We start from the raw sequence: 107,913 nt of genomic DNA on the forward strand, positions 1-107,913 counted from the left end.
ATACTGTATGAAATGCATAACCTCGCTGAGTTGGTGCACTTTTATAATACTGAGTTGGTTTTTCAAATAAAAGAAGGTTATCAGATTAATATTCCTTTTGCCAGCTCTTCCTTTGTTGGTTAGACTCATTGATCGAAGAGGAAGAAACTGGTACTGAAACTGTAATGTGTAACACTCTCAGAATGCAGGCACATATTACTGAGCAGTTTTGCACCACGAAGTAACAGATTAAAGAACCAAATGTGACCTAAGGTGTCCAAGTTCTGCAGTATTGAAATGAATGGCGACAGACTCACTGGCATTACTAACAACCCCCATTGTGTGAGAGAGATCACAGAAGGCATGGCACAGCTGTATGTCAAGAAGGTTATATCAATACATTTGAGATCTCTCATTCTCTTCTTAGATACCATAACATATACAGAACTACATCATATCAGATTTCAATTTTAATTGCATATGCTGTTCCACCAAAAACAATATTCATGGCCTTTTCCAAGGGGTATATGAGAGAGAAATGTTCTTACTGTGCAGAAACATCTGAACTCAGAAAATGGAGAATTCTTAGACCAATATTTTGCCCATACTGTATGTCAAACTGCAAGTGTCCAAAGGAGAATTAAACTGTGATATTAGACACGAATTGAAGAACATATATGTTCACACGGGAAAAATTGAAGTACCATATAAGGAGTGTTGTAGCTCTGGTAAAATACCAAGTGCTACATCAAAATAAAGTTAAAGCAAAGCCTTTTAAAAAAGTGTAATTATAATCAAATTGATGAAAACAAAAGGTGGAATGATTAGAGTTTAAGTCCGTCATGGAAAAAGGAGATGAATAAACTCTTAATATCCCATATCTCAACTACTACTGCGGGAACTATAGTTCTATGAAGTTTAGTTGTGACATGCATCAAAGAAGAACTATTTTCAACTTGTCTCCTTCTTTTCCTCTTGATTTGTTTTTTCAGCTGTCTTGGGACTCTTAACGACAAAATATCACGACACTGTGTAGGATTCTCCCCAGGGTTCGTGAAACAACATTAAAAAGTTCCTGCCCTACACACACTGTACAGAGTGGTGGCTCTGTGGCTAAGGATCTGTGCCTGTGACTGGAAGGTTGCCAGTTCAAATCCTGTAGCTCGCAGAGAAATCCTACTCTGTTGGGCCCCTGAGCAAGGCCCTTAACCCCAACTGCTCCAGGGGTGCTATACAATGGCTGACCCTGTGCTCTGACCCCCAGCTTCTCTCCTTGTCTGTGTCTCATGGAGAAAAGCTGGGGTATGTGAAAAGATTAATTCCTAATGCAAGAAATTGTATAGGGCTAATAAAGAAATATTATTATTATTATTACTACATTTGAGGAAAAGTGAGAAAAAAAGTGGTAAAACACACGAAAGTTTTTCTATGATGAGTGAAAACAATAAGGGACCGTGTGGTGATGCAGTTGTTAGCATTGCTGCCCCACAGCCCTGGGGCCCCAGGTTCAGTTCTGAGCGGCTGTCTGTGTGGAGTCTGCATGTTCTCCCTGTGCTTGCATGGGGTTCCTCCCTAGGTCCAGAGACATGCTGGCAAGTTAATTGGCTTGTAGGAAAACTGGCTTGGGGTGAGCGTGTGCTTGTGTCAGTTTGCCCTGTACTGGACTGGAGTGCTGTCCAGGGTGTACTGTACCTTTCCTCGCACCTGTTATTTCTCAGGCTAGACTCCGGTTCCCCTGTGACCCCGAATTGGAAGAAGCAGTTAGACGATGGATGGATGGAACTCCCTACTGTAGTTTACTGCAAACACCCAAATGTATAAGTGACAGTATATTGTTGGCCTACAACATCATTATTGTAATCTTATTTCCTAAGGCTTTATATGTCATAGGGCATGATTTAATAAAATACTAATACTTTATCAAATGTAATCAAAAGCAGAATCTTCCCATTTTCATTTCTATGTTAAAGGCACGCACACTGTTACTGACTGAATATTGCCCATTTCATACAAAATACCTAATTTCTTTTAATTAGGTATTAATGCTAAAGACCCATAGTAAAACCTTCCATAAAACATTCTGGATGCCATTTTTATTGGTCATCCGAGAGTAATATCTTCCGCATGGTTTTCTTAACGAGTCTGGGCTACAGTGCAAACAAGATACTCTTTGTGCAAAGGAAAAAAAAAACACTTTCGATCCGCTGACAAGCCCTGAATTAGAACTCGAAAGAGATTGCAAGCGCATGTCTCTCTTTAGTCAGAAGTTTCACAGCATTGCAAAAATCATAAACAAAACAGCGGGGATAAGTAAGCACAGCGCTGTCTTCTTGCTTAACATCTGGACCTAAATCCGAACAAAATCTCTTTTGTGCTGGAATCCCAGCTTCGAGAGGGATGCAGGCCTCTAGCATGGTTTTAATAAATTTGGCACCTTCGTTGAGAGTATGACCTAAGAAAACAAGCAAAGGGGAGCTGCCGGGGGGGGTGGGTGTGAGGAGGGAGTGGGAGACAGGCTCTGTCTTTCAGGCTGTCAAGCCAGGATGGTAACTGGAAGGTTTGGTACAGGGTGGAAGCCAGATTCCCAATACACACCCCGCCTGCATCCTGATGAGGAGGAGCTAATGCGGCCTGGATGCAGGGGCTCCCTGCTACACCAGCCCTCTCTGACACGGGTGTAATCTCTCTCCCCCTCTTCCTCCTGCCGACTGCCCATCTGCGTGCAATTTCAGGGAAGACTCCGGGGAGAGGGAGGACGGGCTGCGAGGGAAGGAAGCCGCCTGCAGTTTGTTTCGCAGGACTTCAGCTGGGCTGGCGTGAGCGGCAGCCACATCTGGGGGGCTGCAGGCAGCTGAAGAGTTGAAACAACGGAGCCAGCAAGCCGAAGGGAGCTGACACCCGCATCGGCGTGACGATAACCAGAAGCCAGGCGAGCAGCTTTGGATGAAGAAGGGGAAATGGCTTTAACTGTTTTCCCCTCCCTTTGCTGGTTTTCCATCTTCCTGGGACTTATCTGTCCAGCATTTGGCTCCAGCTATGGGGGACAGCAAGCTCCTGTGTTAAAAGTAAGCTCTTTTCTCATCTACATGGTTTTTTGTGCAGTTTAACACTAAGCAAGGAAATGACCGAAACAGACGGTGTGTGAAACGTGTGTTTTGATGTGCAGGGGCGCTTGAAGTTGTCCTTCCAGTGCAACGCTAGTTTATGCAATCAAAAGTGCAACAGGAATTTCGGAAGCTAGTTAATCCATTTTTATAAACTAAGAAATATTTCCAGAGCTCTTGGGGAAAAAATGGCTATACAAGAGGTATGTGGATACTAGAACAATGTCTTGTGTACATCTCCCTTTCCATGTTTAATTGGACTGTTGATTATTTCAATGTGTTGCAGCTGGATGAGTTGATCAGCAGATGTTGTGAGAGTTTCATTCTGTCACAGTCTCATTAAAGTCAAAATGAAAACCGTCTGTAGTGAGTCAAAGGGCCTTGAGCAGCATCGAGTGACACTATAAAAGAAAGAAGTAATAAGCTGGACATAAAGAAAGAATAGTGACACTTTTAAGGGATACAGGTGTATTCTCTTGTGTGAGATTACAGCATTTCTCCATGAGTATGGATTTTGATGAGTTTTTATTTAATCCAATCCAAATTCTTGATAACTACAGTAACATGCTATTCCGCACTGGGCAAAACTGCTCCAGATAAGGATAAAAGAGCTTCATATCAGTGTTGAGCAAAGTAACCAATGTGTGGTTCAAAGCAGGTCCAGCACTCACTTCAGAAATACTGCATGTTCTGCAAGTATTCTTATTTACTGTATTAGGAAAACGGCAGTTTACTGTTTATTTCACTTGGGAAGTGACTTTTGCTCACAGAAGACATCCTTTAAAGTAATAGTTGAATACCCTGAGAAACATTGATGTAGTTGATTGATTCTAAAGATTTCTGAATGATCTTATCTTGCCATGTGTTGAAAAAGACAAAAAGTGAATCCAGATCCTTTCGGATGCTAGTCCTTTAATGTCGGAAGTGGAGTACGCTGAGGAATTTACAGCTGAAAGTCACAGCACCCCCAGGGTCCTGAAGTCATCTGTAAGCAAAGGTGACTTACAATGAAGCAGCTGCCTCAGTCTCTCCAAAAAAGGAAAATGTAACCGAACACTTGCATGCCTCATGAATTGCAGGATACGTTTGTTTGTCCCCTTAAAACCATTGCCTTGTTCGTGTTGGATCCTCTGGCTTTTAAATAACAGCATGAACAGTTTGTAGATTTGACTGATCTACAAGAAATCTGTAAGAGATGGTGTAAAAGTAATCGTAAGCATACTGTATGGTCAATCATAAATACAGTGGGAGACACGTGTTTATGATACAGAAATAAGATCACTTTATTAGCCATCTACAATTTCTTGCATTAGGAATTCGTCATGGGTGTAAAGTGGGTAAATATTCAGTGCCTGATCTTCCTATCATTGCGAAGCACAATTCATCACGTTTTGGATTGTTCACCACGAATAAGGGATGTGAGTTTAGATCATCCTGAGACAGGTTAGGTTTTTTCTATTGTATCAGTAAATGCCTATACGTCTGAATCTTCCATAAAGGATTATGCGCGATCCTCCATTTGCAATATTTCTCTGGTAATTCGTACACTACATGTATTGTATCATAATGCTGGAGGAAGGCACAGTCCAGGCCAATGTATGAACATTGAGGCCATATCTGCAAGAATAAGAATAAGAATAAGAATAAGAATAAGAATAAGAATAATATGGGTGAATGGTGGTGCAGTTGTCAACACTTCTGCCTTGCAGATCTGGGACCCCTAGACATGGGGTGCTATTAGTGTGGAGTTTGTATGTTTTTCCCGGTTTGCAGGGGTTTTCTCTGGGTGCTCTGCTTTCCTCCCACGGTCCAAAGAGATAGTGACGGAGTGTGTCTGTGTCTGTGCGTGCCTCGGGATGGACTGGTGTGCCATCCAGGGTGCCCCCTGCCCTGCGCCTGAAGCTCTGGCTGCCCAATATAATAATAGCGTAACAATATAATTTAAGTGTTTTAATTTAAAAAAAAAAACAAAAATAATTAAGTATTTGACTGCATTATGCTTCTCTAGAATTATGTTACCGGGCAAGCTTGTTGAATATCAATCTTATATAAAGGGACATTTGTTCATATTTACAGTATTTGTCACAAGCAGCTGCAATAAGAAATTGAAAAGTTACACCAAACACATGAACAGTACTTTTATTTCACCAAGACTTTTCCATACTCTTTTTCTGAGTTTACAGCAAGAAGGCTGAAAAGGCTCACAGGAAAATCGGCGCTGCCTCTGAGCCAGGCTATAAAAGCTGTACTGTTCACGGGATGTTTCACATTAGTTCACAGAAGAGGCATATCCTTGTGTTTCAGTTTGTGAGAAAATAAATCAAGGGAAAATATGCATCAGGACTGGGCACATATGTTAGGAATGTGCCTGCGACTGCTTCTCAGGACTGAATAAATGTACAATTAAGGTTTGAAACGGAAGGGCAAGACTGAATTAAAGTGGCTGACTAAGAACAATGCCGTATTGAAGGATGAAAGTTTTTTTTAATTTCTGGAGTATGTGTAGTGTACTGTTGTTACATTTAGGCATCAAACATATGCCTCATTATTATGTTATGAACCCAGCAATAGAACAGCAGAACTAAATCAATTGAACGGAGACACTATAGGCAAGCCTAGTAGGATAATACTAGGCTTTTCACTCTTGAAATCATTTTTTTCCTTCACATTTTATGTCAGAAAGTATGACATTAAGGTTCACACTCCCATTCATCATGAAGTGAAGAAGAAAATACCAATATTTTAGTAAACAAATGCATTATTAAGAGTTGTATATGGTTAAGTGGAAGAGAACGATTTCTTTACAGACTAGCTGACATGGAATAGTGACATGCACATAATGTGCAAAACCTTTACATTACTTTACATTACTTTCCCAAAGATGACTTGTGTCATGTCCCATTACAGGGCTGACTGCTGTATACGCCAGTTGTTTTGGCAATGGAAATTGCAGTGAGGCAGTAAATGCCTGTACATTGTCAAACAGGCACTTGAAATGAATGTTGTAACTTTATGAAGAAATTCATTGGCTCCGTTTTAAAAAACGAATGATCTTGACGCAAGACCTTTGTGCACAAGTATGAGGTTTGAACCAATGTGCTTCAAAAGGTTTAGATCACAATTTTAAGGATTACCTACCAGTTGTGTCTGGTAATGTACCTTTGTTTGTATGTGCTATCTATCTGGAGTTTTTGCCATTCAAGCTCTTTCAGGGTTATCAATTCAGGTACAGGACCATGAATGAAATATGATCATATATTAAAGCAGTAGCGTGGTGGTGGTTAATGATAATGTTTCTTTATTAGCCCTATACGATTTCTTGCATTAGGAATTCATCTTTTTGCATACCCCAGCTTTTCTCCATGAGACACAGACACACAGACAGGGAGAGAAGCTTGGGGTCAGAGCGCAGGGTCAGCCATTGTTCGGCACCCCTGGAGCAGTTGGGGTTAAGGGCCTTGCTCAGGGGCCCAACGGAGTAGGATTCCTCTGCCAGCTGCGGGATTTGAACCAGCAACCTTCCAGCCACAGGCACAGATCCTTAGCCACAGAGCCACACACAGCTTTTGGGTTCTGGGCTTGATTCCCAGCTGTGGCACCTTCTGTGTGGAGTGTGCACGTTCTCTTTGGTTCACTGAAGTTTTCTGTGGGTGTCCAGGTTACTTCCCACCTTCAAAAGCTATATTGGTTATGTTATGAGAAGCCTCCACGTGGTCTCAGTGTGCCAGTGTTTGTGTACATATCCCGTGACAGACAGGGGTCTCTTTCAGGGGATGGCTCTGCACAGTGCTCTGTGCTTGAAGAATAGGCTGACCCTTCCCAGGAGTGAGCAGATCTAATGATGGCCACATATTAAGCATTTATTAGAACCAAAAGTATCACAGCCACACCCACTATACAGCACCAGATGTGTACTGATCATGTGATATCAGGCCTCTCTGACGGCCTTCACAGGAAAGTGAGTACAGCATGAAGCAAACCAAAAACACCTGATGTGAGTAAGCCCACGGTATCACATTATTCATGTAAGTGTTTTCACATAGAACCTTCAAATCATGCACAAGTCATGTATTGATTTTTTCATCACTTTGTAATACTGATGCGCTGAGGCACAAAAGAAGCACAGCACTCAGATCTAATGGATTTAAACAAAGATACGGCATACACCATCTGCCCTGGTTTAATTGAGTCTTGATTTGTCTTGAATTTTACTTTTACATAAGAAACTCCCATGGGCTCCATGATAAAATGTTCAAGGGAAGGAGAGATCACCTCACATACAGTACAGTATGTATAGAATAAGGAGTGTGGCAGGTTCCCTTCATGGATGAATAGTGTGGAGTACAGTAAGTGTAATGCGGTCTCCACAAGGGCCCCGTTTTACAATTCAGTCTCACTATGCTTTTCCTCACATGTGGCAACTTCGGCTGTTTATCTGTCTCTTTGTCACTGATATTTGTGAGTGACCTGTACTGAAATCAGGAAAGGAAAACACCCAAGAGATTTTGTTATTATTTTTATTATTTAGTGTGTATTTTATTTTGTGTTTAAGTGCAGTATAGTATATGACGAAATGCACAGTATGTATGCATCCATGTGCTAAGCCAGAAAGCAAGGCAGGATAAATGCCTGTGCATGAATCGGGATGCTTGTCCGTTGTGGGGCACACACAGACACAAATGGTCGGATGACGATTTATAAAGCAGGAAGCAAAGGCTTCCAGTGTCAGTCGCCATCTGTTGTTAGAAGACGAAGGACCGGTCCTCTGTTATGCGAGTTACACCAGAGGGAGTGAATGATTGATCAACATCTTGTGAGTTTTGAATTCTGAAGTTTTTGAAGGAATCCAGTAGGTAGCTTAGCTGTCCTGTTACTGTTAGCTAGGGATTAAGAAACACATAATGTTGTGTCTCCTTTCTTTTCAGCATGGAATTAACCTTTACCTGTTCCTTTGCAGCCTATGTATGCTGACGCAGCTATCCACAGGGACTAAAGAAGACTAATTAGTAGCTCTAAGAGCCTACAGTACATTTTTGTTTACGTTTTTGAACATTTTCCTGCTCAATGCAAATTAAAGAGCACTGTTCTCCATGGCTGCTTGGTGTCTGTTGTACACCGCCTGGTCTGTCAGTGTTTTTACTTACATGACCCCACACCAGGACTATTGCAATGTCAATGTGAAAATGAAAACATTGAATGGTTATTACTGACTATGAGCTGCTGAAGCATTAACTTAATACTGGCAGCGCTGATGCACAGACCTGATCTGCCTACTGTGGGATATTCCACTGTTCTACCTGTGCAGCTGAAGAGTCAGCTATCGGTTTGTCTGGTCATGGCTGTTTGCAGTTGCTGGCATTCTTGAGCTGCTCCCATAGATCTGTCTGACTCAAATCAAGAGAAAAGGCTGGCCAAGGCAATATTTCAAAGTTCTGTAATGCTAGCCATGTGTGGTCTTGCATTATCCTACTGAAAAAGATGAAAGTTCTAGATTGGTTTACAAGAATAAGAAATGTGTTGGTTGTTGGTTCAGAGGCTCCTGAGCTTCAGTGTATTGCTGAGCAGTAGGGGTGCACAGAATAGTTTTTGTTAAAGGAGATTCCTGAATACAGTACATTATCACTCTCCATTACCCCACTGCTGGATCAGATGTTCTCCAATAATAAAATACAGGCATTTCATTTCTTAGGTGTCAGTGTTACCACTGTATGGCATCTGAACAAGAAAATCCTTCTAAAGCAAATAGCAAACAGCACACAAGTTATTTCTTCAAGTTATTGAATTTGCCATACTGTAGTGATTAGAGTCTGAGAATAGTTCTGCAGATTGTTCTGGGTGACGGGCTGCCCTGGCCATGCACATTGACCATCTGCTTTCCAGGGTGTGTCTCCTGGTTTTTTGTGCACTAGTCTGCTTTTAATGAAGCACAATACTTCATTCTGTGGGCACTTTCTCTCTCACAGACAGGATGCCTTCAATAATGCCAATAGCAGTCAGGTTGTTTCCATTACTCAAGAGTGGAGTGGTCAGGTCCTCTGCTGTTCATGCAGTAATTAAATACTGTCACGCCCTCATCCCACCACATTCTCACACGGAAGCGCACTCGCGTTAATCACACTCCAGCCCTGAGCACTTCTGCTGAACGACACCGCTCCTGCCAATCAGCCAACCACGACACTCCTTCAATCAGCGCACCTTCCTCCTCACGCAATACTTAAACCCTCCAGAGGCCTCTGCTCTTTGCCTGGTATTGGTTGTTCTTTGGAGTGCCTACCTTGCCTTTGTTTTTGAACCGTTCTCACTTTTCTTATTACAAACTTGGAACTTGCCTTTGACCATGTCTCTTGCCTAACCCTCATTTACTCTGGAAGCTACCTTCTTGTCTACTGACCACCTAAGGTACCACACAGGGTCCATCCTCTGTTTGCTCAGCAGGTCATTCAGGACAAATGCATGTTCACGGATAGACTATATGGATGGTTAGTCGACTTATTTGAACAATTTTAACTCAATTTACATACTGAATGTTGAACACCAGAGTTTTTCATTCACATGTCCTGAGCTCTGTATTGTTCCTTGTGACCTCAAGGAACAATATTACTTGTGCAATCAGCCAACCTATCTGTGAAAAGGAAAGCAAAATGGTCTGTTAGAAGGGGGGACTGTTCCTGGGAAGGAACAAGTAAAGATTAATTCCCCAATGAAAATGAAAAAGAAATGGTAAAATACAGCAGAGGAGTGCCCCCCGAGTGGGTAAAGGAGAGGAGAAAGGGAGTGAATTTTGCTGACCTTTTCCATATAGAATGAACCTCTGTTTGTCCCTTTGCAGATGAGGAAACCTCCCATTCTGCAAATGCAATCTGCTAACAATTTAGAACGCGAATATTGTCACGCATGTGCTGAAAGATCTTTGGTGTGACCCAGACTGCTGCATTCTCATTTTTCCACCGCATAACAGATGACCTGAAACCTGACAACCTGGTGCCTATTTAAAACTAGGAGGGCAATATTAACGAAGGAAAGTCTAGATTTGTTTGCTTAAAGTATGTAAACAAGACCTTAATCATATCTGCAACGGTACTGTGGGAGACAGAAAGGGTTCCAAAGAATACACTGTACAGTATATAACAATAGCTTGTGAAAATGGGCAGAGACATGAATACGTAGCACTGAATTGAATGGGTGAGCAGGAGTTATGTGGGGTAGTTTTTATTTTTATATCCTATCTTATTGTATTGAGTAAATACAAAATGTGATTAGAAACAAAACAAGAGTGACGGCAATATGACTCATGCATCAGACTCAATGACTCAAAGGTTGAGAGCATAAAAATCAATATTTTTGATGGATCATCACAATCCCTAGTAGAACATTTATGGTACAAGCCGGTAGCTCCCAACTCTGGCCCTGGAGTAACAATCTGATAGTTTCCATTCAAGGTGAGCTCTTAATTTACAGTGCTAATTAAGGACATAATCTGATTGTTTGTATAGACTTCAATGTAACTAGTTTATTAATTGCTGGTGGAGAGACACAGTTGGGGATGCTGTTCACACAATGAGCATATGTTCCTTCTGAAGAGGTCCAGTTTTAGGCAACACACCTGATTGAGAGTAGTCCAGATAATTTATAATACCAATTATAAATGATCCCCTTTGACCTTTTAAGAGCTGAAAGCAAATTTACAAACATGCTCCAAATAGAAAACTGAAATACATTAGCTTGTGATTAAAAACTCAATTGCAGCAAAAGCCAAAGAACACAGTGTTCTTCCAGAAACCGGGCTTTTTTTAGGTTTATAATATCATAAGGTAACTAAAGCACAATAAACAGGTCATACTGATCAGCAGTTCAGTACTACTCCCACTCAAAAGAAAAAAAATTAATGAACGGATGATAAGTATTGCTGTACAGTATTGTTGTACAGTATGATTACTTAGCAGAAAGGGAACAGCAATTTCAAAACACAAGTAACTGCATTTTCATTAAAATGAAAACTAAAGATGCATTTTATTAGCTTCTTGATATTTCAGATAACAAATAACAACTAATTCATTGTCATGCTTTGCAGTGCACTTTGAATATTTTGAAGATTGTCAATGTTTTCCCGTCGGAAGCTGAGCTATGAATACTTTCATTAAGCACTCCCAGGTGCACGGGCTATTTTGTTATATACTGTAATTAGCTCCTTTATTACTGCCTCTCATTAAAAGCTTTGGTATGGAATGTTTCAAGCCTGGCAATTTCTCAGCACCTGGGCAACATCAGATCCTAGTGAGCATAATTTAGACATTCTTTTCTGATGAACGCAGGAGGTCAGCAAGGAAGAAGGGAACAAAAAAATACCCTTTTCCTTCTTTTGAGCCTTGAGGGTGTGAGATGATATATTTCACAAGTCACAGAAGCATACTGTGTTAGGAAAATGACAATAGAAATGCTGTTCTAATATGAATAAGCAATGTGAAAATATGAAATGATTAGATTATTTCAAACTTCATTGACAACACATGCAGTCACCAAGTCCAATGCTTTGGGGTTTTCTTGTGTTTGTGTATTTTAAAAATCTGTCATTCCTTTCTTTATTTCTAGGTTTGTGGGAAAGGATATTTCCTCAGCAAATTAAGCAAGTGCTTGCCTTGTAACTGCAAAGGACACTCCATCAACTGTGAAGACATAACAGGGATTTGTATTGTAAGTTCTATGCTGCTTCTTTGATATTAGTAGTAGGTGCTCTGCTGTCAGTTAACCATATACAGTAAATTACACTTCAATATACTGTATAAAGCACATCCTAGCAGAAAAAGGTGAATGTTTATGCCTCCTGTTACAGGACTGCCAGAACAACACTAGAGGGGATTTTTGTGAAGAGTGCAATGATGGATTCACTGTCGAAATCACAGAAGGGGGAGACCATATTTGTAGGCCTTGTGCCTGTCCCCTTCCACTCATTTCAAACAAGTAAGTCGAATATACTGTACAGTACTATCATTCACCTACAGGTTTTAATGGCAGCAATTTCAAATTAAGAGGAAAAATGGCAGATTCTGGATCGAAATTTGTTTTCTTTCGCTACCTTGATCCCAATCATTGGCCAAAATGTTAGAAGCCTTCAAAAACACCATGAAGGGACCTTGCAGAAGAAAATCAAGAAAGAAACAAAACTATCCCACGTTTCAAGAGAACATAGGCAAAATTGTTGCAGTCAAATATGATCCGCCATTTACAGTATTTACAGTTCTGACAATTTGTCAAGACGGATGGAGAGGTCTTGATGGAGGATGGAGGGTGTGTTCATCTTGCCAGTGTCTAGTCACTGCAAAACTCCATTTCCAGTAAGCAACGACACCCTGACTGCAAAGCAGTACACCAATCGAGTCCTGTGGGCCCATCCTGACATGACCACGTCCGTTTTCCTGTGAGATGATCATATTTACGTCATGGATTTTCCCGATCTGAGCTTCCTTCCATCTAGGGTTCAGAGGCCAGTGAGCAGACACACGCTTTTCCAGCCACTACTAGAGCGATAGGACACACTCCCACACAAAAAGCATCCGCAATTGGGTACATGGCACGAGTGGCAGATGTACTGCTTCCAGAGGTGATCACATATGTTACCAGCCTTTTACATCCACAGAGGAGCCCCTGTTGATCAACACTATCGATTTCAAATGTTGATCAGCGTAACAAATCTGCATAGTTCACGTCTCTTCGCCTGCTACAAAGAACATTTCCTCAGGGGAACTCTGCAAATCGGCAGCAGTTCTAAGTGACGATTCTTTGTACCTTGACTGGAAAGTGTCTAACGCTTTTTTCCACATCTCGCCCTCTGCCAGTTTTGCAGTGTCCTGTGAAAAGCGGGGGAAAACAGAGCGCTGTATGTGCCAGGAGGGCTACGCAGGCCCCATCTGCGAACGGTCAGTGTCTTGGAGTGAAGTACGTGCCCCAGGGCAATATGGTATTGCGTTAATCAAAAGGCAGCGGAATATCTCACTATTATACCAGTAATGCAGAATGTTCAATAGCTCATTCCTTATAACCTTTTCAATTATTATTATTATTATTATTATTATTATTATTATTATTATTAATTGCTCTTACATTTTTCTTTGGTTAACGGTGAACTTACGGTTTTTCAAATACGGTACAATCAGTACTGCTTGTCTTTACAAGGAGTACAAAACTTCAATATATTGCAGTAAAAGTCATATGTTTAGTAAAGGGTACAGTAGTAAAAGTAAAATATGATCACGACTTGCGCTCTAATCGACAGATGTGCTCCGGGTTACTATGGAAACCCCTTACGAGTTGGCGACACCTGTAAGAAATGTGACTGCAACGGCAACACGGATCCGAACCTCATATTCAGCGACTGCCACAATGTGACCGGCCACTGCCAGAACTGCTGGCGCAATACAGCCGGCGTCAACTGCGAGCGATGCGCTCCAGGGTTCTTCGGAGATGCCATCAGTGCTAAAAATTGCAGAGGTGGATATCGACATTGAACACACCTATATTTAAGATTCTGAAACGTTCCCTAAACTTTTTTTTTAAATGCTATCTAATTCTGCCTCTAGTCATCTGAGAGTGAGGTCGGTCATGTAAAAAAATGGAGAAAAGGAGAAAAACAGCTGTGCTCAATCATCTCTCCAATCTTCTCTGATCGTCAGACCTAAGATTTTCCTCATTTTCCCTAGAAATTGACATGTTGATCAATGTAGATTTAACAAGGAGGGGGTGGGGATGAAGTGTCTTATTCATATTGCAAATGTAAAGGCTAGTGGTGTCTGAAAGATGACAAAAATCTAATTTATTTTTAACTTCAACCTTCATGCATTTGTCAGTATTATCCAAGCCTCATCATGACCTTAGAGATCTTCCAAGATTTACTGAAGCTTAACAGAAAATGGCAGATGTACTACATATTCTTTATTAACTATAATGCAACCATGAAGCTACCTACAGTACCAGTAATCTGAGTTCAATCCATTGCCCTGTCTTGGATTGCAACCTGCCTCTGCATTACAAACATGGTGGTTTGTATTGTCATTATCCTGATTAATATGTGCAGAATTAATCAGAATTTCCTTAACTAACACAACGCAGAGGTAAATGTGTCACAGGCTGATTAGCCTTGTATGTATTTCTCTTATCTGCAGAATGTCCCTGTAATAAGTGTGGCACACAGTCTTGTGATGACAGGACAGGAAGGTGTCATTGTAAGCCAGGAGTTACAGGACCATTATGTGACAGATGTGAGGTAAAAAAAAAACACACTTGACCTTTATAATAATTAACCCGAGACATTTATCAGTAATAAACCTTGCTAAAAACAGAAATAGGGAAGGATGACATTCAGCCTGATTTTCAAGAATTTATAATACTGGTGTGAATTATACCACTGCTAGAGCTAATAATACAACATTTAATATTTAAGAAATATTAAATATTGTATTTAGTACAATATTTAATAAGAAAATACTACACAAGGGATTATTTATCAGTTTTTTAAAGATGTTTTTCATTTTAGAGAATATAATACCCCACCTGAACAAAGATGTAAATTTGTGTTATTCTTGAATATTTCACTAGTTACTTAGGGAAAACAAAATTGGAAAGTTATAAAAATATGCATTTTGCTTTTGGAAACCTTATATGTATAGATAACCTACATCTGGAAGTTTAGTACAGTTATACAGTATAGGACACCGTACATCTAGAATGCATACTAAAACACAGTGCAGATCCCCTATATCCAGTGTAGACTTTCCTATATACTGTAATTACTAACAGAACCTTCCATACATTACTGCTGTGTTACACTTTTTTTCTTGTAGAGGACCCTTACTTTGTGTACATCGTGGGATTAATTAAATGAGCAACAATGTTTTATATTAATAAAAAGTCATTGAAAACAACAGTGCAGCGCTTACATAGGCGCGCGCACACACACCCGTAAAAAAATCCTATTTCTCCACTTTATTTCTTATTTAATTTTTTTTCCTGCGTAGGCTGGCTACTCTGGATTCACGAGCTGCCTGGGATGCAGGAAGTGTGAGTGTGCTTCGGCCTCTGTCCGGCGCGCCTGTAATCCGCTGACTAAGGCTTGTGAATGCCAGCCTGGTGCCACTGGACAGTACTGTGAACACTGCAGCAGTGGCTACTGGAAGTACGGGCCTTCAGGCTGCCAGAGTAAGTGAAATGTGCTAATCGACAGCTTTTCTTCTGAACATAATTAGCACGAAAGACTCCCGACACTGACTTTCGTTAAACGTCCTTGGCAAAATGGAACAAATACAGAACAAATGACCCATCTTCAATTCCAAGTCATTTGAGCGATACAGATGCAGCCATTCAAAACGAGAGAGGTACACTGCAGTACAACGCGGTGGGCGTGTCACATCATAATGCGTCATATCACATCCTACCGCATTTTACTGCAAATTAGATTATGTAATAGTATCCAGAATCACCCTGTAAAACCGCCAGGTGGAGCTAATAAATCTCTCATGTACAGCTTTTGAGCTGTCACCAGAAAACACCCGGTTTTGAATCCCGATCACTGCTGAGGGACAATCTTTATCCAATTAAGAATTTAAGTTCTATACTCTTTAGGCTTTTAATTTTAAACTGTGTATTACAGCATGTTAATCATTAAACATTAAAAAATTGGTATATTTTATAAAAGCAAGATTGCTCAGTTGGACAAAAGTACTGTATACGTTGTTCAATACGTTGGAGCATTCTGTAACCGCTTTTCACTGCTGTCCACTGTTTTAAATAAGTATTTAACTGTGTTAAATAAGAACTGAAGTGAAAAATGCATGATTGAATACCCCATTCCTGATCCAACATCCAGTGATAATTACACATAGGGAGGGCATCCTCCTCGGAGATCACTGTCAGACTACTTGGAAACACTTACAGTATAATTCTGTTGTGAATATTACACATTATATTTCTCATAGAAACATATATGTTCATACAACTTATCTCACAGGGAATACTCAGTATGGGTATATGATATTATACTGTTCATAATAAAGGTAAGAACTCTGATAATATTACATTGATCCCAACTCAACTATGAAATGGCAGACTTCAACACCTTTTTGCATGTGGTGCTATTTTAAGAAGCTTTGCTCTATTAATTCCAGTGCTGATTTTTTTTCAAAATGAGCATTATCCCTAACTATGTGTCGCTGTGCTGTGTCCAGAGTGTGACTGTGATGGAGGACCGTGTGACAGCCGGACTGGGGAGTGCCTCCCGGAGCCCTCTGTACCCCCAAAGGTCTGCAACATCAGTAAGTTGCCTGAATATAGAAGAAAGCCTTTTAGTTGAGTATTCCAGGGCAACACGGCATTGAAGATCTTCCAAAAGAAAGATAATAACCATCACATCAAAACTCATCACATCTAAAATTCTCTACCTCTTATATGTATGAAAAGGCTCCTGTAATTAAGGCGTTTAAAGCACTTCTTTCAAAAGGCAGTGGGACCTGGATAGCTTCCATAAACAACCAGAGGCCCTGTTTTTGACATTTAAATTGCACTGAAGTATGAGAAAAGCAGGAATAAGATGAACAATACACTGAGGTCCTGCACGTTTTCTTTGGCATGTATCCAAATTAATTAAAGGCCTGTCAAACAGAAATGACTTGAGGTGCTGTGTTGATAAATCTTTTATATATTTATATCTCAAGAGAGGAAGCAGACTATTACAACACAAATTAATACAATGTTTAAAAAACAGCACATTCACAACTCATCACTGATTTCACCCTAAACTAACAGCGATAAGAAAGCCTGTCTCTGTGGGGTCCGACCATTATATACAACATTGTTCAAACATGCTATTAATTTCCACACTTGTTATCAGTGATCACACAAAACCACACAGTTCTATGAGTTGGTTTGGTTTGGCGTCAAATATTTTGCCTGGAAAACAAGGACTTATTTCCAAGAGCTGTTTTGATGTTGGAATGATAATGGACATGATCTCTTATTTTCGACAGGCTGCGATGAATGCATCTGGTATTTAATCGATGACATCCTGTCATCAAACAAGACGTTGCAGGAAGTCAAAGCAAACATCATAAACATCTCTACTGGAGCAGTGGCCAACAGTCATCTGAGTCAAATCAATGCCACAATCCTGCTCCTGCAGGTACTCCACAGCAACCATCTTTTTACAAGATATCTGCCCATTCGGTAACAATTAAATTTGAAATTATCAGTACTAATGAATCCACAGAATATTCTATCTATTTGATAGCTACAAAGAATTTTAAGTTGTTTAAGTGGAGTTCATTTTAATGAACGAGTGGATAGCAAGCAAGATAGCTAGGAAGCCAGAGTCAGATCAATGCAGATATCTAATCCTAATATTATACATAGAAGCAATAATTGTTCAAATATTATCTTAAAGGATGAGTGACTAACAAATCTTTTGCTTTTTTTGCTGAAAACAGAGTCAGTTTCGGAAGTGGAGAAATCAATCGGACATTATCAAAACTCAAACAGCAGTTGTGAAGGATGCTGCGCTCGTTGTCCAGACAGACCTGGAGAAGCTAGGAGAAAAGGTATGCCTCCACCATCATGACTTGGCAATTATTAGATATCACAGTATTGTCAAAATTCTTATCCTGCATATTATAATTTTAGTTCTAAAGTTAATTATAAAGTTTATACCTGCTCATTCCAGACTAAATGAATCACTGTATCTACAGGTGGGTCTGACAGGATGCATTTTAAATCGCTGGGCATCACAAATCATCAGATTTACTAATTTAATTCAACTGCATCAAATTCATTTGGAGTTAAATGAATAGCAGTGATACTGTGCATATCAGTCATGCCTTTGTCAAAACATTGTTTTAAAGTTTGATAGAACTCATCAGATGCAAGATGAGATCCCAGGAGCTTACTGGTGAGGTTAGTAAGAAATGGACAAAGAGCTGAGAAACTAGCTTTGAGTAAAGGTATAGGTATAGGAAACCAGTCCAGGACACAGGTAGCAGGTCTCATTTTAGTTACCAAATCTGTTAGATCAACAGCATTAAAATGAAACAAATGGGAAACTACAGAAACAAGAGAGGGAGGAAGCAATTGTTTTGATCGCAGAAGGGGGTGGGGGGGATCATTAACAGCCTATTAATATTTTGTTGCAAAAGAGTGGCAGAATCTGTGATCTTCGAAGTGTCACAAAATAAGTGATTATCTAGACCAGCATAGAAGTAACAACTAAACCACCGCCCCAGCCACTTGACACACTGAATACAATACATAGAACACAAAAGCAAGACAGGGAGTTCAATACAATTTACTTTCTTGAAACAATTATGTATAATGATCTCTTAGATAATTCCAACCATACAATATGCAGCTCTATTACAGTGGTAATAATTGTTTTTGCTTAATGTTTAACATGTTTAAACTACAAAACCTTTTACAGTGAAAATAAGCGTCTGATGTTATTTAAAAGAAGATAGATGTCTTTTAATTAAAAGAATGTTAAAAACTGAATTCAGAACTAAACATGAAAATCAGCAGTTAATTGTTTACATAGTAGATGGTGACATTTTTTCATCTTTGTGGCCAAAACATAAAAATCTAATTCTGTCATACCTAACTACAGTATATCAGAAATAAATATGAAAAACAGTCCTTCGGCTCCATTATGATGGAGGTTTACTGGGCCTTTATATTGAAGAAATGGCACTGAAACAAAAGGTTGCTGTTCACTAGGAGAGTTCAGCAGTGTTCCAGGGCGAGAAAGTGGACCAGGAAACCAGAGACATTTATCTACATGCTGATCAGCTGAAAAGGGAACTGTTCTCACTTGGAAGCCAAATTCAAGGTAACATCTGCTTTTGCTTCAGCATAAAAACCTTTCTTCTAAACCATAAATAAAACAACATTACCATGCATCATTTTTTCATTTATTTTACATAATCTGCATATTCTTTGTCAATGTGCATGTCACGGTATTAGAAGTATATTACCAACATTGTGTCCGGATTGACCCAGATTTCTGTGTTTTACTAGCGTGCCGTTAAATACTCCAAGGTAATGTTAACTGAAAGTGCTTCAGATGCAGCATACAGTATGAGAAGTTTGGAAAATGGAGGTGGACTCAGACTCTTCTCTCCTTTTCCTTACCTTTTTATCTTCTTTTTTTCAGTCCTCCTTCTCATCTACAACTTCCTCTTGTTGAGAGATTTTCTGTACTCATTTTCTTGTTTCACATTTGCTTTGCCTTTCACAGATATTATAAGCGACTGGGCTTTCTACAGTGTGGTGCACGACCTGACTCTGGAGGAAATCTCCCAGAGGATCTCAGAGTCTGAGTATATGGTGGACAAAATGAAAAAAATAGATTTCTCCTCACAAGAACCTACCGCAGAAGAGGAAGCTATCAAAGCCCAGGAACGTGAGTGAGATTAGCCTTCTGTGGTTTGGTATACAGTACAATCATTGCATTTTAATAAAAATATTTGTGTTAGGTGTGAAGGGATACACCTAAGTCATGATATTAATCAAGCAATATTAATCACGATACACACATAAGGCAAGATACTATTGAGAGCATACTGGAAGATTTGTTTGTGTCTGTAAATTCATTTAACATTGAAAAAAGCTGTGCGAAGGTAAATTAGTGTGCATTGCAGGTTTACTCTCTAGGTTAAGCAGTACTATGTTAACCAACTGCTAGGCTCCCATTTATCACTAGGGGAGCCCCAGACTGTTCATTTCGAATAGGTAACCTTCCTAATTACATAGCTTCTTAATTCAAGATGCCTGCTGAGGAAGTCAATTACAGTACACCGGGCAATAATATCTACAGACATACCTGTATAAATATCTAATTTTTCAATCATTTTCCGATAATATTATGCTAAGTGACTTGCGGGCTTCACAATTACATCTTTTATACAGTCCAAGACTGAGCCACATTAATACAGGGGGGTTGCTGGAGCAATTTGAGTAAAATATCCTTAATATTATGGCTATAGTTCTCCCTACTTGGGATTTGACTCCAGTATCCTGCTGTAAGGAGATAAGAGCTGTAATCACTACTTCATCCCTGCTCACAGTTGTGAATGCTATAGGGAGATAATTATTCTAAATGTTTTAATACAGTATATTATTTCATATTCAGTATATCACTGTATATGCAGTATTAAACTGTACACCATGTAAAACCTAACATATATGTATTTTTCAATATACTGTATAAAAGAAACAAGGCACACATCAGAGCGGTGTAGTTTGGTCATCGTGTGATTATTAATGTGAGCTTTTGTTCAATGTAATGTACCTGTAATAGTACCCTACAACTCATTTCACAATCCAAATGCAATTTTATTTTCTCAATCTGGATGGTTTACCATCTTACCCTTACCAGAGTAAAGGGAATACTAAAGAAGCATTCTGGCTTTATTTCAATTGCTTTTGCTCTCCTGATGCAATTGATCACTGTGTCTCAAGACTTTATAGATTTTGCAATGCATAATGATAAAGTGCAGTTGTATTTTCTCTCCTGATTCATCTGTTATTTGTCTATTTCAGGAGAACCTGGGCTGCTCTTCTATAAAATATGTTTTTCTTTATCTGAAAACAATCCTGCATTATTAAGTCCTGATCTAAACATATTCTAAAATTATTATTTATTTGTTGGCCTTCTGTATTGACCTACTGTATGTGTTGTCCTATGATCATGAGTCACAGGGGTTTTATACTATGTCTCAAACATTACACAAACTGATGCAGAGTGAATACTGGTCTTTTTAGTTCGCAGGAAGGTCCTCCAACTAGGGAAGAGGCTAAACAGCACTGTGGGACAGATTTCACCCATACGAAACCAGATCTCAGACTTCAGCCGCAAGCTGTCTGACTCGAGGGAATTTCTCGGGGAGGCCGTGAGAACCACCCACAACACTGTGGAGAAGAACAAAGACAATCTTGTCAAATTCCAGAGGAATGAGGTAACATTAATGCACAGCGGCCCAAGCCCAAAGACAAGCGCACTGCAAGGCTAGTTCCCGAGTGAGAACAATGAGCATATCAGTTTCTCATCACAGTCTAATCAATGCAGCATTCTAAGAAAGAGTTTTCGTAAAGAGCTCATTTGCAATATTTAAGGCTGGAAACTCAACGGTCATGTGAAGGTCAAAGTACACAGAGATGTACTGATGTGGAACTTTTTAAAATTAGGTTTCATTGTGCTGAGTGATCCCCTGACAGTGAAGATGTCTCATACAGGGCTTTCCGTTTCTGCCGCAGTGTGAAGTAACGAAGGCCAGAGACAGTCAGTGCTCGCTTTATGTACATATACAGTAAAGCAATAAGAACATCAGATTCCTTTCAGGAAATGCTGAGCATATGTACCACATTTGTTTAAGCAACGAAATGGGCTGTGTTTCTTCCATCCAGCTCAACCAATATATTAAATAATATCCTTCCACAGGGAAAGCGTTTTCCCACATGAACATGTTTCTCTTTTCTAGATCAGTGGAAGTAAAATAGTTTTTTAACAGGTTTTTCAAAAAAGCTACTATCCAACACATCTCCTCAGTCTCCTCCCATAACTCCGTTAACTCCATAACAGTACGTCTGAGACTTTAGGATGTCCCAGCACTTCTGGCAGCCAATGCCAGCTGCCGGTTTGTAGAGGTGTAAGAATATTGATGGATACACACTTTGCATATGGATTTTGTTAACGATTCACCTCATCTGATCATCTTAGAGTTGCCTCCTAAGCAATCAACACATTTACATTCTGCACACTGCAGCCTAAATCTGATTTAATGCACTTAAATATGACACACTCTGCAACTAACAGACATCTATTCAGCATACAGTACTTCTCATGTCTGACCTACACCCGTGCCTACTCTCCTCCAAGCCTGTGTCAATGAAGGCAAGTGTCTATTCAATCACAAGAGTCTCTCAGTTCAGAAACCACACCCCATTCTTGTGCGGATTATGTCATGTCTCCAGCAGCAGTAAGAAACAATAATGCTCCGCACACGATTCCCCGTTAGGAGGCCTCAGCCTATTCCAGAAGCACGAGGCACAGTGCTGGGCTAGGCAGGCCTACAAGGGAAAAGGAGAATTTAAGGTGGCTTGTCAAATACAGGCAGCGTGGGTTTGGGAGTTGGGCAAAATTGCCCACAGACGGACAACGGGGGCTGTGATGCAGGAGCGCTTAGTGTCATTCCTCTCATCTCTAGCTCAGCCCAACCAGGCAAAATAGCAAGAATCTCCCTTCAGCTCCACCATGGGAAAAATCATGCAGCATGTTTTCCAGCATTATTCAGTCTTTAGCATTTCATTAAAAAAAAATTCTTCCCTCTTTCTGTGTATATTTACCTCCATACTTTGTGACTCAGAATACATTATCACAGACTTCTCCAAAAGGATTGTGAAGTGCAAATCATACTCGTCAGCACTTTCCACAAAACCGCGAAGCTTTTATTTACAAGCAGGTTAAAAGCTGACAGTCACCAGCAGGCAGTGAAAGGTGTGGACTGAGTGAAGCTCAGGAGCTGCTGCTGCTCCCGAAAGTGTTAGTTTCTAAACTAAGCATTTATTTAATTTACATACAGTAAGACACTGGCATTTAGTTAGAAAATAAGTCTTCAAATATTCCTTTCTGACAATTAAACAATTACAAGCTAAACCTTATTTTCAGTATATATTTTACTTCATTGCTCAGAACAATAAAATGCTCCCCTCCTTCCCATCCTTTATCCTGCATTTGAAGGCACTTTTGGGATTTCTGTGTTGGCTGTTACATCTTTATTAACTGACAGTTGGACTGCTGGGTCTTTTATCTATAGGCTATGCCAAATTTCAGTAGTTTTTAAATCTCCATAATTAGGAACTTAACTTTTTATAAATTAATTGATTGACATGCCTTTTAAACAAAACAGGTTTCTCATTGAAAGTCCTTCCATACTTGGCAGTGTTACCACTCTGCTGAAAAAGAGTTATCAGCGCCTCATCTTTGTCATTTGGACATTTTTTAATTATTTTTATTTTTATTAACCTGAATATTACTCACCAATGGAACTGACTCTCTATAAATGCAACTGGCAATTGTTCTATTCTTACTGTATATAAAACACTCCTTTTTGTCCTCCATTTGCCCCAAACCAATATGGTGTGACAAAACAATAACTTAAACTGTACGAATGCTAAAATAGTTATGGGAGGTATAAATTAACAGGTGTTGGGCAATGTTCATAAAACATTCACTTTCCTGCAAAGAGGACTGCACTGCTTTTAATAATAAAAACACCTGGATCTAAAAAAATAAGAATATGAGTATGCTTACAAACACAAAGAGGGCACTTTTAATTACTGTAAATGTGCATGCGTTTCAACAACATGGCTGGATAGCTTGTACAGTATCATGTTTCCTCAATCAGAATTTTTTTATTCATTTCTCTTTCTGATTCAGGAAATGCAAATGGCTATAAACGTTGCTTTGGTGTATGTCTTAATTGTTGACTTACAGCTAGTAATGCACTGGATAACTAATCTAAGAATGACATTTTCTGTCTGTCCATCTACCTGTCCAGCTTTCTGACCTCTTTTTAGTAGAGCTGAAGTTAGGAAATCTCTATACTGATGTCTGTTGCTCAGCAGCTGATGCTGAAATATTACAATATTAAACACAATACACGTTTTACCTACTGTACTGCCTGTATAGCATTTGTTTTCAGGATGTTTTTAACCTGAGCTGAAGTGAGGTTCCTGCACAAGCAGGAGTCATCAGTGAGGCTGTTGGCCGTTTTCAATAGGTGTGGCTCCTACAACTGTTTAATCTGATGGGCCTGCAAGACTTCATAGCATAGAGAGCTGCTTTCTGCCTCTGAAAAGCCGTGCATAGTATTAACAGTAAAATGTATCTTCATTATTGCAACAGATACACAGTATAGAAAGACACTTTTTATTATTGCATCGCCAGCCTATGGACTTATATTACATTGATTTGCCGGAGCACTTAAGTTAAAGTTTAAGACAATAGCGGCCTCTAGCGGTAAGAAAAAGGAGACGCTGCATCCAAGAATCTGGAAAGGAATAAGCAAAGGTTTCTTCCCTGCTGAAAAGAGAAGAAAAGAAACACAACGTTTTGGCTGTGGAGCCTTCTTCAGGTGTAAATTATTTTCTTCTGTTTTCAGCATGGAATAAACCTTTACTTGTTCCTTTGCAGCCTACGCATGCTGATGCAGCTCCCTGCTGTAACCTATCCAAGAATTTGTAAAGTTCTGTTTTTACTGTATGCCGTTCAGCCCTCTTATTAAAAAGATAATGGCACAATATCCAAAACAAAAACTGACCATGGTGTTTTTCAGAATTTGCGGGACGCTCTGATGGAAAATTATGGCATCGTGAATGAGGCCCTACAGCTGGCGGGAGATGTGATCACTGATACAGGTCTCATTGCTGCCGAGTTGGACACTCTCATAAAGGTAAATGGAATCAACCAAAATTACACATTTCTGAAAATGAATGCATTTATTTTTTTTAATCAAATGCCACAATTATTAGCACCCGTTTTCAGTATTTTATGCATCTTTCCCTTGCAAGGATAGCAGCACTGTAATGTTGTAGGAGGGCCGGGGAACACATTGGAGAGTAACATGTCCACATTTATTCCACATTCTCAGTGGTAAGATTAAACCTGCTGCGATTAAAGATTTTTGTATTTTTTATATTGACTTTGCTGCCTTTTTGTTTTAAACCAACAATGTGACGAGGGACACCTGACAGCGAGTTGGTATCAACACAATTAGTCAATGGTATTACAACACTTCACCTTGTGTAACTCACCTTGAGCTGCTGTGGTTTGTTTCTGAAAATTCTGATCAATCTGATCTCAGGTGTGCCCAGATGGCTATTTTTTTTCTGACCCAATCTGATTAACGGTATCAGTAATGGTAGAAAATTGAGAAAATGTTTGATGCTCAAAACATACAAATCTTAACGTACAGTATAGCCTGTAAGACTGTAGCACAGCAGTGTGGGGTATATAATGAGATAATAGTGTGAAAAAGCAAAAATGTGTTCTGCACCCAGTTCTGAAATACAGAAGCGCATTGCTGCCACCAAGGAAAAAAAATCCTCGCCCTTATCTCTTGATTACGACAAAGTTAACTCATAATTCTCACATACTTTATGTGATCACACAATAGCGCAACTGTCATATAATACCTATATCGCTACATGCGGACTCAGTTTTAAGCAGTGGAACTGATTGCATATACAACTGTTCTTAACGGAACCATCATTGCCTTGATCTCTAAATCCCACAAAACTGGTCCTCATGCTTATTGTAGCACTTTCAGGTTCACGTGGGTGTGCACCCTCACCACTCCCACTTCAGGTCAGTCCCCCACCGCTGGGTACTCAAACCCAGGCCTCCGGCATCACTCAACATGGACCCAGCCAGCTGAGCTAAAGGGAGATCTCTCCTCAGCCCGGTGGCTGAGGTCCCTGCTATTCACAGGGAAGGGGGCTGACGTCATCGCGCTGGCAAGCTGGCTTGCATGTCGGCCGAACGCGTTACATTTTAATGATTCTGTTCATACTCGCTAATAATTGCACGATTTCATTAGGATTAAACCCCAGTCTAAAGTAAATCCGTACAAATCCTGCAGTGTTGGACACTGACACGATCATTAAACCGAAAGTGCCAGCCAAGCTCACGGTAGCGTCTACAGTACAAGCGTTCAGCGCACAACGTAACAGGTTGCACATACACTGAAGTAATCACTGCTATCTTATAATTACGAGATAAGGGGCCGATCTTATTTTCCTTTAGTGGCAGCAATGCTTCCTTACTGAAGCAGTTGTTGGGTTTTTTTTGGAATTCTCAGCTGAAATGCTCATGCTAACCGTACATGGCATGTGGAACAGCAGCAGTGATGTGACGTGATGTGTGTCTGATTTTGCTCCGCCCAGAACGTGTCCGAGTTCCACGCCGCAGTGGACGGGGCGGGCGGACTCCTGAAGCAGAAGGCGGACAATCTCTCCAGGGTGGAGGGAGACCTGGTGCACCGGGCCGCGGAGCACGCCAGTGAGCTGCAGAGGCTGGCTCTGGAGCTGGAATAGTGAGCTCTGTTCCCTTTCTCTCCGTTTTGAAAAATCGCAAATCGCGACTAAGTGGAAAAATGCATTGGGCTCGGGACTGTGGTCCAATTCACACACCTGAGTAGTGATTGGTGCTCTACCCAATCAAAATCCCAGCCCGTGTAAATGTCACTGCCCCAGAGGGAAATTTCTGGGAAATATCGTGGAGTAAAAATACCGTCTTTTCTAAACTAACGTGCCTGAGTAAAAGTCAGAGTATCCTGAAAATGTGAAACTTAAACAAGGTACAGATCTCGGGAAAAGAATGTAACTGAGTAGTGTAGCGAAGTATTTCTACTTCTACATCCCGAAGGCTTGAGGAAGAGGGGTGGCGGGAAGGGTGAGAGAGGGTGGGGAGGTATGGGATGGGCATCTCAGTGGGCACGAACAACCACAACAACTAATGTAAAGTGAGGAAGGACCACAGACTCAGCATACACAAGTCCTGTGATTACATACTGTCATCTGAAAAGTTGTGTAATACTGAATTACTACAATGAGTAGTGCTAAAAAGGAGGAATGAGGCAGCGACACTTCTGTCTGAGCTCCAGAGAAACGAAGTGAGAGAAGATCTAGTCAGGAACAACAGAGGAACACAGCAGCCTCTGGAAGCACAGACTGGCAGCAGCGATGGAAACAGAGGATCCTTTCCTAGTGTACAACCTCTTGGAGCATCAGTGAATGGCGGCCAGGGGGGGTCAGCGGTTTCTCCAGTGGACGCCTTGGACCGGCAGTAAGCAATTTCCTATCCGTGCTTGCAAGCCAGGACCAGGGAGCACCTGAACACCAGCCACCACTCCGCAGAGGGAGTCCGCCCACAGCACAGCCGTGAAGATCTCCACCATCACTCCCCTGCAGCACTCTGGGATCAGTCTGAACCAGCGGGACTCGGTAACATACGCTGTCCACGTGAGGGTTGAGTTACGAAGGTCTGCAGGGCAGATGCTCCTAGATTTAGACAGAGAGCAACCCTGGTCCTGCGGCCTTTGCGAAGCCCTTGAACCTGTCTTGTGCAGCACAGAGCGGCCTGTATTTTGCTGACAACATTTACCTGAGTGGAGGGGGCTGGAAAGGGAGCTCCTTGGATATTTTGTGGCAGAAGTGTGATGTACCTCACCAAATAGAAGGGGTGCAGAAGCTAACGGGGAGCTGAATTTGAAGCATTGCCTCTGGACTCTGCCACCTTCCAGCTGCTGTCATTAGGGTGCCCTCTCAGAGCCCAGAAATCGGGACCGTGCACTGGAGAAGGCCATCCTGGAGGAAGATATTGTCACGGATGGTGACTCCTAAATCCTGCAACTTTGATCTTTTAAACTTTGTAGTCAACTACTTGGCCTAGCAATTTTAAGGGTTCAAGAACCCTTTTTCCCATGCAACTAGTGCATCCACAGATCAGAAAAGACAATTATCCTAAATTCTACAGTTTCTCTTTTTATTACAGTCTAACACTCTGACTATCACAGAGAACCCATGACACAGGAGACACACACTCACAGACGATACAGTATGAACTCCTGGGACCCCACTTACCCGAAAGACACTGTCCCAAAGGAGCAGTCCAGCATTCCTGTTCTCCAAACCCCACACCAGTCAGTGACCTGGCAGCCCTCCTTCCACCACAGCGAAGAAACTCTGCGTAGTTCTTCAGGTGGCCTTGGGCATCCTCTTCCACTGTGGCTGACCCAAACAATATGGTCCTCTCTGCTCCCCCCCTACTGTGTTTCTCTGAGTCCTATCCTCACAGGTCTCTTCTCTGGTGCCCAAGTTCTCTCTTGTGTGCAGCGAGGCAGTCTGTGTCCCACCAAATTCTTCTCTGTCCGATACCTCCAGTCATGACTAGCGTTTTTGTCATGAGTGTGGGCAGAGCTAAGGGCTCGGGCCTACAGTAATTAACAAAACAACTAAATGCAAAAAAGCCGGGAGTAAAAATGCACTGTCTGTTCTTCCCCTTGTTCCGGAGCCTCCCTCTCGGTCACAGGCACAGTTGGAAGCCAGTCATGCAACCCCATGCAACTTCTGAACTGTGTCCCAGGCAGCTGCACTAGGAGGACCTTTGACAAGAGGAGGAGCTCAAGGAACAAGAAGAGAAACACATCAACCCCTTAGGGACACACTGGCCATTCTAGTCAAATATGGTTAATAAGTCAATAAAAGTCAATATATACATCAAAATCAATATGGTTCCCAACACCTGTGGCCCGACATCCAAATTTTGTCACTGCGTGACACATATTACACTGGAGACCGCAAAATGGGAACGAGCCTGCCAGTCAAAACCCAGGCCACAGTGCCCGCCGCGCTCACGGAAAACTGAGATGCGCCTGCAGGTCGAACCACGGACAGGGGTTCGGAGAGCAGCGTAAAGCCTGGGTGGCGGCCGAAGCTGAGGTGAGCTGTCCTGACGTCCAGCTGCCAGTCGTCGGCAGTGGCCCAGCCTCGCTCCCAGCCCACAGATGCTCCGTGTGCTGAAGTTATATTCCTTCCATCGGCTCGTTCACGTGAGCTGGTGCACCTCTGCTTTGCTCTTGGCAAAGGGGAACCCGCGAGAGTCTCCTCATATAGATGCATATAAATATATCTCCCTATATTAATAATATTGTGGAAACACTAAACACAAAAACACAAGAACATTTAAATCTAGTCAAAAACGGCAGAGGATGTGGAGTGCAGTACATGAAATTATTATTTGATTTCTTAAAAGACTTGGAACTGTTGCAACAGCTTGGCTCAAAGGCTAACATTTTCCAAAAGGTATTTGTCTCATGAACTGGCAGGTAAAAAAAGGAACCAGTAATATTTTACTCCAGTTTATTTTCTAATGGCTGTATTTCACTCACAAACACTTAGCCATCCTCAAATGTAGATGGGTGCATTGGAAAATGTATGTTTCTTTTTCTTTTTCCCTTAGTAATCTGAAAAACATCGATGCCAATGGGTTTGTTCAGAAAGCAGTAAACGCTTCCAATGTGTATGAAAACATTGTCAAGTATATAGAGGAAGCAAACGCTACCGCAGAAACTACACTTAACTTTGCGCAGAGGGCTGATGATGTAAGTGTCTGATGGTTGCCAACACTGTCTCTATTAACCTACAGTACGTATTTCAGGATGTGAAATGACTTCAGAGTAGATGCTGTAAAACTGTTTCACTAGGAATAACAACACTGAAGAATCAATCATACTGAAAGGATCATGAAGTGTTTCAGTCAATAAGATTTGTCTTAACCCACTTGGCCGAGGGCTGACCTCCTGGCCAGAGGACGAGGAGGCTGGGACCCCCCTGCAGAGTGAGGGCTGACCCAGGGGCAGCTGCAGAGGGGGAGGTGGGGTGGGGTCTGAGGCAGAAAGACATGTAAGGAAGAGAAGGGGGCTATAGTATTTCTAATGTTTTAGGTGAGGAGAGCATGTCAGGAGCGACTACGTATTACTGACAACAGAGTCTAATTGAACTTGGCTGTTGTCATCCCTCCCGAACTTTCGTTATAAACTCCATTTAAACTACTTCATGTCCCTGTCCTAGCAGGGTTCATGCTTCATTTCTCAGCTCCTCACAAACAAAAACAGATCTGTACACCTTGACACCTTTACATTCAGCAGAGCGTTTCTGTGGTTTCTATACTGCAAGAAGGAATCAGGACCGGAGCTGTCGCAGGCTGCTGCCATGAACGTTGTTGTACTTTTTCTTCACATGATCTTCCCTGTTTTAAAGGCAATATCGGGAATCACAGCTGAGGTCGGCTTCAATAAACAAAAAAGCCATGAGGTCTTTGTAGGAGCCACTGACGTACAGACAAGACAAGATGGTAATTTCCGTTTTAGACTTTTATGTTATACACATGGTGATTACGTTATTGTTTTAAAGCATGTTTATTTAAAATCATTATTCCTGAATAGACAGTGAATGTTTCATTTGTGCCTATTCGCTGAAGTGACAGCATAAGATTGGTTTTTGTTAGCTCTTTTTATCTCACCCCGTTGTCTGTATTAAATACCTCTTACATGTATCGCTTTCTCAGAGTCAGAAGCCTCGCTGAGTGACAACAGGAAATATGTAGATGAAACAAAGGAGACAATGAGTGAAGTTAGACAAAAACTGTCAGAAGCTGTAAGTCGACTCAATACCATTGATAAAGGTAAGGGGTGTTGGATTATAGTTTCTTCCAAATGCTGTCCAGCAACTACAGGAATACTATGCTATTATGTTTTGTGACAAAAAGTGAAGTGAAAAATTGGAAAAAGTGTTATAAATATAATAAGTTCCTTGCATTTATAGAATGTTTTTCATCCCAGAGGATTCCGAACTTGTATGAGCTATTAAATTATCCATCTATCATTAGAAAGCTTGTTATTCCTGGCTAGGGCACCAGCAGCCCAGAGCCTGTCCTGGAAGCATAGGGCACATGGTAGAGCCCTGGGTGGGACACCAGTCTATCTTAGAGTCATGGTTTTTACAAGATTTGTCATGGATATGTTAGCACATTGCGAAATGTACAGTATGTGCTCTTTGAAAATGAATAACTACAAAAAGCAACAGCACTGCCACTGTCTTCAATTTCTCAGTAGGCTGAAGTATTATTATTGTGTTACTATTCAGGGCTCATAAGAATGGGTTGGGGGTACTGCGGAAAATTAAGAGGTGCCACAGGGGTGTAGCAATTAGCACTCATACGCCATGGGCCTTGGGTTCTAAATACTACATTAGAACCTAAGTTCTAATAGTTTAACCAAGGTTGGAGTGCTTACAGTGTGGAGCTTGTATATTTTCTCCCCATAGTGCAATGAAGGGAAATGTTTGGACATTATTGGTCATATGCAGTATATGTGGACATTAAAGGAACATCTACACCAGAATGGAAATCTTCAAAGTATACATTTATTCAAAGAGGACACTATTAACACAATGGGATTAACATAATCACTTCTTTAAGGTTCTGAATCAGTATAATAATAATTACACTTACATAGCACTTTTTCTGGACACTCCACTCAAAGCTCTTTACAGGTAATGGGGACTCCCCTCCACCCCCACCAGTGTGCAGCCCCACCTGGATGATGCGACGGCAGCCATAGTGCGCCAGAACGCTCCCCACACACCAGCTCTCAGTGGGGAGGAGAGCAGAGTAATGAAGCCAATTCATAGATGGGGATTATTAGGAGGCCATGATTGGTAAAGGCCAATGGGAAATTTTGGCCAGGACGCCAGGGTTATACCCCTACTCTTTTTGAGAAACACCCTGGGATTTTTAATGACCACTGTGAGTCAGGACCTCAGTTTTATGTCTCATCCGAAGGACGGCGCCTGTTTACAGTATAGTGTCCCCGTCACTATACTGTGGCATTAGGACCCACATAGACTGTATAGTGAGCACTCCCTACTGGCCCCACTAACACCTCTTCCAGCAGCAACCTTAGTTTCTCCCACCCAGGTCTCCCATCCAGGTACTAACCTGCTGAGCTTCAGTGGGCTGCCAGCTGTGAGTTGCAGGGTGATACGGCTGCTGGCAATATATATAATATAAACATTACCATCACATGTGAAAGCTTCCTCGAAGAGCACGAGACGTCCTTCATTCATTTTCATTACCATTAATCTTTAAGGTTTTTAGCTTTAACTGGCGTGTTGTTCAACACTGAACTTTCAGCAGTTTCTCAGTTTTAATTTTTAATTCAGATGCTCGGGCATACTGTAATGAGCTTCATCTCACTCGTTTCAGGAAAGGAGTAAGACAAGCGTACAGTACACGTTGGAAACCAGGGTGTTATGTCTGTGGCATTACTTTATAGCTGAAGCAAAACTTTTTTTTTAATGACAGTTAATACGGCACAGCGCCTGACGTTTGCAAGAGGGGTTGCGGAGAGTACCCTGAACAACACAGCTCAGGTCCTACAGAGTATCAGTCCCGTCAATGCTGAAGTCCAGGAGTGGGCGAGAAACCTGAACAATTCGGAATATGACACCTCTGCATACAAGCTGGCAGTGAACACAGCAGGGGAAGCAGGTAAAGTACCTCTATATTCTCCATATTTGTAACTGTGGCAAAGACTTAGTTGTAAAAAGTAACAGATAAGTTAATTGTACTACTGCGTCTCTACAAAATATGTACTGTATGAGTAGAAACAGTTTTCTTTATGGTTTAAGTCATTAGTGATAAAATGGGGATAGATGATATGTTATTGACAAGAATAATCAGTTCACCTTTTCTGTATTTGTTCATTGAAAACTACAGTATAGGTAGAAAATATCAAAAGAAATTAAAGACTTTTGTGTGCTTTTACTTTCACAGATTTCCGTGAAGTGTTTTGACGGATATTACAGAAAACTTTTGACCTAATATACCTGAATTGTCTTCTGCTATTATAATAGAATCATATTGTCACATGACAGAGGAACACTGTTTGTGATTCATTACATCACAGATATATTCTAAAAGTTACAATTCTGACTATTTGATCTGTCACTGTTCCTGCTGTTCCTGAAAAGGAGTACTTGTGTAGAAGTGTGCACTAAAAATCAGATTAGTGTCTCTGAATATCAAGAGCTGTTCACTCTCTCTTAGCAATCTGGGAGTTTAAAATGAGTAAATCATGTTTGAGGCTTTTCTTCTTCTTTATTGGAACCCATGCTCACCTGCCGTCTTGATTGTAGTGGAAAGCCTAACAGAGATAGTCCCCGAACTGCTGGATAAACTGCGAGTAGTGGAAGAGAAAAAGCCCGTGAAAAATATTTCCACCAACATCATGAGAATCAGAGAGCTCATTGCCCAAGCTAGGAGTGTAGCCAGAAAGGTAAGCTACAAAACATCCCATCACTTTTCCGTGGCCCAGAGCACATCCCAAGAAGCAGGATACACCCTGGACAGGACGACAATTAATCGCAAGGCACGCACACACACACACCAGGGCCAATTTTACAGAAGCCAGTTAACCTAATGGCTTGTCGTTTGACTGTGGGAGAAATCCAGAGGTCCTGGAGGAAACCCAGCTGATCATGAACATGGAAACTCCACACGGATAGTAGCCCAGGTCTGGACTTGAGCCTATGGCTCTAGTGCAGCAACACATCAATGCTAACCATCGTGCCAGCATCATATCCCAGCTGCAAAACAGCAAAAGCAAAACATTCTCACTGATCAATTCTAGATGTTGGAGTGAGGAGCTGTGTCAGCGTGTGTTGGCTGCAAAGGAGCAAGTAAAGGTTAATTCCACGCCGAAAAGTCGAAGGAAGCAAGGCAAAGTTTTGCCTGCTGACGCACCTGAAGAAGGCTCAACAGCCAAAATCAGTGTGAAATGAATTTTTATTTGTTTTTATTACAACCCCCTGAAAAGCTATATCGTCTACACGGAGTGCATGGAAACTTTAAAATTTACTTCTGAAAACGGTTACACGGTTTCACTCCGTCTTCACCATTAGTTCAGTGTAGTGGGCTTTGTAAATGTCACCATGCTAATAAAGAGACAACTGTTGGTGGACGTGAAATTAAATTTAATATATATATTGAATCAGATATATTGTAAGGTAATTGGCAGTTAGGGATAAACAGCCATTGCCTTTTGTAGAACATTGCCAACATTACAATGTTTTCTCCTTCTTTGTAAATCAGGTCCAGGTCTCCATGAAGTTTGATGGTCAGACAGCTGTTGAAGTCCACCCTCAGACAAACCTTGAAGAGCTGAAGACTGTCACTTCCATAAGTTTATACATGAAGATAGAAACTGAAAGGGAGCCTGTGCAAAACAGATTCATCTTCTATCTGGGTAATAAAAATGTAAGTCTCAACTTAAAAGGTCTTTTACAGACTTGTAAAGTTTCACTTGATTATGGACCTTCACAACGTGTAGTCACAGTAAAGCAACAAATACATGTTCTTTGTACGGTATCTAGAAACCCATTTAAAAGTATCCCAATGCAAAGACTTTGAGACAGTACCTCTCAACAAATGCAATAATCTTAATTTTTGCCTCTTTAATCTACATTTTTATCTTTTTCAATCCAATTTATTTTACATGTATTATATATAAACATTTAACCCCTTTAACCAATACAGGCTTGCGGGGGAGCTGGAGCCTATCCCAGCAAGCAACAGTTGCAAGGCAGGGTACACCCTGGATGGGACACCAGTCCATCATAGAGTGGGCTGACACAAATACAGACACAAACACTCACACCAGGAGCCAATTCATCTACCAGCATGTCTTTGGACAGGGAGGAAACTGGAGCACGCAAACACAGGGAGAACATGCAAACTCCCCACGGGCAGAACCCCAGTTCTGGAATTGAACCCAGGGCCCCAGCGCTGTGAGGCAGCAATGCCAGCCATTGTGCCACCATGCCTCCCACCAACATACCTTTAAATTAATTGGGCAATTTTGTAATTGATCGTATCAAATAAATCTCTGTGAGCTCAGGTCAGAACAGCCCATATGAGGAGGAGATTGTCAAGCAGGCTGTCCATTACATTGCAATATTAGCTTTAGACCCTGACCTTTGAGGACCTGCAGACATGCTCCTCCAACACCTCCTGCCTGCTAGTCATTCATCTCCTGACACACTGCAGGCTTCACAGTGTATCGCAGGAAACAGTTCAAATAGTGCATTCTAAGCCTGCATGTGACTGAGCAGGGGAGTTGTGTTGTTATGAGTTTGGAAGCTAATGCAACCCAAGCCCTGGAAGAAATTGGGATACATTGTAATTAATTACTCATACCTCTCCAAGCTAATTCTAAGGTTATTTGCTGCAGTTTGTGTTAGTTAGAATACACTGGTCATGGTAAAAAAAATGTATTACTGTGCATAAACATGGGGTACAAATACCAATAATCATACTGTAAACTCAAATTTCAGTGACCTCTTTGTAGATTATAGGATTCATAATTTAAGAAGATCAGTAAATATTCCATCCCGATGCTTGCAATCCTGTTACCTATGAACAAATCATAGGAAAAATTCATGCTTGAAGCCCCTTACCTTTTCTTTTCACAGGGAAGAAAGGACTATATGGGCCTTGCTATCAAGAACGATAACCTGGTCTACATCTACAATCTTGGAAGTGGTGATATCGAAATCCCCTTGAGTTCAAAGCCTGTCAGTACTTGGCCCCCTTCTTTCAACCTTGTGAAAGTGGAAAGGTAAATGTATTGATATTTATCATGTGCCAGAGATTCCGTAAAATCTTTGTTTTTATTGAATTTCCACTAGGTCTGTGTAAAGCATATATGGGTATAGTTCCAAAAAAGACTAATATACAGTATATAGCTATTATGCTGTTTTTAACGTCTGGGAAAGGTATTACTGAAAAGGCTGTTCAGAAACTTCAATACTCAAGATCAAGGCTAAGTATGCTGTATCTTTATGTAATGCTAATCTTATCTTTCTTGCCCAACGAGGGGATACACGTGAAATCGACAGGGAAGTGCAATTAAGACCCAAGATCAGGCTGCACATCTTTACACCAACAGTGGTGGGAGTTTGAAACAAGCCAATTCCTTAGCTTCTTTCAACAAATAACCAGACGTGAATTTTGGATAAATGAGATACTAATGATCAAATGACCTACAGGTAGCTGGGCTGAATGGCGTCCTGTTGTTTTTAGCTGTTCTTGTTAAGTACTGTATAAGTCCGTCTCCAGAGCTTCCCAGTGCAGTTCTGTGTACTGTGCTAGATTTTTAAGACCCCCAGCTTCTCTCTTTCACTCTTGCCTTGGGTAGACCAAAGTAACTCTAGGACACACCCCCCTTCGTCAACAAGAAGAGGTGCCAGATTGATAAGGGTGTGACTCTGACGGATCGTGACAACACTCTTGGTCTTCCGGCAGGCTCGGCAGACATGGGAAGGTGTTCTTCACTGTACCGAGCACTGTCAGGAGCACGGCCGAGCAGAAGTTCATTCAGAAGGGGGAAGCTCCTGGGGTGGAGTCTCTGTTTGACCTGGACCCTGACAACACGGTCTTCTTTGTCGGGGGCGTTCCTCCAGACTTCAGGGTACAACTGTTGCTCTACCTGCAGTGCGGCTGGGCCACTTCACACCCAGATATAATCACGGGACAGAAGGCTCCTCTGTGTCCCCAAGTGTCGGTCTGCCTTGGCATTGGGGCACACACATCATACACAATTTCACACTTTATTATTTGCCACCACCACCAACACAACAACAACAACAACAACAATGATAACATCTTTTTCAAATATCTTTAAAATCTTTTTGATGCTGTTGCATATGGTTGTATAAAGCAATACTGTACTTTAAATTGTGCAGATGTTGTTCCACTAAAAAGCTGACTGTTATTTTATTGGATCCTTTAAACACGTACTTAGGACATTTCACTCTTGCTGCTTCCTTTTTAAAAAATTGCTGTAACTTCAAGACATTTGTGTGGTATATATTGTACATCAAAGACATGTACAGCACAGTATGTACAGCCTGATTCTGATACCGTGTGTTAAAGGATCAGTCTATTTTGAGCATATTTTACTAGAATCAAAGGTGAGGTTTTTCTGCTTTTCTTGAGGAATTTATAGGTTAATGGTGTGCCAAAAGAAAGCCTACAGTATTCTCAGGAAAGCTCCAGGCTAGTCACAGCATTTTCAGTGCCCAAGAAGGTTCTAATTAATTAAAAGCTTGCAATCACTGCTTCTCAGCAGTTATCTTCCTCAACGGCCACAACATTTGCCTCACTCACAACTGCAAGCATGGATAATTTTTCTTTCTCTGTGTTTAGCTGCCATCCAGTCTGAACCTTCCCGCTTTTGTTGGATGCATTGAGTTGGGCACAATGAACAATGAGGTGATCAGCCTGTACCACTTCAAGCAAACACACAATATTGACACCACAGCCACGCCTCCTTGTCCCAGGTAAATCAGATACCGTTTCATTTGATCTTTCTCTGTTCTTTCATCAGAGGAAAAAAAAAACTTCAGTTATACCACCATCTATGAAAACAAAGCCCTGAAGTTGTCTTGTCTTCCTACTGATTATACCTACTGTACTTTTCTTTCCATTTCTGTTCTGGCAGAAACAAACTCGCTTTTGCACAGAGCAAAATAATCAGCTACCTTTTTGACGGAACTGGCTTTGCTCTTATCAACAATATTGGAAGAAGGGGAAAATTTGGAGCTGTAACACGATTTGACTTTGAAGTGAGAACCGTGGTGGACAATGGTCTTCTCTTGTTGATGGTCAATGGGGTAAGTGCAATGCCAGATACTTTATTCTCATCTTTACTATGGTCACGTAATGGGATGTAAATCGAGATGAAAGGTTGTGCCTGTTTTAGGAAAGGAATTCATGAAATAAAAGTTTCCTGTGAATGTCTCTTCACTGTAAACTTTTTGCTTTTGAAAAAAATACTTATACATTTAACATTTACTGTATTTACTAACAGAATGGACTGTATCGCCCAATAGGCAAAGTAGGTTTCATGGAAAAAATAAGAAAAAAATCTAACAGTGTTTTTTTTTTATTATACAAGCTGTAACAAAGATCTCATCTTGAATAAATATATGTAAAGCAAGGATATGCTATCTGAAAAATAATATTCAAGATAATTTTGATCACCCATCTACCGATTGAAATCTCTACACCCATGAAAATGCTTCTGCTAGAGAGGCTGTAAGGACCTTAGTCTGGCTCTGCTAAAAAGCAGCTCCAGGAAATACAGCTGGCAACTGTTAAAAAAACAATGTCAAGTCTCTCCCATTGTTTTTCCAGACCAATTCCTTCATACTTGAGATAAAGGATGGCCTATTGAGCCTTGTTTATGACTTTGGGTTCAGCAAGGGTCCTGTTACCCTGGAAAGCAACTCAACAAAACTGCGAATTAATGATGCAAGATCTCACGAGGTAATTTAGAACATTATGTCCAAGTTGTAATTTTGACACATGTGTTGTATAAAGACATAAGTATCATATATTCAGTGCTTTATGCAATTTCTTCAGTCTCGTTGAAGTAATGCATTTGTGTTTAAAGGTTAATATTGTACAGTACATACTGTACTGTATGTAGGATCTATCAGAATGAATGATAATAAATTAGAGGTCTTAAACCATCCCGAATCACTTATCCATCCACCCATCCATTGTCAGTCCACTGCTTATCCAGATGAGGGCTGAGACAAGCAGGAGCCTGTTCTGGAAGAACACAGGAGCTCTCCCCTCAGACAGGACACCAGTCTGTAGCACTCAGACTGTAGCACCCCAACCTCCTGAGACAGCTGCCCCCAGCACCTCAGGCCACGCTGCAGCTGAATAATGCCAACGTAGACATGTCCAAAATAAACGAAGTTCTTACAGCTTCTGTCACACAAGCTCCATTACAGTCTATGCTTCATAAGATTCTCACAGCTTGGGGTTGAATAAATCGAGAGAAACAGGTTGGAGGAAACCCAGAGTGTGGAGACTCCACAAAGGTAGACTCCCGAAGCCTGCAGTGAACCCGCAGACCCTGGAGGTAAAAGACCGCAGTGGGTGCAGCCATACCACTGCACCGTCACCACTTGTATTTGCACTAATGTACTGAAAGCATGGTGCTGTAGTCTGCTGTTGTGATCTTGCCTGCTAACCTAATGCGGGTGATTGGGTTCATGTTGAAACTGCTTGCTCTTAAATATATAGGTTGTATCGCTTTCATTTTAAGTTAGAATGGCAATGCCTACAACTAATGCCTCAGAGCCCTGGGGCCCTGGGATTGGGTGTGTTCGTGTGGGATTCCTCCAGGTGCTCCGCTTCCCTCCCACAGTTCATAAACATACCGGCTGCTTAATTGGCTTCTGGGAAAATTGGTCCTGTGTGAGTGTGTTTGTGTCTGTGTGTCTGCCCTGCGATGGGCTGGTGTCCCGTCCAGGATGGCCCTGAAAAAGCCGCTAGAAAATGGATGGATAGATTCCTACAACTACTGCACAAAGTCATGGTTCCATTGACTGTACTATGTACGTACTATGTATAGCATAGCATGGTGGCTTCATAATGAATTAAACCACTCTGTTCTCTTTCAGATTTCTGTCATTTATCATCAGTCAAAGAAAGTCATTTTACTGGTGGACAGAAGCCATATAAAAACTATGGAGAGTGAGCAGAAGCAAATGCCTTTCTCGGATATCTATATTGGAGGAGCTCCCTCCAGCATCTTAATGTCCAGGTATACCTTTTTCAAACTATGCATCTTAGAAAGCCACTCAGCAGAGAGCAGAGTGATCAACACTTTCTATTGTCACCTGCAATTTCCCTCACGGGATCAATAAAGTATCTATCTATCTGTACATGCTTCATTAGAACTATTTTCACTTACCCGTGTTAATGATATTTCAAGTGAAAAGCATTTCACAATTAAAATCCTTTGTAAATTTTGGTAATGTATTTCGAGAGCAATATACAAAACTGAAACTGTTTTCCTGTGCCTGGTTAGCTGTGTCATGAGTTTTAATTGCATTGAACAACTGACAAAGGGAAGGGACGTGTCCAGTAATTTGGTTTGTGCTAAGAGCAAAATTTCAAGCGCTCTGAAGAGTATGTAGCGGAGCTAGTTCGGGCACGGTGACGTCATCGCCCTCCCTGCACGTAGCAGGGACCTCAGCTGCCTGGGCTGGGGGAGGTCTCCTTTAGCTCATGCAGCTGGTTCCCTGTTGCATTACGCCGAAGACCCAGGTTCACGCCCCAGGTGTTGCAGGACAAAATGGGCGGCAGAGGGCACGAGCCCGTGCGGAACCGTAACGGTCACAAGTAGCTTCTCGTGCTGTCTTGGTGGCACAAAATGATTGCGTGACATGATACTCTCTGACTTGGCTTTTTAAATTACTTGAGTAGAAGTGATTGATCAAGCTAGGGAAGCAGTGCTCTTGAGTGTCACCTGTGGTAAAGGTGAACTTGTTCAGAGTTCAGTTGCCCATCCTTGGTCATGTGAGTGTAGCCAACAATGGCCAGGATGGCCTGAGTGGTGGCACCAAACTGATCATCGAGTGTCATCAGGGCATGGTGAACTCAGCACTATCTGTCCCGTGGGCTTGCTGGGCTTAATGTGGGAAAAGTGTCACATGACTCCACGGGACTCAGAACGGTGTGCCAAGTTCTCCCAAGCAAGCCTGTGGCAGGAAGCCCAGTCTAACACACTGCTTTCAAAATGTCAGCTTGTTATTTCTATGCTGCACTTCACGTTTCTGCTTCGATTGCTATTCTTGCCCCAGACCTGAACTATCTGCGCTTGTGGGCCTGAAAGGTTGTCTCAAAGGCTTCCAGTTTCAGAAGAAGGACTTCAACTTGCTGGAGGAGCCAGGCAGCATTGGAATCAGCTATGGGTGTCCAGAGGAATTATTTGTACGTGTGTCCAATAATATTAGTGTTGCATATACCGTATGAGGAGTCACAGCTATATTGCACACATACACATATACAGTATATGGGATCTCATAGGTGACCACCACAATTAGGAGAATACTTGCAGCCAACTACACTATCTAGAAATTTTAAGGAGCTAGGAATCTTCTACACATAACAGGTTCTTTGTATCCCACAGCACCACCAGTGCACCCACAGGCCAGCACAGGAGAGTCAGACCTCACCATTGTAGCTTACAATTTCAGAGAACTAAAATATTATTAGAGGAAAAGTTTCCGCAAGAGACACACACACAAAACAGATGCACACCATGGTCACCGAATACTTAACCAAATGTTCCCAATAATAAAATCAAGCAACGCCACTCTCCTGAAATCGGCTCGGTCCTTTATCCCGGAGCACGTCCTTCCGCGGCACCGAAGGAAGAACAAAAATATTGTTTCAGTTGTCCTAAATATCCTCTCAGTCCTAAACTGCATGCCCCATTATGTATTAATTCAATTCAATTAAAGCTTTATTTTCCCCTGGGGGAAATTTGTTTTACAGCAGAGTCCTACACAGCTATAAAACAAAAACAGACAAACATTATCAACAAATGATATAGTATAAGAGTGTTTCAGGAGATAAGCATTGTTTTACATTGTTTGAGACTGAGATTGGAGAGAATGAAAGATTCCCTGTGTCTATTACCTTTATACCTGGGGACAGAGAGGCATCTCCCACAGTGTAAGAGCAGTGTAAATTCACAGTGGAGACGGTGTACCTCACACTCCAATAATGCTCTTGGCCTTCTTTAGGCCCCAGTGTCTGTAGAGGACATTTAGGTTAATTTGATCTGCCCCATTGATTTTGCAGCTTACAGTACATTCACTATTCTTCCTAGACTATTACAATTAATGGTGATGATGTTACCAAACCAAAAAGTGAGACAGTAGTTTAAAATGCTTTAAATTAGTAACTTACAAAAAACTTTTAAAATAGTTTTGTCTGCCTAAAGTAGCCGAGTTTCCTAGGGAAAAAATGATTTTATGCAAATTAAACCAAATTTCTGTTTGGATTGGACTTTGGAAGCCATTCTTAAATGACACCTACAGGTATAAAGCTTTGTTGAGCAAAAGAGACAGGTATTTCAAATACAGATTTTTACATTGTTACAGATGCTCACATTATAAACTTTAGAAGCTGGAGGAAAATGTAATAATTTGATTTTCTTTTATTGTTTTTTACTGTTTTTGTACTTTACTATTACTTTACTATTTACTATTGGTTTTGCCATTAGCTACAGTCAGGAGCAGGATATTGTTTTTAACGTTCTGTTAATAGATCACTATTCAAAAATTGAAGTTTTTCTTGTGGCCTATTTTCAAGGCTTTAAAGAGAGGTTGTTTTAATGTTGATTCGTGTTGCTATTTCTGTTATTTCTAATCTTTGACAGATGTCCCATCAAGCATATTTTAAAGGGGAAAGCTTCTTGAGCTCCAGTGCAAAAATTTCTCCATTTCACAGTTTTGAAGGAGGCTTTAATTTCCGAACTCTGCAGTCCGATGGGCTTCTTTTCTACCACAGTAACGGGGTACGTCACTTTTTCTTCTCAACATCTCTCTACTGTTCCAGTGCCACTTTAGTCTCAATGCTTTACCATGGGCTGGGCTGAATATTGCGTTACACTCTCAAACCATCACACGACACTGCACACTATACACTTAAACAGGCATCTTTTTTATAAAGGCATATGCTGTTTTGCACTAGAGCAGCTTCAGAGTGCCCTGCAGGACATTTAGCATCAGTTGGATGCATGATGCAGGATTCAGTGGCTGCATGGCAAGCTCCCAGGTCCCCAGAAAGTCACAGGGCTTTGCTCTTGTGAGGCAGACAGAAGACCGACTTAAGCTCGCCCAACCCTACGCAGTGCTCATTCGGCTCATGCTTGAACCAGCAATATATGTATAATAGGAGTTCAACATGCAAATGTTTACTCAGAAAAGTCTTATATGTATTCCTTGTGAAAATAAACCAAAGCAACTTTATATAATTCTTTGCTAGCCTGATGAATTTGCCATCTCATTGGAAAACGGAGCAATCATTCTTAATTCCAAAGGAGTCAAAGTACAGTCTGATGAGAAGCATTACAATGATGGGAAGACTCATTTTCTTGTAGCATCAGTCACACCTGAAAAGTAAGCCTTGCATTATTTTTACGTTTTACCCACTTAACACTACTTCAACAACGACTGTTTCTCAACAACTGCTGTTGTCATTGTCAGTGTTGCTGTTTTTATTTATGTGATTCTTTGTCTTGTTTTATAATTGCATCTTTTTTAGGTATCAGTTGATAGTTGATGACAAAGATAAACAAGCCAGAAGTCATGCAGGTTCCTCACAGTCAGCAGCCTCAGCACCAAACAAATTCTATTTTGGAGGGACACCAAGCAGTCAGTTCTTGAATTTCACAGGCTGCATTAGCAATGCATACTTTAGCAGGTATGTGGTTCATGAATCATTGAGCACATTATAGATAGTTTTTACATCACAACCCTCATATGTTAAAAAAAATAGGGGTTTTATTTATGAATATCAAAAGTAAAAGTAATTTTTACAGCAGTGGACCAGATTGGCTTGAATGGTTTGCATCTCAGTAATGACTAAATATGTTTTTTTAGTTGGATTTGATGAATTATGCAGATAATGATGTGGCTAAGAATGCAGGCTTATTTGCTTTAAATGCTGGGAATGTTACCTTGGAAACAAATTGAAGCTGTTGTGTTTAAGATAATTACCAGAGCATAACAGTGCTCTCTACCTTGTAGGCATGACAGAGATATAGAAGTCGAAGATTTTCTCAAGTATACCGAGAAAGTCCAGACTTCACTGTATGGCTGTCCAATTGAGAAACCCCCTGCTGCACTGCATTTGAAACAAGGAAGAAATACTTCCAGATCAAAGAAGGGCAAGACAAAGAAGGTAAAAACAGATTTCACCACCAGCTTGTACAAACATACTGTACGTTTATCTGTTGTAGGATTTCTGGTGTATCTAATCTAATGGAGTAACTGCTTAGGTTAGCAAAGAGGGCTGTGGCAACCAAGCTGTTAGCGGCAGAACTGGTATAAAAAAATGTACCATCAGGAATATTTCAATGGATTTTCTGTAGCTGCAGCAGGTTTAGTCCTCCGGCTGCTTTGGTGTTCATCTCAATTCTCAATTCTCCATTCTCCACAATACAAGATCTCCTTTCTCCACAATCCTCCATCCTCACCACTTTTTCCAAGTCCCTTGGCAAGCAGCTAATGCCAATGGGAGCAGCTCAGTCTGCAGGTTCCTAGTGATCACCTGACAAGGAAGTGATTATTACCAGAGGGTCATCACAGACTTGGATGGAGACAGGAGTGCATTTCAGCAGCTCTTATTAGGACCCACTTTCTCGTCCTTTTTCTAGAGGAGAAGCTACAAAAGGTACCCTAATGACCCCTGCGATTTGCCAGGCACCTACAGGCTTGCAGTGACATCAAGAGCAACACATGTCTTTTCCAGTTGTCGCTGTACCTTCTGCATATTGCAGTAAAGCTTGCAGTATAACAAAAGACAAGTGGCTCTCTCATTCTCTGGTCTTTTGGGCTACAGAGGTCATTACAGAGGGCCGAGACATCAATACAAAATTTGTGATTCCAAATTTAGAATAAAACAAGTATGATAAAACAAGTAATTGGCAACTCCAAAAATGAAAAAGGAATTAAACAGCCATGGAATTTCAATGCTTACTGAATGTGTTTTTTTTTAAAAGGTGGGTAGAGACAAATTGAGCATTCCACACGATCCCATCAGCTTGAAGATCAGCCCAGAAGAACACCCCGGGTCAGAGGAGACACACTGCTATCTGTCAAGCCAGCCTAGAGCCACCCTACACGCTCATCACTATGGAGGAATAGCAAACAGCCGCCAGGAGTATGGCAGCATTCCACAGTTCTTCAATGAAAGGTGACTGTGTTTCTGCCACAGAACCGCTCCTGTCTGACCAGATGGCTTGGACACTTTATCATTTTAAAACCCCTTCTCATTTATACCCCAGAGTTTCCACTAAGCATTATCAGGTTGTTGCGACAGGTTGACACTTGTAGGAAAGATATGCCTTAAAATGCAATGCGGCATTGTCGTCTGTACTTCAAGCAATGGAACGAAAAGGCTGTAAACATGGAAATACTTGAAAAAGGGGCCTGTCTCATGATATACACCCCCTTTGCTTTCTGGCAGGTCTGGGGAACTCTCCTTAATCTGTGGGCAAAACCCAGAAGATCTGTTGTTTGCATGGGTAATGACTTGCTGATATTCCTGTGTTCTGGCCTGTAGGTCCCACTTCTCCCTCAGTCTGAGGACTCACTCCTCCTTTGGGCTGATCTTCTATGTGTCAGACGAGGCAGAGGACAACTACATGGCTCTGTTCCTCGCTCACGGGAAATTAATTTACACCTTCAACGCTGGAAGCTCTAAGCTGAAAATCAAAAGCCAGGAGAAATACAACGATGGCATGTGGCACAACGTAAGCCAATCTCCCTGAATATTCATAGGCAGAGATTCTACCACCAGCAAATGACTTAATAGGTCTAAAGTAGATAGATTGGGTATCTTTGATGGATTATCTATATTTAATACATTTTAATATTAAATGGAATGCATTGGGAATGATGGATTTCCTTCTGCGCAGGTCAGTGACAATAAACTCTTTCCTCCCCATTACTGTGATTCATCCCGCAGGTTATTTTTACCCGCAGTGGAAATGAAGGGCGTTTAATTATTGATGGTCTCAGAGTGCTAGAGGAGCGCATCCCTACAGCTGACACCCTCTGGCGCGTCGCTGGCCCGTTTTATGTGGGGGGGGTCCCACCTGGGAAAGCGCTGAAGAACATACAGGTACAGTTTATCCAGCAAGACAACAGTCCGGCGTATCGGGCAGAGCACGCGGCATTCTGCTTGTGATATTTCACATTCCAACACCAAAACTACTGTATAATTGTTCTTTAGTCATATTAATTATGATCATAAGCAGCGATTCTGGTGATTCCAAAACAAAATTAGCCAATTAAAGATGAAAGATTCTACTTTTTCTGTTGGTATCAAAAGAGCGTTAGTTTCATTCCGGAAGGAGTATTTCTTCCTCAGTCATTTAAAAGGTCATTGTAGAGCGGGGAGAAGACTGAGAAAATAAAAATGTAACTCACTACATAGGTGGATTCAACAGATGTTTGTTCGTGAATGTTGAATATTCAGATATTAACAGTAAGTCATTTTCTTTTTTTAAAGAGCTGTTTTTTTTAAGTGCGGAAACTCAAATCTAATTATTTAGGGTCCGTGGTATACAGAAGAGCATTGCTGCCATCGAGGGAAAAAATATTGCACGTGTATCTTGTAATTACAAGAAAATTATCTCATTATTACAAGGTAGTGAATTATCTTATTACTATCAACTTACATATTTACTGTATCATAATAACAAGATACACATGAAGTATTTTTTCTTTTGTACCAGCAAGGCTCTTCCAGAATTTTAAATGTTTTTAAACATTTCTTGAACGCAACGTAAATGGTGCTCTTTATTCTTTATTGCAGAATGGCTTATTTAAATGAACATTTTTAGACGGTGTATACCCTACTACAAAAACAGAAGAACAAACATTAAAATCTTAAAACAGCAGAACCTGAAACACTATAATTTTGAAAGCAAGGGTATAATGTGCATATTGAACGACCTCTACTCTGCGGTGCTGTCTTTCAGAAAAGCTCTGTATACAGCTTCACTGGCTGTATAAAGGACTTCCAGCTGAATGGAGAATGGATGTCTTCAATCACACAGACATTTGGCGTCACACCTTGTTTTGAGGAACCTTCTGAATCCGGAACGTATTTCTCAGAGGACGGGGGATACTTAGTTTTGGGTAATGCACAGCTTTAGTTCAGTGCTAAAGTAAGCTTTTCACACTATCTCGTGAAAACATAAACCTGTTTAATATACACAAAACTGTGAATATAACCAAAAATGAATCTATTCCATTCGTTTAAATAAACTTGCCAGTCTGACGGAGAGGTTGGCAGAGTGAATGTGTTCTGCTGGGATAGACTATGTGAGCCCTCACTGTAATTAATTAGGTGTTAGTAACAGTTTTCTGTTTTTGGAGAATTTACACAACGTTAACTTTGCACTTCTATATTTTCTAAATAAGATGGAGTGAACGTTTCTAAACACCTCCTTAGAAAAGTGGACATTATTTAAGTCATAGTCTTGCACCAGAGACTTGAACCTCCAAATAATGAAGAGATAAATCTTTGAAACAAACACAGAACACTGTCAGTGCTTTTCTTTTTCTTGGATGCATACTGTTTCTTCCAGATACAGTATGCTGCTCTTTCTTCATTAGAGACAGAATTCCAGACAATCACAGAGGCGTATTTTTTTCATGATATTATTTTCCTCTGCTCCAGATGACTCCTACAACCTGGGACTGAGGTTTGAGCTGGTATTTGAAGTGCGTCCCCGAGCTCCTTCAGGGGTGCTCCTGCACTTGTACACTGCTGAAGGACACTACCTCAACATGCACCTTCACCAAGGACAGGTAAGAGCACAGACTCCGCCTTCACATACAGTCAATGCAAAAGAGCAGGGGTGGCTTAACAAAGTGCACTTTGTTATAATAATAATTCTTTACAACTTTTCTGGACACTCCACTCAAAGCTCTTTACAGGTCATGGGGATCCCCTCCACCACCACCAGTGTGCAGCCCCACCTGGATGATGCGACGGCAGCCATAGTGCGCCAGAACACTCACCACACACCAGCTCTCAGTGGGGAGGAGAGCGGAGTAATGAAGCCAGTGTAGAGATGGGGATTATTAGGAGGCCATGATTGGTAAAGGGCAGAGGGAAATTTGGCCTGGATGCTGGGGTGACACCCCTATTCTTTTCAAGAAACACCCTGGGATTTTTAATGACCACAGAGAGTCAGGACCTTGGCGCCTTTTTACAGTATAGTGTCCTCGTCACTATACTGGGGCATTCGGACCCACACAGACCGCAGGGTGAGCGCCCCCTGCTGGCCCCACTAACACCTCTTCCAGCAGCAGCCTTAGCTTTCCCAGGAGTCTCCCACCCAGGTACTGAACAGGCTCACACCTGCGGAGCTTCAGTGGGTTGTCAGTTGTGTGGTGATATATGTTTTCTGCAATTGCTGTGTTACTAATGACAGGGTGATGGTTATATGGTTTCACCAATTGCCATGGTGTCAAGTGAGATTTGCCAAAAATTGAGTCAGTCTGTTATCAGCAACATGCTTGCAGTGATGCACAATCCTCCTTTTATATAAACTAAAAGATCAATCGCATCAGTTCTGTACACAATGTACACATAAAGCTGAACCACACATCAGATTTTATCATGCAGGATCTTTTACCCTTTGATTAGGTTTATCTGCTGAGGAGACTGAGAACCTACTCTTAAACCCAGTGATTATCAGCTCTGTTTGTATCACAAATTGATGAATGCTCTGCAAACATCCTGGAAATACCATTTTACTGTGAACACATCATGAAGTAAACTTGTAAAGGTCGTCATTATTATAATTAGTTATGATTGTACCTTAATTCTCTGTAAAGGGAAAGTTTTGTTTCATATTTCTTAATAAATGTCTGCATAAAATACATGAAATAGGGTCTTGGGGTAGGCTATTGGCCACACAGAACATTATCAACAACTGTTGCCACAACTGTGGGTTATTATGAGTATACTGTAAACAGCTTGATGTCTTAGGAATGTTAGATTAATGTTAGTTTTCTTCTTTAATCATTAGAAAAATGAATACCCTTTTCCTGTACATTTCATGAATTTTCACATCAACTAAAGCCTGTCAAACCACGTGTGTATTGCCAGTCCTGCGTGTCGTATTGTCGTCTTGTTTGTTGTGTACTGTAGCCTGTTCAGATCTTTACTGTAGCCTGTTCAGATCTTTAGTCAATTTCTGAATTTTATATCATAATAGCTTGTCTTCTATGCATCCTCAGTCATCTGCCTCAAATCCTGATAACGTTATTTCGTCACTCATTCCTACTATTCAGTTAATCATCACCTGTCGATGTTCTACAGAGCTGCATTATTTTCTTTTTCATTTTTCAGTCATTTGTAACATTGTAATTTATGTTTGTTTTAATAAGAAAAGTTTTACTGTAAAACAAGTAGTTTAGCCCACAGCCATTCATGTATTGTTATATACAGTATACAGTAAGTGGTTATATGTTTTTTAATGTACTGTATGTATTAAATGTTATCATTTATAATTTTTAGTACTAATAAATAATAATGTGTATCTTTGGTCCATTTTCTTTAGTTATTACCTTTAATTAATGAAATTAGTGGCAAATTAATTTTTGTTTCATGGTTTGTGGAGTTACTCTAGGGAAATATCAGTGGACACTGACCTCTAGCTTTTGGTTTTGGTTCTTCAGGTTATTGTTCAAGTCAACAACGGAATCCGGGAATTTGCAACTCGGGTGACTCTGAAGCAAAGCCTCTGTGATGGCCGATGGCACAGGATTGCAGGTGAGGGAAATGACATCTTGATTGCGGGGACGAGGCGTTTGGAAAAATACTAACAGGCAGAGGTAGAACCACAAACACGCGTGGGAAGAAATAAAATAGTGGAAGGCAATCACTGAGGATCATGAGATCCAGAAATGTGCTGTGAGTGAATGTCAGTGTTATGCCTCGTCCAGTGCAGGGTCACAGAGAGGCAGAGACATACTGGGCAGAATTTAGAGATGCCAGTTAACCTGAACACCATGTTTTGGACGACGGGAGGAAACTGGAGAACCCAGAGAGCAACCATGTGGCCATGTGGAAGATCTGTAAACTCCACAGACAAGATAAGCTCATCCAACATTGAGACCAGCAGCTGAGAGGCCACAGCTCACCTCATGACTATCATGCCACAGTGCCTCCCATTTCTCTTTATAGATTATTTTTATGTTTGTGCTAAATGCCACAACGCTGTCCCTTTAGTTATCAGAGATGCCAACGTGGTGCAGCTGGATGTGGACTCTGAGGTGAACCACGTGGTCGGACCTCTCAACCACAGAGCAGTTGACAGCAGAACCCCAGTGTTTATTGGAGGAGCACCAGGTCAGTTCACAGTGCCACACTTTTGTCCATGTGCAACTTATCACTGAGCTCCAGCTCCCTTGAATCAGGCTTAGTGTTGTCTGGTTATCGGGATGTTACTGATGTCCAACTTTCAGAGCAGATTAAACCATTGTAACACCAAATACATGTAGATCACTAATATTTCTGTCCTTGAAACATACCACACTATCTGCTAAACATGCAGAAGATGGAAAGCTTTTGTTTTGGAAAAACAGCTACAGTATATATTGAAGAATTCCAGGCAAAGGAATATTATCAATTGTGAAATAAATTGTTCGGTGCAGCAATAATATAATTCTCCTCCAACTACTTGACTAAATATACCAACATAAAGTACTGAGTTCTGCAGTTATACAGTTATTTTGAAAATTATCATATAGAATGATAAGATACACACTGGCTAAAGCTAATACAAAATTATAAACAAACTGTATGTGAACTAGTACAAATGAGGAGTGAGGCCTTACTTAAAAAATCATTGATCTGCGACTCCCCAATAAAAGTAAAAATTTAGGTGAGCACAAGAATAAATTAACCTCAATAACACGCCTTTGACTACTTTTTCCTAACAGTCTGTGTTTATACTGCTGCTCTCTGTTATGATAATATACAGTAGTATTCCACAAGGTTTTTGTGCATTAAAACTGTGTTACACATTCTTGTGTTCCAGCATCTCTGCTTCCACAAAGCCTGGCCACCCACCGGCCGTACACAGGTTGCATGAGGAGCCTGGCAGTCAACGAGACACCAGTGAGCTTCAGCAAAGCTGCTCTCGTCAGTGGAGCTGTCGGTGTCGGCTCCTGTCCAGCGGAGTAGCAGAAGGCCCACAGCACTGCGGCCATAAGGCACAGCCACACGTGTGTGGTCTTACTATCTATCTGCTGTCTCCTTGAGCAAGAGAATAAAATGTCATCTTCACTGCACGTGTTCCCTACGCCTGCATCGATTAAAGAATACCAAAGCCTTCTGGCTCTCAGAGCGCAGCCTATCATCCTAAATAATCATTTTGTAATTCTCATAATCCGGCTGTGGAGTCTTGTAATTTAAAAAGAAAACTGTAAAAGATCCCTAATTTCCTTCAGGGGGAGGAGACATTTCTTTTTCGTGACGCTAAGAGATGTTGCTATACAGGTTTATCAGTGGAAAACATGCCATAGATTATTTTTTTAAAAAGTTGTTGTAGATCTTTTGAGTTTCAAAACACTGATTAATTGGGTAACTTTAATTTCTCCTTCATGGCCATTACTACATCATGAATTTCTTACTATATTCCCATGCAAAAATCTTCCATTTTTACTGGTGCTGCGATGAGAGCTAGATTTTCTTTTCTTTAAAATAAGTGCAGATCCAGCATCATCACTTAAAATCACAACATAAAGCAAGAATGCCACGGCCCCTTTTTCTTAAAATGAAAACACAGGAAGACCCTTTTTGTGTTTTGAATATGTCTTTTGTCACACTGTATTACTGTTAACACCAGGCAAATTTTTATGCCGTCATTTTTGCTTTAAAGATATGCTAAACCTATCATTTGTGTGGACAATAAAAAGAATAGCATTTCATTTCTATTGTGTGCTGCATACTTGTATAAAAAAGTGGGAGAAAAAAACATTTAAAAACAAAAAACTGATTTGTAAGCAACGACTTGGAGACAAAATGTTCCATTTGTTCTCATTTAAGGCTCACTGTGTAAAGCTTTGCAGACACCAGTATAATTTTAGGTCTCCAAAGAAGGGCTGTCAGCATACAGCTATCTTGTACAGATGACTGATCTGACTTTCCCATTCAGTTTTCAGGTAGTACTACCTGTACCAAGCGAAGTTATCTAACAAGACTCGTCCTCTTACTGTGTACACAAAGCACAAGTTCATCTGCACTGACAGCAGATACAGATCCTATTATTCGAGTATTTCATATTACTATACGTATAAATTCAACTATATTTTAATTACAGAGGAAAACATTACACTTAAGTTGTAGTGTCAGCAAAAAGAGCTCACTTGTCTTTGTGAACTGTTTACTTGCACACACTCTGCTGATAGTGTCTCACATTCTTTCTTCAGCCCTTATGTTTGTGCTCTAATATCTGCCAGTATTGGCTGCGTATTTCTGCACAGAACATTTAAAAAAAAATCAAAAAATCAAAATCAAAGTTTATTTATCAAATGCACAACAATACAGCGTGCAGCAGTAGTTGCTGGCAATGAAATGTCTTTTTCTGCGAGCTCACAAAAATTACAAGAATCACAAAAATCACAAAAACACAAAAATCACAAAATTGAGGTTACGTTTTTGAAATTGAATAAAACTCAATGTGAGTAGAGCTGTTATGTGTCCATGGTGTGTGCAATATATACATGTAGTGCAATTATGCTGAATATAGTGAGAATTGTGTGTCCATGTAGCTATTACAGGTGATTTGCTAAGGAGCTACAGGTTGGCTGTTTAGCAGTCTTATTGCCTGGAGGTAGAAGCTGTTCCGTAGTCTGTTGGACTTGGACCGAATGCTTTGGTACCGTTTACTGGACGGTAGGAGGGAAAACAGTTTGTGACTGGGATGACTGGGGTCCTTGAGAATGGACCTGGCCTTCTTCAGACATCTAGCTGAGTAGATCTCCTGGATGCTTGGTAGCTCACAGCTGGTGATAAGCTGCGCTGACTTTACCACCCTCTGCAATACTTTGCGATCCCGTGCGGAGCAGCTCCCATACCAGACAGTGATGCAACCAGTCAGGATGCTCTCAGTAGTGCACCTGTAGAAGTTGGCCTGGATATGTGATGGCATGCCGAACTTCTTTAGCCTGCGGAGAGAGAACAGGCGCTGCCGTGCTGTCTTGACCACGGTGTTGGTGTGGTGGGTCCAGGGTAAATCCTCTGCGATGTTAATTCCCAGGAACTTAAAGCTGCTGACCCTCTCCACTGCAGTCCCATTGATGTGAATAGGTGTGTGGTCTCTACCCTGATGTTTCCTATAGTCCACAATCATCTCCTTAGTCTTACTGATGCTCAGAGAGAAGTTGTTCTCCTGGCACCATACTGCCAGGGTTTCAACCTCCTCCATGTATGCAGACTCCTCACCATCTGAGATCAGGCCAATGACTGTTGTATCGTCCGCAAACTTGATGATGGAGTTTGAGTTATGCCTGGCGACACAATCATGTGTAAATAAGGAGTAGAGGACAAGGCTAAGCACGCAGCCTTGGGGGGCTCCAGTGTTTAGAGTCAGGGTAGAGAATATGTTGGTGCCCACCTTCACCACCTGCGGACGTTCCGTCAAGAAGTCCAGGATCCAGTTACAGAGGGAGGTGTTCAGTCCCAGGTCCTGGAGCTTGATGACCAGCTTTGAGGGCACTATGGTACTGAATGCTGAGCTGTAATCAACAAACAGCATTCTCACATATGTTCCTTTCTTATCCAGGTGTGAGAGGGCAGTATGGAGGGCAGTGGCAATAGCATCTTCTGTTGACCTGTTCTGGCGGTATGCAAATTGCAGTGGGTCTAGGGTGTCAGGCAGTGAGGAGGTGATGTATGCTTTGACCAACCGCTCGAAGCACATGATAACTTGATGTGAGTGCAACAGGGCGGTAGTCATTTAGGTAGCTGACTCTGGGTGTCTTAGGGACAGGGACGATGGTGGTTTTCTTAAAGCGGGAAGGAACTGAGCTAGGGAGAGATTGAATATGTCCGAGAAGACATCTGCCAGCTGGTCTGCACATGCCTTCAGAACGCGGCCAGGGATGGCATCAGGGCCAGGAGCCTTGCGTGAATTGGTCTTTTTAAAAACTTCACACACATCCACTCTGGATATGATCAGTGGGTTTCTGTCTTGGATTTCTGGAATCTTCCTGACTGAATCTGCGTTGCTGACCTCAAACCGAGCATAGAATGAATTTAGCTCATCAGGAAGAGAGGCAGACTGTTGTGCGATATAGCTGGGTTGTGTTTTGTAGTCTGTAATGGTGCGTATACCACTCCACATGGTCCGTGTGTTGCAGCCGTGATAATATGACTCTAGTTTTACTCTGTAGTTGTATTTAGCTCTTTTGATGGCTTTCCTGAGGTCGTATCTGGACTTTTTGTATTTACCCATATCACCAGAATTGAAAGCAGCTGTCTTAGCTTTCAGTTTGGCGCGTATCTCACCATTTATCCACGGTTTCTGATTTGGATATGTGTGAACAGTAATCCTGGGAACCACATCTTCAATACATTTACTGATTTTGCCAACATGGTTGTATTTTTTCATTCAGAAAATTGTTATTACCGGGGCCTCTCATTTAGGAATTGCTGTCCAAACAAGCCTCTCTCAACCCTACTGGTTAATGTCGATGTGATTCAGTATGTCTTTTTTATATTATGTCAGTATGTCTCATTTTAATCAGAGATATGTAACAAGTTGTAGCATTATTTCTTCATCACCGATAAGCGTGACAGAAAGGAACACATGAAATCCTGGAGAATTTATGGCCAACAGTGTGATTAGATGGGGAAAATTAAATTGCCTTGGACTACAACATTTTATATAGCAGAAATTAGTTTTCCATGTGTGCACTATGTAATTTGATTGCATAGAGCTACCTTTAGCAACTCATAATCATGGATAACAAGTGGAAATCAAATGTTTTCAGCAACTTCCCTTGTTAAGTAAGTGGTTAATTTTGGGAAAAGTTGTCGAGCCATGTTTTTTAATCCACTGCACCTTTTGTTACTGTTTTTTTGGTATGCTATGTACGAATTACAGGTGGCGTTACAATCTGGACAACCAAATATATTTCTAGATTGGGATGAATTGAGGGGAATGCACGTTAATGACCTCTTACCAATTCACAACACTGAAAAGAGAAAACCTCTAAATAGACTACTAATTCTGATTCACAGAAATAAAGTCAAAGTTGATTAGTGCAATTAATCACAATAATTGGTGCTCATCAACTGGACTATGACTTTGAGCAGTAAATAAATTATACTATATAGTGGAGTCATACCATGAGTAACTAGATAGATTTTCTAGGAGGACACTAGGTTCAAACAAAACGGAGGATGCTGCAACACCATTTATAAAAAGGACAACTCTTTTCCAAGGAAACCAAGCTATTGCAAGGTAGCATCCTAACACTTTTCTACAAGTCTTTTATTAAACGTGTCTTAGCGTACTGTCTCATTTGCTGGTTTGATAACATCAGTAACATTGATTGTAGGCTGCGGAAATTCAGAAAAGTCAAAACACGTAGCAAATTAATTGGGGCAAATCAAATCAGCTTGAATGTACTCTACAGAGGGTGGCAAAGAAAGCAAAGTGTATTGTGGATTGTGTCTCTCACCCCCTCCAACATGAGTTCACACTTCTTCCATCTGGGTTCTCCCTCTGCGTCCCCAGGTGTAATACTAACAGACACAGGAAATCTTTCACCCCCACTGCAAAATCTCTTTCAAGCAATGTATCGGAACTATTTTCTCCCTTCTCTTGCTGTAACAGTGTTGCACAGATGTCTTTGCTGGTACAATTTTGTCTGTCATTACGTTGGGAGTGTGCTGTAAAACACATTTCCCCACATTGGCTAATAAAGCTTGAATCAAATTGAATCGAATCTGATCTGAAAGGACAACATTCCCTAGAAGGATGTGAGCAATGCGACCCTGTGAGTAGTCAATGGAAGGCAAATGGCCAAGTGATTATATGAAAGCAGGAAGTTAAGGATTCCCATTGTTCTCTGTCTGCTATCAAACAAAGTCCCATCCCACTAATATGCACCACATCAGTGGGAAAAGAAAGGTGGGATTAAGGAGCCAAAACAAGTGTAGATTAAATGTCCTGCTGCCTATGCAAGACACCAGAACCTCCTGGAGGTTCATCCCAGGGGCAAAGCATTCAGAATGACTTCCGAATCACAGACAAAGTTTGACAGCAGGAGGCTGAGTGTGGCTTTGGACTAAACAAGATCACAGCAGCGAACAACAAAAGAGGAATCCAAAGCTCCCGAACGTTATCAAATGAACAGCACAAGATACAGTAGAACACAACAACGTTGGCAAAGTGGGGATGAACTGGATGGGTGGTATTGACAACCCACCTGATCGTGTTGTCACGGGAACGAGCACATTGGGTTGGTTGATTGGTTGGTTCGTAGGTTGGTTGATTGACCGCTGGCCGTGGTGTTGTGGGAGCTAGAGTGATCGTTACACGCCCAAGTAAGACTCTGCAAATGCAGCATATAAAAGGAAGAAGCTTTGTTAGGCTACCTTAACAATTGAGGTGAAGCAGTGGAAATGGACAGTTCGGGTATGTTGACAGGAAAGGAGCCACTTTCTAAACTGGTCTCTTCAGATCTCAATAAATGAGCAAAGCTGGGTCTGGTCAGTACTGGAACAGCAGATTGCCAAGGAACACCCGGTTTTGCTGTACTGTATGTGGTGCTGGAACAGTTGGTTGCACTCTTTTCTCTGGACCAGAATATCAAAACCAACATCCTAACATGGTGACTAGGGACTCTGTGCTGTAGGAGACACCATCTATGAAATGAAACATTAGCTCATTAAAAATCCCACGGCATTGTGCATCGCAGCATGAGTATTAGCCCTGGTGTCCCAGATAAAATCCAGTCTGGGCTTCCACCCCCTTGAATGAATTAGTAAAGGAATAGTTCAGGTGGGTAGCTGTGTCAGCATGCGTAGGCTGCAAAGGAAAGTAATAGGTTTATTCCATGCTGAAAAGAGAAGAAAGTCCAGAATATAACTTTCTTCTCTTTTCAGCATGGAATAAACCTATTACTCCTTCCTTAGTAAAGGAATGTCTTATTTCTCTACCTGATCTCAGTGCAGTGGGGCTGGGGCTCGTGCTTTGAAGACAAATTCGCAGACAATTCACAGACACTCCAGGTCCAGAAGACCAGGATGAACATACCCATCCCTTTTTTATATAAAAAATAGCATACTGTTTGATGCCCAATGCAGGAATCTCCCGTTTGTTCTTATGAAAAGTATACTAAAAAATCTCTAAAAGGCAACTGTTGTGGTGCAATTTCTTATAACCGCCATGGTATTAAAATAATAACGTTTTTATGTACTGTAGCTGCCCTCGCCTGGACTTGTGCACTGCATACAGTCTAGATCGGTGTATTTAAATATACACTCCGTCTATACTGCTCACATATCTGGCGGAATGTGACTGTGAACCATCACACGACGTACTGTACAGCAGCAAGCCTCGGATCTATTTCTGTTCAGTTCTGATGCAAGAAAAGGGAATGCTAAATTCATCCAGATATCTGTGTTAAGCATTAGGAAAGTAAGCGTGGGAAGATAGTGACGGAACTATCGAGGAACTATGACGGAACTATGCTACAGTATGCATTCTCTTCTTCCGAGTTCCGACAAAGGAACTACCGTTCTCGCGCCGTCGCCAAGGATAACAGAAAGAATGTGGCGTCTCTCGTTTCTAAGGGAGACGTCATCAGGAAGCGACAAACAAACTTTTTTCGAAGAGGTGCAGAGGCGCCGAAACTTTAACTGAATGTTTTTCGCCTCCCTGTTTCGTAACGTAAATCGACATTGAATATGATTTAATGCAACGAGAAAGCGGTGTTGGCGCTTACGTTATTATATTTTAAAGAAACTCAGCGTAGTCCTATAATCAGACCCAGGATTGGCACCAAGTTTAGGGGTACCTCACCGGTAGACATAAAGTAGAAGAAATTGAATCATGATGTGTTTATTTTCTGTTTGCTTGTGCATGTGAATAGTGCGCCCAAGATGACACAGTCGATTGTAGTGCAAGGTAAGTAGCTATTATTTTTTTCTAATCGAAGGAAAGTACTGTTAGTCGTCCTACTGTTAGTACGTACTACTGTTATGAAATTATCGTACTGCGGTTTCAATAAACGCTACCTATATTTTTCATATTTTCAATTTTGAATAACGTTTAGCTCACAGTGTTTAATTATGCTAGCTTTACTTCCAGTCACACTCATGGTATATTAAACGGTTAAATCATGTAGGTTAAATATTACTTCAGCTTTTCATAAGTGTTTTCCTCAAAAGCTTTCCACAGACGTCATCTTCAGTTATGGAAGACTGAAGCAAATACTAAATAATTGATTTACACCTTTTATCAGTTTCAGCCTCGAGTGGCTTTAAGATTTTAGATTTGTAGTAAACTTTACAATCCTTCTACGAACCCTGTCCCCAGGCTAGTTGTGGATATTATGATAATTCTTGGATTGTTCGTTAATTACAGTGTTTATTTCTTCCTCCAGTCGGACAGTGTGGCAATCAGGTGGGGTGCAGATTTTGGGACCTGGCTCTACGGGAACACGCGCATGTAAATAAAGTAAGTATAAAGACATGCACACGGAGTTTGTATAATTTATTTTAAAAAAACGATCAGTGGTCATCCTGGTCAGTGGTTGATTTTATTTTTTGACATTTAGTGAGATAGAGATTTCTATCTCTTCCATATTCGAAACAATATGGCGCTGCTTAATTAGCAGTGAAAATGCTCAGTTATGCTCCTTTTCACTACTGCTATCAGCACCCTGACATTTAGTGTCTTTATAATATAATCGAAATATTTTATCTCATCTCTGTGATGATACAGGTGTATTTTGTACTTAATTTCAATTTCAGAACAAGGTAAATAACTGCATCTTTAGCTTTGATGCACGCTTGGTGTGCAAGCAGAAGTAGTGGAGATAGTGTGTTAAAGACGTGCTTTTTCTCACAGTTTAAAATGTACTTTTGTCAAAAATCATATCACAATGCAGCCAGATTTCTTTTATTAATATAAATAGGTAAAAAAATAAATAACTGTCTCTTTCGGTGGAGCCACTCAGTTATTATGAACAAGGCCTTCACTAGGAGGTAGCTGTCAAATGCCTTGCAGCACTGCACACTTCCTAATCTAACCAGGAACACAAAACAGTACTTTTACTTCTGGAAAACTGTGCTGTCAAGAAAGTACTGTCATTTGTTGTATAGAAGAATAATCACAGAATAACACTTGTGTGAATAGCTTCTGCTGTTTATAGAACGTGGGGTACATTTTTGACTTTGTATGGTATACATTACAAAGCTCTAGTACCTATTTAAAGAATGTATGATAATTAGCTGCTTGTATCTGACCTGACAAACACTATGTCCCACTTGGAGTCTTGAGTTTTCAGTGCATCTACCAAACATTATGAGAATATGAGAAAGCAGTAGAACTCTGTTGTGTTAAAATCTCATCTCCCTCTTCTGCATGACCTAAAAAACGCAAGAATATATTTTGCATTTGGAAATGTTTGTAATTTGTAGTCATGATATCAATTGCCTTTGTGTTTTAAGGAATATCTTTCTTTTTTTAGAAAGGAATTTATGATGAAGCCTTAAGTAGTTTCTTTAGGAATGTGGATACCAGGTAGGTTTTTTTCTTATCATTTTACTTTAAAATGTGTTTTCCTGTTTACTGTACAGCTTGCTTCTACATTTGCATTTGTCTTATTTTTCACTTGTTCTTCAGTCAGTATAATTTACATTCAAGCTCTTATTGTCATTCAAAAAATGTCCATAGTTCAAAGTACTTCATATGTTTGAGTAACATGTATGGTATTGTTTTGCACTTGTAATGCATGTTTTTTTTTATTGGTGAAAGTTGTGAAGCAATATTGCCAAAAGAATTTCCCAAGTTTGGGATAATAAAGGTTATCTGATCTAATATTGATTGTGTGTATACTGTATCTAGGACAAGTGCCGGAGAAGGTATTCGTGGAGGAAAAATCAGTTCTCTAAAAGCTAGGGTAAAATCATCCTTTCTTTTTTCATCTGTAGTGTTCTAATGCCCGGTGTGTTTGTGACCAGGGTTCTCACATAGTTTCTGCAATCGCCTTTTCTCCAGGCTGTTCTCATTGACATGGAGGAAGGTGTTGTCAATGAAATACTCCAGGGACCACTGAGGGAAGTGTTTGACAGTAAGCAGCTCATTACAGATGTGTCAGGATCCGGCAACAACTGGTAAGAACTCAACATCAGGAATCACCACTTAACACCCAAGAGAGTTTTAACAGTTTTATCGTCCTTTATGATTTAACAAAAGAAGCATCTTTGTGATTACGACTGCTTTGGATGCTTTTTCATTTGTGGATTCCTTCAGCCTATTACTATCCACTTTATTTTGAAGATATTTTTTTAAGAGAATCTTTTTGCTTCAAAATCAAGATAAAATCTTTTCGGTCATCTTGCAGTCCACAGTAAGGTGTCTTTTGTGTTGTAAGGGATAATCAGTTTATTGTCGATGAAAGCTTTTGTTCATTGCTAATTTGGTGTTTGGCTGAGCCGCTATTTTACAAAGACACCCGTGTTCTGTTTTTTTTTTCTTTAGGGCTGTAGGACACAAGGTATATGGCTGCACTTACCGAGAGCAGATTGTGGAGAATCTGAGAAAGGCTGCAGAGCACTGTGACTGCCTGCAGTGCTTCTTTGTTATACACTCTATGGGGGGAGGTGAGCATTGGATTTCCATAGCCTTTCATTTGTGGATCATTTCCATGATTATAAAGCTTGCCTATTAGTTGTGTAGCTTTGTGGTTAGGACTCTGGACTCACAACTGGAAAGCGGTGGCTACAGGTCCTGTGTGGACCATTGCTATTGTACCCCTGAACAAGGTACTTAGATAAAATGTCCAGCTCTATAAATGGATGCAACTGTAAAACACTTTGGGTATAAGTGTCAATCTAACAATAATAGGTAAATATTTTAAAAATAATTGTTAAAAATACATTTTCTGTATGAGGAGGTCCCAACTTTTCTGTACAAGATTATAGACTTCTTTCTGCTTGTGAAGGAAAGATGACACCTGTAGGAAAAGGCATGCCTTTATTCCTTTGCAGAAGGAGAAATGTGAAAATTCCTGGCTCATGACATTTTAAAGACACATTCAACAATTTCTGCAGTGTTCTGTAAAGATTAGGATGATATTACTAACAGTAATCTGATTTTTTTAATGCCTTTTAGGGACTGGGTCTGGTTTGGGGACTTTTGTTCTGAACCTGCTTGAGGATGAATTCCCTGAGGTTTACAGGATAGTCACTTCAGTGTACCCTTCTGCTGAAGACGATGTCATCACTTCCCCCTATAACAGTGTCCTGGCAATGCGAGAGCTGACTGAGCATGCAGACTGTGTTCTTCCCATAGAAAATCAAGTGAGTCTGGAAGAAGTGGTGGAGGGCAAAAAAGAGAATGTGCATTATATCAGAGATTGCCCCAGAATTTTAACTAAATAAAACCTTCCAAAAATAAAATTCGATTTGATGTCCGTAGTTCCTATTCCTTTCATTGTTTGATACGACTGATTATTATTAAATATGTTTCAGCCAAATTACTTTTGTTGACCTTCTCTGATATTATTAATATAGTATATTAGTATGTTTCCTTCTGTTTGGAAGTTTTCTATTTCTGTTATGTTCTTTTCTTTTTCACAGAGTTACAATCTTTTGGTTGCATACTTCAAAGTAATTCCCTTTAAAAAGCTTATTTTCAAACACATTTTTTAGAACTGAAGAAAAAGGGCAATTTGAAAGATGTAAAGCCAGTACAAAAAAATCTAACATCCAGCTAATTGTTATTTAAAGATGTAAGACATCATTGTAAGACATTGATACTTGACATTCATTGATATTTCGTCTTTCCTTTTATTATTTCTTATTAATTATTGCAGTCTTTAGTTGACATAGTCAACAAAATTAAGCAGATGGCCTATTCAGGAAAGCCTGGAGCTGTAATTAAACAGGACAGCACCATCATTTCTGGCCGCGGAGGAGTCAGTAGTTTGGAGAAGCCTTTTGATGCCATGAACAACATTGTAGCTAATCTACTGCTAAACTTAACCAGGTACAGTATGTTCAGTATGTATGTATTAGAAGCCCTTTAGTGTGGAACATCTTTTTTTCTACTGCACCTTATAAATGTGCCTAGTTCTAAAAATTAGTTGTTTTTTTTATTTCTCCCCCACGGCTGTTTAAAATAGGCAGAGTTTAACCTGTTAACCAGCTGCGGAAGATTGTTTTAAGATCCACAGAAAAAATGGGTTTTTTTTTTTGTTTTTTTATAGCTCAGCACGTTTTGAGGGGTCCCTCAACATGGACCTCAATGAAATTGCTATGAACCTTGTTCCATTTCCACGGCTGCACTACCTGGTACCCAGTTTAACTCCTCTGTACACACTGGCGGATGTGAATATTCCTTCAAGGAGGTACAGTGCACTCTTGAGCTATTTTTACTGCTGCACTGTTTGTTTGTACTTTCAGCAGCTCAGGATATTAAGTTTGAGTCTGGAGCTCTTCCATGGGCGCCCATAAAGAGCCCTTTCAGCTGCTATGAATGAGAGAATTCTTTTAGTAAAGAATTTGCCTTCAATTCGTCTGTATTAAATTCCACTGATGGTTGAGTCAATTTAAACCAAATCTTAACCTGCTACAAAATATTCAATTTAACTTTGTTTTGGTCTTGTTTTGTTTAGCAGAAACCAGAACCGGTCAAATTCTGAATAGGTATTTAATGGCAAGAGGGCAGTGTTACTGGATTCGGAGACTACATTTGGAGAGCTCCATTCTTGTTTGTGTACACTACTTGCCGTTGAACTCTTTGACAGGGTTTCAAGATTTGAAAGTGACTAAACCCTGTGCCGTGAGAGGAATGCATATGATATGTGTGCAGTGCTGTACGTCACTGACTCCTTACTGTGAAGGCAATTTTTCAGCTACATGTAAACCCCAAGGGGGAAATTTATACACATGGGGTCATTTGCACTGCGTGATAAAGAGAGATCGAGCCACCTAGAGGCAGTCAAGTGCAGAACCCTGAAACCTGTGCCTGAAAATGAAATCCAAAGCAACAAACGCAGAAATAATAGAATAAACTGCAAGTCTCTTGGCTCATTAAGGTCTTGCTGTATGCATTTTAAATTACCAGCAGTGCGATTGTACAATCCACTTGAGTTCACCAGATTTCTTTATTCATATACGATTCTTGGTATACTGCTTGTGCAGTAACTGTGGCCTACTGTTAATGTTGTTATTGTGTTTCTCGACCTGCTCTTGTAAATCAGGCTGGATCAGATGTTTACTGATGCTTTCAGCAGAGATCATCAGCTGATCCACGCGGACCCAAAGAACAGCTTGTACTTGGCTTGTGCCCTCATGGTCCGTGGCAACGTACAAGTGTCTGACCTTAGAAGGAACATTGAAAGGTAAGAGGCTAGTCAGGCTGTTTCTCTTCATCTCCTGCAGAAACATTCAGTATCAAAATGCGTACACACTGTGTGCACAGAAGGTGACTCAGATAGGTTAAACTGCATCTGAATGAATTTTGGCACAGTGTTTTAAGGTCGGGTTGAAATGAAAATTGCCTTTTTTGGAGATGTCTCAGAACCAAGTTTGGTCTAAAAAAAGGCAAACCCCATGTTGAGAAAACCCTCAAGCTTTCTTTAAAAAATGGTGGGGGAGACTCCTGGGGTTGTTTCACATCTTCGGGTCTTGGAGCAGTAATCATAAACTCCAACACATACCAGGACATTTAAGCCAAACACCTGATTCCTCCTGCCAAGAAGCTCAAGCTTGGCCTAAATTTAACTTTTCCAGTGATTCAAAGCATACGTCCACATGAACACAGATATGGTGTCTGAAGGACCTATCAGTTTCTGATATTTTGTGTTTCTATTTCTTTGTGGTATGGATTCATCTGGAGGGCACTGTACACATTTTGTGTGTTCTGTTTTTGTTTAGACAGTCAGCCACCACTAGGTGGAAAAAAAATAGCTTTTGAAAATAAAGATATTTCATTGGAATGTTGAGCAGGGCAAATAACCTGCAGGTTGATCTACAAGAGTGACTCATGTAGAGTATTAATTCCTGGGAAATGAAACTTGGGATACTGAATGAAGAAGTAACGGAGCATCCCTTTACTGGTAGATCGTTTTTATTTGTATTTTAAAAATATTAAGGGAATCGGACATAAAGTTTTATCTTTTAAAACCGAGTACCAGAGGCACCTCTGCACCCAAAGAATTGTGGAGCTGTGGAACCAGCTCCCCGCCACGTTGTTGAAGGCGACTCCCTGGTCTTTTAAGACGCAGCTGCGTGAGAGCGCTGTATCGCTGAGGATCAGTTACCACCCAACTACCAAGCCAGCTAGATGGGCCGATTGGCCTCCTCTCGTTTACAGCCTCACTTATGTTCTTACATGGTGCTCTGTCCTGAGTAACAGCAGCCTTTCAACCTTTGTCACGTTCTACTTTGTTACACTGCATTCTATCTAAAATTAATGGTGGTAAAATATAAATGTTTTTCTATATTTATGTGTGTGTATGTGCAGTATATATGTTTTTTATATATGTGTTTACAGTATATATGTTTTTATGTGTGTGTGTGTACAGTATATATGTTTTATATATATATATGTGTGTGTGTGTACAGTATATATGTTTTATATATATATGTGTGTGTGTACAGTATATATGTTTTTTATATATGTGTGCGTACAGTATATATGTTTTTGTGTGTGTGTGTATATGTATGTGCAGTATATATGTTCACTTGCTTTGCTTCACCTTCCTCCAGGCTGAAGCCTTGTCTTCAGTTTGTGTCTTGGAACCAAGAAGGCTGGAAGACCGGTCTGTGCTCGGTTCCCCCAGTGGGGCACTCCCATTCCTTACTGGCCCTGGCCAACAACACGTGCATCAAGCCAACACTCGTCGAGCTCAAGGACAGGTTCATGAGGCTCTACAGGAAGAAGGTAACTGTCGCTGACACACGTCTTAAATGGTGATTTTACTCTCTACCTCCAACCTGTAAACTCAAATCACATCACGTGCCTTATGTCAATTTATATTAATGGTGCAGATGGTGCATTTCTTAACAATAGTAAGTGATCGTTGCTTTTGTACTAAATGCAAACATTTGGTTTTCTTTCTTTAGGAACCCCTCTCAACTCAGATAATTGACTGATTGTCAGGTTATTACAAGAATGAGTGCTTACATCAGTTTTTTATACAGTGCTTCTCTGTGCATCGATTACTAGCGTGTGATTATACAGTTGTCGTTTAACCTCATTAGCATTCCTCCAGAAGCAGATGAGATCCCCAGGCATAGTTATGTAGTCCAGCGCCTCGGTTTGTGATGGTCTGAAAAAGGTGGCAGCCGCACTGGAGGACTATATGGCAAAACGTTTTCCTGCTTCACATATGAATATACCAGATTTCTGGAGTGTGCAGTAGTGGTTGGCCATGTTGCTGAAATGTTACGGGTTCCGGGTGAAGCATTCCTTTTGTACCCTTAAGCCCTCCGATGGATCCTTCCTGTATAAGTGGGTATTCCCCAGGTCATCATTGTAAATGACGATTTGTTCTCATCTTATTTACTGAATGTATGTTTATAATGATTGGTGTTTTGTTTGCAGGCTCATCTCCACCACTATTTAAATGTAGATGGGATGGAGCAGGCTTGTTTCACAGAAGCGGTCTCATCCTTGACTTCACTGATAGGGGAATATGAACAGCTTGATGCAACAAAGGGTTTGCTAGCAGCAGAAGCACCGCGACTCAACATAGCAGTATAAATTACTTTTAATTGATCCTTTCTAAATAACAACATAGACAAAGGTTTTCATGCTCTTTTATTATAATAATGATCATAAATAGGACATAAATCTAATTGCACTTTGTTATAATAATCTTTTTGTACATGTATGTAAAGTAATTCATATTTTTAATTCAATCAAAAAATGCTCTTTCAAATGACATTATATTAAACATATATTCTAACAATGTAATGAACATTTATGTAAAGAATTAAAATATCTGTTTTTTGTGTTAAATATTATGTTGCAGTTCACATCCAGACTAATGACACCATTAGAGTCTAAGAGTCAAGGACTACTACAGAAGGGATAGTAATATTTTAATTATACAGTATACTGCTGTAAATGTTATCGTTTCCCAAAGATTACTATATAAGCATTTTGTGAATGACCAGGACCATTTGTACAGAAAGCCATCATGGATATTCTGCCTAGTTCACTGGTTATACATTTGCTCATCTATAGCTATGCATCATAAATAAAAGTATAAGTGTATTTTGTAGTGGTAATATGAACACATATGGTTGTTGACCACAGGAAGAAAATGTTTACCTTCACCAAAATGAGAAGTAGCAGAAATCTGGGAGCAGATTATTGTGTTTCTAGCTAAAAAAGGCTATGAGAATAGGCCTAAATGGACTATGGACGAAGGACTCTGAGATAGGCAGATGTCCCGTCTCAGATGATGAGCAGTCACTTGCTCTCAGTCCCTCTGTGCAGCCTATACTTAGGGGATAGGCTCTGATCTGCCACAGCCCTCCTCCAGATAAGTGGATTACTGATAATGGGAGAAAGGTCTGGCTCAAATCGATAACATAAAACAAACTGCACTATTAAACTTGTTATAAGGCATAACAAAATTGTTTCATGCTGTAGCAGTTACAGTTTTTCTAAAACAGAATACTATTTCTTTGTTTAATGTGGCTCAAGAAGTGTATCATCTTTAAAAACAAATAGAATTGGACAGGAGTTAACAAGCTAAATAATTCAAGTACAATAGTTAATCTTCCTGTCTCTAGATTCAGATTTATTTGAAAAATGATGGGTAAGTGTTCACCATTACTGCTAGTTGAAAATAATACAGGAATCTAAGTTGCTTTTTTATGTAATATTTATAGTAAAAGAGTGTGTTTTCAATTTTGAATGACTGCTTATCAAGCGTTTATAAACAGAAGCTACGCAGACCATTGTTTTGTCCTTATTTGCACTTTTAAATCCTGGTTATAAAAATGTAACTGTATGTATAATCTAAAGTTGGAGACAAGCAACTTAAACGTTAAAACAACACATACATGTAAAATAATCCAGTTTGTTACCCCATTGCATCATGAAAACAAACTAATCAGAAAAATGCCTTTGTGCTTCAAATGTCCATTGATATTTTTGTGTTTCAATGTGTGTTTTCCTGATGGTGAATTTGTGGTGACATAATCATTAGCTGTCATTTGCCGAAGAATTATCAGTGCTTCTCCAGCAAATCATTTTCTTGTCTACTTTATCAAATACTGAAATACCACCCAGAACTACAAGTGTGTAGTCAACACTATCAGCAAGAAATTGGGCATTTGTTTCCAGGACCTTTTTTATAACACTTTCCATCTTGATTATTGATATGTTTTTGATAACTTGGTTCTGATGTAATAGCGCTTCAAAGACTAGAGAAGGGTCAGTTCAGAGAAGATGTCGCCGGGATCTCTGCAGTTCCTTTGGCACACACAGGAGGAAATCCACAGCATCTTCCACTTCACTCGGGCCCCATCGGCGCAGTTAAACTGGACCGTGATCATTCTGGATGTGCTGGGGGTACAACAGCGCTTGTCACTGCAAACCCCACAGTAAGCAGGCCTGTAGCTCCGAGTGCTGGAGCAGCCCGACAGAGTCAGCTTCTCTGGCTTCTTTAACTGGAACTTCGGCTGACAGGTTTTTCCCCTTGGTATCTAAAAATAAATGTGAGATATATCTCATTTGAAGTGTAAGTAGTAATGTGTAGAATTTATATAACGTCTTGTTTTTGCACTTTGGTTTTTATTTCTAGATGCATGCATTAGCATTTCGTATAATTACTGTTTGTTCGAACAGGGTGGGTGAAAGAAACTTTCAAATAACTGCGCTTTTAACAGGAAATTGAAAAACTTACAGCTGTGATCAACGGAATGAATTTAAGGATATAACTGGCACAGAGCAGTGCAGCTCATTTTAGGACCCATGCCTTATTCTTTAAGACAGTGGAGTTAAGTGAAGTAAGAAATGTACTTATTGTTTTAATAGTAACACGTATTTGCAAGAAATCAATTACCTACCATTACATTTCGGAGTATATTTGCATCACAAGGCCTCAGTATACACAGTCTGCGGTCCTTTCTCATTTCACATTTGCTGTTGTCGTTGTTGACCCTGACCGAGATGCCGATCCCACAGGATTTGGAACAGGGGCTCCATGCTGTGGTCTGGATGAGGCAGTTCTTTTTCCATGCTAAAGGGTGATTCCTGTAAGCTATCAGTATTGCAGTTAAAGGGAATAGCGTAACATTTTTATCATTTGGCTACTAAAGTTTCTAGCGACAGATTGAAGTTCTGTGTTCTTTTGCGGAGATGTATTTTTAAATTTTTCATTTTTAAAACACAGTGTTAAGAAAACATCTCTCCAACTTCAAAATGAAAATGAGACATTTGACTGAGAATTGCTGCCCTAAGTGATCTGTGCTCAGCTACACATTGAAGACGATTTTTATCATTTTATCCCTGTATTCCTTTGCCAAGGTAATTATACAGCTCCATTTTCTTTACAGTAATTATCATTCCTGGCAATACAAGCATTGCTTTCTACTTGTATCTGCTCCAAATACACACCTGGCATGGCTCTGTAAGTTGTGTCTTGTTGGTGCTTCCTTGAGCCCTTGGCACCTCTGAACAGGCTTGGCACTCCTCCACCGGTGGGGGCAGTTCTTTCCGGGGTGGCAGGCTTCTGAGTGAAGGATGGCGTGCAGCCAATCGCCCCGGCCACACAGATGCACTTGTACAAGGGGCTGGACTGAAACGCCTGGCCGTTGTTGTAGAAAACCCCGTTGAGCTCGCAGCCAACGGCCATCATGTCTGGAGAAAGTGAGAGAAGGTCCCTGCTGGGGTGACGTTCGACGTACAACCAAGGGAAAGGGTGACGTGCAAGAGATCATTTGGTGGGCGATGAATGATTCTGTTGATGCGCAGTTTGCAGATCCAAAGGTCAAAGAGACAGATCCAGTAGTCATAATAAAAGCACCTACTAATACTGCACTGTACAGACCCACATTGCTTATGATGAGGTTAATTTATATGCAAGCTAAAAATATATGAAGAGTTAATGTAAAGCAACTGGTTGTTTTGTTATGGCAAAATTATATTAGTAAGGCATTTATAATAAAACTAAATAACGGTACTTAATATCCAAATGTATATACTGAGAAATGTATGAAAGTTTGCATGACACGCTTGACTTGAAAGATAATGTTATAGAAGCATCAGTAAGCCCTGATCTCAGAACCATATCGTGGTATTGACAGAACAAGAAATCTACTGAAGATTGACCCCTTAAAACTGGGCTTGATCTCTAACTAATGTGTGGCAAATTACTGGCTTTATCATAAAGTCAGTTAACAAAAACACAGTTCCAAGCTAGTTTTGTATTGGCGATGTGTATGAATGAACCCGCTACAGCGCGTGGTCACTTACAGGCACAGACTCCCACCTCGAAGCGAGGTCTGTCGGCAGCGTAGTCGCAGTACATCCCTTTGTGAGGATCGCAGACGTCGGCTTCATTGCAGGCTTCCCCAGCCTGCTTGGCACAGGTCTGGCAGCACCCACACCCGTCTTTCACCAGGCTGACCCCTGGGGCACACAGGGGCTTGCCGCGACATTTGCACGGCCAGTGACAGAACTGCCTGCGCTCAGTGCCTCCTGCCCCGGTCCTCGGAGCTGCTAATTGACCATTGCTCTGAGCCCTGTAGAAAAACTTGAGGTATAATATAAAACTAAGAACAGGAGTGCTTTCTTTACATATGCCCCAGCTTCCGATAAGCATGACTCAGACACCGTCTGGACACAGTCACCAGTAACCATCCTGGTTGGGCCACCGTCAGTCTCGGATCAAAATGTTTTTTCTGGGTTATCACCACAGAAGAATTTTGTTACCCGTTTTTATAATGTAATTTCGGGAGCAAGTAACCATCTTTAAAAGCAAAACCGATCGATTTCAGCGGGTTTGATTTCGGATAGCTTTGTTGACCAAACTCACAAATGCCCAGTGCAACCCGGATACAGGGCAAAAACGACAGGATTTTGCTGTGCTCCGCAAAGCACAAACTGCATGTCCGGTGAGTGTGCTACCCCATCAAGCAATGACAGAGGAAAGCATGTGCATGAAGCATCTGCGATGATTGCACCTGTTAACCCATTTCTTTTGAAAATAGTGGGACTGAAATCACATTATAAAATAAATCCTGCAAAGGTGTCGCCTTGAAAAATGATATGCACATTTTTAATGCTATTTTTTACCACCAGTCCACCCCCCCCCATACACTGGCCTTCAGTGGTCTCTGAGCTGGTCTGGTGATGAGAAGCTTTGTGGGAGAGGGGGTGGGGCTTTTGTTAATTGCTGGAACACCACAGCAAAGGCTTTAGAGAGGAAAAAATAAAGCAGAGGCAATTACCCCACTTTGTATTCATGCTGAGTAGTGTCTTTTCCTACTGATTATTGCTAAAAATTCCATTGCCAATTAAGTTTTCCATTAAGTGATACAAGAATGTAAAGTGCAAACAGGGAAACTGAAGTTTCACAGTGATACCACAGTGCCACAATGATATCACAGTGCAGTTTAACCACAAGCAAGTAAGGTAAAACAGAGACAATCATGAAGTTCTCAATATTTGTTTTCAAGGCAACCATACATAGTATTTCAAGTGTGTACTTTCTGCTATTAAAATTAATCCATGCAATCATCTAAATTGCGAGTCTGTTTTCTGAAGTAAACAGTCAAAACTTCAGAAACATCCCTTAAAATCCTATGATTATAAGGCTACAAAAACAGCTCTTTTCAAAAGCTGCTGAATTCTGTCTCTTGCAGCCCATGCAATAAAATATTTCTTACAGGGACAAGGTCCAGAAGTATATAGTTCAGCGTTGAGGATGAGGAAATCAGTTATTGCGTATTTTCCATTAAAATCTACTGTATCTCAGTGACACCAGTAGAGTCATTGAAAATAGAGTAACGCCACAATAACACTTAACAAACAATGATTTCAGATTTAGGTTTATTTGAATGTGAAGACAGCACTGCTGTGCATGGCACTCAGTTGTGAAAGTGAGGAGTTTCAGATTGAAAATACCAAGACACTTGCGACTGTCTCCTGCACTACACTTCCACAGCTCCCCGGCACAGCCAAAGGTCTGTAGGTTGTGAATAAAAATCTCAAGCCCTTCTGTCATGTTTACAGGCAGAGGCACTTCATTTCATCTGCATGTGGGCGAATTTAAAGAATGATTAAAGATAAAATAGACTCTAGCTTTGGTGTATTTCTTTCCTAACCAAAACTCCATAATAAAACATAGTTGTAGCTCAGAAACACCCAGCTTTTCAGCATTATGTAATAAGAGCTACAATCATACAGTATGATAGCTGCACTGTACAGTATCGCAATAATTTGGCTAAATTCAACAATTCCATGAATATGCATGAATTTCTTGAGCATTTTCAGGCACATCCAATTTGCAGAGTCAGCCATTCACCCCATAGTGATCTCTGAAACTAAGCAACTGAGTGTGTCGTTTCGTGGCTAGTTTTCACATAAGCACTGAAAAGTCACACTTCTGCTTCAATACAGTAAGTCGTTTAATGAGTTATAACTTAATGCTGTGAATATTTTTTGCAGGGCCATCCTGAAAAAACAACAACAAATTAAACTACTCACCCATGGCCTTGCGCATTTTTATGTGGAACATAGTGGAAAAACGGTTTAATTTTTTTAACTGTTTTTTCTGGTTTCATGAATATAAAATCAGGTTGTCATGAGAATACGAGCAGGGCAGTGTTGCCTTCCAAGGAAATACCCTGGGAACACTGCTTTTCTGTTGAATGTGTTCGAGAAAAGATGGATCTGTGGATCTTACCTGTTGTGCCAAAATGAGGAGAAAGATATTGCAGAGGAACCCCAGCATCATATCTGTGCTCCCTGTGAGAGAAGTCTGGAAACTGTGAGAGAGGGACGGAGGGAGGGAGGCAGGCAGTGAGGTGTCAAGAGAGAGGAGCTGATATGTATGAGATGTGAAAGTGCACAAAGCTCTCCTCTGTCTCCAATCTAAACACACCTTTCCTCTGCACACAAATTCAGACTTGCAAATATTTCTTTTTGAAAAGCGGCCGAGCGACTCTCAGTTTTCAGTAAGCTGCCACATACTGTACAGTATATCCTCATAGGATTTCATCTCGTCAAGAATAACAGCAAACACAAGATCGTGCCGACAGTATCTTTGCTTTTTCTGGTTGGGTAAACTGTTGTGTTGCAGTACAATATTGCAGTTAATCAAAACAGATTATTTACAAGTGTTTTGCATGTAGACTTGTGTTTTGAGCAGTTTCACCTTTTCCTGTACACTCTGCGGATCATCTGATTAATCAGTAGACATTTGTATAGTTTTGCTTTTTGCATCTTGGCTCTCTTTCAGTGTCATCAGTTGGCTTGTTAACAGTGCTGTCAAATCTGTGCTCCTTTTCCAAAAATAAATTATTTGAATTGCTCGCTGTTCCCTTTAGCTACAAGAGTGTTATGCAACAACTACAGAACCATACTTCAAAAAATGTTTTTTTCCCCATTCTGCCCTTCGTGTGTACAGTATGTGGCTTTCCAGTCTTTTTACACCCAGTGAAAAGTATTGCTCCTTTCTCTGTAACTGCTGAGGATTGACATTCAGAAATGTCCAATGTAAAAATGTACTTCTGAAGTGAAACTATTCTAAATAGAGACTACTGGTGTGATTAGATTCATCTGGAATTTTAATACTGTATTATTTAAAAAAGCATAGAAAATAAGAACAACTGCACGCATCATTGAAGAAGGGAAGCAGCAGTACATACGTGGTATTCTGTCTGAGGACTAAAATTGAGTTATTTTTTATAAAAATACAAAAAGGGTGAGTGAATGCAGAAAGGCACTGACATTTAAACTAGTCGTTTCCAGACACGTGTGAACAACATTAATTTGACACTATCCTGAGGTTTGTTTTCTCAGACAGGACTCGGTTATTTTGGGAAACTGTTTCTATGAGCACAGTGTCAGACATTCTGCACAAGTAATTCAGATTGTGAGGACTGCGGGAAGACAATCACACCAGTTATAATTATTTGCTTAGCGGACGGCCTGGACTTACCCTTTCCCTGCAATAATACATAAAGTAAATACAAAATGCACATCATTTAAATACAGTAAATAAGTCACTGTCGCTGACAGGGTCCACAGTACAAAACATTCTTTAACCCAACTGAACACAGCAGAAATGAGTAGATGGATTAAGAAGAGAATGTCATGTGACATTTAGCTACAAATTACTGCATGGATTAAAGCATCCAAAAGATGTTTTATCAGGTGTTTATAAATGTTACTTGCATTACAGGGTTAATAAACTGAGACCTTAAACTTATGAAAAACACCAAGCATGAGGGGAAAGACTGACAGTTCTCCAGTTTACCTACACAGATGTACAGTATGCTTCACACTTTGGTAAACTTCACAAACATAAGAGATAGCAGTTAATAGCAATGAGATGTTTGACATATCCTGCACTAAAATTAGATTTAAAACCATCCCACCAATCTCCTTTATTCCAGTTTTCCTTATGGCTCCTCTCATGTGAAATCACAACTTGCTTTTCTCTAGCTGGTGTTTTATGTCCTTGGCATTTTTAACATACTTTAAAGATTCTTTTTCACAGTCTGAGTGGTGAGTTTTCCATTTCAACAGAAACATGATGCCTTGCTTGCATAACCATTAAGTAGTTTTGAGAAATTCCTGCAAAATAATACTAATTATAATAAATGAGTTTATTTTATCCCAGCAGAAGAGTTTTGACTACACAATTCTTACAAAGCTTAAACTGTGTGCATTTTATTTGTGATGGAGAAGCAGTTTGCTTGGTGTACTTTCTGATAGTTTGTTCTTTGTTGTGTATGTTTACTATTCCTTTTCACAATCCTGATGTGATCTGAAAGTATCTGACAACTAAGAAACGGCCTGTGGAGCAATTAGAACCGTCTTTTAGTTAGTTTGGAAATTCATTATTGAAAGTAGGCTAGTATCTGTCAACATGTTAAACAGACATCATTCTCTCTCTCCATGTTCTATAGAAAATCTCAGACCATATGTGTAGTATTTGTCTGTTCTGTTTAATACTAGTGATAGCTGTCGTTGTTTGCTAAGCAGAGACAGAGAAAGGTGCTATTATATCTTAACGTGGTGTACTGTAAGTGCTCACAATAAAACTAGCAATTTTGTTACAGGATTTCTTTCAAAAGTTCCTGTTTGAAATATTTATAGATGGATACCCATTAAACCACAGTAGACAAGGAATGCTTTCTTAACTAGTTTGAATGGATTAAGCAACATTTGAGATTTTTATCTGTGTTTTCTAAAAAAACATTACAGACTCGGACACACGTTCACCTCACACTCACATTAATGTGTGTCGAATGAATTTCAGTTTAGGGCCACGAAGGTCAGAAGTAATGTCTTGAAGAAACAGCGTGTGTTCTGATAGATTTCACAAAGGAAATTATTTGGCCAGTTCGGATGAAATGAAATAAATATATATCCATTTCTCTACATCGGATATAAAAAAAGAAGCAATAAAAATAACATATTAAAGCGGTTAAAATTGTCATCTTAATGAATATAGAATTTAACATATATAATTCAAACATATGAATTTTCCAGTTTTATGTGAACTTTGTTTGGGATTGGTTTTTAACTCGCGACTGAAGCGTGTCAAATCTCTGCTGGGCTCCAGCCCTTTGATTATTGAAGTAGTTACAACAGTTGACCACACGGGTGCGCAGGAAACGCGCCTCGGACTTCTTGCAGCTGTAGTCGAGGAAACGGTTGTTTTCAGTGCCTTGCTTTTTTAGCAGATTGTATGAACACAATACATACTGTACAGTATATCGAGATTTCACTACAAAGAGTAAAGAAATATGCAACAGTAGAATGTGTTCATTAAGGACATAAAACAGAGTATTGATGTTAAACCCTATGAACACAGAACAATTATTGTAAAATGCAAATTGAAATATTTTTAAAATTGAATCTGTAAGTCAGGTTCCTGTAAAATATGTTTATTTGTTTTTTTGTAAAGAGAAAATAGAAAATAGAACCGTAATGAATATTAAATCTTGTTTTTTACTCTCACAGCATTTATCCCCGTGCTTAAAACATGAATGCTGGACATATTTTAAAAACCTTGCTGTGTTAATTGGGTTTGGTTTTATAACATGGTCATTTCCTATGATTTAAAGTTTACAACTTTTTATCTATATTTGACAACAACATAAAAATCAGTGTCTTTACCAAACCTCACAATCTGCAGAAACTAAAATGTCTCACGTCAAGGAACATACTGCATTTGCTTTCCTGAATAAAGGCGTAAAAACATATGTAATATTCAAATGTGTGACTCATATCATACTTGTAGTTTCCAGGCCCTGGGGCCTTTTCTCCGACTCTCCTGAAATCAGGGTGTTTCTCACGGAAGAACAGACTGACATGAAAGATGTTACAAAGGCTGTGGCACAGCGGCGCATTGGTTAGCATGGGGCCCTCGGGCATGATGTACTGGTATTGTATGTTAGCTGGCTTCTGGGGGAATTGTCGCTGTGTGTGTGTGTGTGTGTGTGTGTGTGTCCTGTGATGGACAGGAGTCCTGTCGAGGCCATATCCTGCCGTGAGCCTGTTGCATGCTGGGATAGATACCGGCTGCTCACCAACCCACTGTCACGGTGGTCATCCCTCCTCTAGAGGGCGCTCCTACCTTTTTCGTTGTCCACCGTTGTCCACCGGGCACAGGCTTCATCCCGGCGTCCTGCCCTACTGAGTCCGGAGCTCGGAGTGCCTTGTCCCGTCAAGGTTTTAACTATCCGTATTCCTACTTCCCTGTTCCCTGTGTTCGTCTCGGATGGGTCTCCCGGCACCTGGACCTTGGACTGCGCCCCGATTTTCCCGATTGGACTTCCTCTGGACTCATGCGCCTGCACTCCCTCCCCCACACCAGATCACGGCCCTCACCACCTCACCACCACCACTGTGTTTCTACCCGCCCTGATCCTGCTGCGTCTTCCCTGATGTCCGACTCCAGTCACTCTCCGATTATACCGTCTCGCATAGGGTCTTAAACTACACATTTCACAGGAGTCGGAACCAGCACCTGTGACACCCTATATTGGAAAAAGCGCTTAGAAGATGGATGGATGGTACAAAGGAGAATTAATTTGTGTAGTTGCCAGGAACTAACTGACCCTTGAACTCCTTACACCTGTTTCTAGAAATTTCCAGGGTGTCTGATACCATCCTTCAGACATAAGGGAAATGCCCTGAAGCCAGGGAATTTTTCTGTTTTTTCTGGTTTTTAGTTTTGTAATGAAGTAACTAATGCTGGAAATGATGGAACCTTTAAATGCAATTACACAACTACATTTTATATTCCTAACATTACTTCCCTTCATTCTGGTGACATTTTCTATCAGTTCACTCTCCTGACAACATGAGAACAGTTTTGACCGAACTACGAACAGTGAAGTCCTCAGTATAAAGTACTATCTCAGGGTAAGTGCAACTATCCAATATATAGTGTATATATTCCATAAATAAATATTATTAAATAAATAAATAAATTCCTGCTACCCATAGTGCTTTACAGGAAATGGGGACTCCCCTTCACCACCCCGATGTGTAGCCTCTACCTGGATGATGCAACGGCAGCCAAAATGTACCAGTACGCTCCCCACACACCAGCTCTCAGTGGGGAGGAGAGCAGAGTGAAGAAGCCAGTTCAGAGATGGGGATGATTAGGAGGCCATGACTGGTAAAGGCTGTAGAATGACCAGGGGAAGGGTCAGGGGAAGGACAGGTATTTCAGCAACGACCTACTCAACTTACTCGACTTAGACCTGAGCAAGATGGCCGCCAAGAGAAACCAGCTGACCTGCATATGGAAAGGGCTCGGGTCCGAAAAACAACACAGGTGTGTCTCGTCAGGAAACAAAATATAAATGCCCCGGAAGCTGTGACACAGTGCAGACGTCAGTAGTTGAGTGTATTTTGGGGTGGGGGGGGGGGGCGATTGAGGAATTACGGATTAACGGAAGGACAAAAATACTACGGTTTATGGTTTGTGATTTGGATACGACCCGGATTTGTGGCATTTTGCGGACTTTGGAACTCTGATTGAATAAGGATTGAGAGGACGGATTGCGGACTGGCTTGGAAGTTAAACGGATTGGAGGAACAGAGTAAATCTCCACGGAAAATAAAGAAGGAAAGTGTGGTGGGAGTACTTTATCTCATTTACATAAACCTTTCCCCCAGAGACACCACAAGGCCAAAGGGGGAAATTTGGCCAGGACACCAGGGTAACACCCCTACACATTTTACGAGATACGCCCTGGGATTTTTAAAGATCACAGAGAGTCAGGACCTCAGCTTTACGTCCCATCAGAAGGGGATGATCTTTTTTTTTTTTTACGGTGTAGTGTCCCCGTCACTAGGATCCTCTCAGGCTCAGCACCCCCTACTGGTCCCACTAAAACCAATGTTTCATTTCTGCGGTTATTAGAAACTGAAGGGACTGAAAGATTTAATCTCGCTTTATGCCAATCATTTATACTGAAATCACCATAAATGATTGATTCTCAGATGACCAATGTTGATTATTTTATTATTACTAATGTATATGTACTGTAGAACACACCAGAAGAAGGCTCCACAGCTGAAACGTTGTTTCTTTTCTTCTCTTTTCGGCATAGAATAAACCTTTACTTGTTCCTTTGCAGGCAAAGCATTCTGATGCAGCTGACTACTTGATCTACTGTACTGTATATACTGTATGCAACTACACTTTTGTATTAGAAACGTTTTGAATCATCCCAGTTTGTCCCTCTGGTAAAAGTTATATGAAAAGGTATTCATTCATGTATACTGAACGAGCTGCCCAGCATCCCACAGAATATCTGGAGAATGTTTATTGGACTGTCAGGGAAGACATAACACAGCCTTGATGGCAGGGACTAGGGAATGGTGGTACTACAACATCCTGATAAGCGTTGGTACAAACTGGTTTCCTGAGAACATTAAGGGGGGAGTGTACTACCCTTGAAGGTTCAAGTTCAGCATCCCTGTGTCCCGGGGTTGCTATGGAGACCCTCTTTATTTGGCCCTAAGTTCCGGTGATGCAGGTGAAGAAGACTAGGGAGGAGTATTATGGGATGTACGCTGGGAGGCTAGAAGGGATGGCCAGACGGTGACCGTTGGCTGCTCTCCGCAACTTATTAATCAATTAAGATAGAAAGTGATAGTGCAGGTGGGGGAATAGTCAGCCATCCCCACCCTAAAGTGTATTTAACCTCTGATGCTTGCCTTGCATCTTTGAGTTTTACATGCATCGTGGAACTCCCACAGTGCACACATTGTGAGATGAAGAAAATTCATCTCACTGCTGTCCTCAGTCTGGTTTGCTGTGGGCTGTCCTGACTACCTGCCTCTTACAAAGCTATTAACGGATCGATGTGCCTATTGATGTAGCCACTAAAGATAACTTCAAGAGACGTAGGAGTGAATAAATACTCTTGGAAGTTGACCTTCCAATTGTTTCACACAATTCTTCCCTCTGTTCTCTTAGCAAACTATGGAGTCCAGTGTGAAACCTTCATGTAAAATCCCACATTGTGCAACTCGGCTATCAGAAAACGACTGAACAAAAATGCCATTCATGGAAGGATAGGAAGGAGCATTGCTCCCCTTCTCACGTTCTCCAGACAGCGTATAGACAACCCACAAGGCTTTTGGAACAATGATCTCTGGGCAGATAGGTCGAAGGTAAAACTGTTCGGCCTCAATAAAGAAACATCCGCTTCCGATCAGAAGAGCCTCATCATAAACCATCAAGCATGGTGGTGGGGATGTGAGGGTCTGAGGCTACTTTGCTGTCTCAGAACTTGGACAGCTTTCCATCATCAACACAACCAGGAATTCTGCACTGGATCAGCACACTCTAGAGGAGAAGGTGGCAGGCGTCCATCTGTGACCTGAAGCTGAACTGAAAGAACCTCTTGTTACCGTTACGACCACGCACGGTACCTAATTAATCTAATCATCTAATCAATCCCTCGCACCTGTCCTCTTCACGATTTAAACATTCGCTTCCCACTTCCCGACGCTTGGTATGGGAGTCACTTACCCTGGTGAGCACTTTGCTACGGCAATGTCTTTCCGCGCGCTTTTTCCTGATGAGCTCTCCCGGCTTTTTGACTTTTGGCTTTGGCTCTTGGATTATTGCTTTTTAGAACCTTCCTTTCAGAGCTGTTTGTTCCTCGAAACCAGACTAAGCACCGCAGAGGGTTCTGCTTACTTGATGGCATCGGCTACAGTTACAGTTACAAGACAATGATCCTAAACATGCTGTACAAGCAGATCTACAAAAGAACGGCTACAGATGAAGAAACTCCAGGCTTAAACCCGATTGAAATGCTGTGGCAGGACCTGAGAGAGAGAGAGAGAGAGTCTTTACCATCCCCGAGGGGGCAATGTTGGTGTACAGACGGACAGAAAAAAAAACACGACAAGAACAACAATTTGCATACATATTTGCATAGAAAATCAAGTATTAAGTAACAATATGGCTACAGGTATGAACAAGAACTTAAATCTATTGGGTTTGGAGTTGGGGGGGTCGGTATCTGCGTTCTGACGGGGGGGGGGCTAGACGTTATTAAACAAGGGGTGTGAAGGATCGTCACAGATGGATTTTGCTTCATGCAAAACATGTGAATGATGGGCGTTGGAGAGGGCAGGGAGATCAGCACCAGTGACCTTCTGAGGTGAGCTGTCCCTGCAAGGCAGCCCTCAAGAGCTGAAAGAGGTGTGTGAGGAGCACGGGGTCAGAATTCTGTGAGAGGTAGTTCAACGGCTGCAGGAAGCATAGTCCCAGTGCTTGTTGCTACAGGAGGCGCCACCAGATACTGCGTGTAAAGGTTCACACACTCTGTCACACATGGATATTGAATGTTATGTCATTTTAGGGTAAATGTTTTATGTAATTAGTTTCATCAGGATTGTTTATCTGTTATTAGGACTTGGATTAATATCAAATAACACTTTGGGTTACAAAGATGTGAAATATATGAAAATCCTAAGGGGTTTGCAAACTGTTTTTGTCACTGTAGCCCTTACAAAATCTGATACACAGATTTCTGAAAGTCAGCAAAGCACAGAGCAGCACCATAAGGCATCCTGTTAACTGTAATAAACTCTTGTGAGTATTTATAGGCATATATGGTTTTGCATCATTAGCCAAAGTTAAGTGCTGATAGGCCAGCGTCAGATTCAATTTTGCGATTTTTCTTACCACCAGACAGTTTTAAGACCAAGTCTTGCGGTGCAGGAATTGGATCCACATCTAAACAAGAGTTTATAGTCATTTTAAAGGCACCACACACCCAAACGTTACCATCATGTTTCTGTGCACAAACTATAGCTGCAGCCCACTCTCTGTGGGTTATGTGGGTTACACAGCCAGCTCGCTGTGCTTTAAAGCATCAGTTCTCTAAATCATCATCAGCAAAAACACAATGTCCTCATCTGGCTTAGTGTTCTCTTCTCCTTTGCAGTGTTTCTTTGTAATAAATGCATCTCCCCACCGTGAGCCAGATCCCTGCTCCTGGCACCTCCAACTTCAGAGACGCACATAAGAAGACAGGAAAGGTTACAAACGAGAGGAGGTGTACTGACTATGCATACTACATGTATATATAATGATAAATATACATGAAAATTATATGCATCATCACATTCATATTACATTGCTGCCTAGAGTGTGACATTCAAATCTATATGTACTGTAAAACCACTGAAAGGCAGAGGAATAATGGTACTGTAAAAGTTCTATATAAAATAAAGGATATTATTATTATTATTATTATTACTGCGACCTCCGAATCAGGGCTCCTGCCCTGGCAAGATTGGAAAGTCAAGTCAAAGGACAATAAACTACAGAGTCAAGGTGACGCTGACAAGAGCTCATCACCCAAAGAGCTAGATGGGAATTGTGAGATACTAAAAAAGTCATAGCTAAATTATTATTCTATGAATGTATCTCTCTCCTTGAAAATTAGATCTAATGAGACAATACACTGTATGCCCACCTTGTGTAAAACAATCCTAAGACAGCCTAATAAACTCAGACTATTCGGCATGGCTCCATACAACAATAAACAGAAAAATTACAAACATGGGGACACTACTGGGACACTAATAATTGATTCAAGGATTTGAATCTTTCAACAGACTGAAGCTAGCCCCTTATATTACTATATGACATAAAATACAGAGAACACTGGGCTTATTTTGTGCTTTATTATTCAATGTGGGACGGTTTGGGGTTTTTTCCATTACCATATGAGCAGACTCTTTCCCCTATGGACGTGCATGCAATGAAACAGGGATCTGACTCGCAGTGGGAAGATGCATTTATTACAAAGAAACACAGCAAAGGAGAAGAGAACACTAAGCCAGATGAGGACCCTGTGTTTTTGCTGATCATAATTTAGAGAACTGTTGCTTTCAATCATAGCGAGCTGGCTGTGTAACCCACATAACCCACAGAGAGTGGGCTGCAGCTATAGTTTGTGCACAGAAATATGATGGTAACGTTTGAATGTCCAAGCCATAGTCGTCACAAACCAAGTTCAAGCCGAGAAGACATGTAGCTGAGGTACCAGCAGGGAAATCCAAAGACAGAGCTGAGAAGCAGGCAGGGTTCAGAGATACAGTAGCCCACAACAACAAGCCAAGTGAAAGCAGAGGAATAAAGTAGCATGCACAGAGCAGGACACCAAGACTTGTGACAAGCACTGAGACTAAGCAGAGAAATAATGCTGATGCTGATCCTAAATACTGTGATGTTAACGGGTAAGTGAAATGATTTAACTAGGTACAGGTGGTACTGACTTCCACCCCGATCTAGTAACTACAATAAAGGAAGATTTCTTTGATCGATGGGAAGTTCTGTCAATTCTCACAGGTTTGGGTGTCATTGTGGAGGTTGTCGCCTGCCAAAAGATTAATGGTGTGATGGGTGTGCAGATCAGATGAATCTCATATTCCCCACGTGAGTACAGGAGCTGTTACTATGAGCCCAGACGTAAAGGTGTAATTGTGATGATTCTAAACTATTTACCTCTACATATGTCATTTCACATGTACCGTACTGCATTAACTAATTAAGGAAACTAAGTTCGTTATACATCACACAGATCTGCACTTACCCAGTTTTGCAAGGCACCAAACGCCAGCAGCATCGGTCAGATGAGTTTAGTAGTGGATGGGCACCAGACGTACTGTAGCAATGTGCCATTACACCACATCGTTTGAGTTGCCCTCCTTACAGTCGGGAAGTTTTGAGGTGAACGTGCTGCGGGTGACGTACTTGTGGGACTGGGAAATCAGGTCTTAGTGCAAAGCTAAGTGCGATTCATAAGCAGCACCGTGCACATGTGAGTCTCACTGTAGAAGGAGACGTGAGAAAGTGCATCATAGTCAACTGGCTGCTGCTACACAGGGGATGGAGTTTCAATATCAATCCTTCCACCCTCAGGCACATCAAACCCATTGGCAAGGTAGGATTAATAACATACTTGTCTTCCCTACTTCTGTTTGTTTTTCTGGGTTACACAGCTGCAGATACTACACTTGTCTGGACTATATGTGTTGGGAACTGATCTCAGGTTAATTGCATTATTCCTCATTGATATTAATTCTCCTGTAATAGTCATTTTGCTATAAATTGCATTTAGATACATAATCTGGAATTATAATGGGAGCTTTTTTAGATTTGCCTCATTGGTGCTACTAAATGTGTGAACTCTGGTTTTCCTAGCGTAGGTGGTGTGAAAAGACTGGCTTGGTCAATGTGAAGCAGGTTCACACACATTTGTCGTACTGTGAAGGGGGGCGTGCTAGTCACTTCAGGGAGATACAGTATGTAGATCGTTGAGTGGATGGACACGGGGACATAGAGACAGAATATAGGAGAAGAGGAAAGAGTGAGTCTGTTAGGGGGAATAAGCAGAGGTCATAGGACAGTCCATTGCTAGGAACCTACAATGGATTACACATTCGGTTGTTGTTGTTTTATCTTCTTTTACAATTTTGCTTGGAGAACTCCACAGTAGTGTCCCGTGGGTCCAGTAAGGATTGCAGGTAAATCTAAATTGCTTCCTGTTTAGCAAAAGTGCAACTCAGCTTGACAGTGAGGAATACACAGTACGGTATGTGAGGAACATTACTAGAGCCAAATGAACAGCATTCAGAGGATCTTTCTTTTGTGACGTTTGAACAAGGCTGTGGTTTAATGTGTCGGTGTAAACTCATTCACATGGAATTTGAGTCAGCAAAGACGGATGCGGAAAGGCTAGATCTGTAAAGGTGAAGGATACTGTTACAGTGAACAGTAACGACAACAGCTCTCCTGGCCAGGTGACACAACAAATGATGTAAACCTATTACAAAACACATTAACTGGATTAGTGCCTATTAGTTGGATTTAATCTACTGTTTACTTTTAACCTGTTTACTTTTAATTCATTCAATGTGCTTCAGAATCACAGGACAGGTCACTTTTCCTTTAATTCAAATTTAGATTCTGAAGCATTTATTACTTAAAAATATATATGTATCACACATTGTGTATTAGAATCTCACACCATCGCCCCACCAATGGGTGACAATGAAGGAGTGGCATGCTTGTGCTCAACACCTTTTAAAACAAGATAGCAGTGATATAACCATTTCTGAAGTTACAAGTTCTTTAGGTTAGAATTTCTATTAGGCTTTGATAAAGGCAGCTGTAGGTTACAGTGCTAGAACTCGGTTTTGGAAGCGATATCTCACGATAGGGCCGAGTGAGAGTTATTTAGTTGTGAATCTCGAAAAAAAAATCTTTTGGAATTGACTGTTTGCCAAAAATTAGCAAGTGAGCAGTAAAATAATTATACTGGAAGAGTGGTTATGCTCACCTCTGGCAATGATTTCACTGACAGGCGTCGTCAACCACACATGACATTCCAACCTTACACAAATATTTGATTTGCTTTCTACAGCAAGATACGAGTTGAGTATATATTCAAAGAACATATAAAGTATGTACTATAGAGGGATTAAGATGGATGGATGTTTGCCCGTTATGCCTCCTGGCATGTAGGGGCAGTAACATCCTGTTGTTGTTTCCCTAACATTAGTGTTTTACAGGACAGGGTTGTTAGCCTTGTGCCCAACCTCCAACATGGAGGACCTGGTGCCCAACATGGGACACGAACCCACTGCCCTGAGATTATGAGAGGGATTAAGAGCTGCTACAAAAATGTTTACGCTACATTAAAGTTATTCCTCGCACTCCAGCATGTTTATTAAATCCTTGCACAATTCCTCAAAGTCAGATATTCACACAATTTTGCAGGTAAAAACAAAATACAGGTTGCCCATTAGTGAATTACCAGAACAATTGATGTAACCAATAATAATGATAGACGTTATGTATTACAGTATGTGCCTTGTGTTTATGTATGCAGAGATAGACGACACATGCAGTGGTAAATTCAAAATCCAAGCAGTAAACTCCTTTTTATCTCACGGTTTCATTTCTGCTTTGTAATTCTCCCATGAGGGAAGCCAACTGCAAAGCTTTTTCCTCACAAAAGTGGAGAAGCCAAGCCCGTGCAAAACTTTTCTAGACTTCTCCGCTAGTGTCAGAACTGTTGCTTTAAATTTCTGCCTGAAAGATAAGACCTGATACATCAGTCGATTGTTTTATAAGACATACGGTATATACAATCACATGTAAGAAGCCTTGACTACCTAAAACCCTCTTTTTAGAATGTTTTGTAACACAGCTGTGTCACATGTACATGAAACTCCACCTTTTATTCAGATCTGAGCTGACAGCCCCTCCTCAAGACTTTTTTCACTCCTCCAAAAGCGCTTATATCACTCACAGCAGGCAAGTTTTTTCATCCTGTTTGCAGAGAAGAAGCTTGCATAACTAATAAAGGGCTTGCTTGGTCTTTAACGTTTGATCAAGTGTTTCCACAGATAATGTTTTTTCGTTCTTTCACCTGTGGCCTGCTTTTTCAGTAGCCTTACTGACTTTTTGCGTTAAATTTAAAAGAAAAGTGTTTCTTGCATACACACACAATTGGATTCAGAGCCTCATAATGAATTTTGATGATGTGCTTAATCACATTGGGGGTTTTGGCAAGTTCCAGAAGATCCTATATGTGTGGATTTGTCTTCCCCAGATCCTGCTGGGGTTTCACATGCTGGTGTCCATCTTTACTGGAGCCATCCCCCCTCACCGGTGCCGGGCCCCCTCCACTGGGCTCTCCTCCAGCCCTGGAACCAGCGAGATCCTGAACTTCAGCCTGACAGCCAGCTCGGAGGGATCTGACCTGTCCTGCTCAGCCTACAGCCCCCAGACTGCTCCTAACAACCACAATCACTCATGGCCTCCAACAGACAATTCCACTGCCACCTCCTGCACTGAAGGCTGGGAGTACAGCAAGGAGACCTTTCAAAGCACCATTGTGACTGAGGTAGGACAATTTTCTTTTCACAGCGAGACTTTCATTGTGTGTTCACGTCTTTCAGGGCTTATCAAGAACACCCTATAATTAATGACTGTCAGCCCAGGGCAACCTGGCCTGAGAACAGAAGATCAGGTTAGCTATGGCAAAACAATGGAAACAGGGAGGTTGTGACACAAGCAAAAGACCCAAAAACATGTTTTGGTAGTGGGAATACCAAAATTAAATTATATAACGCAAAGAAAAGACAACTTCAGGTCAAACAATGTTGTTAACTAAAGAAAAGCAAAAAGAGATTTGTGCTTCTAGAGATAAACGAGCAACAGATTGGCTATTTGCATCTGCAGTTTATTTGTTTCTTCTCTTTGCTCAGTGGGATCTTGTCTGTGATAATGCCAAGCTGAACAACATTGGCTCTTCCATTTACATGTTTGGCCTTCTGGTTGGAGCAGCGGTCTATGGGGCTTTAGCAGATAAGTAAGTAAGCCGTTGTTGAAAACTGCTTCTTGAAAAAATGATTTTACTGCAATACCTGTGACAACACATGTGAAATAACGTGAAAAACACAGGAATTCATTTCAGTCAAAGGTTATACTACAACATAACAAAGAAAAGCTTAAGAAGCTTAAGATTTTGTACAGTACAAAATCAAGTTCACCATTACATATTGATACATGACTTAACGTAAATAACACAAAGGAAGGTATTGATACGGTATTCCTCGAAGTTAGAAATCAAAATTAAGATTTTATTTTCGGGTGTGTTGTGAAATGTTCCAGAGCCTGATTCAACGTAAATACCTGTCTTTCCACGTTTATAAAAGCAGTGCCAGGCATGTTTCTCAGTGTTACTTGTGAAGGCTGCAAATCAACATTCTTCCTGTAGTTTCTTCTACTAGAATCATTATTCTCAGGTAATGACATCAGTGCTCCAATTTTGGTTTCTGCTCTCGACCAATCATCCATAGTCTGCAATGAAGTCAAGTGCACGTTTACAAGATTATGTCACAATGACAACACTATGTCATAATATGCAGTCAATGGCAGTTTTCGTGTGCATAATTTTTTGCAAGCAATGAAGCTCCTGTACAGTATGTGATACATGAATGGACTGTATATGTGCATAACATGACACTGTGACAATCATTGTATTCTTTTAATCTTTTCAGTCTTAATGCAGAAAAACATGTGGGTACAGGCATTTTCAATCAACTAGTCTGTAGTTTGCGGTATTGTGTGAGTAATCAGTCTGCATCATGTCTGACTGTGAGACTGATCACTGCTGGTAAAGTGCCAGTTAGGTTTCATCTGTGTATTGGGCTCTTAGATCAAAAAGTTAAAAATAGGTGCTAGTTAATGACATAATTGACAGTAATCATCATCAATATAATAAGCCAGCAAAAATGTGCTCATGTTCTGACTACACATTCTTACAAAGGTGATGCATTATCATCATCCACTGGCTACAGCATACAGAAAATCTGAAAATATCTCTTTATAGCTTAGGGCTTTTCAGCCAGGGGTCCTCAGAGATTGTCCAGGGGGTCTTCATTTTCAGCTCTCTAACTCAAGGAGTTTATAAAACGAACACTCTGGGGTCTACCTGCGGTTCTGATTTTAACACTTCGAATTGCAATAGGAATAGCAACACTCAGGAATTTTAGTCATCATAAACTCGGCTTTCCACACTTGGCTCAACTAATTATTTAGATTGTGAGCCGGACATCTTTCTTTTCTGTACATGATTCATGGTAACTAGAGTGTGATAAAATGGTTTCTGTTTGTGCAGGTATGGCCGACGATGTATCATTCTGCTTGGCTTAGCTGTCCAGACTGTCTTTGGAGTCGGTGCAGCCTTCTCTCCCAACTACTATGTCTATGTGTTCCTGCGTTTTGTGATTGGGACAACCATCTCTGCTGTCATCATGAATGCCTTTGTTTTAGGTCAGTCAAATAAAAACAAAGAAGCAAATTTCTTGTTTATTTCTTAAATAAGAAAGACCCAATGTGAGGTGTTTTTTATTTAAGGTGCAAGACGTTATTTCATATATAAAGTATTACAGATATTCTTTTTTTCCTGCTGGAGCAAATAGGGCACTTTAACACTTTTTGGTAAACTCTACAAAACATGGAAAGGCAAAAATTGTTATCCATGCAGAGAAGAAAAAAACCCACCAGAAATCAGGTTGAAAAGTCTGAGGACTTGAAAATTTGGTCTACTGGAATTATTTACCAACATTACAATTTCTGCATATTAGTCACCAATATGAAAATTTCGCAATGTTATAGTTTCCTATTATGGAAATCAAAGTGGAATGAATTAGAGAACACAAGAATACATAAAAAGGCTTCAGTCAATAAATATTAATGTCCTGTTTTCTCACAATACTTGCCCATATTTACCATAAAAATCGTGGACTACATAAAAATGTTCTCTGTGCTCCAAGTGAAGAAAATCTCTGAAATTGCCTGCTTAGACATCCACAGAATAGGACAGATGAAGTGATTATTTGTGTTCAACAACACTCTTTGCATCCTGAGTGCTCAGCTTACTTTCTTTGTGACCTTTCAGGTACTGAATGGACAGGCACAAAGGATCGCATGCTTGCTGGAGTCATTACTGACTATTTCTTTGGCGTTGGATATATACTTTTAGCAGGAGTTGCGTATCTTTTCAGAGACTGGCGGAAACTACAACTAGCAATTTCAGCTCCTGGGTTCTTACTTATCTTTTACATCTGGTAAGTGGTGACAAAGAAACCCTGGCTTTATGTAGACTTCTAAGCTTAAATACAAACGTAACATCAGTCTAAAAACAGGCGTGGGGCTGAACAAGAAAAACAGGCCATGCTTGAAGTACAGTAGGCTTTCAAAGTCTCAGCTATCAAAATTGAATTGATTAATCCCACCTGAAGCAGGCTAATTAAAAAGGTTTCGCTAAACGGGTTCCTTCTGATCCTTTACTGTTTGGGAAGGTGATTTTTGATGGGTGCTCATTCTGAACAGCTGATCTGTGATCATAAAATGGGTCAAACTGTAGGGTTGCGAAGCTTTGGGTGTCAAAAGTGTCTTCCAGCGCGATCATGTCTTTCTGTTATTTTGGAATCGTTTTGTGGATTTGGGGATCTGAATCAGTGCCTGTGCTCGTAGGGTGTTGCCAAAATCTGCTCGATGGCTTTTGGCAAACCAGAGGAAAGACGAAGCAATTCTTCTCATTCGCAAGGCAGCAGCAGACAATGGGACAACAGTTCCGGTGGACATAGAACTTCTCCAGGTTAGGCAAATTGAACCACAGCCCAATGACTTCTCCTTTTCAGTTCTGATTTTTATAGTCTGGGCATTGTAGCAAGAGCTCTGTTGTTGCAGAAGACGACACGATGCTTAGAAGCATGTAATTTACAGTACGTCAGGTGTATTAGATTTGATCATACTGGTGAAAAAGAAAACTTTCAAAATGTTACTTTCAGTCTTAGGTAATTAAACCTTTGCTTAGGGCACAAAAGCCCTCATCTCATTTTTATAAATATTGTAACGTGTACGGCCGACATTACAGGTTGTGCGAGCCGGCTTACCAGCGCGGTGACGTTCCCTGTGAATAGCAGGGTCCTTTCCCTTTAGCTCAACTGGCTGGGTCCCTGTTGAGTGATGCCGGAGGCCCGGGTTCGAGTCCCCAGCGGTGGGGGGGCCGACCTGAGGCGGCAGTGGCGAGGGCGCATACCCATGTGAACCCGAGGGTGGTACAATATGCTCTTCGGCTATAGTAAAAGAATACGCATGTATATTATTGTGTTCTCTGGAGAAAAATCAACATAGACTGACACATCATACTTATTTCGAAGGAAGTTGCTATTCAAAATAATTAAAGGTGAATTTTTGATGTACGATAACTGCTTCTGTAGTGCAGTAAAACACACACACTTATTTTCTGCAGGAATCCAACGGCCCCATTAACAGTAAGGAGGAGAAGAAAAGGTATACAGTCATTGATCTGATTCGTACACCAAAGATGAGGATACAGTCATTAATACTGTTCTACCTATGGTAAGTCTGCTTTCGGGAATCTGCACAACTGTTTTTGACATTCTTCGAAGTAATCAGTGCAATAGAAGAAGCGGCATTAATTGTGAGTTCCAGAAAACATTTAGGACCAAGACAAAGTTCAACATGAAAACAGTATTATTGTGAAAAATCAGAGAATGTCATGTATAAAAGCTTTGCAAATACACCAACACAGCACATTTATCTATAGTACCATAAGTGCCTTATAATCTAAAAACACTTCTCTGTTTCACTGTGGGGTGTGAATTTTACGTTTGTTTTAGCGTCTTGTTTTGTGTTTGTTTTAGGTTCGTCAATATTCTGGTTTATTATGGCCTGTCCTTGAATATTTCTGACTTTGGAATAAATATCTACCTCACCCAGTTCATCTTTGGTCTTGTGGAAATGCCGGCTCGCACAATAACTCTTTTTACCCTCAATCGCTCACGAAAGATATCCCAGTTCTCCTTCCTAACTGTGGGAGGGATAGCATGCCTGCTGACCATCGCTGTCCCTGAAGGTAAGACCTGTGTCACTCTGACACTCATAAACGTAAAGAAATTACGACAGACCTACAGAGCATTTACAGAATTCATCAAAAACGAGCGCTGCATACAGAAGGTTTTTGTATCACTGGGTGGTGCTGTGCAATGGAAAAAATACTATGACTTAGCTCTTAGAATAAACAACGTAAATGAATGAAACGTGTTTTGTTTTTTATTGTTTTTGTTGAGAATGTTGCTACTTCAAATTTGGTTTTTTGTTGTTTCTTGTGCAGAAATCGATTTTGTCTTTAGACGTGCAGCGTCGTAACGTCGCCTTTCAGCTGTGTTCACTTGCACAAAGAGGCGATTTGCTGGTTTGTTACAGGTCAGACAACCATCAGGACGGCCTTGGCTATGGCAGGAAAGTTTGGAATCACCGCGTCTTTATCCATTGTTTATATTTATTCGGCTGAAATCTTTCCCACAGTCATCAGGTAATCACATCGCGCTGGAGGTCTTGTTTGCTTTAACTCACATTGTCAGATCTATCAACCACAGCACCCAGTGTTTCATACTTAAACTTTCAGGACACATAAAGCTGACCAGTCCACAAATACATCATCGATATGCGGAAATCGAAAGACCATACGCATTCTTTCCTTTGTCAAGAGCTAGCCCTTACCTCTGGTTAAATGACAAAAAAAAAAGTGTTTATTGAGATTTTTTTTTTTAATAACAAAGAACAAGGAATTTCAGCCCATAATTTCTATGCGTGGTTTGCTAACTTGTAACATGAAAGGCAAGTGATGGCGAAGCAATTTTGTACTTCATTGAGCTACAGATGGGTGATAAAAACGATACAGCTGCACATTCAGCACAAAACAGCTTACAGCTATTTACTGGCCTGTGTGTCTGCCAGGACAAAATTCAGAATGATTATCAAAGTCCAGGGCAATGTCTGTAAATACTGACAGTAAGGCAAGATGTTAGTGTGGATGGAAGCATGTGTAATAAAATACAGCTGTGCACAGGGCACTGTGTTCTGGGAATACAGCGCTTTACAATGAATCCGCTCACACATAGCCTGCTCATAAACCTATTTGCGTATAAGGGCAGAATTTTGGTCGTTGTGGGAATTCTGCAACAACAGAAGAAAAGTAAGAAGACCTGCACATACAGTACATGTACTGCATGTACAGTAAATGAAGGGAATACAAAGCAAGCTGTCCCAACCTGTACGGTTTTTAGTATCCTTGAATTTAAACTGATTCCACGTCTTAGTTGCTTTTGCTTATTAGCAGATAGTCTGAATTACAATATTTCGGTGTCAAAGCTGAACATGAAGCATTTTAAACAGCCATCATACCAACTCCATTCCAGTTTTTAAAATCGCAGCGGAAACAGACACAGACATGCAGTCCACGAAAGGGTGTTACAAATCTCGGGTCACAGGCCTCGTTGCTTGAGAGTCAGGGAAGGACCATGAAGGCTGAGTCAATATACTGTATAAAGTCGGAGTTATTACTGGGGGCAGAGGAAGATTAAGATCAGAAAGCTGAAGTCCTGAAAGAGTAGAGAGCTCCATGCATCCCCTTATACACATTTACTGTGGTATACCAACTTCCAGCGCCAAGAAAAAGTCTGCAGTTTCTGACCACGATACCCTTGTTTAATTGAAACCAGCCTTCTCTTAAAAAGTAACATGGGTCTATGTGTACTACCTCAATGTTTCTGAGAGACAACGATGTACAAAATAATAAATATAAAAAAAATAATAGTCAAAATATTCCTAATACTAAGTAAACCCCTAGATTTCTCTGCACAATTAAGTGGATAATTAGTTTGGTGCCTACATACTGTATTAGTGTAAACAAGGACTGGGTCTGGACGGCCCTATTCTATATAAGGAACAGAAAGTTTGAGGCTTTGGTCGACACCATACAGATTAGTGGAAAGACAATGTTGCAATCAAAAGGGATTGTCAGAGAACCTGAGAAAAAGAGTATTTCACATAAAAGTTTGCATACTTATTTACACAAGGATATTTACTGATGGATCATATTGTTAATTAGTCCAATCATGTCTTACGTTTTTGTGTTGTATGTTTAATTGGACTATCTTTTATTGAAACTTTCACGCTGATCCGATTATGTTTTTAGTCTCAAATATGCCTGGTCTGTTTCCTGGCACTGTACAAGTAGAACAAAGTGTTGAAAAGCAATGAGATAAAAGCATTCGGCATGGTACAGCACAGAATAAAAGGAAGATCGATATAAAATATGAAAATTTGGGAAAAGTACACAAATAGTGTGCATTTGTGCAATGTTAAAGGGTGAAGTCTTCATAAAGAGAAAGAAAGAGCCTTGCTGATGTTTTATAAGACAATATTTTATTCCTTATTCTAAAATAAAGGTGTTTGGCAAAAATCCCAGGTAAATAATTGTATCATGCTTTTTGAATCAATAATGCAAAAAGTAACACACTTGAAACACCACTGGAATGTCTTTCTTCTGGTTGTAGACAGAACGGCATCGGGATGTCGTCGATGTGCGCTCGTGTAGGAGGAGTCATCGCCCCACTGATCTACCTGCTCAGAGCTCACAATAAGGAGGCCCCCATGGTCATATTCGGAGTGTGTCCGCTCATTGGTGCAGCACTCTCGTTAATATTACCAGAGACCGCGCACACACCTCTGCCTGACACAATAAAGGATGTGGAGGAAGGCTCGAACAGGTGAAGTTCCAATAATTGGATTAATTATTCCACATTATGCACAGTCCCAGGACAGAATGTGTTTGTCTGGGGGAAGCATCCACAATACAATATGAGATGGATAAGAATCAGTCTCAGAAAGTCTCACACATGGTTCCTCTTGAGGAAAACTGAAGCTGGTTTGGACATATGTTTGGCATGAAAGTCATGTAGGAAGATAAGGTTTGATCCAACTCTTGTCTTTTTTTCAAGATTTCTTCAGATTTGGTAAACTCTATATGACTTTCTATGAGGACTAGTTGTCAGCAGTGCAGCGTAGTAGTTAGGGTCCTGGACTGGATAACAGGAAAGCTGTAAATAGAAATACATTAGCAATGTCTTGTATATCTTCCGTAAAATCTGTACATTCATAAATGGGGACAAATATAAGCCGCACTGGATCAAAGCATTAGCCAAAATAAATAAAAATGATGTTATCGATAACTGGGCTATGCTATTAAATCAGTCCCCGCTCATTCCTTGTTTCTGGTCATCTCCCCTGTCCCAAAGCTCCTCTTCACCGTCCCCCATCGGCACCCCCCTGGGTGGAGAGTGTGTCGTCAGCTGTAACAGGCTAGGGCCTCTCCAGTCACAGCCCTCACTCTCACTGGTGCCCACAGCCCCAGTCACGGCCCAGGCAGCCACAGCAACGAGGTCCCTCTCCCTTTTCCCTCCCTCCCTTCCGCCGGCGTCCAACAGGTGCGGTGTCAGCGCTCGACTCTTCCCACCACCCCCCAGCCTTCCAGCTGCAGCTTCTCCAGCTGTATAGGCTCCTGTTTGTCTTCAGGACCATAGCTGATATATTTTTTTTTACTTTCGGGGGGGGGGGGGGGGGGTTCCGTGTGGAAACCGCCCTCACCCATTCAGTCGTAGCAAAACCTGAGCAAGTGGTGCCTCACTACCAGTTCCTCTTCTACGTCTGCGTCAGAGCTGATGAACTCTCCATAGCTCCCCTTATCCAGGTCGGTGCAGGGTCTTTCTCTGCTCACCACAGGTGGCCAGCTTCAAGGGTGTGGTGGCTGTGCTGCCTGGTGTTCCTTCACCTGCATCGCACCCTGTTCTCGTTCACTGCCACCTATAGCACACATTCTCCAGTCAGCCTTTCTCTGAAACCTTGCCTGCCCAAACCGACTCGGTCCAGCAAAGCTCTCGCACCAACAGCTCCGTCATTATAGAGATCAGCATCCTTTTATATTCATTATCTTGCTGCGAGTTATAATTAAGCCAAACTATTGAATTAAAAGATAGTGAAGGTAACGTGTTTTTTTTTTGGTTGACCACCAATCAAAAAGATGACGTGTGTTCTTTGGTAGTAATAGTTTTTGTATGTTCTACAGCAGGGGTAAGGCACTTATGATGCTGATGATGGCGACTACATACATTATTGTGATGTAACAATATAAGAAGACTGCCAACTCAGTCCCTTTACAATAAGTATTGTACATCCAGCAAGGTAGCAGGCAATAAATGAAAAGAACTCTCTAAAGAGGTGTTTTTTCTTCATCCAAAACACTGCTGGCACTAGTGTAGGATTTAAAAATGAAGGCACTTGGGATGTGTTTTCGCTTAAATCCTCTTTGTAGCTGTGCAACTAGAACATTCTGCACAAATCGGATACTTCATGTGTCTCCCCCACTTTCCCTTTTCTGTCTCACCTGGTTTGTTCTAATCCCTCCTCACCCTACTCAAGCAACATTCATCACATAAACACAACCATCCAATAGTACAGCACAGTGAAAAGAGAGCTCAAACATTAATCCCTACAAAAAACACAGTACTACAAATACATTCTGAAAAGAGAAGAAAGAAAACACAACGTTTCGGCTGTGCTGTGAGCACCCGAAGAAGGCTCCACAGCCGAAACGTTGTGTTTTCTCTCTTCTCTTTTCAGCATGGAATAAACCTTTACTTGTTCCTTTGCAGACTACGCATGCTGATGAAGCTGCCCACCTGCACTACTGTAAATACATCTCCAACATTACTGCCACAATCACTACCACCATTACCTTTATCATTAACTATACTAATATTATCATTACTCATTGTTTTTATTCCACTGCCTGGTTGTTTTCTTTATCTTTTGTCCAACAGCAACGTCTTTGATTGTCTTCACAGTCTCAGAGCTACTCTTCTGCACATCATGAGTGATGGTGTACCGTCTCCTGTCCTGACTTGTCCCATTTTGACAGAAAATTGACATGCATTCTTCTTTCTTCCAGGGAAAAGACCCCCGGAAAAAGTTCACACAGTGAAAAACACTCTTGCACCAGGATCTAAACGCTGGTCTCAAACAAACCGGTTTAAAAAAAATTGCATATCACTTGGCTGGAGCAAAGAAGGCTTCAGGAATATGTGTTCGAAAGTCTCTTTCCTTTTTTTCTCCAAAATGAACACTGGTACAAATGGAAATTAAGTGCAGCTCATTTCAGGATTAAAAACAGAACGCAACTCTTACAAAGAAGGTTTTGGGTGAAAGGAGTTGTACTTGTCAAGCATGTGGTATTTGTCAAGATACATAGTACTCTAATACTCAGATTTCAAGACACTTCATGGAAAACAGAAAAGACACAACGTATCTCTTAATGTGTTTTTCATTTAACGCTCTTAAATTGTCCCTAATATTAAGTTGATAATGTTCATCAATCTATTCCATATGCTGTTTTTGTATTTTTTGTTTCATTTCAAAATGAGAGATTAAAATAACAGAAAGAAATAGTTTATTGGATTGATCTAAAGCACAACATGTTGTTTGGTTAGGGACTGTAGGAATACAACATTCCCACACGTTTTATGCCTTCAGACTTTTCTAGAACTGCAGAATACTACAACTACTGGTAAACTGAAACTTTACTCATTGTATTTTGCCTGTATCATGCACAGTTTACTCTCTCCTTAACACATACCGTGTCATGAATTCATGTTTATGGTTTCACGTCATGATCATGTCCTGTTCTGAGAAATGCATTCGGGTTTTTTTATTTGCTACATTTTATTTAACTACAAAATCACAGTTTCTGCTGCTAGGATTTTTTCATGTATCCAAATAGTTAGAGGGCACGTCTTGTGCATGTTAATAGCAATTAATGGGAAGCATTACTTAATATACTGTACAGGGTAATCAAGCCTAGTTTTAAAATGGAGCATAGATTCTGTAAGTCAAGATTGCATCAACTACAGTATATACACGTACTCTTATATTTCAAACATGGTTTTTCATGGGAGCAATTGAGCTTAAGTGCTTCATAAATGATAAGACACCTGACATAGGAGAATACCTGCCTACCTACCACAGCTATGGTGCTTTATGATACTTTACATACAGTACTTCAGACCTGCTTCAACAGAATGCTGGTGTCTTTCTGCTTTTCCTTCTGTTTATAACAGGCCTAATTTATGTTCACTTCTGGCCTCAGCATTGCCATCTTATGGTGAAAAGCTGTATCTGGTATGTCACTTAAGGATACTGTTGCTGCAGTACTGTTGCTGCAGAATGGTATCTTTTGACGGCAAAGGGTTTTTCTCTTGAGTCTCCGTCTTCTTCAGTTTGGTCTTGTCGAAGCTAGTGACCTCTTCCATGTTTGGCTTGTCAGACATTTTAGGTGGATATCGAGGGCTAAGAGACTATTTTTTCACATTTCTCGGTATTGTAATGTATGCATCTAAGCTCTTTCTTTTTTTCTCCTTCCAGTAAATAATAATCCTAATAATTATTGCAGCTGTGTTTTCACTCATATGTACAATGTCTTGCAAAGGTCTTAGACAAAATCAGGGGTGAATATCTACATGATATGAGCACACGTAATTGAATCCATTTGTGTTTTCTTTGATTTTAACAACATTGACAACTTAAGGCAACTTAATTTGGGTGCCAAGAAACCAAGCTTGTGACTCGGTACCTTCAAAAAATGTGATCACACCAGCTGTGCGTGAGCAGCCTATGAGGGCTACCCTGTTGCACTGATTCATAAAGAAAAAAAGGCTGCTTTTTGTACTGCAAAATACAGAACATTTCAGTAAACTATCACAAAGGAATTGTTTTGGATAGCATAAAAGATCAAAAAGCTTGAGTGAAAAATGCTGAACAATACATAGTAACTAGATTTTAAATACAGCAGTGCATTCATAAAGATAAACTCATAGGTCTTGTGTTTGTTTACAAACATCAGTTTTTGCGCATAAGAATGTTCAGATCCTTATCTAGAAGCACTGACTGTAATTAAAATACATACACTGATAAACGAAGCTGAAGTATCATTTGACTTTCGGGTTAAAGAGCAACAAACACAGAGAAATATTTTCTTGTTTTGGTGTGCATTGGTCATCAGTCCTTCAAGAGGAAGTCAGCAGGCAGGGTGTAGATAGTATTTCTAAGATAAGATCACTTTATTGGCCATATACAATTTCTTGCATTAGGAATTTGTCTTCTCTCATACCCCAGCTTGCTCTCCATGCGACACACAGACAGGGAGAGAAGCTGGGGGTCAGAGCGCAGGGTCAGCCATTTATACAGCACCCCTGGAGCAGCTGGGGTGAAGGGCCTTGCTCAGGCCCGGAGTAGGATTCCTCTGCTGGCCGTGGGATTTGAACCAGCAACCTTCCAGCCACCGCTCCGCCCCTAAATAAAGCCTAAAGTGTGAGGGAGTCACTGGGCCCATCTAGCCTTTTTTGTTGCTTCTTTAAAATACTTAATGATTTCAGACCCATCTCTATCTTTGAAAACAGGGTGAAAATATACCTTGAGCTAAGCAGTGATCAGAGTAATGCAAAGATATACTGTAGCTATGTTTCAGAGTACCCTATTAAAACACAAAAATATCTGGATTTATACAACTCCGTAATGGGATGTTCCAGGGGAAAAATGTATTATTGAATGTCAGCCAGTTCAAGTTGCCTTTAAGGTTTCTTTTAGGTGCATTTCGTATGGAACATTATGCTAAGAAAATACAGTGTCCTTGTCATATGTCCTTTAGGCTAACATGCACTTACAGCCATCATGATACAGAAAGGATATTTGTGCTCTGGACAATATTTAGAGAAGGGGTCATTTCTGGCCTGAAAGATATGGCAAGCATAGACAAGATTTAAAAAAATCACTAGAGTTCTAATCTCTTTTGCTGATGAAGGGACTTGATACTAGTATTAAAAAATCATGCAAGATAGTGACAAAATTAATCTGTGGACAGCTACATCAGGATCAACAATCCAGATCCAGGTTTTCTTACACGCGACCTGGTCAGGATCCTGGCTGCCAAATTCTGATCGTATTAGGGATTATTCAGTGTGGATTAAGATAACCCACCGGTATTGTAGTCATTTATTCCAGAAAAAAAACAAATGTGTTGATAATCTTTTCTATGAGAGTGAAAGACAACATAGGAAGCAGTCCGGTGATGTTTCAGAGATTGAATTACAATATTCTGCACAATAAGGGTCAAAAGTCAGGCCCTTCTTTACCCAGAGGGTTGTGGGAATGTGGAAGTAGCTATCCAGCCATCTTGTTGAAGTTGAAAACCTACTGTAGATCCTCTCAAGTAAAGACTGGATGAGATCCTTGGATCAGTTGACAACCAACTATCAAATGGACTAGATGAGCCAATCAGCCTCCTCTCATTTGTAAACATGCCTACTGTTAGAAATTATGAATGCTGAAAATAAGGACCCTGCGTAGGGCTCAGGTAGGATTATTCCCCCAAGTACTAATAGGAAATCAAATAGAAAAGGCTACCAAAAAAAGATACAAAAGTCCCTAATATCCAAAACCCAAAGGGCAGGCGATAGTCAAGACCAGGTAGAGACAATACAGAGAGGTAACCAATCCAAAATATAATAATAATAATAAACTTTATTTTATATAGCGCCTTTAAAAGTGGCTTCTCAAAGCGCTTTACAGAATGGCAACAACAATAAATAAATAAAAAGAATACACAATATACAGAGGAGACCGTGGACGGTGGTACTGAGAAAAGCAGAGGGGTGAAGAATGGAACCAGTTCAGTAAAGGCTTTTCTGAAGAGGGTTTTGAGTCTGGATTTGAAGGAGTTTAGAGAAGGTGACTCTCTGATATCCTTGGGCAGAGAGTTCTACAGCTTGGGGACATAACAGGAGAAGGCCCTGTCACCCATAGAGTGTAGACGGGCTTGGGGGACAGTAAGGAGAGCAGAATTAGAAGAGCGAAGGTTGTGAGGTGGGGAGTAGGATGATAGTAGCTCAGACAGGTATTGAGGTGCCAAGCCATGCAGAGCCTTATAGGTGAGCATGAGGATTTTAAAGTCTGCACGGAATTTGACCGGAAGCCAGTGCAAGGCCTCCAGGATAGGAGTAATGTGATCACTTGCACTAGACCTGGTCAGGATTCTGGCTGCTGAAGTTTGGACATACTGCAGTTTGTTCAAAGTAGATTTAGATACCCCAGCGAGTAGAGCATTACAGTAGTCAATTCGAGAGAACACAAATGTGTTGATCAGCTTTTCAGCCCACAGTTAGTGATAGCATAGGGCGTAGTCTAGCGATATTTCTGAGGTGAAAAAAAGATGTTTTGACATTATGCTGCACATGTGGGTCGAATGTTTTTCAATTTAGATTGAAGCTCAAGTACAGAGCCATCTACAGACAGGGTTACAGGACTGGCTTTACAAAGTTGATGGGGGGTGCCAATAAGCATGACTTCAGTCTTGTCGCAGTTAAGATGAAGGAAGTTTTGAGTCATCCAAATTTTTATGTCAGAGATGCAATTAGATAGAATAGAGACAGCCACATCGGTGTCAGATTTGGTATGGATGTATATTTGAGTATCGTCAGCGTAGAAATGAAAGCTGAGGCCATGTGATCTAAAAAACTGACCAAGTGGAAACATGTAAATGCTGAAGAGCAAGGGGCCCAGTATTGAGCCCTGAGGAACACCAGACTTAACAAGACCAATTTCAGACCTGTACCCATTAAGAGAGACAAAGTGACAGCGAACAGTGAGGTAAGATTTGAACCATTTGAGAGCAGTGTCAGAAACTCCAAACACAGTCTCAAGACAAAAAAGTAGGATGTTATGGTCAACAGTGTCAAAAGCAGCACTGAGATCAAGAAGGATGAGGATAGAAAGAGAACCAGAACCAGCAGCTATTAGAAGATCGTTAGTGACTTTGACCAGGGCAGTTTCTGTGCTGTGAAGTTGATGGAAGCCAGATTGGAGGGGTTCAAAAAGGTTGTTTGTCATGAGGTGGTTATGTAGCTGGAGTGTGACAGCACGTTCTAGAATTTTTGCAACAAAGGGTAAGTTGGAGATGGAGTGAAAGTTGTTAAGATTGTCGAGAGCCATGTTAGGCTTTTTTGGCAGAGGGGTAATGGCAGCGGTTTTGAGGGCCGCTGGTACAACGCCAGTGCTCATGGATTCATGTATAATATTGAGGACAATGGGGCAGAGAGAAGAGAAACAGGACTGGAATAAAGTGGTGGGAATGGGATCTAAAATAGATGTGGTGGGTTCCGAAAAACGCAAAGGCAGAAACGTGGTCAGAATCGAGCGAGAGTCAGGAAGCAAGGAATAGAACAAGCTATAGGAGGAGGGTACACGCGCCAAGGAAAATCCGAAATAGTGACGAATGGTCAGGGAAAAGAGGAGGGTTAGAGTAGTGACGGGAGTGACAGGCGATAGGAACATTAGTTGCGGCGTGAGCGTCTGTTTAAGTGGGTGCGCGTGGGAATGTGACGGCGTTTGTGAGCGCGTGTGGAATGAGTGACACTTACGTTCTTACGCTCTAACAGAACAATTGTTCGAGCATGCTGTCAGGTATATTTCAACAATAGTGTTCAGAATCCGATGCTTAAATCGACTTATGGATCCCATTACAATCCTGTTACCACTTATAAAGCTGTAGAAAAAAAGACTTCAAACTCAGGGTTCTGAGGGAGGATGTGTGTTTTGAAGTGTGTACTGCACCATATTAAGGTATATGTAAGACGTAAAACTATTGCTATTTTTTGTAATACGTATGGAGCAACTGTTGTGTTAAAAGCTGCATTTTAATGAAGTGTTGGATTTTTGCCAGAGCTTATATGCTTCTTTTTTCAGCTTCTTTGCCTACCCCAACAACTGAAGAGTCTGTCTCTTCTGTAGTTGGCACAGATGTGAATGTCCATGAATTACTGACTATCTGACATTAGGCAACAACTGGCATATGTGCTAGGAAACAACAGAAGATCCCAAAAGGCAACAGCTGCAGTTCCACTGGGGATGTCATTTTTTCCTAGTTTACAATGTGCTCCTGATCATAAAACCTAAAGCTTAGCCTTTCACAGCAATGTGAACACGCGCTCTTTTTTGGAAGAAGAGAGGTGCATTGTTTCATTTTCCTTAAAGTCAGTGGAATGGTCACAAAATGTACTGTATCATAGAAAAACTACTGCATTTTCATATTAGTTTCTCAGGTACTTTTTGAAAAAAGGAAGGAGCTTCCAAGGTGTGGCAACATCGTGATATTTTTTTCTGTTACAAGTTACACGTTGGTACATGTTTCTCAGTAAAAACAGGCTTAGCAAACTATGAGATGTGGAGATTTTTTCTGGCTGAACTTAACATACTGACCGCATATTCAGCAGTTGACATCTACGGTTGTTATACAGTACATCTTGAATGGAAAGTATATTTCTGTGATTTTTCTTCTATTTTTTTTTCTAGTATTGATTCAAGTGTTCTTTTTTACGTTCTTTCACAATTTGGATTTGACAGTTGGTGACCTGATTAGCTTACCGTTGCAATACTGCATTCTTCTCAAAGCTATTCATCGTGTGAAGGCTGCGATCTCCACGTTGTCTTATAAGAGCTGTCATACCAACAGGAGGAGTGTATCTCCAGCAGCCTCACTTACTGCATCTCGTGTGGAAAATGCCCAGCCTTTTACATGGGTGAGACAGGAAGAAGACCGGCAGTTGTGAGAGTCAAAGATCTCTGTACCCCGATTGCTCCCCATTTCACCTCTAACGGCCACGATCTTTCTGATCTCTCTGTCTGCATCCCCACAGAGGGTCCTATTGCAGAATGACATCCAAAATGAAAATCATCCTTTAACTTGGATCCCCCTTCTCTCAACTACAGCCTCAGTGACCGCTAGACTCGTTGTCGACTAGAGACTGATCTCTTTCTAAATCGTCTCTATTCATTTGCAGATTCCAGCTTTCCACACCTCTCCTCCTGCTTTCCCTGAGTTTGGACACTCATTCTCACCTGCTAGTTCTCCGTTTTCCCCCTGCTCTCTGCCCCCTTCTTCACTGCACTTTCCCTCTCTCCCTCGAACCTGAAGAAGGTTTCACAGCATGGAACCAACCGTTGCCTGTTCCTATGCAGGCTGACGCAGCTCCCTGCTCGAACCTCTAACAGGAGGAGTGGTACAGTATGTGTCTCACTGACAACATTGCAAGCCAGTAGTTGCTTGACAAGACGCATGTTCACGTTTGCTCTTCTCTCTGGCCAGGGATCTGCTGTCTTGCGGTCTTCCTCCTCTCCTTACATCGAGATCGTGGCCGTTCATGCCCCCTTGTGGAGCCTCTGCTGTGAGGTCCCGGGCGATGGGTGATAATACCTTCTCCAAGGGTACGGACTTCGAAGATGGGCTGGACCGTACAAAACAAAAAATGCTAAGGACTTGGTAGTGAAGTGACCTCTGGCCTCCAAGTCAGTCTGTCCCCTCCCCCTCCTCCTAAACCCTGAACACCAAATGAAACAAGTATTCCTGCTCCATGACCAGCAGTGGAGCAGGTGAGTGAATGGAGGCTTCAGCAGGTTCCCTAGCTAATTCTCCAGTGACCTCCTGTGCACGATCCACTGGAGTTACGGGCATAACACAGGACCAGATAGGTTCACTGTCAGGCTACACAGCTAAAAAGGTGGAGACGTTTTAAGGGTGCTTGTCGCAGAAAGATGGGAGTGGCCCTTCACAGAAAAAGAGCGGGCCTGACCTTCCCCTGGCCCTGACCGTATAAATGGCTGACCCTGCGCTCTGACCCCAGGCTTCTCTCCCTGTCTGTGTGTCTCATGGAGAGCAAGCTGGGGTCTGCGAAAAGACAAATTCCTAATACAAGAAGTTGTACTGTATACGGCCAATAAAGTGATCTCTCTAAGAAGGGCTAGAGTCGACCTGACCTGCCAGAACAAAGATGATGGGTGTGGAGGAAAGGAAGACTCTGCCAACCTGTCAAGACAGGGAAGAGGGGCAGAGGCCTGGGCGCCAGTGCTACTCCCAGCGAAGACGGCACTGGCACAGAACAAAAACATGGGAGGGAGAGACCACACTCTCCCAGCCTCAGAGAGAGCAGCCTTGCTTCGGCTGGTACCTCGGTGCCAGAAGACAGGGCAGGACTGTTCCCAGTGGCACGGACTGAGGTGGCTGCTGCCAGTGTACCCAGTGAATTGTCTGCGGAAAAAGACTGTGGGGAAAAATCTACCAGTCAGCTGTCTGGGCCAGGCACGCTGAAATTAGAAATTATAATACATTTCTCTTCATCTTGGACCAAAACCTCTTTTCAATTTGAAGGGCTACTGTATGTTAGCAGAGCAATGCTGACTCCTTGTCATGGCGTTCAGACCTGTGGACAGCGCTGCTCTCAACAGAGGCTCTCTGTGTGCACTGTGGCTCTGCTGACAAGGCCCGAGCTGGCAGCAGAAAAAGGATTTCAATTTTGTTTTCGTTTTTTCATCAAAGATTTTTAGTTTAAGAAAGATTACAGTCTTATTTCAGTGACCTGTTTTTCTATATTTACCCTTATATTTAGAAATCTATTATTTAGATGAGTACTGTATATAGAACTGTTAGATATATACGTTAGATTTCCAACCTCTCTCCCTTATTAATCAGCCCGAGGAGGTTTGTTCAGTGTTTAAAATACCTAGAAACAATAATTGATGAACATTTCAACTTTGCAGAGAATATCAACTGCATTTTTAAAAAGGCTAGTCAGCGTATAATTTGGATCGGGAAGTTGAAAGGGTGAGTCGGGATGTTTTGGGTGGGGTTTACAGAGTGTAGGTAGAAAGCATCCTTACGTTTCAGTGTCACGGTGTGGTGTGGTAGGCTGAGGATTAGTAGTCGGGGGGAATTGGCCAGAATTGGTCATATTGCTAGTAAAAGAATTGTTCGAGCACAGAAACAGCTTACAGAGCTGTATCATTTTGCAGTTGAAAGGAGAGCTCAGCGTACTGTTGATGACCCCCACCACCCTCTTCATTCTGCTACTTTCAGGGACGCAGCTTAGAAAGTTTCCTCTTTGCAGTCGGTATATTAAACACAAGTAAGTGACTGTTTCCTAGATGAAGGTATTGGATTAGTGTAATGATAGTGTCATATGGGAAAAAGAGATGTGTATATATGTATTGTGTGTGGCTAGGACTATTGTTTGCTATCAATGTTTATTTATTATATGCTGAGTGTTGTTTGATATTGTAGTTGTTTATGGTGATGCCATCCCTTTGGATGGAGAATAAAGTTCTGTAAAGTTTAAAGCAAGCTGTGGCAGCCTGTCCCATTGCAGGGCTGTCATTGCTTCGGATCGCCACTAGAGGACACTAGAGAGAGCCTAACAAGACGTACTGTAATTAGGTTGCGTGGGCCTAAACCTACTAATTGCATTACTGAATAATTGACTAGAGTGCTCTGTCACATGGGTTTAATATGGGAGAGTCCACATTTTGTACATTGGCTGAATTAGTGAGTTTTGCATATTAAAGGGTGCATCACTGAGTAGATGGGAAAGGAAATTGTTTTGTGGTATACAGTATGTTGTTGAATTTTGAAGCAATCTTTTTTTCTCCTAAGGGAGTAATAATAATAATAAATGTGTAGCATCTACCTGGATGACGTAAAGGCAGCCAGTGTGCACTAGTACACTCCCCACACACCAGCTCTCAGTGGGGAGGAGAGCAGAGTGATGAAGCCAGATCAGAGATGGGGATGATTAGGTGGCCATGACTGGTAAAGGCCAGGGGTAAAATTGATAAGATAAGATCACTTTATTAGCCATATACAATTTCTTGCATTAGGAATTCATCTTTTCACATCCTGGGGCTTGCTCTCCCAGCCAGGACACTGGGGTTACACCATTACTCTCTTTGAGATACACCCTAGGATTTTTAATGACCACAGAGACCTCAGTTTTACAGTACATCTCATCCAAAGAACAGAGTCTTTTTTACAGTATAGTGTCCCCATCACTATACTGGGGCATCAGGACCCACACAGACCACAGGGTGAGCACCCCCTACTGGTCCCACTAACACCTCTTCCAGCAGGAGCCTTAGCTTTCCCAGTAGTCTCCCATCCAGGTACTGGCCAGGCTCACACCTGCTGAGCTTCAGTGGGCTGCCAGCTGTGAGCTGCAGGGTGGTAATATACTCTATCTGAAAAATAATACGATACAGCAACATCTCAATACCATGATATAAAACAACATTTAACAACATAGCTCAGTGAGAACTCAATCAAATATCATCAGATTAAAAACAGACCATTAGCTGGTAAAGTGTCTAAAAAAATACAGCAACAATAATAAGATCCCCACAACTGCAAACAATCATTTTATTATTCCAGAATTAAATGTTTTTAGGTATAAATTAAGTAGGTGCTCTAAAAGGTATTTTATGCAGCACCACTTAGGGGTGGCAATACCCACTTTCACTATAAGTGCATGGCTAATATGAAGAAGAAAAAGTGTGTTCTGTTTGGAAACATAGTTTAAAAAGGAGAACAGAATTTCACTAGGTGTTTCTGGTGCGCTTTCATGTGCAAGAGTCTCCAAGAGAGGGCTATTTATATAGTGCACTTTAAAAGGATATCAACTGTACAATTACATCTACATAGGGAAAGAAGAAGCATTCCTATAGGCTGTGCTATTTATTGTAACCGTTTTGGAAAGCAATCTTACATTTTTATATGCAAAAACAACACAAGATATGTGAAATTGTAATTGAACACCCAAGTAATGATATAATATGTGTCCATCTGGTACAGTTTCAGAGAGGATGTATGCAAGTAGCAGCCAATAACTGCCTTGCCAGACAGTCTGTCTGTTGGCAATGACAATCTTGTGTGCACTGCTTCCAGTGCAGGTTTGATTTCTCGCCAGCCCGCCAGTGCAGTATGTTACTTCAATATATAGACTTGTGTGGGTTCATTTACCGTATAGTGCCTTGCAAAAACAAAGGACCTTCCTACGGTGCCTCATTTTATTAAATGAAAAAGTCTGTGCTCTTTTTAACTTTTTTTTTAACCCACTGAACATCTTTCGTTTCAAAAGTTAAACACATTTCCTTAGTAACAGGGCAAGAACGAAGCAGAGCACACACAAATAGCAAGAAACCAGGCTCGCATCTCATTAACAATTCAGTTTAAGGCTACTTTATGCTACAATATAGTGCATATTTTCCACCCAGTTGGGGTTAGTGAAGTCAGAACATGTGGCTGCAATTGATTTAGATGTGTAGTAGTTTTATTCAAACCCTGAAGGCTCCAGCTGAAGACTTCTCAGGGCCAGATAAGTGGCAGTCAATGTCAGCAAAAACTAGAGAGAAAAAACTGAAATACGGCACGTGGATTGCATCAGTCTTCAGACCCATGAACTCAATAATCAGTGGAAACACCTTTGACAGCAATTACAGCCACAGGTCTTTTTCAGTAAGTCTCCACCAGCAGTGCACACTGGCCTTTGTGTAAAACATCCTTCTTGGCAGAACTGTCCTCTTTCATGTTGCTTGGGGATTACCTACAGACAGCAGTTTTAAAGCCTTTCCACAGATTCTCAATAGGATACAAGATAGAACCTGGAGTGAGCCAGTCACAGACATTCTCCTTCTTACTCTCAAGCCCCTCCAGTGTAGGTCTGGATCACTGCCTTGCTAAACGTAAAAAGATTTGTCTCACTTGTACACCTGAAGCACAGTCTCCTCTAAGATTCGCTAGTACTGTGCTTTCTTTATCTTCCTGCTATTATTATTATGTGGGCGGAGCGCTGGCACTGTGTCTAAGGATCTACGCCAGTGGCTAGAAGCTTGCTGGTTCAAATCCTGTGGCTGGCAGAGGAATCCTACTCTGTTGGGACCCTGAGCAAGGCCCTTAACCCCACCTGCTCCAGGGGTGCTGTACAATGGCTGACCCTGCACTCTGACCCCCAGCTTCTCTCCCTGTCTGTGTCTGTGTGTCTCCTGGAGAGCAAGCTGGGGTCTGCAAAAAGACAAATTCCTAATGCAAGAAATTGTATATGGCCAATAAAGTGATCCTATCTTATCTTATTATTGACATGCTTCCCAGTCCCTGCTGATGAGTATCATTTAGGTGTTATGTTGCAAAGCCCATGCTGGATTTGAGATGGGGTTTTCTTCAGTTCTATACGAACCCCTTTGTGGAGTGGCCCTACGAATATTTTCTTCCATCTCAGCCACTGAACTCCGCAACTCTTTTAAAGACCCCATTGGCCTCACAGTGACAGCCCTACCCAGTTTGCTGCTTACTGTACAAGTGCAATGAAATGCTTATTTGCATGTGTGATCCAATACAAAGACATTAAGGAAACACCAAAAGATCAACATCATTCAACTTTAATAAAAGTCAGCACAGGTAGTGTGCAAAAAAACACCAGTGTGAGTCAGTGAATCTGGATGTTTGTTTCAGAGGGATGGTCTGATCCATGCCCTGTCTGGGAGCCTTCCAGTTTTTACTGACATGAACCTCATCATGTTCAAGGAGATTTTAGGTGTCTTATTCTAATGTTTTATACCCTTCTCCTGATCTGGGCCTTTTGTCCCCAAGTTGCTTTGCAATCTCTTTTCTTCATGACATGAGTTTTCCTTTGAACCCCTGCCTTAACTGATTGATGGGTCAGCTTCTTAGCTTCGTCTGCTTGGAGTTTGGGTAACTCAGCCATGTACGGAAATCAATAAGCTCATCTATCACCTGGTCATTTTTGGTCCAATCAGTGCTGGTGTTTCCTGGTCTACAATTCAAGGGTCTCTTCGGAGGGACTGTTTGTATTCGTCCTGATGTCTTACTAAGTGGTGTGAACTCCTTTTCTTCCGTTCTCGGGTTAGGCTTGAGGGTTTTACCTAATACGCACTTGAAAACCCTTTTGGATGGATCCTTCAGTGCTTTGACATTGACTTGCTGTGGACATTGCCTTTTCTGCAGCAGATGTTTGGAAGTCAGTTTAACAGCTACAATCTGTTACTGGGGTCCATGGGTTTCTTGTGCTATTTTGTGTCATGGGGTTCTGAGTGATGGGTAGACAGTGCTGAATGTTGTGCTTGCTGGCAAACAGAAAAGGGCAGTTATGCACTGTAGGTGAACTGTCTTGCCTGCGAGTACGTCAATGGCTCTGGGGGATATAAAGAACCTATTGTAGGGGGGGGGGTCATAACACCTTGAATATTGCTTAGGTGGTGCTGTCAGCTACAAAGTCAAAAGATTCCCGCTTTA

General features: G+C 41.0%; 4 protein-coding genes and 1 pseudogene across 5 annotated transcripts; 3 read left to right on the top strand and 2 right to left on the bottom strand.

Moving 5' to 3' along the window:
* The first annotated feature begins 2,641 nt into the window (after window positions 1–2,641).
* On the top strand, window positions 2,642–51,284 carry lama4 (laminin, alpha 4). Its single transcript, XM_088905411.1, has 40 exons — window positions 2,642–3,044; window positions 11,673–11,774; window positions 11,914–12,041; window positions 12,917–12,997; window positions 13,354–13,568; window positions 14,240–14,340; window positions 15,092–15,272; window positions 16,298–16,384; window positions 17,096–17,247; window positions 17,552–17,662; window positions 18,828–18,939; window positions 19,348–19,512; window positions 20,874–21,067; window positions 24,446–24,562; window positions 26,055–26,203; window positions 29,131–29,272; window positions 29,931–30,024; window positions 30,238–30,354; window positions 32,035–32,220; window positions 32,868–33,007; window positions 33,823–33,987; window positions 35,202–35,347; window positions 36,034–36,199; window positions 36,937–37,070; window positions 37,232–37,403; window positions 37,927–38,058; window positions 39,210–39,352; window positions 40,395–40,524; window positions 41,981–42,118; window positions 42,589–42,722; window positions 42,868–43,026; window positions 43,353–43,506; window positions 44,327–44,520; window positions 44,890–45,079; window positions 45,295–45,450; window positions 46,313–46,472; window positions 47,017–47,147; window positions 49,029–49,122; window positions 49,582–49,701; window positions 50,393–51,284. Exons 1-40 carry the CDS (start codon window positions 2,937–2,939, stop codon window positions 50,536–50,538), a joined length of 5,646 nt encoding a protein of 1,881 aa, XP_088761537.1. The 5' UTR covers window positions 2,642–2,936; the 3' UTR covers window positions 50,539–51,284.
* Window positions 51,285–57,199: 5,915 nt separating this feature from the next.
* Window positions 57,200–66,510, top strand: tube1 (tubulin, epsilon 1). 2 transcript variants are annotated; one of them, XM_088934878.1, is made up of 12 exons: window positions 57,200–57,496; window positions 57,975–58,048; window positions 59,064–59,116; window positions 59,441–59,495; window positions 59,594–59,709; window positions 60,077–60,198; window positions 60,710–60,897; window positions 61,413–61,585; window positions 61,806–61,946; window positions 62,802–62,942; window positions 64,312–64,486; window positions 65,150–66,510. In XM_088934878.1, exons 1-12 carry the CDS (start codon window positions 57,472–57,474, stop codon window positions 65,306–65,308), a joined length of 1,422 nt encoding a protein of 473 aa, XP_088791004.1. In that variant the 5' UTR covers window positions 57,200–57,471; the 3' UTR covers window positions 65,309–66,510. The 2 variants fall into 2 exon arrangements, with proteins under 2 accessions (XP_088791004.1, XP_088791012.1); XM_088934886.1 differs by lacking the exon at window positions 57,200–57,496 and having other exon boundaries at window positions 58,033–58,048; window positions 59,068–59,116.
* ccn6 (cellular communication network factor 6) lies at window positions 65,352–71,288 on the bottom strand. The gene is made up of 6 exons (XM_088936554.1): window positions 71,273–71,288; window positions 69,883–69,959; window positions 69,038–69,317; window positions 68,180–68,422; window positions 67,630–67,823; window positions 65,352–67,266 (listed from the first exon to the last, which is right to left on the bottom strand). The coding sequence occupies exons 1-6, from the start codon at window positions 71,286–71,288 to the stop codon at window positions 66,985–66,987; spliced, it is 1,092 nt and encodes a 363-aa protein (XP_088792680.1). The 3' UTR covers window positions 65,352–66,984.
* A 13,537-nt stretch (window positions 71,289–84,825) lies between these two features.
* Window positions 84,826–94,744, top strand: LOC148840181 (organic cation transporter protein). The gene is made up of 10 exons (XM_088908747.1): window positions 84,826–85,203; window positions 85,568–85,671; window positions 86,983–87,137; window positions 87,766–87,934; window positions 88,344–88,467; window positions 89,125–89,234; window positions 89,540–89,751; window positions 90,102–90,210; window positions 92,237–92,449; window positions 94,687–94,744. Exons 1-10 carry the CDS (start codon window positions 84,826–84,828, stop codon window positions 94,742–94,744), a joined length of 1,632 nt encoding a protein of 543 aa, XP_088764873.1.
* Window positions 94,745–94,784: 40 nt separating this feature from the next.
* LOC148840182 (thymosin beta-11 pseudogene) lies at window positions 94,785–96,061 on the bottom strand (annotated as a pseudogene).
* Window positions 96,062–107,913: the final 11,852 nt, after the last annotated feature.

The sequence above is a fragment of the Atractosteus spatula genome, chromosome 2 (assembly GCF_055471065.1).
Source record: "Atractosteus spatula isolate fAtrSpa1 chromosome 2, fAtrSpa1.hap1, whole genome shotgun sequence".
In the NCBI taxonomy this organism is placed as follows: domain Eukaryota; kingdom Metazoa; phylum Chordata; class Actinopteri; order Semionotiformes; family Lepisosteidae; genus Atractosteus; species Atractosteus spatula.

Bases quoted from the DNA above. Each gene is read 5' to 3' on its own strand.
- lama4 (XM_088905411.1), top strand. From the start codon at position 2,937: ATGGCTTTAACTGTTTTCCCCTCCCTTTGCTGGTTTTCCATCTTCCTG. The intron at 11,775-11,913 runs GTAAGTTCTATG...CTCCTGTTACAG, and splicing joins ACATAACAGGGATTTGTATT to GACTGCCAGAACAACACTAG. The intron at 33,008-33,822 runs GTAAGCTACAAA...TTTGTAAATCAG, and splicing joins CTAGGAGTGTAGCCAGAAAG to GTCCAGGTCTCCATGAAGTT.
- LOC148840181 (XM_088908747.1), top strand. From the start codon at position 84,826: ATGAATTTTGATGATGTGCTTAATCACATTGGGGGTTTTGGCAAGTTC. The intron at 87,935-88,343 runs GTAAGTGGTGAC...CTGTGCTCGTAG, and splicing joins TTACTTATCTTTTACATCTG to GGTGTTGCCAAAATCTGCTC. The intron at 90,211-92,236 runs GTAATCACATCG...TTCTGGTTGTAG, and splicing joins ATCTTTCCCACAGTCATCAG to ACAGAACGGCATCGGGATGT.
- tube1 (XM_088934878.1), top strand. From the start codon at position 57,472: ATGACACAGTCGATTGTAGTGCAAG. The intron at 59,496-59,593 runs GTAAAATCATCC...CCTTTTCTCCAG, and splicing joins TCAGTTCTCTAAAAGCTAGG to GCTGTTCTCATTGACATGGA. The intron at 59,710-60,076 runs GTAAGAACTCAA...TTTTTTCTTTAG, and splicing joins TCAGGATCCGGCAACAACTG to GGCTGTAGGACACAAGGTAT.
- ccn6 (XM_088936554.1), bottom strand. The intron at 68,423-69,037 runs GTAAGTGACCAC...CACTTTCTCCAG, and splicing joins CGAGGTGGGAGTCTGTGCCT to ACATGATGGCCGTTGGCTGC. The intron at 67,824-68,179 runs GTGTGTATTTGG...CAATACTGATAG, and splicing joins AACTTACAGAGCCATGCCAG to CTTACAGGAATCACCCTTTA.